The 124,292-nt window shown below is 41.3% G+C and overlaps 2 protein-coding genes across 5 annotated transcripts; one reads left to right on the top strand and one right to left on the bottom strand.

The window, feature by feature from the left end:
- Positions 1–39,080: 39,080 nt before the first annotated feature.
- LOC109890732 (dual specificity protein phosphatase 19-like) lies at positions 39,081–50,806 on the bottom strand. The gene is made up of 4 exons (XM_020482740.2): positions 50,435–50,806; positions 40,883–40,929; positions 40,643–40,795; positions 39,081–40,412 (listed from the first exon to the last, which is right to left on the bottom strand). Exons 1-4 carry the CDS (start codon positions 50,649–50,651, stop codon positions 40,230–40,232), a joined length of 600 nt encoding a protein of 199 aa, XP_020338329.1. The 5' UTR covers positions 50,652–50,806; the 3' UTR covers positions 39,081–40,229.
- Positions 50,807–50,824: 18 nt separating this feature from the next.
- LOC109890731 (nck-associated protein 1) lies at positions 50,825–107,034 on the top strand. Of its 4 annotated transcripts, none has more exons than XM_031824609.1 (32): positions 50,837–51,174; positions 55,008–55,025; positions 61,684–61,794; positions 66,719–66,811; positions 67,208–67,264; positions 67,394–67,536; positions 67,624–67,714; positions 67,929–68,066; positions 68,375–68,423; positions 71,224–71,380; positions 75,425–75,481; positions 75,588–75,684; positions 75,924–76,030; positions 80,136–80,268; positions 80,397–80,478; positions 80,610–80,668; positions 87,659–87,804; positions 92,343–92,475; positions 93,100–93,216; positions 93,544–93,683; positions 93,784–93,915; positions 95,689–95,907; positions 97,735–97,865; positions 98,210–98,307; positions 98,505–98,598; positions 98,846–98,928; positions 99,288–99,368; positions 99,702–99,795; positions 100,171–100,287; positions 102,515–102,624; positions 103,199–103,288; positions 103,716–107,034. In XM_031824609.1, exons 1-32 carry the CDS (start codon positions 51,067–51,069, stop codon positions 103,830–103,832), a joined length of 3,402 nt encoding a protein of 1,133 aa, XP_031680469.1. In that variant the 5' UTR covers positions 50,837–51,066; the 3' UTR covers positions 103,833–107,034. The 4 variants fall into 4 exon arrangements, with proteins under 4 accessions (XP_020338327.1, XP_031680469.1, XP_031680468.1 ...); XM_031824608.1 differs by having other exon boundaries at positions 50,853–51,174; positions 93,097–93,216; XM_020482738.2 differs by lacking the exon at positions 55,008–55,025 and having other exon boundaries at positions 50,825–51,174; positions 93,097–93,216.
- The last annotated feature ends 17,258 nt before the right edge of the window (positions 107,035–124,292 follow it).

A 124,292-nucleotide genomic window follows, 5' to 3' on the forward strand; every position in this document is an offset into this window, starting at 1 on the left:
GAACTCTGTGAAGCATTTATTTTGGCTGCAATTTCGGAGGCTGGAAACTCTAATGAACTTACCTCTGCAGCAGAGGTAACTCTGGGTCTTTCATTGCTGTGGTGGTCCTCATGAGAGCAAGTCCTTAAAATGTTCCGTATTGACTGACCTTCATGTCTTAAGGTAATGATGGACTGTCATTTCTCTTTGCATATATGAGCTGTTCTTGCCATAATATGGACTTGGTCTTTTACCAAGTAGGGCTATCTTCTGTATACCACCCATACCTTGTCACAACACAACTAATTGGTTCAAATGGATTAAGATGGAAAGAAATTCCACAAATTAACTTTTAACAAGGCACATCTGTTAATTTAAATGCAATTCCAGGGGACTCACTCATTAAGCTGGTTTTTTGGTTACTACATGATGCTATATGTGTTTTTCCATAGTTTTGTCTTCACTATTATTCTACAATGTAGAAAATAGTCAAAAGAAGAAAAACCGTTGAATGAGTAGGCGTGTCCAGTCTTTTGATTGGTACTGTATGTTGGTTTATAAACAGTGTATGCACGTTAAAGGGGAAGTTCAGGATTTTACAACTTGGCCCACTGACTACCCTGAAAGCGTAAGAAAAACTGTGATCTGTGGTTTTGTTTTCTTTACAACCATTACATACATCAGCTAACTTTAACGTCCGCTAGCTGACAATCAATGACAGTGATAAAGGGATATTGTGAGAAAGAAAAAAATGAAAAAACCTTTCACTAACATCAAAACAAATAAGTTGATTTGGCCATGAGATTTTGTCAATTGGACAAGTGACCGTATCACTCCCAGGGTGTTTCTCACACATCAGTATGAGTCTAAATCAATGTATGCAAAACGGAGCATGGAGGGCACTTCTCTGATTTGTACTCGGCTTGTACACATTTCGAAGAATGCATCGATGCAAGCCTCAATGAAAAGTATGGACAGAAATACGATGCATGAATATGCATGAAATGTGAAATATGATATAAAACTCAAACAAAAAATATAGTGAAATCCATGGTGCCCATTATTTGGGCTGAAATGAAAGAAAATAAATTCAGGCTTTGGAATAAAATGTTATATATATAAAATATATCTCACATGTTGCCTGACTACAATATTTTTTCTTGATACATTAATAAATATATTGTTTTCATTTTGGCATGTTAACCTTCCTACAATACTCACGGTAATGTGAGTATATCGCAATCCCATAGTCCTGTAAGTCAATAGGGCTAACTTGCTACAGTTGAAGTGGGAAGTTTACATGCACTTAGGTCGGAGTCATTAAAACTTGTTTTTCAACCACTCCACAAATTTCTTGTTAACAAACTATAGTTTTGGCAAGTCGGTTACGACATGTACTTTGTGCCTGACACAAGTAATTTTTCCAACAATTGCTTACAGACAGATTATTTCACTTATCTTATCACTGTATCACAATTCCAGTGGGTCAGAAGTTTACATACACTAAGTTGACTGTGCCTTTAAACAGCTTGAAAAATTCCAGAAAATGATGTCATGGCTTTATAAGCAGCTAATTGACATAATTTGAGTCAATTGGAGGTGTACCTGTGAATGTATTTCAAGGCCTAACTTCAAACTCAGTGCCTCTTTACTTGACATCAGCCAAGACCTCAGGAAAGAATTGTACACTTCCACAAGTCTGGTTCATCCTTGGGAGCAATTTCCAAATGCCTGAAGGTACCACTTTCATCTGTACAAACAATAGTACAGAAGTATAAACACCATGGGACCTCGCAACCGTCATACCGCTCAGGAAGGAGACGCATTCTGTCTCCTGGAGATGAACGTACTTTGGTGCGAAAAGTGCAAATCAATCCCAGAACAACAGCAAAGGACCTTGTGAAGATGCTAGGGGAAATAGGTACAAAAGTATATATATCCACAGAAAAATTTGTCCTATATCGACATAACTTGAAAGGCTGCTCAGCAAGGAAGATGCCACTGCTTCAAAACCGTCATAAAAAAAAAAAAATACTTCAGTTTGCAACTGCACATGGGGACAAAGATCGTACTTTTTGGAGACATGTCCTCTGGTCTGATGAAACAAAAATAGAACTGTTTGGCCATAATGACCATCGTTATGTTTGGAGGAAAAAGTGAACCACGGGAGTGGCAGCATCATGTTGTGGGGGTGCTTTGCTGCAGGAGGGAGTGGTGCACTTCATAAAATAGATGGCATCATGAGGACGGAAAATTATACGGATATATTGAAGCAACATTTCAAGACATCAGTAAGGAAGTTAAAGCTTGCTCGCAAATGGGTCTTCCAAATGGACAATGACTGCAAACATACTTTCAAAGTTGTGGCAAAATGGCTTAAGGACAACAAAGTCAAGGTATTGGAGTGGCCATCACAAAGCCCTGACCTCAATCCTATAGAACATTTGTGGGCAGAACTGAAAAAGCGTGTGCGAGCAAGGAGCCCTACAAACTTGACTCAGTTACACCAGCTCTGTCAGGAGGAATGGGCCAAAATTCATCCAACTTATTGTGGGACGCTTGTGGAAGGCTACCCGAAACGTTTGACCAAAATTAAGCAGTTTAAAGGCAATGCTACCAAGTACTACTAGAGTGTATGTAAACTTCTAACCCACTGGGAATGTGAGGAAAGAAATAAAAGCTGAAATGAATCATTCTCTCTACTATTATTCTGACATTTCACATTCTTAAAATAAAGTGGTGATCCTAACTGACCTAAGACAGGGAATTTTTACGAGGATTAAATGTCAGGAATCGTGAAAAACTGAGTTTAAATGTATTTGGCTAAGGTGTATGTAAAATTCATACTTCAACTGTAGCTATCCACAAGAATTTGTAGCTAACGTTAGCTATCCATGAATAATTGACAGCTAGCTAGTCATCTACCTAGCATTCCATTAGTTTTGGTTTGCCAGTTAAACTAGCTGCCTAGCTCGATTGTTATGATTCACCTATAGTTAGCTGATAATTATGAACTTAAAACTTTTCTTTATGTAGTTATCTTGTTTCATCTGTATTACCATTAGCCTGGATGTCTGGCAGGCAGCAGATTAAGAGAATAGGCAGTAACATTACAGGCCATAGTTGTGCCCTGTAATGTTACAGGGCACTCACAGGCACTCACCCTTCTCATCTGCCGACTCTCACCCTCTCACTTAAAAAATAAAATCTGACGCAGAAGATGGCGACCAGTGATGACTGCCTGATGATATCAGCAAACCACAGCTCATCACCTGTAATCATTGGGAAGACCACAAGAGATACCTACACTCACAGACATCGCCACGACAGCTGCTCTCAGTGCTTTCTTCCACTGCCGCCCTCTAGCTGCCCTCCTCTGGATGGATATTCTCCTAGCTGTCGGGTCCGTATTGTCCAGATGTTTATTTGTAGTGTAGCTAGTACCAGGTTTAGTACCAGGTTTTTATATTGGCATGTTTTCCCAGGGTTGACAGAGTCCTTGCAGGCTGTGTAGTAGCCCATGTAGTCATGGATTATGATGAGTGATAGCTTAGCTAGCCAGCTAACTTGGGCTGTTTGCTAAAAAACCATGGATCATGATGAGGGGTAACATCTAGCTACTGCACTAGCAAGTTACCCTTTGTATTAGACAAGTAGGGTTGTTGCCTATGCTAATGTTCTATGTTAACGTTTTGTTAAATATGTTGCAAAATAATTTATATAATGTCTCTTGCAAGCTACTTTCTTTAACCACATTTCTATGTAGCTATATAACACAAAATAACAACAGATTAACCGTCTCAATTTCTTTACTAACAATAATGCAATATTAAACTAAATCTGATGTTCAGATCTACAAATGTTTGACAAACAGTGTTGGAGAAGCTAAACTGAAAAGATAGTTTACCAAGCTACCATTTACTTACACTGGAAGAGCTACAAAAGATAGTTTACCAAGCTACCATTTACTTACACTGGAAGAGCTACAGCCATGCTACCGTTAAGAAAAATATAGTTTACTTAACTAAAGCTACTTAACTAAAGTAGTTCAATACATCCAAACTACTTTGTGAAACAATTTCATATGTAAATCTGAAATGTCAGAATACAAATCGCAAGAACAGATCCCTCTGTATTAAACAAAAAAATATGTTTCAAGTGATAATTAGGCAAGTCTGACACCAAAAAATAAAGGATATTCTCGCCTTCACCTATACTTTCTTTTTACCAAAAAAGTAGTGTGTAGTTTCAGAAGTTAGGATGGCAAAAAGTAATTAACTACTGAATACACGACCAAGATTGTGATTTACTTCAACTACCACCAAGCTCGTGCAAAATGCAGCTGAATTACTGACTGCACTACATGTAGTTCACTACTCCCCAACACTGGATATAACATTAGTTACAGAGGGTGATCCAGGAAAGTCCAGCATAGATAAGCAGCCGACATGTTGCTGACGCATTTTACTCAATTTACTTACTAAAATATCAAAGGTAATGCAGTAGCAACGGAGCGTTCTCCACACTCTCATCCTAATAAGAACATACTCAAGAGAATGCTCTCCAGGAATGCATTCGGAGCATGCAAGTGTGGAGCACGGTAGTATGCATTTTCAGAAACACCCCTAGTCTCTCTAAACAGACCTTCCATAATGTACCAATTGTCCTGCTTACACGGCTGTTGAAGTTGGGACAGAGAGGGTGAGACAGAAATGGGACTCCCTAATCATGAGAACAATTCATGCCCTTATTTTTAACCATGCCTACCCAAACTTGTGATTTGTTGTGTGCATTTTAAAGAGGACCCTCCCAGTAAAATGTTTTTTTTTCCCTTTCGAAATGTCCAAGAGAATCCGACATCCTCGCCAGACAAGGTGCTCTTGCTCCTACGTCTGACACTGCGAGACTATATCATTCCCATTGATTCCGATTGGTGGCTAAAGTTAGCTGAACTTTATAGTAGCTGTTTAGAGAAAACGGCAGGTAGCCTAATGGTTGGAGCATTGGACTTTTGGACTGCAAGATTGAATCCCGAAGCTGACAAGGTAACAAACTGTCATTCTACCCCTGAACAAGGTTATTAACCCATTGTTCCTAGGCGTCATTGAAAATAAGAATTTGTTCTTAACTGAAATGCCTAGTTAAATAAAGGTACAAATAAAAAAAAACATGGATTATAGTTTCTCCTGGCTCATAGACTACTTTCAGGGTGAGGAACCATTTAACATCAAGTTGTAAAATCCTGAACTTCCCCTTTAACTGTTGTGAGTGCGTATGAATTTGTATGCATGATTTAATGTGGTTGAAGAGGGAGGGGTGCAATGTCAGCCTGGTTACCATGATAGTTCTTTACATGTTTGTGTTTTCACACTAGGGGAATACCCAAAACCCAGAAGACAGAGGCCTCTGCTCCCCATTCACAGCCCAGAGGGAGGGAGGGATGAGCACTGAAGGACAGAGCCTTGTTGGAGCCAAAAACTCAGCCTTCTCTTTTCGTACCTGAATAAGATATGATCTGTCATCATGTTCATGTCTTTCCTAAGTTTGCTTTCGTGCACATACATTATTTTCATTCCCTCAGACAGGCTACAGTGTAAAAGTCTTATTCAACTCAGCAGTGAGGGGGGCAATAATAGCTGACAATGTACAATTGTATTCAACCTGATAGAGGACAAACTTTAAACCATAAGCAATAATTGTATCGTAGATACAATGTAATTTACTTAATTTATTATTAGGTTTGACGTACTGCCAAATTCTCGAAAACAACGTTCTCTGGCACAAGCTCTGCAGTCAGCATGCCAGTTGCATGCTCCCTCAAAATTTGAGACATTTGTGGCATTGTGTTGTGTGTCAAAATTTACATTTTAGAGTGGCCTTTTATTTTCCCCGGCACAAGGTGCACCTGTGTAATGATAATTTTGTTTAACCCTCCAGCTGTATTCCGGTTGAATTGGACCAATTTACAAGTTTCGTCTCTGAAAAATTTGGTTAATTTAATCTGATTATCATAAGGTTCCATGACTTTGTCCACACAGGGCATCTGAATCAACAAAATACATTTTGATGATTTTCATAAAATATTGGGTGTTTTGTTAAACTTTTGTACACCTGTGGTGTTCCCGGTTATCAGGAATCAAGGTAAGACCCAAGAGCAGACTGTGTGGGGTAACAATGTTTATTGTAACCACAGAGGCAGGTAATTGACAGGTCAAGGTAGGCAGGGGTTGATAATCCAGAGCAGAGGCCAAGGTACAGGATGGCAGGCAGGCTCAGGGTCAGGTCAGGCAGAGGTCGGTAATCCAGAGATGGAGTAAAGGTACAGGACGACAGGCAGACTCAGGGTCAGAGACAGGCAGTGGTCAGGCAGGTGTGTACAGGGTCAGGACAGGCAAAGGTAAAATAAAAGAACAGGAGGAAGAGAAAAAGAGAGACAAGGGACAAACAGGAGCTGCGACAAAACGCTGGTAGGCTTGAACAAACAAGACAAACTACAGACAGAAACACAGGTATAAATACACAGGGGATAATGTGGAAGATCAGCGACACCTGGAGGGGGGTGGAGACAAGCACAAAGGACAGGTGAAACAGATCAGGGCATGACACCGGTCAAAAATGACCGGTCATTAGAAATGAATGAGTGAGACTACAATTAGTGTATAAAATTGAGTTCAGGCACATGCCCATTCATAAGATGGACACACTTCCTCTCCCAGACCCCCACATGCATGTGTGTTTGAGCACACACACACACACCTCACTCCCCTTCTTGGCTTCTATGTCAACCCCCACGGGAACCTTTCCCCAATAGAATCTTTCCCCCATGGGAACCACAACTATTAGCATTCTCACAAACAATCGCAACATTGTTTCAATAATATATAGATCTTTTCTTGTGGCTCTGGTATATAAAGCTTTTTTGAGGCCTTACTCACAATTAATTCTGTGGCAGCACAATGACCAAACGATATACTTTATGCGAGGCTCTTGATCATATCTTTGATCATGACACTGGTGAGGAGGAGAGAATCCTTGTTAAACTTTGACACAAAGTAGTCTGTGATAAATTATACATTTATGAAACCAACACAACAGGAAGGTTAATGAGCTTCTTGATATGCCACACCTTTTCTGGTGGATAGATTATCTTAAATTAACAAATTTGTGCACAACATTTGAGAGAAATAAGCATTTTTTGGGCATATGGAACGTTTCTGGGATCTTTTAGTTCAGCTCATGAAACATGGGACCAAAAATGAATATGTTGCCTTTATATTTTTGTTCAGTATATATGTTGGAATTGGTTTACTGCAAAGGCTATATCAAATAATGCATCTGTCCAAGCCATAACTACCCAAGCCAGAACTACCCATACCTTTAAGCGAATGCTTTTAGCATGGCCCCTAATGGCCATCAAAAGGAAATTGAATCAAACTGAGTGCTGTGCTCCTCTTCATTAGACAAGACTAGAGCGTTAGGTTTCAGCTGACACATCCATGATGGGTCCATATTTCCAGAGGGAAACCTGCCAATCCTCCATCTGTCTTTGACTCTTCTTGTCTATTATTTTGTAGCCAACATGTACTACAGGCCTAACATTATGTTCAAGGTACAAACATTTATGTTAACCATATGCTTTGGCACTATTTCTTGTTTGGATATTTTTGGAGAAAATAAACATATTTGTCCTTGTACATGTTTATCCTTGCATGTTACAGAGCACAGTGCTAGATGATTCATTATTAAATTCCATAATCCATTGTATGAGGGTGGGGGGGGGGGGGGTGGACACCTGATTTAGCATGATTTAATTATTTAAATAATTAATTTAACGATGTGTGATATAAGGGAGCACATACAGTATTTACTGTAAACAGAGTTTTGAAAAACTGAGAAATGCATAATGTTGCCTCCGTTTATTTTTTAAGAAAAGTTTCAAATCAAATCAGTACTTTTTGCACAGATCTGTTCTCTTTAGCGCCCCGAAAATGGTGCCAATACAGCATAAGAATGTAGCCTATGCAGAACTGATTGTTGAAAATAAAACATTGTGCTGCAGTAAGTACCCTACCTTTAATAAATAGCTGAAAATAATGCATTGACAAAAAATAATTGTACTGATACTGAACATGAGAGACACATTTGCAAACTTAGATCAAGGGCTCTGGGGCTCCTCTTCCTCTTCATTTATCACTGTACTCTCTCCTGTGAAGACATATCACACACCAGTCACAATAACGTCCTTTACACATGCCTGTCACCAAGGTAACATGCCATTTGTCTTAGGTGAAGAAGGATGTACAATATAATTTCAACATTTGTCTGCTTTAGAATACTATGGATGTAAAAATCCAGCTGAATCCAAATGAAGCAAAAGGTTGGAATCCTAACGCACTGTGATCTTCTTGTTAAAGATATATACACTCAACACACCTGTGCACACAGTGTGTGTGTGTGTGTGTGTGTGTGTGTGTGTGTGTGTGTGTGTGTGTGTGTGTGTGTGTGTGTGTGTGTGTGTGTGTGTGTGTGTGTGTGTGTGTGTGTGTGTGTGTGTGTGTGTGTGTGTGTGTGTGAGCGCGTTTGTGCGTGCGTGTGTGTGTGTGTTCGCAAGTGCACATGGCATTTGTCTGTCTGTGTGTCCTTGTGGTCAAACTCGAGATGGGTGTTTCTGGGGTGCGTCCACCCCTTTGTCTACAGAGGAGGGCCAGCAATCCTGTGGTAGGGCATTATGGGTATCATCCAGTTCATTTAGACCCTCTGTATCTTCTGTATGGTCTATATCATCACTCCTCTCCAAAGCCGTCTGTGTCAGTGAAACCTTTGACCCCTCTGTGACTGTGCTGGACTGGTCTCGTCCATGCTCCTTTCTTTGACACAACCTCTCTTTGCTGGCGAACTCTGGTTATCAACAAACAACAGAAGACCATGACACTAAGACAGCTCACTAGATATTATTGTGTTATTATTACACATAAATTAAAAGTGTAGTACACACTTTGTACACAATTCTGGATGAATAGACTTGAGTTGTGTGAAACACATGGTGAGACAGTTTTGTGCTGGCTTGGTGTAATGGTTCTCTTGTGGTGAAGGAGAGTCGGACCAAAATGCAGCGTGTAGATTGCGATCCATGTTTAATGAACAAACGTAAAACACGAATCAATTATAAACACTACAAAAACAAAGAACGTAACGAAAACCGAAACAGCCTATACTAGTGTAAACTAACACAGAGACAGGAACAAGGACACTAAGGACAATCACCCACGACACACTCAAAGAATATGGCTGCCTAAATATGGTTCCCAATCAGAGACAACGATAAACACCTGCCTCTGATTGAGAACCACTTCAGACAGTCATAGACCTAACTAGAACACCCCACTAAGCTACAATCCCAATACATACACACCACATACAAAAACCCATGCCACACCCTGGCCTGACCAAATAAATGAAGATAAACACAAAATACATCGACCAGGGCGTGACACTTGGCATAGACAGTGTTAGGGTTAGACATTTAGTCATGCGGTAATATACTGTGAGAGCTGGGAATATTATAGTGTACAATGTTCTTTATTTTTTCTATGTTTATAAACAGTTAGTCTGCATTCTGTTGACTTTTTGGATGTGCCTCCTAAGCTTCTACTCTAGAAGACGCTAAACAAGACTGGTCTGTTTGTTATGTTTGCTAAATCAATACAATACTGAGTTAGGTTGGGCTACCTTGCTCAGCTAGCTCGTTCCATCTTTCCTTGTTGTGCTGGATAGTGTCAGCTATCTTGCGGTGTACCCGTCTGAGGTCTATGCTGGGCAGGGAGTAGTCAAATGGAGCTCCACACCATATGTCTCTGAACCAACTCCATCACTGTCCCCGCGTCTGTGCCAGTCATGCTAAAAGAAAGACCGACACGTACAAACGCAAACACCAACACATGCACGTGCAGGCTCGCACACATGAAAGCAAACACCCTCACGTATAAGCACATACACGCATGCTTTGAATTTACTTATACCAGAACACACGGAAGTAAATGCCATTGTTTAATACATCTGCCCTAGTGTCAGATAAACATAATAAACGTAAATACGGAACACTATAATTATGTTACATTTTGTTTGGTATGGTTCCATAAAAGGAAAGGCGCAATGCTCACCATAAAAAATGTGTACAGTGGTTCCTCTTTTAACTTCTTGGTGACAGGGGGGCAGTATTGAGTAGCTTGGATGAATAAGGTGCCCAGAGTAAACTGCCTGCTACTCTGTCCCAGATGCTAATATATGCATATTAATAATAGTATAGGATAGAAAACACTGAAGTTTCTAAAACTGTTTGAATGATGTCTGTGAGTATAACAGAACTCACATGGCAGGCGAAAACCTGAGCAAAATCCAACCAGGAGGTCGGAAATCTGATGCTTGTAGTTTTTTAACTCAGCCCCTATTGTAGATGCAGTGGGATATTGGTTATGTTGCACTTCCTAAGGCTTCCACTAGATGTCAATAGTCTTTAGAAGGTTGTTTCAGGCTTCTACTGTGAAGTGGGACCGAATGAGAGAGGAATGAGTCAGGTGTCTGGCAGATTGCCAAAGGCTCTGAGTCGCGGTCATGAGAGAGTTAGCTCTCGTTCCATTGCTTTTCTACAGACATAGGAATTCTCCGGTTGGAACATTATTGAAGATTTATGATAAAAACATCCTAAAGATTGATTCTTTACTTAGTTTGAGAAGTTTCTACGGGCTGTAACAGAACTTTTTGAACTTTTCGTCCGACATTCGGCTGGACCTGAACGCGCTTTTAGATTTGTTTATTGTGGAACTACGATTCCTGGGAGTGCATTCTGAAGAAGATCATCAAAGGTAAGTGAATATTTATAATAGTATTTTTGACTAATGTTGACTGCACAACATGGCGGATATTTCTTTTGGCTGGTTTGGGCTCTGAGCGCTGTACTCAGATTATGCTTTTTCCGTAAAGTTTTTTTGAAATCTGACACAGCGGTTGCATTAAGGAGAACTGTATCTAAAGTTCAATGCATAACACTTGAATTTTCATCAACATTTATAATGAGTATTTCTCTGAATTCATGTGGCTCTCTGCACAATCACAGCATGTTTTAGAACTACTGAACGTAACGTTATCTCTATTTGTGCTTTTTCTGACTCCTCTCTTTGGCTGGAAAAATGGCTGTGTTTTTCTGTGAGTTGGAGGTGACCTAACATAATAGTTTGTGGTGCTTTCGCTGTGAAGCATTTTTTAAATCAGACACTGTGGCTGGATTAACGAGAATTTTATCTTTAAAATGGTGTAAAATACTTGTGTGCTTGAGGAATTTTAATTATGAGATTTTTGTTGTTTTGAGTTTGGCGTCCTGCACTTTCACTGGCTGTTGGCGAGGACGCTACCGTCACACATATCCCAGAGGTTAAAAGTTGCAAGCTTGCACCGCGGGATTTAGAGGTACCCAGCATCACGGCTTCATTGCTCCAGACCACCACAAGGGGGAGTTACAACACTCATTATGCATTTGGATCCCAAGATTTTATATTACCAATCATATTGAGTGGTTCCAAAGACGAATTTGACGCCCGTCCCTGGAATTTGACGCCCGTCCTTGTCACCCGTCCCTGGTGACTTTCTTCAGCAAAGATGTCTGACAAAACATTACAGGGGAAGCAATGATAAAGTCATAATGAGTCAAGCAAAACATTTACCATTGCGAAGAATATATTCGTTCGTGTAGAGACTAACAATTGTCCATATTCTTTTGTCATAAAGTTCATTTATGAAAATCTCGATTTAGCTGGTGTTATGACATGAGTACAGTATGACATTGTAATTTGTGTTGTTTAACGTTTTAGGGACTAATGAGAAAGTCAGCAAGCCAGGCTGTCATCTTGGGAACATTGTAGCCTGTACATTGAATATATTCACTGATCATGTACTCTTCGTTGACAAATAAAGGTGTGGTTCAGGTATGAATCTCTGTGAGACATTCTTTTTCAGTTATATCCAATACCAGGTGTATCAAACTCCATTATTTGAATGATGCTGTGTCTGGATGTATGTATTACAATTATACACTTAAACAGTGTTTACCACTCCTGTTCCTGGGACATCAATGATTACACATTGTAACTATGCTTATTTGTAATTCATGAATACAGGAAAAAAACTTTGCATATCTAACTCCCTTCATCTGCATTAATCTGAGGACACGGGATAGTATTTCAATGAGACACTTAATTTCAACAAGTGGAGAATGTGAAACATTTTATTGAAAGAAGTTCATTATCCAGGTGTCATGAATACATAATACATGCATTATAATTATGATAATTGAAATATTATATTATAAATACAAGTTCAATCTGTACTTCAATGCACATATGGAGTGCATTATAAAACGTGGAAGACATATGAGGTGGGGAGAGAGGTGTAGAAGACAGAAAGGGAAAGAGGTAACAGAAGCAGACAGCATATGATTAAATTAATTACAGTGCTACCCTAATATTCTCTCAGTTCATCACAATTACAGTGTCTCTAACAGTGTCTCCTAACCAGCCTTGGGCCCCCAGTTTGCCCAAAGCTTATCTTAAGAGCGGGTGAGGTGGCGGTGACGGGACTGGCTTCCTCTCTCACATAAAAACATACCTGGAGATGAGAGACAGATGGATAAAGAAAGAGCATGATTAAGCCTTGTTTTTTTTTATTCTAACACGGTCAGTCATCAGAATCATCAGGTGAAATGCAAATCTGACCTTGGATCATTAACTCTGGGACTACTACATCTCTGTCTGTATTTCAATGGAAAGCATCTCTTTAATAATACATCCTGTTGACCCGACCATGTCATCAGTGGGTGTAGCTGGTGCATAGAAGTCAAGCGCAGGAGAGCAGAGATGAGTGGACAAAGCACTTTGCTGAGGCAATCATTATAACAGAACGCAAACGCGTCACAAAAAGAAATGCCCAAAGAACAAGTGAGGCAGCACAAAGTACCACAACCACGTACAAAGTACCGTCTGCCACAAAGCACGGGTATAAAACAGAACCCGGCGCAAACCAGCCGGAAGTGTGCCAATCTGACAATAAACAATTACACACAGACATGGGAGGAACAGAGGGTTAAATACAGGACAAGTAATGAGGGAAATGTAAACAAGGTGTGTGGGAAAACAAGACAAAACAAATGGAAAATGAAAGGTGGATGGCTAGAAGATCGGTGACGTCAACCGTCGAACGCCGCCGGAACAAGGAGAGGAACCAACTTTGGCGGAATTCGTGACAGACCAAGTGACCTCTCAGCTATGATCATGCTGTGCTCTCTGTGTCAGCCAGTTCAGATGCGGGAGGGGTTCACCAACACTGCTGATATAACCTAGAGGATTTAGGGAGAAAGGGGAGAGGGATGAAGTTGTTAAGGAGAGAGTGTTGTTATGTTATTGTGTGTGTGTGGTCTCACCTGGTGTCCACAGTAAGTGCCTACAGAGTACTTTATGCTGAAAAACAGACACCTGAAGATAAACAATAGAAGATAATTCATTATTAGACATAAATACCACTTGAAGCTTGATGATAACTTGATCATTTCAATCAGCTGTGTAGTGCTAAGGCAAAAACCTTAGCACCTGGAGCATTCCGGTATTCCACAGCTGGTGAGGTGTCAGGTTTACCTCTATACTTAAAGGGTGATTATTCCAACTCTCTGTGAAATGCTGCAGATCTGCCCACAGACGAGGTAGGAACACATATCCCACACAGAAGAGGTGGATATTCTTCTTCCTCCAAACTGTGCATGTGAGACAGGTTCCATGTACAACAAGACAGGCAGAGAGGAAGAGAGAAAAATAACTCAGAACTACTACCTTAATTAATTACCTCTGGTTATGGACACTTTTGCCAGCAATAAAGCTCCACTGCCTGTTCCTCGGACAGTGAACATCTGACAATGTCTACATTTTCGACCCCTTGATCAACTCGCACTTTGAAAGTAAAGAAAATAGCTTATTTTTTGTATATATGAAAACAATAACTGAGATATGACCGCTCAATCTAAAGCAGCAGATGTCATTTTCAGGATGCGTCAATACAGCACAGAAAGCTTAACACCAGACTGGTATTGTGGTTGTTCATTAGGTGATGGGAAATATGCAATATGTATACAAAATAATATACTTACCTGTTGTATCTTGAAAAAAAGCATTGGAATTAAAAGTGAAATGTTTAACCTATTAACCTGCTTCCTTATTTATGTATTACCAGTTGATGAAGAACAACTCTAATTTCATACATCATTTAACATTTTTCTAGGAATAAGAAAGAATCAAATTTAAAAAATAACTTCTTAGATTTGATGGAGACATTATATATCTTAATACCTTATCAATTTATGATTTGTATCAATGTGGACGCAAGACAGGGGGTGCAGGAACAGAGTATTTTTGCCGAGCAATGCAAGAAAGCTTGATCATTCTGGCAATGATACCTCCACCATCTACATGCTAACTCTTCACCATTGTACACTATGGCTCATTGCTCTGAGACATCCTTTGACCATTCTAAAGCCAGCATGGGGAATCCTTGTCTTAATGGCGCTGACTTTCTGGTCTAACTCTTTATATGACATATCAGAATAGCATTCCCTGACAAAAATATTGTGCTCTTTCATCCTCTGTAAAACAAAAGGTAACCGTTACACTGTCATGAAATATGATTATAATGTAAACTCACCACATTCCGTACAAATGTGCGCAACCGCAACATTCAAACGAGGCTACAAAGAAAACTAACAGGACTGTAGCGACTGTGTTGACTTGAAAATCTGGGGTGTGAACTACGTTTCTATTCAAGCATTGATCGACATGGTAATAGCTCTATAGTGTTGAAGAAAAGTTGAAAAAAACGGACCCTCCGTTACATCATGACGTGTCATGCTGTAATGTACAGCACGCATAAAACAACTATTTCTGTCTTACAATCTCTCAACACCAGGTGTAGCACTTCTCTCATTGTTTAAAAACAAGAGATGGACAGTGACGGGGGTAAGGGGGATCCCTAGTCATTTTTTGCGTCATCATTGCATGCGATCATGACTCTCAAAGCCGCTGTTTACTTCTGAAGATCACTTTAGCACCGCCCTAAAAACCCGATTCAAATTTGACACAAACCTTCAAATAGGTATGTAATGACACATTATATAAACTCTTTATAGTGTTTTCTTTACATTTTAGAGGCGATAAGGTGATAAGTTGGACAGATCGAGTGAAAAAAAAGCCATTTTCCCACACAACACCTGTCCTTCTCACTACCACGCATTAGTTTCACTTCCCCACCCGCCATTTTTAAAAAGAGCTGACAGGGCTCATTGCCTTCTTGAATCATGCAGAAACGGGCAGTGTGGGGTCATGTAATTGACTCTGTTGGAAAGGGGAGAAATTGTGCTTTACTATAGTATTGACATTACAGTTGATCTGGAAGTATTACGTTTTTGCGGCGCTAAAATAAGGTCAATTGTACGGACCAAGGCGATGTACAAAAGTGAGTGAGTTTAAGTTATATTGACAATGAAATAAATAGGACATGGCCTGCTTATGAGTTGCTATGAAAGAAAGATTAATTCAAAAGATTCATTAGATTAATTAAACTGAAAATGGCGAGAACAGGCTAAATGATTTTGGTTAGCTTGAGAATAATAATTGCATGATTTATCATTCTACGGTATGTATGTATGTATGTATGTACAGTGCCTTGCGAAAGTATTCGGCCCCCTTGAACTTTGCGACCTTTTGCCACATTTCAGGCTTCAAACATAAAGATATAAAACTGTGAAGAATCAACAACAAGTGGGACACAATCATGAAGTGGAACGACATTTATTGGATATTTCAAACTTTTTTAACAAATCAAAAACTGAAAAATTGGGCGTGCAAAATTATTCAGCCCCTTTACTTTCAGTGCAGCAAACTCTCTCCAGAAGTTCAGTGAGGATCTCTGAATGATCCAATGTTGACCTAAATGACTAATAATGATAAATACAATCCACCTGTGTGTAATCAAGTCTCTGTATAAATGCACCTGCACTGTGATAGTCTCAGAGGTCCGTTAAAAGCGCAGAGAGCATCATGAAGAACAAGCAACACAACAGGCAAAAGATTTCCCAAGCTTTAAACATCCCAAGGTGCACTGTGCAAGCGATAATATTGAAATGGAAGGAGTATCAGACCACTGCAAATCTACCAAGACCTGGCCGTCCCTCTAAACTTTCAGCTCATACAAGGAGAAGACTGATCAGAGATGCAGCCAAGAGGCCCATGGTCACTCTGGATGAACTGCAGAGATCTACAGCTGAGGTGGGAGACTCTGTCCATAGGACAACAATCAGTCGTATATTGCACAAATCTGGCCTTTATGGAAGAGTGGCAAGAAGATAGCCATTTCTTAAAGATATCCATAAAAAGTGTCTTTTAAAGTTTGCCACAAGCCACCTGGGAGACACACCAAACATGTGGAAGAAGGTGCTCTGGTCAGATGAAACCAAAATTGAACTTTTTGGCAACAATGCAAAATGTTATGTTTGGCGTAAAAGCAACACAGCTCATCACCCTGAACCCACCATCCCCACTGTCAAACATGGTGGTGGCAGCATCATGGTTTGGGCCTGCTTTTCTTCAGCAGGGACAGGGAAGATGGTTAAAATTGATGGGAAGATGGATGGAGCCAAATACAGGACCATTCTGGAAGAAAACCTGATGGAGTCTGCAAAAGACCTGAGACTGGGACGGAGATTTGTCTTCCAACAAGACAATGATCCAAAACATAAAGCAAAATCTACAATGGAATGGTTCAAAAATAAACATATCCAGGTGTTAGAATGGCCAAGTCAAAGTCCAGACCTGAATCCAATCGAGAATCTGTGGAAAGAACTGAAAACTGCTGTTCACAAATGCTCTCCATCCAACCTCACTGAGCTCGAGCTGTTTTGCAAGGAGGAATGGGAAAAAATTTCAGTCTCTCGATGTGCAAAACTGATAGAGACATACCCCAAGCGACTTACAGCTGTAATCACAGCAAAAGGTGGCGCTACAAAGTATTAACTTAAGGGGGCTGAATAATTTTGCACGCCCAATTTTTCAGTTTTTGATTTGTTCAAAAAGTTTGAAATATCCAATGAATGTCATTCCACTTCATGATTGTGTCCCACTTGTTGTTGATTTTTCACAAAAAAATACAGTTTTATATCTTTATGTTTGAAGCCTGAAATGTGGCAAAAGGTCGCAAAGTTCAAGGGGGCCGAATACATTCGCAAGGCACTATAGGTATCTGATGAAGGGAGGATAGGACATTTACACCTCAAGCCTAAGTAAGTAATTTAACATACTTTATATGTGCCTGTTGGAGCTGTCCTGGTTAAATAAACCAATATAAAAGTGTCAAAACGGCAAACCTGCCCATCTGGCACTCTAGGCAGACTCGGGAAAACGCTCAAAGTATTTGAACGGCTTTTTCAAATATTTCAACCCATGTCTGATTGATGAGAATGTTTTTGAACATCTGACCCAAAGGGGGTTTGATCAGGTCATATCTGTTGAGGAGCTCATAGACCAAGAACTTGAGTGCATGTTCCCCGCTAGCTTCATGGAGCACAAAGACATCAAATGACCACTTGTCCACATCCTGCAGGCAACAAGAGAAAATACTACTTTAAAAGTTTACTGAGTTTGACAGTTATATAAGGAACATAAGTCATAGTCTTAAAGAGATTTTTCACCCAAATTACAAAATAACACATTGTTTTCCTGAAGGCTGGGACACACCAATAGCGTTTGCCTACTGAGATTACTTAGCCCCTCTGAACAGAGTGCCAGATGTATTTTGCAAACTGAGTCCAACCCGATTTTACATGTAGAATCATGTGAAAATGTAAGCAGTCAATGGACAATGTATGAGAGCAATCAATGCTTTGGTTTTATTTCCCTAGCACTGTTTCCAAATGCTAACATTTGAGACACAAATCCCATTCAAGTCATGGTACCGATAGCATTTTTCATGCATCATGTCCAAATCATCCGAAAGTATCTCAAATGTATTGTGAAGCTCAACAAAGTAACTTATAGAAGTTTTGAACATGTGATAAAAATGCTAATATTGGTATCATGACTTGACATGACTTAAAATTTTTGCATTGGGAAACCGTGACAGAATCAGACATTTTGTAATTTGGGTGTACTGTCCCATTAATAACTGATGTCAGTCTCAGAGAGTAATTGCTAGTCATTATTGGAACTTCACTGTTGCTTTGATTACAGCATCATACTAATCGGGTCCCAGAACGCAGTTTCTGTTGTTTGGCCAATTACCATAGGAGTTGGCAAGGTCTGGGACCAGGATATATCATTGTTCCTGTAACCAAGAAAGTAAAGGTATCTGAACTAAATGACTATCGCCCCATAGCACTCAATTCTGTCATCATTAAGTTATTTGAGTGACTAGTCAAGGATCATATCACCTCTACCTTAGCTATCACCCTAGGCCCACTTCAATTTGCTCACCGCCCCAATAGATCAACAGATGATGCAATCGCCATCACACTGCGCAAGAGGAATACATATGTAAGGATGCTGTTCATTGACTATAGTACCCTCCAAGCTCATCATTAAGCTCGGGGTTTGAACCCCGCCATGTGCAATTGGGTCCTGGACTTCCTGACGGCCACCTCCACTTCACTGATCCTCAATAGTGGGGACCACAAGAGTGTGTGCTCAGCCCCTCCAGTACTTCCTGTTCACACAGACTGCATGGCCAAGCATGGCCAAGCATGCCTCCAACTCAATCATCAAGTTCGCAGACGACACAACAGTAGTAGGCTTGTTTACTAACAATGACGAGACAGTCTACAGGGAGGGCTCTGGGAGTGTGGTGCCAGGGAAATAATCGTGGACTTCAGGAAACAGCAGAGGGAGCACCACATCGACAGGACCGCAGTGGAGAAGGTGGAAAGCTTCAAGTTCCTCGGCGTACACATCATAGACAAACTCAAATGGTCCACCCACACAGACAGTGTGGTGAAGAAGGGGCAACAGTGCCTCTTAAACCTAAGGAGGCTGAATAAATGTGGCTTGGCACCTAAAACCCTCACAACATTTTACAGATGCACAATTGAGAGCATCCTGTCAGGCTGTATCACCGCTTGGTACGGCAACTGCACCACCCACAACCGCAGGGCATCACCGCATCAGGGAAATAACCTCTCACCGGGGGCATACTACCTGCCTTCCAGGACACCTACAGCAACTGATGTCACAGGAAGGCCAAAAGATCATCAAGGGCAACAACCACCCGAGCCCCTGCCTGTTCACCCCATTATTATCCAGACAGTGAGGTCAGTACAGGTGCATCCAAGCTGGGACAGAGAGCCTGAAAAACAGCTTCTATCTCAAGGCCATCAGACTGTAAAATAGCCATCACTAGCACATAGAGGCTGCTGTCTATATGCATAGACTTGCCATCACTAGTCACTTTAATAATGTTTACATACGTTTCTGGCATTACTCATCTCATATGTATATACTGTATTCTATACTATTCTACAGTATCTTAGTCTATGCCGCTCTGACATTGCTCGTCCATATATTTACAGTTGAAGTCGGAAGTTTACATACACCTTAGTCAAATACATTTAAACTCAGTTTTTCACAATTCCTGACATTTAACCCTAGTAAAATGCCCTGTTTTAGTTCAGTTAGGGTCACCACTTTATTTTAAGAATGTGAAATGTCAGAATAGTGGAGAGAATGTTTCAGCTTTTATTTCTTTCATCACATTCCCAGTGGGTCAGAAGTTTACATACACTCAATTAGTATTTGGTGGCATTGCCTTTAAATTGTTTAACTTGGGTCAAATGTTTCAGGTAGCCTTCCGCAAGCTTCCCACAATAAGTTGGTTGAGTTTTGGCCCATTCCTCCTGACAGAGCTGGTGTAACTGAGTCAGGTTTGTAGACCTCCTTGATCACACACGCTTTTTCAGTTCTGCCCACACATTTTATATAGGATTGAGGTCGGGGCTTTGTGATGGCCACTCCAATACCTTGACTTTGTTGTCCTAAAGCCATTTTGACACAACTTTGGAAGTATGCTTGGGGTCATTGTACATTTGGAAGACCCATTTGCAACCACATAACTTCATGGTTGAGATGGTGTTCTTTGGCTTGCAAGCATCCCCCTTTTTCCTCCAAACATAACCGTGGTCATTATGGCCAAACAGTTCTCTTTTTGTTTCCTCAAACCAGAGGACATTTCTCCAAAAACTATGATCTTTGTCCCCATGTGCAGTTGCAAACCGTAGTCTGGCTTTTTTATGGCAGTTTTGGAGCAGAGGCGTCTTCCTTGCTGAGCAGCCTTTCAGGTTATGTCGATATAGGACTTGTTTTACTGTGGATATACTTCGTACCTGTTTCCTCCAGCATCTTCGCAAGGTCCTTTGCTGTTGTTCTGGGATAGATTTGCACTTTTTGCACCAAAGCATATTCATCTTGTACACTTCTGTACAATTGTTTGTACAGATGAACGTGGTACCGTCAAGGGGTTTGGAAATTGCACCCAAGGATGATCCAAATTTGTGGAGGTCTACATTTTCTTCTGAGGTCTTGGCTGATTTCTTTTGATTTTCCCATGATGTCAAGCAAAGAGGCACTGACTTTGAAGGTAGGCCTTGAAATACATCCACAGGTACACCTCCAATTGACTCAAATTATGTCAGTTAGCCGATTAAAAGCTTCTAAAGCCATGACATAATTTTCTGGAATTTTCCAAGCTGTTTAAAGGCACAGTCAACTTGTAAACCTCTGACCCACTGTAATTGTGATACAGTGAATGATAATTGAAATAATCTGTCTGTAAACAATTGTTGGAAAAATTACTTGTATCATGCAGAAAGTAGATATCCGAACCAACTTGCCAAAACTATAGTTTGTTAACAAGAAATTTGTGGAGTGGTTGAAAAGCGAGCTTTAATGACTCCAACTTAAGTGTATGTAAACTTCCAACTTCAATTCTATATATTCTTAATTCCATTCCTTTACTTAGATTTGTGTGTATTGGGTATATGTTGTGAAATTGTTATATATTACTGCACTGTCGTTGCTAGAAACACAAGCATTTTGGTACACTCACAATAACATCTGCTAAACCACTGTATGTGTCATGGACCCCCCCGAGCATTCATTACGCACACCTGTCCCCTATTCCCACTGATTAGTACTTCTATAAGTGTGCCCTTTGGTTTCTATTGGGGGGTTGATTATTGTGTGTGGTGAGTACCTGTACTGTGTGTTGTGGTCTTTCGTGCCCTTGTGGATTGCGCAGATGATTACTGGTCTTGTCCCGTGTGGTAATCATTGTGCAACGTGTGTCAAGGTACTCTTTTGTTTGGGTTTAAACCCTGTGTTTTTGTTACGTATTTGTCAGCACAGTTTTCCGCTGTGCTAGCATAATTGCAAAATGGTTATCTAATGATCAATTAGCCTTTTAAAATTATAAACTTGATTTTGGCTAACACAACGTGCCATTGGAATACAGGATTGATGGTTACTGATAATTGCCTCTGTACGCCTATTTAGATATTTTAGAAAAAATCAGCCGTTTCCAGCTACAATAGTCATTTACAACATTAACCATGTCTACACTGTTTCTGATCACTTTGATGTTATTTTAATGGACAAAATATGTGCTTTTCTTTCAAAAACAAGGACATTTCTAAGTGACCCCAAAATTTGAATGGTAGTGTACGTTTATATTCGTATATAAAAAAAAAAGTAAAAGATGCTCATGGTCTTGTAAAATAGCTGTGATTTATTCCTTATTTCTTTCACTTATTCTTGGTATGATTGATTAGCATATGGTGACATTTGACTGCTGTAAATCATGCTCTCATAAAGGCTTCTTAAGCACTACATAAATGTGTCACAAATAATCTATAACCGTATGTCATGTTTTATAAAGTGGTCATAAATGTGGTATAACTTCTTGATATACACACAGATGTTAAATGTGACAAACTTGTGTTTTTTAAAGGGTGATATAAGCACTGTTTAATAAGGGCTTTATAAATCATAATACATTTAGGCTTAACAAAGCATCTATCATCTTGTCATGTTATACTCTAAAACATTTCTAGGATGGCCCAACCTCTTTCCTTCTTGGGATCACTGCCAATATTGGACCTGACCCCAACCTTCCCCAAAATGCTGTGCTGCAGGATGACATGTGCTCTAAAGTGCAGTCATGGTAGTCACATTACACCAGGCAAAACTTACCTTGATGAAAGAGTCCAGCATACACTACCGGTCAAAAGTTTTATAACACCTACTCATTCAAGGGATTTTCGTTATTTTTACTATTTTCTACATTGTAGAATTATAGTGAAGACATCAAAACTATGAAATAACACTTATGGAATCATGCAGTAACCCAAAAAAATTTTAACAAATAAAAATAGCCACCCTTTGCCTTGATGACAGCTTTGTACACTCTTGGCATTCTCTCAACCAGCTTCATGAGGTAGTCACCTGGAATGCATTTCAATTAACAGGTGTGCCTTGTTAAAAGATAATTTGTGCAATTTATTTCCTTCTTAATGAGTTGGGGCCAATCAGTTGTTTTGTGACAAGGTAGGGGAGTGTACAGAAGACAGCCCTATTTGGTAAAAGACCAAGTCCATATTATGGCAATAAAAGCTCAAATAAGCAAAGAGCAACGACAGTCCATCATTACTTTAAGACATGAAGATCAGTCAATATGGAACATTTCAAGAACTTTTAAAATTCTTAAAGTGCAGTCGCAAAACCCATCAAGCGCTATGATGAAACTGGCTCTCATGAGGACTGCCACAGGAATGGAAGACCCAGAGTTAACACTGCTGCATTGGATAAGTTCATTAGAGTTACCAGTCTCAGAATTTGCAGCACCAAATAAATGCTTCATAGAGTTCAAGTAACAGACACAAATCAACATCAACTGTTCAGAGGAGACTGCGTTAATCAGGCATTCATGGTCGATTGCTGCATAGAAACCATTAATAAAGGACACCAATAAGAAGAAGAGACTTGCTTGTGCCAAAGAACACAAGCAATAGACATTAGAATGGTGGAAATGTGTCCTTTGGTCTGGAGTCCAAATTGGAGGTTTTTGGTTCCAACCGCCGTGTCTTTGTGAGACGCAGTGTGAGTGAACGGATGATCTCAGCATTTCCCACCGTAAAAAATGGAGGAGGAGGTGTCATGGTGTGGAGGTGCTTTGCTTGTGACAGTTCCTGTGATTTATTTGGAATTCAAGGCACACTTAAAACCTGTTAGTGTGCCAATCCCTTTAGCGGGATTGATTTGACAAGATCCAGTGAAATTGCAGAGCGCCAAATTCAAACTACAGAAATATCAATATCAAAAATAAGTGTAATACATCAAAATAAATCTTAACTGATTGTTAATCCAGCCGCAGTGTCAAATTTCAAAAAGGCTTTACAGTGAAAGCAGACCATGCTATTATCCGAGGACAGCGCCCCGCATACAAACACATGAAAATAATTTTCAACCAGGCAGGTGGCAACACAAAGTCAGAAATAACGATATAATAAATGCCTTACCTTTGAAGATCTTCTTTTTGCAATCCCAAATGTCTCAGTGACACAATGAATGGTCATTTTGTTCGATAAATTCCTTCTTTATGTCCCCAAAATGTCAATTTATTTGGCTCGTTTGATTCAGAAATACATTGGTTCCAACTCGCCCAACATGACTACAAAGTATCTAATAAGTTACCTGTAAACTTGGTCCAAAAATGTCAAACAACGTTCCTAATCCAACCTCGGGTATCCTAAAATGTAAATAAGTAGGAGAGTGATGGAGTGCTGCATCAGATGACCTGGCCTCCACAATCCCCCGACCTCAACCAAATTGAGATGGTTTGGGATGAGTCGGGCCACAGAGTGAAGGAAAAGCAGTCAACAAGTGCTCAGCATTTGTGGGATCTCCTTCAAGACTATTGGAAAAGCATGATCAGCCACAGAATGTTGGCACCATTGTAACATGTTGTAATCGAGCCCTGATCTCCAGAATTGGAACAGAAGAGGAATACCTGGTGGCTAGGTTGTCTCCTTTAGGACTACTCCAAATAATCTTGGCTCTGACACATACAGTACCATTCGAAAGTTTGGACACACCTACTCATTTCATGGTTTTTCTTTATTTTTACTATCATGTAGTAACCAAAATGTTGAACAAATCCAAATATATTTAACATTTGAGATTCTTCAAAGTAGCCACCCTGCCTTGATGACAGCTTTGCACACTCTTGGCAGTCTCTCAATGAGCATGATCTCTGTTATGTGTTATTTCATAGTTTTAATGTCTTATTCTACAATGTAGAAAATAGTAAAAATAAAGAAAAACCCTGGAATGAGTAGGTGTGTCAACTTTTGTCTGGTATTGTACACAAACACAAACGCAAGCTTTGCGGGGCCATCAACCCATCTGAATACCCCTCACACGGTACAGTATCCCCTGGATCATAAATTGCCGCAACTTTTATAACCTAATTATTAACACTTCATATGGGGTTCTGTAATATTTCATTTGAAGTGAGACAGTTTCAGTCATTCATAACATGTCCATTTAGACTCTATATCACAAGATGCTGTACTTACTTTAAAGTCCGAAACTTTCAGTCATTTATAATCTACATCCACACAAAACCCAACTACACTCTGCCACCCCCTTCTGTTGTTCACTGTCTTAGTGAAGTGAAAACTTGGATGAATAATCATGTTCATAGGCCCCAACTCCCTCAACAAGAAACTGGGTCAACATGACAATCAACGGTTGCACCATCCACTCCAACTACACAGTCAGGAACCATGGTGTCATTCGAATCCCACATCCAGAAAATCACTGTCAGCCTTCTTCCACACTCAAAAATATCTCATGACTCAGACCCTCTCTCACTGACCCCCTGCTGAAACCCTCATTCATACCTTTGTATTATCGCGCCTGGACTTCAACATATCCAAAATTCAGCTGCACAAGTCCTCACACACACCAGACCTTGGGACTACATCATCCCCACCCTCATCAAACTACACTGGCTCCCAGTTCAGTACAAGATCACATTAAAGTTGCTGATGCTCAGCTACAAAGCACTCAATGGACTGGTGGCAACATATTGAACTATACTGACCTCCTGCACCCCTACACTCGTACCTATTGACTGTGCTCCCCTGACACTGGCCTCCTCACAATCCCTTGCACCAGGCATTGGAGACCGGGCTTTTAGAAGTGCAGCTCCTCAACAGTGGAACTCCCTCTCTCTCCATGTCAGAACCTCACAATCAATACACACATTAATATTCTCTGTGTTAGCTTTTATCTTCTGTCTTGTTGACTTTCTTGTTTAGTCCGTTATCATTAAGTGTTCTCCATGGCAAGTCTGTCATTACGTTTAGTGTACTTTTATATACTCACTTATTTTAATGTGTGATTTTTTTCAATTTTTATCCTGGTGATTTTAATGTGAACCATATGTAAAGTGACGTTGGCTGTTGTGAAAAGCTCTTAAAATAAAATGTATTATTATTATAAAACATACATAAATGCCTTGTATCATATGACATTGGTGGTTATGTCACACAGTTCTGCCACATTTATGAACCCTTTATAGAGCATGACATATGGTTACAGATGATTCGTGACACATTTATGTGCTTATGAAGCCTTTATGAAGTTCTTACGAAGCCTTCATAAGATTCACTTTGTTTAAAGCATTACTGAAAATTTTATGTAAATGTGTGAGTAACTAGATTACTAACATTTCAAAATGTGTGAGTAATGATTGATAAATAGCGTGCAAAACTGTTTGAAATGCCTTATAAATAGTTTATTAAAGATCGTTAAAATAAATTGTTATCTGGAATTCCACACTCCTTTTTTGAATAAGAAAATCCTGTACCTCTCCATAAAGATGCCAGCCTGGACGGCGTGGACGATACTGCGAAACCGCGGCTTCTCCTCCGGCCGCCGCTGCCGTGACACGGCCATCTTCCTGGTGAAGGTGGAGGCCAGCCAATCATGGACCTCAGGAGGAACAGAGTCAGCCTGGATATCACTGAGCTCATCCTCAGTGTCGAGAAGCCATCTGTGACGAGACAGTTATTACAGTAACTCCCACAGCCAGTCATACGCATTCAAAAACTCAATGTGTCGCTAACTCAAATAGCGCAGCAAAATCAATACACTGTTTCATGTTACGAATTAATAATGCTATAACTGACGTCAAAGACAATCTAATTTAACCTAATTGGTAGCATTGCCTTTTATATTGTTTAATCCAGGCTGAAGCAATTTGATTTCTGGGGCAGAAAGGCATAATATAATGTATTTAATAAAAATCATGATGCTTGATAACACTTTACGTAACAGTGTAATTATTCTGATAGTACAGTTAAATGTATTGGAATTACTCATTGTTACACTACTAGGGCTGGGCGATATGGTCAAAATGTCACATCACAATATTTTATTTTATATTTGATGACATTTTCTGAATTTTCTGAGTAGTGCATGACCCTAAGATGGCAACATACCACATAATTCTAAGTGGTTTAATTGGGGATTTCTCCATTCTGATTGTTTTACACTGTTCAAACAAACTTCAACCAAAAAGAATAGAGTGACTAACAGTGAAGTAGTCCTATTTGTAGAACTTTTCATAGGAATCAAATCCTCCTTGCCTCTAACTCTGGTACTATACGCACAATAACGTGTTGAATTACAGCATTTACTTAGGACTTACAAACCTGACTCAGTTTCAACAGCTCTGTCAGGAGGAATGGGCCAACATTCACCCAACTTATCTTGGGAAGCTTGTGGAAGGCTACCCAAAATGTTTGACCCAAGTTAAACAATATAAAAGGCAATGCTACCAAATACTAATTGAGTGTATGTAAAATTCTGACCCACTGGGAATATGATGAAAGAAACAAATCATTCTCTACTATTCTGACCTTTCACATTCTTAAAATAAGTGGTGATCCTAACTGACCTAAAACTGACCTAAAAATGTCAGGAATTGTGAAAAACTGAGTTTAAATGTATTTGGCTAAGGTGCATGTAAACTTTTGAATTCAAGTGTGTGTTTGATAGTTACAGTTAAAGTCAGAAGTTTACATATACCATACCATAGATAATTGTGTACCTGTTTCCTCCAGCATCTTCACAAGGTCCTTTGCTGTTGTTCTAGGATTGATTTGCACTTTTCACACCAAAGTACAATCATCTCTAGGAGACAGAACGCGTCTCCTTCCTGAGCGGTATGACAGCTGCGTTGTTAACAAGAAATTTGTGGAGTGGTTGAAAAACGAGTTTTAATGACTCCAACCTAAGTAATGTAAACTTCCGACTTCAACTGTACATTAGTAATGGAAACACAGACTTAAGTATTAAAATGATCCTTTAGTAATACAATTGTAGGCAGAAGTTGGTACAGTATATGATAGCTCTACCCAGGTTCTGCAAAATGTCTCAAACATCCTGTAACTCATATAGCCTCTCCCATTCCTCCTTGTGTGATTTTCCCTGGCAACAACATTTTAATAAATCTAACCTCCAGCCATCTTGTCAGCAATTAAAAGCTCCAAAGTGGGTTTGACTGAAACTTGACCTTTCATCACAAGTATTGGGTCATAACAAGGTGAACGAGTCCAAGCATCTTCTGACAGGTGGCTGTTTTCATTAGGCCTGTGGCAGCCTTGTGTTCTCAGAAAACCAGTCGTATTCTCAGAACCTCAGATAGCCAGGTGGGGCCCAGACAGGAGGAGTATGTATGAACGTAGGCGAATTCCTTCTTCTGATACTGTCTGAAGGGCAAAACACTCAAAACAGGTGTTAATACACACATTTTATCATAACACAACTTATTAACCCTTTAAAAGGGATGAGGCCTTGGTTTAACCCCTTCAGTATCAAGAATGGTCCACCACCCAAAGGACATCAACCCAACTTGACACAACTGTGGGAAGCATTGGAGTCAAAAATGTGCCAGCATCCCTGTGGAATGCTTCCGGCACCTTGTAGAATCTATGTCCCAATGAATTGAGGCTGTTCTGAGTGCAAAGGAGGGGTATGTTCTTAATGATTTGTACACTCCATGTATGTACATTTTGAGTGAGTAATTTAGTCTAATTTACTGCAATATAAATACTAAAAAAAATTGTGTTGTGTTAATCAGTCTTTAAAACTAAATTAACTTGTAATTTCCATTTGTTATTTGTTTTTGCGCTACACTACCAGTCAAAAGTTTTAGAACATGTAAGGACCGACGCCGGAGATGAAAAGCAGGTACGGGGAGCCAACATTTAATCAGGAAATGAACAAAGACCAAGACAAGAACAGCGTCAGCACATGCGTACAAACCGACAATTACTGCTGCAGCAGGGAATAGAATGAGTAGGTGTTCTTTCACGCCTGCTCCCGCTCTCCCTGGCGTGTGGAAGGCGCCAGGCTTCAGGCTCCCTATCATTACGCACTCCTGCCACCATCAGTAAGCACACCTGCCTTTCTCCGTCATGAGCATCAGCGATTATTGGACTCACCTGGACTCAAGTCACCTCTGTCATTACCTCCCCTATATCTCTGTGTTTGAGCCAATCAGTTGTGTTGTGACAAGGTAGGGGGATATACAGAAGATAGCCCTATTTGGTAAAAGACCAAGTCCATATTATGGCAAGAACAGCTCAAATAAGCAAAGAGAAATTAAAGTCCATCATTGCTTTAAGACATGAAGGTCAGTCAACTGCATGTTGCTCAGGCCCTGAAGCCAGGATATGCATATAATTGGTACCATTGGAAAAAAACACTCTGAAGTTATAGGGGACTATAACACAATAGATATGGTAGGAGAAAATCAAAAGAAAAATCAACCAGAATAAAAAAAAATTGAGAGCATATGCTTTTCCATTAGAACCTATAGGGGAAAAAATGTAATCCAGCTCCCAGTATGCAATTCCTATGGCTTCCACTGGATGTCAGTAGTCTTTGATCAACATTTCAGGCTTCCCAAACGAGGAAGATTAATGAGTTTTAGTACTGGGACTCGGAGTTGGAAATCAGTCTATGTGCGCGCGATGAAGAGGACGCTTACCTGCTAATATTGTTTTCCTATTGAACATACTTCTTTCCGTATGAAATATTATAGTTTAATTAAATTTTAGGGTATCTGAGGATTAAATAGAAATATATTTTGACTTGTTTTAACACATTTAGCGGTATCTTTTTGGATTCCTTTCTCTGCATGTTGAACGAGTGGATTACTCAAAATGATGGCGCCAACTATACTGACTTTTTGGGATATAAAGAACGATTTTACCTAACAAAAAGACACTACATGCTGTAGCTGGGACCCTTTGGATGACAAATCAGAGGAAGATTTTCAAAAAGTGAAAATGCAATCGCTATTTGTGAATTTATGAAACCTGTGCTGGTGGAAAACTATTTTGATGTGGGGCGCCGTATTCACACAATCGCATGGCATGCTTTCACTGTAAAGCCTATAGTAAATCAGACAGGGCAGGGTTACCGATACAGAGTCAATGTGGGGCACCGATTAGTTGAGGTAGTATGTACATGTAAGTAGAGTCATTAAAGTGACTATATATAGATGACAAGAGAGAGTAGCAGTGGTGTAAAGACGGGGAGGGGCAATGCAAATAGTCTGGGTAGCCATTTGACTAGATGTTCAGGAGTCTTATGACTTGGGGGTAGAAGCTGTTTAGAAGCCTCTTGGACCTAGACTTGGCACTTTGGTACCGCTTACCGTGCGGTAGCAGAGAGAACTGTCCATGACTAGGGTTGCAAGAGTCCTTGACAATTTTTATGGCCTTCCTCTGACACCGCCTGGTATCGTGGTCCTGGATGGTAGGAAGCTTGGCCCCAGTGATGTACTGGGCCATTCACATTACCCTCTGTAGTGCCTTGCGGTCGGAGACCAAGCAGTTGCCATACCAGGCAGTGATGCAACCAGTCTGGATGCTCTCGATGAGGCAGCTGTAGAACCTTTTGAGGATCTAAGGACCCATGCCAAATCTTTTTGGTCTCTTGAGGGGGAACAGGTTTTGTCATGCCCTCTTCACAGCTGTCTTGGTGTGCTTGGACCATGCTAGTTTGTTGATGTGGACACCAAGGAACTTGAAGCTCTCAACCTGCTCCACTGCAGCCCGTTGATGAGAACGGGGGCGTGCTCAGTCCTTCTTTTCCTGACCCTCCCATAGGCTGTCTCGTTGTTGTCAATGATCAGGCCTACCACTGTTGCGTCATCGGAAAACTTAACGATGGTGTTGGAGTCGTGCCTGGCCGTGCAGTCATGAGTGAACAGGGAGTGCAGGAGGGGACTGAGCACACAACCCTGAGAGGCCCCTGTGATGAGGATCAGTGTTGTGGATGTGTTGTTACCTACCGTTACCACCTGGGCGGTGGCCTGTCAGGAAGTCCAGGATCCAGTTGCAGAGGGAGGTGTTTAGTCCCAGGGTCCTTAGCTTAGTGATGAGCTGTGTGGGCACTATGGTGTTGAACGCTGAGCTGTAGTCAAAGTGCAATAAGGAATTCATCATCTGTGGATCTGTTGGGGTGGTAAATTTGTGTGGGTCTAGGTTTTCTGGGATGATGGTGTTGTGACCATGTTGTGACCATGACCAGCCTTTCAAAGCACTTCATGGCTACAGATGTGACTGCTTCGGGTCATTAGTAATTTAGGTAGGTTACCTTAATGTTCTTGGGCACAAGCACTATGGTGATCTGCTTAAAACATGCTGGCATTACAGACTGTGACAGGGAGAGGTTGAAAATGTCAGTGAAGACACGTCCTGGTAATCAGTCTGGCCCTGCGGCCTTATGAATGTTGACCTGTTTAAAGGGCTTACTCACATTGGCTGCGGTGAGCGTGATCACACAGTCTTCTGGAACAGCTGGTGCTCTCATGCATGTTTCAGTATTATTTGCCCCGAAGCGAGCATAGAAGTAGTTTAGCTTGTCTGGTAGGCTCGTGTCACTGGGCAGCTCTCGGCTGGGCTTCCCTTTGTTGTCTGTAATGGTTTGCAAGCCCTGCTACATGCAACGAGCTTCAAAGCTGGTGTAGGTCGATCCGATCTTAGTACTGTATTGACGCTTTCCCTGTTTGATGTTTCGTCTGACGGCATAGCGGAATTTCTTATACGCTTCCGGGTTAGAGTCCCGCTCCTTGAAAGCGGCAGCTCTAGCCTTTAGCTCAGTGTGGATGCTGCTTGTAAATCCATGGCTTCTGGTTGGATATGTACGTACAGTTACAGTGGGGACAACGTCATCGATGCACTTATTGATGAAGCCAATGACTGATGTGGTGTACTCCTCAATGCCATCGGCGGAATCACTGAACATTTTCCAGTCTGTGCTAGCAAAGCAGTCCTGTAGCTTAGCATCTGCTTCATCTGACCAGTTTTTTGTTGATCGAGTCACTGGTGCTTCCTGATTAAATTTTTGCTCGTAAGCAGGAATCAGGAGGATAGAATTATGGTCAGATTTGATAAATGGAGGGAGAGGGAGAGCTTTGTATGTGTCTCTGTGTGTGACGTATTGGTGGTCCAGAGTTATTTTTCTTCTGGTTGCACATTTAACATGCAGATAGAAATTTGGTAAAACAGATTTAAGTTTCCCTGCATTAAAGTCCCCGGCTACTTGGAGCGCCGCCTCTGGGTGAGCGATTCTTGTTTGCTTATGACAGAGTACAGATCATTCAATGCTGTCTTAGTGCTTCTGACAGTGGTGGTATGTAAACAACTACGAAAAATACAGATGAAAACTCTTTCGGTAGGTAGTGTGGTCTACAGCTTATCATGAGATGCTCTACCTCAGGCGAGCAATAGCTCGAGACTTCCTTAGATATCGTGCACCAACTGTTATTTACAAAAATACATAGTCCGCTGCCCCTTGTCTTACCAGACACCACTGTTCTATCCTGCCGTTACATCGTATAACTAGCCAGCTGTATATTGATATTGTCGTCATTCAGCTACAACTCTGTGAAGCACAAGATGTTACAGTTTTTAATGTCCCTTTGGAAGTTTAATCTTCTGCATAACTCATCGATTTTATTCTCCAAGGTTTGCACGTTTACTAGCAGAATGGAGGAAAGTGGGGTTTTATTCGATAGCCTATGAGTTCTCAGAATGCAGCCTGCTCTTCGGCCCTTCGGCTCTTTCTCTGTCTCCTCTTCACACAGATCACGGGTATCAAGTCCTGTTCCCGAGGAAGCAGTATATCCTTCGCGTCGGGCTCGTCAGAGTCATGAAAGGAAAGAAGTATTCTGCTAGTCCGCGGTGAGTAACCGCAGTCCTAATGTCTAGAAGTTATTAGCGGCAACATTATGTACAAAATAAGTTTAAAAAATAAGTTACAAACAATGCAAATAAACAAACAAAAAAACACAATCGGCTGGGGGCATGTAAAATGTCAGCTTTCTACTCCGGCGCCATAAAGGTAAAATTGCAGTTGTGTTTCCTCCCTCAAAGGGTACAGTTACTTTTCCTTCTTGTTTGCCATACAGTGCATGCTAGATTATTTCACGTGTACATAGGAAGCAATAACTGCCAATATCAACTAGGGAGAGCAGCAGCAATTGTCAGCCAGTGCATATTAGTCATACAATATTATAGCCTACCATTCAGATACATCGGCAAGACAGTAATTTCCTTTTCCTCTGTGAGGAAAACCATTCAAGTTCCCATGCAGTGGCCTGAGATATAGAAGGTATAAGAAAGGAGAAGGATCATTGGTCTGCATCCCAATTGGCACAATCAGGAGTGTGCATGTCTGTGTCCTAATTGGCATCCGTAAGGCTCTGGTCAAAAGTAGTGAACTATAGGGAATAGGGTGCCAATTGGGATGCAGACATGACTATGCATGTACATGAGTGAGCATGGATGAGTGCACCTTATACATTGAACAGGGCAGAATAACAATCCTATCAGTTTATTTGACAATCCAAACTAACCTTGATCCATTCACCTCCAAATCTGTATCTATTTTAACAGGGCCATCATGGTACATTATAACATCAAGATGTTTTTGAATCTGTGATTTTTTGTATATAAAAAAAATATTAAAAGTAAGCTTAGGTTTCAAAAGAAATGTTGAATACAGAGTTTGAATAGTTATTGTGTATGCATGGATACTGTATTTGTGTGGCGGGAGTCTGTGCATATGTGTGCTCTCTGTCATTGTCTATTTATAGACACTTTAGATTGCAGATCAATCTGTATCGTGAATGCATGCAAGATCACAGGGTTTCTCTTCTTGTTATGGAGAGATGAGGCATAGGCCCAAGCTAGATGAAATTCTCTCATGGATAGACCACAACATGAATCCTCCCAACTAACCTCTCACAAGAGTCCAGGGTTGTAAACATTAAGCACCAAGAAAACGTACTGGAACATGGAGGGACTACCCATTTTTGTTTTCCGTTGCAAAGTATTTTAAAACATTTTCTGCTATGTGCTCTAATAAACACAACGTAGGATATAGCATCCAATAACTTAAATATGTATAAATAATGGTTGTTTGACACAAGTTAACTTGTGACAGGCTACAGTGTACCACCATTATCTGCAATCCAGTTAGGAAGTTTACATAAGGTTAAAATGTCACGGTGGCCCGCACACAAAATAATTGGAATGGTGACATTTGCGCGATCGGTTTTCTATCGCTCATTTGCATGTCACGTCAATGATATCATGTCATCGTGTGAGACTATGGGTCAATTAACCGTGTCGGTGTAGGCGCCCTGATTCTAGTTTGTGTGCTAGGCAGGCTACTGCCTGGGAAGGTCCCCCACTCAGAAGTATGAGGCGGGGGTAGGTTGACCTCAGGTCTCCCAACTGGAAGCCCGAGGTAGGGGGAGCGGAGGAATCTATCAAATAGCGCACCTCTAATTTTGTACAGTACTAATGCAATTAGTAAAATCAGTCACTCTATGAAATGCTACCAAATAAACCACAATTCATTCATAATACTGTGAATATTCACTGCTCAAAAAAATAAAGGGAACACTTAAACAACACAATGTAACTCCAAGTCAATCACACTTCTGTGAAATCAAACTGTCCACTTAGGAAGCAACACTGATTGACAATAAATTTCACATGCTGTTTTGCAAATGGAATAGACAACAGGTGGAAATTATAGGCAAATAGCAAGACACCCCCAATAAAGGAGTGGTTCTGCAGGTGATAACCACAGACCACTTCTCAGTTCCTATGCTTCCTGGCTGATGTTTTGGTCACTTTTGAATGCTGGCGGTGCTTTCACTCTAGTGGTAGCATGAGACGGAGTCTACAACCCACACAAGTGGCTCAGGTAGTGCAGCTCATCCAGGATGGCACATCAATGCGAGCTGTGGCAAGAAGGTTTGCTGTGTCTGTCAGCGTAGTGTCCAGAGCATGGAGGCGCTACCAGGAGACAGGCCAGTACATCAGGAGACGTGGAGGAGGCCATAGGAGGGCAACAACCCAGCAGCAGGACCGCTACCTCCGCCTTTGTGCAAGGAGGAGCAGCAGGAGCACTGCCAGAGCCCTGCAAAATGACCTCCGGCAGGCCACAAATGTGCATGTGTCTGCTCAAACGGTCAGAAACAGACTCCATGAGGGTGGTATGAGGGCCCGACGTCCACAGGTGGGGGTTGTGCTTACAGCCCAACACCGTGCAGGTCGTTTGGCATTTGCCAGAGAACACCAAGATTGGCAAATTCGCCACTGGCGACCTGTGCTCTACACAAATGAAAGCAGGTTCACACTGAGCACATGTGACAGACGTGACAGTCTGGAGACGCCGTGGAGAACGTTCTGCTGCCTGCAACATCCTCCAGCATGACCGGTTTGGCGGTGGGTCAGTCATGGTGTGGGGTGGCATTTCTTTGGGGGGCCGCACAGTCCTCCATGTGCTCGCCAGAGGTAGTCTAAATGCCATTAGGTACTGAGATGAGATCCTCAGACCCCTTGTGAGACCATATGCTGGTGCGGTTGGCCCTGGGTTCCTCCTAATGCAAGACAATGCTAGACCTCATGTGGCTGGAGTGTGTCAGCAGTTCCTGCAAGAGGAAGGCATTGATGCTATGGACTGGCCCGCCCATTCCCCAGACCTGAATCCAATTGAGCACATCCGGGACATCATGTCTCGCTCCATCCACCAACGTTGCAGGTCTGGGAGAAGATCCCTCAGGAGACCATCCGCCACCTCATCAGGAGCATGCCCAGGCGTTGTAGGGAGGTCATACAGGCACGTGGAGGCCACACACACTACTGAGCCTCATTTTGACTTGTTTTAAGGACATTACATCAAAGTTTGATCAGCCTGTAGTGTGGTTTTCCACTTTAATTTTTGAGTGTGACTCCAAATCCAGACCTCCATGGGTTGATAAATTTGATTTCCATTGATAATTTTTGTGTGGTTTTGTTGTCAGCACATTCAACTATGTAAAGAAAAAAATATTTAATAAGAATATTTCATTCATTCAGATCTAGGATGTGTTACCCTTTATTTTTTTGAGCAGTGTATTTAGTTTCACAGACATATTGTTGCATTTTCTTCTGGTTTGTGCAAAATATAATATAAAATAAAACCAGTCTGCACACCACCAATGTCACGCCCTGGCCTTAGTTATCTTTATTATTTTGGTTAGGTCAGGGGGGATTTATGTGTTTTGTCTGGTCTAGGGGTTTTGTATGTTTATGGGGTGTTTTCTAGTCTAGGCGTTTTTGTAAGTCTATGGTTGCCTAGATTGGTTCTCAATTAGAGGCAGGTGTTTATCGTTATCGTATTTAGGCAGCCATGTTCTTTGGGTATTTTGGTGGGTGATTGATTGTGTCTTCTGTCTTTGTGTCTATGCACCAGATAGGACTGTTTTGGTTTTTTCCACATTTGTTGTTTTGTATTTTATAGTGTTCATGTTTATTGTCCTTATTAAACATGTTGAACACTAACCATGCTGTATTTTGGTCCTCCTCTACTTCAATGGAAGAAAACCGTTACAACCAAGGTGAATTGGTTTAGTCTTGACTCTTGATTGACAGTGTTGGGGGATAGGTAATGTATTGATGCTTGAGTGCCAAATCAACATTTGTCTTTTACTTCTTTTTGATATTTGAGTCTTATTTTTGTATTTATATAGTTGTAAATATTATTATTTGTGTTCCAAATGTCTGACTAAAAATTACAGTTAGTGCAGAATGGAGCTTTTTATGGGAGGGGGGTTCGCCCACGGAGCCATACAACCTAGAACCGCCACTACCTACAGCACCCAATGTCACAGGAAGGCCAAAAAGATCATCAAGGACATCAACCACCCGAGCCACTGCCTGTTCACCCCGCTATCATCCAGAAGGCGAGGTCAGTACAGGTGCATCAAAGCTGGGACCGAGAGAACTGAAAAACAGCTTCAATCTCAAGGCCATCAGACTGTTAAACAGTCATCACTAGTATATTAGAGGCTGCTGCCTATAGGCATAGACAAAAAATCATTGGCCACTTTAAGGAATGGAACACTAGTCACTTTAATAATGTTTACATATCTGGCATTTCTCATCTCATATGTATATGCTATATTCTATGTTCTTAGTCACTTAATGTTTACATATCTTGCATTACTCATCTCACGTGTATTTACTGTTTTCTACACTATTCTACTGTATCTTAGTCTCTTCTGGATATGGACATCGCTCGTCCATATGTATATAACCTTAATTCCTTCCTACTTAGATTTGTGTGTATTGGGTATATGGTGTGTCATTTGTTAGATATCACTGCACTGTCGGAGCTAGAAGCACAAGCATTTCGCTAAAAATGTGACCAATCAAATTTGATTCGATTTGAGGTCAGGAACCCATTTAAAAAATTTTTAAAAAAAAGTGGATTGTACAACATAAAGGGATTTTTTAAATTTATGTAAAGACCAGATGTAATTTAATGTAATTTGATTAGAGTCAGGTGTTTTAGACATTTTGTAAATAATAAGAATATTATGTTCCATTGTATTTGACGTGGAACATTGTCTGAAACCATGAGACTGTACCTCCTTAAGGTGCAATATGCAGAAATCGCTTCGCCATTTCCTGGTTGCTGAAAATCTAATATAGTGTGCCTAATGTCAGTTTGTGACAAAACAAGCAATGTGTAATGTAGAGAATCATTGTACCGTCTAAAATGCCGTGAAATATGTTTTCTATCACCAAAAATATTGTATTTTCAGCTGGTGTACAAAACCGAAAGTTAAAGAAGCAAAAACAAAACTTAAGAACGGGGAGCATAGAAATAGCACACAGAACAGATCTACCACTTCTTAGACTTTCTTTCAAAGAGTGACAGATCTAACACACATTTCTACGTGAATTTGGTTGCCCATAGTTACAGATTGCATCTTTTAAAGAAAATGCCTAGTCCCATTTCAGGAAAGAAAAACATCCTAGACTATTATTTAAATACTAAATCAAAGGTAGCATAATTTCATGAATTAAATATCACAGGCACCATGTAATCATTTCTCATCCCCCCCCCCAACTCCCACGCTAAGCGATATCTAGATTTCGTGTCTTTTGTTTGACCAAAACATGACCGCGAGGGTCCAACGCAGTGGATAGAGATCAATGAGCTTCCCTGTATTTGGATGGGAAAAAGCTGTGAAGCGAGCTGTAACGTATTGCATGTTTCTGTTTATGAGTCTGTTACGTGAAAATGTGTCTACACTGAGTGTACAAAACATCCAGAACAACTTCCTAATATTGAGTAGGCTGTTTGAGAGGTTTGAATCCTAATCATCCCATCCAATGTAAGTACATCTGTTGAAGTACAGTAGCTCAATGAAGCCACAGTACTCTAGCAGTAGTCAAGCTGCTTATGATGAAAGCATTGTTAGTGCATAGGTGAAATTTGCATTTAAATTTCCTGTCTTTTTCAGCTTCAGACAAAAGCTAATATTTCACTTACAACATATTCTTCTTTTCACAGAAGGTGAGTTCTTTTCACAGAAGGTCTGATAATAGCACAAGTCCTGCCAAGAAACAATACAGTGCATTATAACTATTTGAAATGATGTAAAACATGGGTGTCAATGGCAGCCTAAAGTGGTTGGTTTTCAAAATGGTACAGCTCTTTAACAGCTACAGACACAAGACCAACTGTAAGATCTTACAACTACATAACTATTTTATGAACTTCACTGAACACAAACGCAACATGTAAAGTGTTGGTGCCATGTTTCATGAGCTGAAAAAAAAGATAAGCACACATTTTGTGCATCAATGTGTTTACATCCCTGTTAGAGAGTATTTCTCCCCTGCCAACATAATCCATCCACCTGACAGGTGTGGCATATCAAGTGGCTGATTAAACAGCACGATCGTTACACGTGCACCATGTGCTGGAGACAATAAAAGGCCACTCTAAAATGTTCAGTTTTGTCCCACAACGCAATGCCACAGATGCTTTGGAGGGAGTGTGCAATTGGCATGCTGACTGCAGGAATGTCCACCAGAGCTGTTGCCGGAGAATTTAATGTTAATTTCACTATCATAAGCTGCCTCCAATGTCATTTTAGAGAATTTGGCAGTACTGTACATCTAACCGACCTCACAACCGCAGACCATGTGTATGGCGTCATGTGGGAGAGGGGTTTGCTGATGTCAGCATGGTGAACAGAGTGCCCATGGTGGGGGTATGGTCAGGCATAAACTATGGACAACGAACACAATTGCATTTTATCGATAGCAATTTGAATGCACAAAAATACAGTGACAAGATCCTGAGGCCCATTTTTCTTTAAGGTATCTTTGACCAACAGATGCATCTCTGTATTCCCAGTCATTAGAAATACATAGATTAGGGCCTAATGAATTTCAATTGAGTGATTTTCTCATTAACGGTTACGCAGTGACATTTTTTAAATTGTTGCGTATTATACAGGGCATGTTTGAAAAAGTGACCTAGGTCTCAATATGTCTTGTTAAAATAAAGGTTAATACATTTAAAAAAAACAAGAACTCAGGGAAAACGTAGGCTGTAGCTGTATTGACAATTTCGATGCAAGGCAGCACTCAGATACAGTTAACGATGAAAGGTTGCTTTCTTCATAGGGGGACTCCCGCCCTATGGGACTCCCATCTCAGTATCACAAAGGGCCGTGATTGGGAGTCCCATAGGTCGGTGCACAATTTGCCCAGCGTCGTCCTGGTTTGGCCGGGGTAGGTCGTCATTGTAAATAAGAATTTGTTCTTAACTGACTTGCCTAGTTAAGTAAAGAAATACAATATAATTCATGGCCTCGTTGAACAACAAAAAAAATACTCCTGTATACTGACAGTTGACAGCATATAGAATGCAACCAATATTCTATATTAGGAGAGAATACATTTTTCAACATTTGTGTTTGAATCAGGCCAGTAAACATAAATTGTCATCAATGCCAGAACTTCCCATTAATTTTGATGTCAGACATAGCGGACAGTCAGTCTGACAATGTGTCTATTGTCCCTGTATAAAATCTTATGCTAGTGATGAATCCAATTTCCCCTCCGGAGATCAATAAAGTTTAGTAGAAGAAAAGATTAGCCTTAGTGGTTCGAAATTAATTAAAGTTATGTTTAGGAATGAGAGAGGTTAAGGTAAGGGTTAGGAAAAGGCATTAAAGTTCACATTGGTTTAGCGTACCTCCGCCATTAATTTTCTGCTGGTTGAATATAATTCAAAATATCAGGGCAAAAACTAAAACCACAGGAAGTTTTACACTATATCGAAGGAGAATGCTTATCAATACACTGAATAAATGTTTCAATGTTGTCCATCAGCGGGGTATACTACAAAGCAGGATCAATGAGTTAGCGAGCTTTCTTTGATTAACAATGCTAAACTTACATTTTTTGGAGTTGTTGAGTCAACTAGATCATTCCTATTTCAAGCTTATCTTTCTAAAAAATGTAAAGTTATGAATGAATATTTAGGTAAGTTAGCTGGCTAACTTGCTCCTGCTTTGTAGTATACCCCTCTGTTCCATTGGCTTCATAACAAACATATTTGCCTTTGGTTTGTAATGATTTGGATTTTATTATTAGTGTCTTGCATGTTCAGGATGTTCGGCCTACATAAGACAGTGCATTGATATTTCTTGTTTTGCATTTACATTGTGTTAGTTGTCTATGGCTTGTAATTCTTCAGTTGTTCATGAAATCCTGGATTGGGACGGATAGAGGGTCTTGCTTCCTTCACAACGGCAAATGCTTCATCAAACCCCAAACCTTCTCTGTACATGAGGTACCCAATTAATACTGAGGCAGCACGGGAGACTCCAGCATTGCAATGAACCAGGACAACCCCACTCTGGAGAAAATGGGGGAAGAAATCTAAATTAACGACTTGAGAAATGTGGCAATAAAGTGTTATACAAAATGTAATACAGTGCATAGGTTACTATTCATAGCAAATACCCTACCCACTCCTTATTTCCTTGTTTTTATTGTTACGACAAATCTCAATTATTGTCTTACACGGTCAGTTAACACAAAGATTCATTAATTTATACATGCACATAATAACCATTCTTATATTACCTCAGTTTTGGCTTGATCTATGAACTGTGAACATTCTTGGAGATATGAGGTGATGTCTGTTTCCGGAATATCCAGAATGGTCACTGTTTTATAACTGAATAGATCTGGGAAGTTATTTTTAACACCATAGGCAACATTCAATATATGTGAAACCTGGAAGGAAGAAGTGTTGCGTTAGGGAAATGTATATATTTTTTTATTGTTTAATTGAAATGTACACCACAATAGGCACGTTTTTACCTTAAATTTCATCAAAGTTTCTATATCTTGGGCTGCGTCTTGGGATGCTGCAAAAAATATATATGAATGCCTACACAATGTTGTAACAAGGCAGGCTACTATGTGTCAACTAGACAGTACATAAAATAACAATTTAGACTGAAGTTAATGGTTCAGTGAATCACGCTTGTGTGATGAGTAACCTTGACTGAGACTTGAAGATTTGTGTATCATCGACCTGAGCTTATGCCTAAGCTTTAGCTCAGTGGGCAAATACAACCTGTATTGACTGTATTGTTAGTTCCCTTAAGGATAAGCACCTTTAGTAAATCTGCTTTCTCTGTGAGAGTTTCCCATGTCTGGAATACACTGCCATCAGACACACAACTGCACCAACTATCACACTTTCACAAAATGTATGAATACATGGCTAAAGGTCAATCAGATTTGTGATCATAATTCCTAGCTGTGTATTGCCGCTTTCCATGTCTGTTGTCTGTAGCTTGTGAAGTGTGGAAACACTGTTGCTTTTATGATTTTTGTCTATGTTGCTCTGTCTGTATGCTACGTCTTGCTTGTCCTATGTTGCTCTGTCTGTATGCTATGTCTTGCTTGTCCTATTTTGCTACTGCTCAATGATTGTCTATATTGTAATTATTTTTAATAACCTGCCCAGGGACTGCGGATGAAAATTACCCAGCTGGCTAAAACCGACACTTTTACTGAAACGTTGATTAATGTGCACTGTCCCTGTAAAAATAAAATAAACTCAAACTCAAACCTACAGTCTTGAGGCACACAGGAGACCTGGGTTTGAACCCAGTCACATTCACAGCAGTTCTAAAAGTTGTTCCAAGTCCCCCTTAAAACACTTCCGGATATTCTGAGGACCCCCTACATCGGAGATCCCATTTTTAAGAGTAAACAGTCTGCTCAATATTAATTTGTCGACACTCAAAATCTGAAATTGAAAACATTGTAATATTTGAAAGTATTTAAAAACACTTATCTTCCATAATGTGAAATATTTTGGACTTAAATGCAGTTATTTTCTATTTGCTAGGTCTCTTTGCTTTTCCTAGGACCCCTGGTTGAGAACCACTAATATACACAAGGGTGTAGAATAAACACAAACACTAGGCAGTTTTCCATTGACCCAGGTTTTTGTGCATATTTTCTAAAGGGCTCTCTTGATCAAAATGTATGCTCCCATCGCTGTGAATGTCTAGAGCTCTGACTTGGCTTCCGGAACTTTTTATTTCCTCTCATATTAATCTTGTCCATCTAAGACAAACAAAGTGTTTAAAATATATTATTTTATATTAATGGATATAAATCAATCTCTGAAAGTGCTACTGCAGTGGTTCCCAAACTTTTTATAGTCCTGTACCCCTTCAAACATTCAACCTCCAGCTGCATACCCCCTCTAGCACCAGGGTGAGTGCACTCTCAAATGTTGTTTTTTGCCATCATTGTAAGCTTATCACCCGACAACACACACACACTATACGGTAAATGTATTAAACATAAGAAAGAGTGAGAGTTTGTCACAACCCGGCTCGTGGGAAGTGACAGAGGTCTTATAGGACCAGGGCACAAATAATAATAATACTAATCAATAATTTTGCTCTTTATTTAGCCATCTTACAGATAAAACCTTATTTGTTCGTCAAATTGTGAATAACTCATCACAGGTTAATGAGAAGTATGTGCTTGAAAGGATGCACATAACTCTACAATGTTTGGTTGTATTGGAGAGAGTCTGTCTTAAATAATTTTCCACACACAGTCTGTGCCTGTATTTAATTTTCATGCTAGTGAGGGCCGAGAATCCACTCTCACATACGTGGGTTGCAAAAGGCATCATTGTCTGAACAGCGCGATTTGCCACGGCAAGAAACTGAGCGCAGCCCTATCCAGAAATCTGGCAGTGGCTTCTGAATAAATTCAATTTTCACAGAACCGCTTGCTGCAATTTCGATGAGGCTCTCCTGTTCAGATATCGGTAAGTGGACTGGAGGCAGGGCATGAAAGGGATCCAGTTGTTTGTGTCGTGTGTTTTGGGAAAGTACCTGCGTAATTGCACACCCTGCTCACTCAGGTGCTTCACATTTAACACTGTCCGTAAGCTTGAGTTCATTTGCACACCAAAAAATCAACAATGATGGAAAGACCTGTGTGTTGTCCTTGTTAATGCAGACAGAAAAGAGCTCCAACTTCTTAATCATAGCCTCAGTTTTGTCCCACATATTGAATATACAGTGGGGCAAAAAAGTATTTAGTCAGCCACCAATTGTGCAAGTTCTCCCACTTAAAAAGATGAGAGGCCTGTAATTTTCATCATAGGTACACTTCAACTATGACAGAAAAAATGAGAAACAAAATCCAGAAAATCACATTGTAGGATTTTTTATGAATTTATTTGCAAATTATGGTGGAAAATAAGTATTTGGTCACCTACAAACAAGCAAGATTTCTGGCTCTCACAGACCTGTAACTTCTTCTTTAAGAGGCACCTCTGTCCTCCACTCATTACCTGTATTAATGGCACCTGTTTGAACTTGTTATCAGTATAAAAGACACCTGTCCACAACCTCAAACAGTCACACTCCAAACTCCACTATGGCCAAGACCAAAGACCAAATTGTAGACTTGCACCAGGCTGGGAAGACTGAATCTGGAATAGGTAAGCAGCTTGGTTTGAAGAAATCAACTGTGGGAGCAATTATTAGGAAATGGAAGACATACAAGACCACTGATAATCTCCCTCGATCTGGGGCTCCACGCAAGATTTCACCCCGTGGGGTCAAAATGATCACAAGAACGGTGAGCAAAAATCCCTGAACCACAAGGGGGGACCTAATGAATGACCTGCAGAGAGCTGGGACCAAAGTAACAAAGCCTACCATCAGTAACACACTACGCCGCCAGGGACTCAAATCCTGCAGTGCCAGACGTGTCCCCCCGCTTAAGCCAGTTTATGTCCAGGCCCTTCTGAAGTTTGCTAGAGAGCACTTGGATGATCCAGAAGAAGATTGGGAGAATGTCATATAGGTTCAGATGAAACCAAAATAACTTTTTGGCAAAAACTCAACTCGTCGTGTTTGGAGGACAAAAATGCAGAGTTGCATCCAAAGAACACCATACCTACTGTGAAGCATGGGGGTGGAAACATCATGCATTGGGGCTGTTTTTCTGCTAAGGGACCAGGACGACTGATCAGTGTAAAGGAAAGAATGAATGGGGCCATGTATCGTGAGATTTTGAGTGAAAACCTCCTTTCAACAGCAAGGGCATTGAAGATGAAACGTGGCTGGGTCTTTCAGCATGACAATGATCCCAAACACACTGCCTGGGCAATGAAGGAGTTGCTTCGTAAGAAGCATTTCAAGGTCCTGGAGTGGCCTAGCCAGTCTCCAGATCTCAACCCCATAGAAAATCTTTGGAGGGAGTTGAAAGTCCGTGTTGCCCAGCAACAGCCCCAAAACATCACTGCTCTAGAGGAGATCTGCATGGAGTAATGGGCCAAAATACCAGCAACAGTGTGTGAAAACCTTGTGAAGACTTACAGAAAACGTTTGACCTCTGTCATTGCCAACAAAGGGTATATAACAAAGTATTGAGAAACTTTTGTTATTGACCAAATACTTATTTTCCACCATAATTTGCAAATAAATTCATTAAAAATCCTACAATGTGATTTTCTGGATTTTTTTCCCCTCATTTTGTCTGTCATAGTTGAAGTGTACCTATGATGAAAATTACAAGCCTCTCTCATCTTTTTAAGTGGGAGAACTTGCACAATTGGTGGCTGACAAAATACTTTTTTGCCCCACTGTAGTTGCGGAGAGTCCCTGTAATCCTGGATTCAGATCATTCAGACTAGAAAAAAACATTACCCAGATAGGCCAGTCGTGTGAGAAACTCGTCATTATGCAAGCAGTCAGACAAGTGAAAATTATGGTCAGTAAATAACTTTAAGCTCGTCTCTCAATTTAAAACAAAATGTCAATACCTTGCCCCATGTTAACCAGCTTCTGTATACCAGCTTCTGTACCACTTCTGTATGTTGTAAAAGCATTACATGGTCGCTGCCCATATAATTTCATAATGCAGAAAATATGAGAGTTCAGGGGCCTTGCTTTAAAAGTTAACCATTTTCACTGTAGTATCTAAAACATCTTTCAAGCATTCCCTTGGCAGCAAGAGCCTCTCGGTGGATTCTGCAGTGTACCCAAGTGGCGTCAGGAGCAACTGCTTGCACGCGTGTTACCACTCCTATGTCTCCCTGTCATGGCTTTTGCACCATTAGTACAAATACCAACACATCTTGACCACCAAAGTCCATTTGATGTCACAAAGCTGTCCAGTACTTTACAAATATCCTCTGCTGTTGTCATGGTTTCCAGAAGAGGATGTCTTGCTTAATTGACACCCCCATAAACATAACAGACATATACCAGGAGCAGTGGAGGAGCAGTCTGCCACGTCTGTTGACTCATCCAGCTGTAACAAATGTAATTCACTGGCTTGTATGCGAAACAGTAATTGTTTCAAAACATCTCCTGCCATGTCACTGATGCATCTTGAAACAATGTTGTTTGATGAATAGTTTTTAAAAACTTTTTCCCCCAGCATTGTCCCAGCCATATCCACGTCAGTTGGAAGAATTAAGTCCTCCACAATAGTATGGGTCTTGCCTGTCCTCGCCACTCGGTAGCTGACCATATCAGACGCTTCTAGCTCCATCTTATTAATGGTATCTGTCTGTTTTATACATGTCTCACTACTAGAAAGGCGTCTATATTCTCGCTCAAAACTCGTGACTTATTTTTCAAATTGTCATGTTTCGCTTCTAAATGTCTGCGCAAGAGTGAAGGTTTCCCGCAAGACATTAACGGTTAATGTGATTGGATGTTAGTTATTTGACTAGGCTACCTGTATTTGACATCGTGTTGTTATTTCGCTGAACACTAGATGGTTTCATTTTATTTTTGGCAGTGAAACAAGGCTACTAAGGCAAGAAAAAAAAACTCATCCAAATGTATATCCCCGTTGGAAAATATAAAATGTACTGTTTGAAAATGTGAAGAAAAATAAAATGTAAAAAAAAGGGAATCACATTTTATTTGGTGTTCCCCCTACTGCATTGCGTACCCCAGTTTGGGAATACTGGTGCTACTGGGATGACACCACTCTCTCCTGCTGCACTACGATTACAGGCATGTGCTTTGTCCGTGTGTTTGACATAGGGTTCAGAGGGTCAGTAGGAAAAGATGGCGGAAGTGGATGCTGAGTTCGAGGCAAGCAGTGCGTCAAGATAGTTGGTGAAAATGAATGTTCTGAATGAACAACAGTCGTATTGAAAACTGGAACAAAAAGGAAATAGTCTAAAATCGGAGTGGAGGATGTGCATGAATGATATTGAATCGCTTCTTGTTGGGATGCGTTTGTTGAGTAAGGATGCATATGTGGAAAACCCATTTGAGATGTTAAGTGGTGACGTATGCGCTGGGAAAAGTGGAGTCTGTCAGAGTGACCATGAGCCTCAAAAGAATCCGGACAATGGAAGTTTTGTGTTTTGAACTTTGGAGTAGAGCACCCATCAAAGGAGTCATCTCAGGGATGACGACATGTACAGTTTCTTAGATTTCTTTTGAGACTTGTGCCGTACAGTTTATAACTTTGGCAATGGACTCCACAAAATCCACGTTAAACACACAATGTATCTTTTGACTGGCAGCAAACATTTACTGCAGCCTGTGGTGCGTCCACTACCATATGTTCACTGGCATCAATTGATTTCTCAATTATTTTAAAATCGCCTCCGCATAGGGAATTCGATTGACCGCTCAAACCTTTTCCACCTCAATCTCCTTTACCCTTACAGGGCACTTCAGGAAATCGGGATCATGATCCCCACCACAAGTGCAACAACATCGTCCTTCTACACACCGTTCTTCAATATACTCTGTCCGTCTGCACACCCTTGCAACATGGCCAAATCTTTTACAAATCCTTCCAATTGCAATGGTTTGAGGACGAAAGCTCTTACAGTATATTTTACATAACCAAGCTTCATATGCGTGGGTTTTTGCTCTTTATCAAAAAACAGGACCGACAGATTTAATTTTTCCCCATTCCCCCAGCGTGTCAGACGCCGGGCATCAACCACACCAGGAATTGTCTTCATTAAAATAACATCAAATTGATCAGAAATACAGAGTAGACATTCTTAATGTTGTAAAGGACTATTGAAGCTGGAAACGGCAGATTTTTTATGTAATATCTACATAGGTGTGCAGAGTCCCCTTATCAGCAACCATGTGTTCCAATGGCACGTTGTGTTAGCTAATCCAAGTTTATAATTTTAAAAGAAAACCCTTTTGCAATTATGTTAACACAGCTTAAAACGGTTTCTGACCGCAATCTTTTGAACGGTAGTTTGTATATTTGTATATATACAGTTGAAGTCGGAAGTTTACATAGATTTGGGTTGGAGTCATTAAAACTCGTTTTTCAACCACTCCACAAATTTCTTGCTAACAAACTACAGTTTTGGAAAGTCGGTTAGGACATCTACTTTGTGCATGACACAAGACATTTTTCCAACAATTGTTTACAGACAGATTATTTCACTGTATCACAATTCTAGTGGGTCAGAAGTTTACATACACTAAGTTGATTGTGAATTTAAACAGCTTGGAAAAATCCAGAAAAGGATGTCATGGCTTTAGAAGCTTCTGATAATTTGAGTCAATAGGAGGTGTACCTGTGGATGTATTTCAAGGGCTACCTTCAAAGTCAGTGCCTCTTTGCTTGACATCATGGGAAAACCAAAAGAAATCAGCCAAGACCTCAGAATAAACATCATAGACCTCCAAAAGTCTGGTTCATCCTTGGGAGAAATTTCCAAATGCCTGAAGGTACCACGTTCATCTGTACAAACAATAGTACGCAAGTATAAACACCATGGGACCACGCAGCCATCATACCGCCCAGGAACGAGACGCGTTCTTTCTCCAAGAGATGAGGGGAAGGCTTGCAAGCCAAAGAACACCATCCCAACCATGAAGCACCGGTGTGGCAGCATCATGTTGTGGGGGTGTTTTGCTGCAGGAGGGACTGGTGCACGTCACAAAATAGATGGCATCATGAGGAGGGTAAATTATGCGGTTATATCGAAGCAACATCTCAAGACATCAGTCAGGAAGTTAAAGATTGGTCGCAAATGGGTCTTCCAAATGGACAATGACCCCAAGCATAATTCCAAAGTTGTGGCAACATGGCTTAAAGTCAACAAAGTCAAGGTAGTGGCCATCACAAAGCCCTGACCTCAATCCTATACAAATTTGTGGGCAGAACTGAAAAAGCATATGCGAGCAAGGAGGCCTACAAACCTGACTCAGTTACACCAGCTATGTCAGGAGGAATGGGCCAAAAATCACCCAACTTATTGTGGGAAGCTTGTGGAAGAGTACCCTAAACATTTGACCCAAGTTAAACAATTCAAAGGCAATACTACCAAATACTAATTGAGTGTATGTAAACTTCTGACCCACTGGGAATGTGATGACAGAAACAAAAGCTTTAGTAAATCATTCTCTCTACTATTATTCTGACATTTCACATTCTTAAAATAAAGTGGTGATCCTAACTGACCTAAGACAGGGCATTTTCACTAGGATTAAATGTCAGGAATTGTGAAAAACTGAGCTTAAATCTATTTGGCTAAGGTATGTAAACTTCCGACTTCAACTGTAGTATCCTAGCAAAACTGGTGCATGATTGTGCGAATAAGACAGTTTGCCTGACTCAGTAAATTGGATTATTGCCTACACTTCGCAGACAGGAGAGTGAATAGAATATAAGCATCACATGACAGACACTGGGCTCCGATACAGCCCTGTCGCTATGGTTCAGAAAGACAAAGACTGTCTGGGCCAACAGCTCACTTTGCCTCATTCACACTATAGCAGCCCTACAGCCAAACCAAGCCAAGCTGAACTGTAGGCCTGTATTGGGCTTGCCTGGTTACACATCCACCATAGTTGCTAGAACTGTGATAGAAACGACAATATGAAAAGAAAATAGAGCCAACATAGTACAGTTCGCGTAGGGATGGACACATCCATTTGGATATCTGGATAAACGTTAGTATTCGATTACCTGTGTGACTGCCAAATTACTATTTGATATGTTACTTTGGTTTTGATTTTACAGATACAATCCATAGCATTTCCTGCCATTCAATAGAGAGCAATAGTAATGGCATATTTTTGTAGGCACTACTCCGCCATGGCTCTTTGGCCAAAGCTTATGGGGAAATTAATGTTTTTTTAATGGGGAAATGCCGAAAATAAGGTCTGTAGTTTATAACAGGTTTAGGAGATCTTATACGTTTTGTGCTATGAGATACAGTATGTAACCACTCTCAAATTCATAGACATAGCTTTGACAATTCATGATATCAAAATGATAGTTTTAACCATGTTGAGGCTATAGGCCTACAGTGTTTCTTTACAATTACATGGTTTACAAATAGTGGAGTAAAAAACAAGCTCATATTTTGGGTTCTGATAGGGTTTAAATGTATTTGAGTATGTAAACTTCAGAGTTCAACTGTGTGTGTGTGTGTGTATATATATATATATATATATATTTTTTAAAAATATTTTTTTTCTACAGAAGTGGTTTGATTTAGTTACATTTAAAAAAAAAGTAAAAAAAATTGTTTGCAGGATGCATAAACAAATGTGCGAACGCCAATATATCAAAGACGAATACATGTAGGCTCAGCCAGGATTTGATTGACAGTCGGAAGAGCAAATGAAATGGTAGGAGGGCCATCACAACTTCAACCGCTTTCCAATTTCACGTCCTACATCACACAGGCTCAGAAAATATACTCTTGTCTGTGGGAATTTGCTCAATGCAAGCCATTTCGATCTATTGTGTACACAGATCAATTTATAAGCGGAAATGTCGGTTGGAAGCCGGTACCAGTACCGCGCAGGTCCCCTAAACAGAGGACTTTACATTTAATAGGATTATTCTAAATGACTACTGCTTTTAAAAGCACATTTTTCAACTATAAAATTGTTTCTTTACACCCACAAGATACTTTCAAGACTTGCTTTTCTAGTTGGCTGGCAAGTTTCACCATCCAATTATTTAAGATCTAAAGTAGTGCAAATTTACATTGGCACATGATGATTATTTGAATATGGCACTGTTATTCAACACTTGGGGTGGGTTGCACCAACGTGGATTAACTCTTAAACTGGGTTAAAAATCAGCAATTAATCTTGTTGCACCAAATTGTAAACCTAGAATAATTTAAATTCTTCCTCTAAACTAAATGTAGTTTCCCTTTAAACATGGTCTAAATTAATCTGTTGGTGCGACCCCCTTTTGTGGATGACCACATTACGTTGTCTGCACGAGACAGTTAAAATGAAACGCTCGATAGAATAATTGTCGCATCCATTTTATATGCAAACTTTCTAAATGTCGACAACAACAAAATGTCACTGGACAATTTAATGGAAACAACTAATGATGATGCCTTACAGAGCAGTAGAAATGGCTTGATAATGCCAACATGAAGATCCAAACTGGTATCTTGAACAAATCCACAGCCTGACATCCCTGGATCCTCATTTTCGTGCACATTGGAGTCGTCCATTGTTTCTATGTGCCGTCGCCCGAGCACAGTTGTCACAACAGTGCTTTGCTTTTTCAGTTTTGTTTTCGAAAATCCTTGAATTTCCTGTGCAAGTGAATGCATTGCATCTGTCAAATGGGTATTTGCAAGCACAAATACTGAGAGCCGCTAATCTAGCTAGCAGCACAAAAAACGTTTTCGTAACAGTGTATGGAATCCAATGAAGTGCTCGCGTTTTATTGCAAACGAACGTATTTCCGAACGCTAGCTATCGGGCTACCCCCTGTCACAATGTCACGTGAACAGAGTCGTGTTGCAGGGAGCAGCCTCGTTCTGAGCGGGGGCAACACCTAGGTAGCGAGAAAGGAAAAACAGGGAGACCGTGGGGTGGGTTTGTTAGCCTTGATGTTTTCCTTAAATGGACGAATTGTAACACTATAACACGATTTTTATTATAGCAAGTATTTATTCTATACCAACACTGTACTGCGAAGATACAGGACACATTTTGGTTTGAGAAACACCTTGAACAAGTAAAATGTCACGGGGGGCATTGCAGCCGAGCCAGCAAAAGCTGGCAGAGAAATTTACCATCCTTAACGACAGGGGAATCGGGATGCTCACCCGGATCTATAACATCAAAAAGGTAACTAAGATATGGCTGTTAAATTCTTCTTAAGTTCATAAATGTGTATATATATATGCATCCATTCTTAGGTAGTTAAATAGAAACCTGTGTTTGGTTCTAATAATATAACGTTACATGACTGGTGCAAAGCATCGGGAATGGTCAGGAATCATTTTGTGAAGGCCTTAATGCTAGCTAGCCTGCTTGTAATGGTAGACAGACTGCTACCTAATCGCCATCCTCTTTTAGTAGTTAGCTAGTTAGGCAGAAAGCTCGGGTGGGTGCATAGCCAGAAACGGCATAATGTACGGTCTACTATCTAGCTATCATTATAGATAATAGGTCTGATTTCAAGAATCCACACAACATTAGCTAGCTAACTATGGTCAGCCCCCAAACCCTTCAATTGATAGTTTGTTGTTCAGTGTGATAAGTGAATGTGTTGATGACAGCAATTTAGGGAGCATGCTAGTAGTGATGGGGGGGGGGGGGCGGGGGGGGGGGGGGGGGGCGGGGGGGGGGGGGGGCGGGGGGGGGGGGGGAATAGAAATAGAGCACTTATTTCTATGATTGATCAAAACGAGGTTTCTCATGGCTCGCTCTCGTCCATCTGCAGCAGAGACATGGTGAGCAATATGTTTAGAACGTCGAATCACATGGAAATCACAGTATCAAATCACAATACTGGGTGTGCAGCAAAGTAAAATACTGCAATGATAGACTACGGTATAAAACCGTCTATTTGGAGCGCTACTGGGTGTGCATGATTTTGATCTAATCTTTATCAAGGTCTTGTTGAGCAGCTGACTTTTTGTGTGTGTTGTGTTAGCGCAGGGCTTGAGCAAAAGCCTGTACACCCAGTAGCTCTCCTGGATTGTTGGCCAGCATGCAACATTACAATTACAACCAAATACTCTTTATTAATTAATTCCCTCATTCAATGATTCAGGTACCAAATGGCTAAGGTGGGCAACCTCTAAGCAAAGTAGCTAACGATTTGTTGTGTGCATTTTAAAGAGGACCCTCCCAGTAAAATGTTGTTTTTTTTATAACCGAAAGGTTGCAAGATCGAATCCCCAAGCTGCCAAGGTACAAATCTGTCGTTCTGCCCCTGAACAGGCAGTTAACCCACTGTTCCTAGGCTGTCATTGAAAATAAGAATTTGTTCTTAACTGACTTGCCTAGTTAAATAAAGGTAAAATAAAACATGAGGGATGGTGTTGTGCTGAAAATCTCCCCCTGACAGAATTCTCCTCCCAAATCTTAGTAGCAGAAAGCATATTTGTCTGCACTGTTTGGTTTGGCTATTTGTTTCAATATGGCGCCCTGGGCGAACCCATCACAGTTCTAGCAACTATGGTGGATGTGTAACCAGGCAAGCCCAATACAGGCCTACTGTTCACCTTGGCTTGGTTTGGCTGTAGGGCTATAGTGTGAATGAGGCAAAGTGAGCTGTTGGCCCAGCCAGTCTCTGTCTTTCTGAACCATAACGACAGGGCTGTATCGGAGCCCAGTGTCTGTCATGTGATGCTTATATTCTATTCACTTTCCTGTCTGCAAGTGTAGGCCATAATCCAATTTACTGAGTCAGGCAAACTGTCTTCACACAATCATGCACTAGTTTTGCTAGGATACTACAGTTGAAGTCGGAAGTTTACATACCTTAGCCAAATAGATTTAAACTCAGTTTTTCACAATTCCTGACATTTAATCCTAGTGAAAATGCCTGTCTTAGGTCAGTTAGGATCACCACTTTATTTTAAGAATGTGAAATGTCAGAATAACAGTAGAGAATTCTATATTTCAGCATTTATTTCATCACATTCCTACTGGGTCAGAAGTTTACATGCACTCAATTAGAATTTGGTAGCATTGCTTAACTCAGGTCAAACGTTTCAGGTAGCCTTCCACAAGCTTCCCACGATAATTTGGGTGAATTTTGTAACTGAGTCAGGTTTGTAGGCCTCCTTGAACACACACTTTTTCAGTTCTGCCCACAAACTTTCTATAGGATTGAGGTCAGGGCTTTGTGATGGCCACTCCAATACCTTGACTTTGTTGTCCTTAAGCCATTTCGCCACAATTTTGGAAGTATGCTTGGGGTCATTGTCCATTTGGAAGACTCATTTGCGACCAAGTTTTAACTTCCTGATTGATGTCTTGAGATGTTGCTGCAATATATCCACATAATTTTCCTGCGTCATGAAGCCATCTATTTTGTGAAATGCACCAGTCCATCCTGCAGCAAAGCACCCCCACAACATGACGTTGCCACCCCCTGTGCTTCACGGTTGGGATGGTGCTCTTCGGCTTGCAAGCCTCCCCCTTTTTCCTCCAAACATAACGATGGTCATTGTGGCCAAACAGTTCTATATTTGTTTCATCAGACCAGAGGACATTTCTCCAAAAAGTACGATCTTTGTCCCCATGTGCAGTTGCAAACCTGTAGTCAGTTTTTTTATGGTGGTTTTGGAGCATTGGCTTCTTCCTTGCTGTCGATATATGACTCGATTTACTGTGGATATAGATACTTTTGTACCGGTTTCCTCCAACATCTTCACAAGGTCCTTTGTTGTTGTTCTGGGATTGATTTTTACTTTTCGCATCAAAGTACGTTCATCTCTAGGAGACAACGCATCTCCTTCCTGAGCGGTAGGACAGCTGCGTGGTCCCATGGTGTTTATACTTGCATACTATTGTTTGTATAGATGAACGTGTTACCTTCAGGAGTTTTTCTGTGGTCTTGGCGGATTTCTTTTGATTTTCCCATGATTTTAAGCAAAGAGGCACTGAATTTGAAGGTAGGCCTTGAAATACATACAGGTACACATCCAATTGACTCAAATGATGTCAATTAGCCTATCAGAGGCTTGTAATGCCATGACATAATTTTTCTGGAATTATCCAAGCTGTTTATGTAAAGTTCTGACCCACTGACATTGTGGTACATTGAATTATATGTGAAATAATCTCTGTCAACAACTGTTGGAAAAATTGCTTGTGTCATGCACAAAGTAGATGTCCTAACCAACTTGCCAAAACTATAGTTTGTTATTAACAAGAAATCTGTGGAGTGGTTGAAACACTTAGGTTGGAGTCATTTAAACTAGTTTATGTAAACTTCCGACTTCAACTGTAGATGTGTGTGTGTGTGTGTGTGGTCACAATCATTTTATTATAAAGGCTGTCATGGCTAACTGCAATATTAGTGCATTGTTTTTCTCTCAAGACTTGAGTGTCATTTGCAGTAAAGTCTAAGCAACAAATAACATTGGATTGCTTTCTTTACATTTTTCAGCTGAGAGTTAGGTTCACATTAACCACTTTTTATTTTACACACAGAGATTGATCATGTAGATCATATTCTTTGTTGTTTAATTACTTAACCTGAATTTCCCCCTAGCAGGGAAAGTGTTGCCTCTTTTGTCCCTCATGAGTTTGCATCCCTGATTTATGCTTCTCTTTCATGCTGTTCTTTCTGCTTATTCACCCTACAACCCTCTAATCTTCCGTGTCCTCAGGAAGCCTATAGGCTAGACGGAGAGAAGCTTACAGAGCACCCCACTCCTGGAGGTCAAGGTTCTCATAATAGGGACAACGTAGACTACACCATAATTAATACCATCAGTATTGAATGAATGACAGTTTGGGACACTCACATAGGCCTAGATAAGAAGGTCCCCCTATGTGGCATAACATAGGCCTAAGTCCTTGGCCTGTATAACTAACATATCAGAATGTAGAATTATCTCCAAAACCAGTTGTTTGCAATTAGATATGCATGCTAGTTACTGAAGAGCCTGTGTTGATGTATACCTTTCTCTCTTTCTGTTACAATGCTCCTCCTCCAGCAAGGACAAGTTTGGAAGGTTTGCACAGCTTTTCGCCTTTCCCTAAATCTCAGCCTTCCTTTCCTATCGCCTTCTACCTAGTCTCATGTTTCATGGCCCCTCTCTATGTTAACCACAGTGCCTTAGCGCATAGTGTTGGTACAGCTGCTATAAGAGGTCTGTGTTGCCAAATCGGAGCGCTTTTGTTTCCCGTCTCACTGAGCAATTGCCAGAAAAATGGTCTTTAAAAGCAGAATTATAATAGACTCGCTTTTGATTGACAGCTACTGTGTTGCTGTGTCCTTTGAGAAACATGGTGTTTCGTGTTGTACTTTTCTCTCCCATTCTTAAATCCTTGCCCTTCAGTAGTTTTGTGTTGCAAACCACCAAGCCTATATGTGTAGTATAGTCTAGGTACTTGCATGCCATTCCTGCTGTAGCTTTTTAACCTATTTGTTGAAAAAAAAACACGTAATGTCACTCTTTTAGACTTACAGGCTCTGTTTCGTCTCAGATCTTCGTATCGCCCCTCTTTCTCAAATGAAGACTGCCGTTATGTAGCTAGCAACATCATCCATACTAACTGCTACTGTAGGCTAGGGTCGTCACAATACCAGTGTCACGATGCTGCTATGCAAAATGTTCTATTGGAAACTCAAAGCAGATTAAATTCTTTGATCCTTTAAGCGCTTGCTGTGCTATATCTTTGAAAATAAACAAATGCGACACTGGCTGACTACATAAGGCTGTTTGTTTCCAACATTAGGACTGTTTTCCTCAATAACGTGAGGCATGAAATGCACAGAGAAGTCCCTATCGGCAGTTAGATTATCACAGTTGGTGGCCCCCTCCCTTCTCTTGCTAGAACAAAAGCAGTTCCTGTTGCCTGCCGACCCGGTAGCGACGAACCTAGAATCGCAATACTTGTCAGTGGCCAACAACTTGACTTTGAGCCATTTTGAGAGCATTAACCCCCACGTGGGGGAGTCAACAACAAAAAACGACAAGTAAGGGCATTTTCTTCGTACGTCCACGGATGAGCCAGTCACACTTCAAATTAAATGTAGGCTATGGGATGGTAGCTAGCTAAGTGTAGAGTTGCAATGCACACAACACTACATACTTCCAAGCTAGCTAACCACTGTAGGTAGTATTGACACTATAATGAATCACAATGGTTGTTAGCTGCCAAGTTAGTGCAGTGTCCTTGGCTGGCTGGCTAGCTAGCTATGTTGTGCTAGCTAGTGAATATGTTATCGTTAGCCAAATGTTTAGCTAGCTAGCTATGGTCTGACACTGGCTGTATGGGATTATGGAGAGTGAATTAAATTGTTTCTTTGCCATCTTGCTAGGTAATCATCTAGCTGTGGCCATCTGGTTAGTATCAACAAGGGCTTTCTACGAAATAGCAACATTGGCGCAGATCACTTGGAATCTAGACTATAAGCAATACGAACAGATATGCATTGCCAAACAACGCTACTGCCACCTTCTGGCTTGGAGTATTATAACAAAGCTGAGTTCCAAAGTCTGAGGTGTGAACACAATAGAGATTGACTGCCGACACTTCAGAGGTGCTAAGTGCTGTTGGCAGGCAAGCATTTGACAATCTTACCAGTGTGTTTGCGCTGGGTCTGCATCATGTTTTGTTTCTTTGCAATAATACTTCTGAATATCGCGAAACTGGTTTTGTGACACCCCCACTGTAGGCAACACCAGGACAGCATTAGAATGCTTGACACCCCACAGAGCCTCGTTAACCAGTTCAACCAATTTATCCAATCACTGTTTTAAGTGCAGAAAAAGAGCTGAATTGTCTAAATGAAAGCTTTTTAATACTTTTTATAGTTGTGTTATTGGCAGTTAATTGTTGACCAACGGTGACTGGCTTTATAGTGGATGAAGATACACAATAGCCTCTGTAGGTGACGTATCATTCGGTGTATTTTCATTTTGACGTGGCAAATTGTTTGCCACACCATGCAAAAAAGTGTTGTTTCATGCTGTACTGTTAAGTTATTCGGGCTTGATAAGGCAAGACTTGGTGGAATTCTGACATTAATACAGTAAGGTTGTGTAAGTTACAATTAGGGTCACGTTCTTTAGGCATCAAACGGAAGAAACCCGACAAAAACAAGGAGGGACTTCCTGGATGCAAATTTTCGCTTTCCGTGGGCAAAACACTTAATATTTTACGTTTTCTCTTGCGTGCCCTAATGAGCTTGACCCTGATGTTTTGACTGCCCACCGTTTTCATATACAAGCCTACTTCCTCCAACGATTTGTGGTATAGTATTACAGTTAGTGTCCACACACACACGCACACCATAAGGTTTAGTAACTATGTGATGACAACACATGCATGCACAGCATCTTGTTCACCTTATGACACGTGTACCCAAAATGCATGCCGCTTTACCACCATGTTAAAGGGGAAGTTGACCTAAAATCCAAAATGTCCCAAGTGATTCCATACATTGAAACTAGTTAGGTGGAGTTTTCCTTCTCCCCCTCTCTCTCCCTACAGTCTAGAACTGGAAAGTTGCTAAAACAGGTCACGTGATGTCTTTGTGCACTGCTAGCTCTGCTGTCAGTCACACATTTTTTTGTTTTATTGAAAGCATATGGCTGAATTAGCAAAAAAAAATATATATATATATATAAGTACTCTCAAAAACTAACAATGTTACAGCCTGAATTTAAAATGGATTAAATTGCACACTTTAAAAAAAATTGGCCTACACACAATGTTACAGTAGAATTATGTTTTTCAAAACGTTTACAGATAATTTAAAAATGAAATGCTGAAATGTCTTAGACTAAATAAGTTCAGGAGTAAAAATTTGCATAACAAGTTTCATGGACTCATGGCAATAATAGTGTTTAACTAACCTTATCTATATACCCCACATGCAATTATCTGTAAGGTCCCTCGGCCGAGCAGTGAATTTCAAACACAGATTCAACTACAAAGACCAAGGAGGTTTTCTGATACTGCACAAAAAAGGGCACCTATTGGTAGATGGGTAAAATAAAAAGCAAACATTGAATATCCCATTGAGCATGGTAAAGTTATGAATTACACTCTGAATGGTGTAGCAATACACCCAGTCACTATGAAGATACAGGCGTCCTTCCTTACTCAGTTGCCGCATAGGAAGGAATTCACTTTTTGTCCTGAATATAAAGTGTTATGTTTGGGGCAAATCCAATACAACACATTACTGAGTACCACTCCCCATATTTTCAAGCATAGTGGTGGCTGTGTCATGTTATGGGTATGCTTGTAATCTTTAAGGACTGGGGAGTTTTTCAGGATAATAAATGAACTGAATGGAGCCAAACACAGGCGGAATCGTAGAGGAAAACCTGGTTCACCTTTCAGCAGACAATAACCCTACGACACAAGGTCAAATCTACACTGGCGTTCCTTACCAAGAAGACTGTAACAGTGGCAGAGTTATAGTTTTGATGTACACCTACTTGAAGATCTATGGAAAGACCTGAAAATGGTTATCTAGCAGTGATAAACAACCAATTTGACAGAGCTTGAAGAATTTTGAAAAGATAATGGGCAAATGTTACACAATGCATGTGTGGAATGCTCTTTGAGACTTACACAGAAAGACTTACAGCTGTAATCGCTGTCAAAGGTACTTCTACAAAGTATTGACTTGGGTGTAAATGAGATATTTCATGTGAGTTCTCAACAGTCAAATGCCCATCCCTAGTCTCATTCATCATAGCTTTGAAGTGGGTCCTCTGTGGTGAGTCACTGGGTCCAGGAGTCCGGATTCCTCTCCCATCCTGCGTGTTAAATACCGTCCGAGCCAAATATCCACTGCCTTAGGGGGTCTACCCTGGTTTTCAGGAAGTGAAAGACTCCCATGTATGTGCTGCTCCAAACTGTGATTTGTTTGTCAGGTTAGGTACTGTGACTGCAAAAATAAAGAATATCCATGCAAATGGACCACAAAAACTGAAATACAAAACATTAAAACATTGTTTAGTTACTTATATATATTATACAAATATTTAAACTAGTATACTACATAATGTTAGCAACCTATTGTATGTGTATCATGAAAGTCTTTGTGTCTACTTCATTCTGGAGCGATATCTTCTAACCAGGTCCTTTCTCAGGTCTCTCCTCTAGTAATGTTGGCTGGAAGATTAAAGTAGGCTTGGGCAGGTGGGATTAAGGATTCTTGTAAATCACCATTGGATTTTGTTACCACTCCAGCACCTGGTCAACCAGTTTCTCCCTGAACTGCAAAAGTTTTTTTTTGTTAATTTATTTAAAAAAAATGTTTGGCCACCCACTGCTTGCACTTTGTTTTAGGATCAAGTGTTTCTCACCTACACAATTCATGCAGAGGGCAGTTAGACATGCTTACATGGTACACACACAGACTTATTCTTAATGATAATTTTTGTTTCACAAAATACCGGTAGCTTAGGTTGTAACAAGAAATATGGTACTTCATATTACTTCATATTATGCTGTGTGATGTACATGCGTGATCTATTTTATAATAAAAATGCTTATATAAAGGAAATTAGGTCTATCAAGTTATTCAAGTTGCTTGTTCCCTGTCCACATTTTCATTATTATATTCCAAATTAGTATTATGTGTATTGAGAAAGGAGTAACTTCCGCCCAAACATAAGTCAAGTGATGCCATGTTTACTAACCTATAAAGCCTTTTTGTTATGGCCATTGTGCTACATGTAAATTATATTGTTAACTCAAGGATGATCAATGGAAACAGGATGCACCTGAGCTCAATTTCAAGTCTCATAGCAAACTTAACATGTGTAAATATTTATATGAACATAAGATTCAACAACTGAGACTAACTGAACAAGTTCCACAGACATGTGACTAACAGAAATGGAATAATGTGTCCCTGAACAAAGGGGGGGGGGTCAAAATCAAAAGTAACAGTCAGTATCTGGTGTGGCCACCAGCTGCATCTCCTCCTTATGGACTGCACCAGATTTGCCAGTTCTTGCTGTGAGATGTTACCCCACTCTTCCACCAAGGCACCTGCAAGTTCCCGGACATTTCTCGGGGGATGGCCCTAGCCCTCACCCTCCGATCCAACAGGTCCCAGACGTGCTCAATGGGATTGATATCCGGGCGCTTCGCTGGCCATGGCAGAACACTGACATTCCTGTCCTGCAGGAAATCACACACAGAATGAGCAGTATGGCTGGTGGCATTGTCATGCTGGAGGGTCATGTCAGGATGAGCCTGCAGGAAGAGTACCACATGCGGGAGGAGGATGTCTTCTCTGTAACGACCAGCGTTGAGATTGCCTGCAATGACAACAAGCTCAGTCTGATGATGCTGTGACACACCGCCCCAGACCATGACAGACCCTCCACCTCCAAATCGATCCCGCTCCATAGTACAGGCCTCTGTATAACGCTCATTCCTTCGATGATAAACGCGAATCCGAACATCACCCCTGCGGCGTTCTTGCCGGTGATGTCTGGTGAGGACCTGCCTTACAACATGCCTACAAGCCCTCAGTCCAGCCTCTCTGTCCACAATAGGCTGAGTTTGAGCACTGATGGAGGGATTTTGCGTTCCTGATGGAACTTGGGCAGTTGTTGCATCCTGTACATGTCCCGCAGGTGTGATGTTTGGATGTACCGATCCTGTGCAGGTGTTGTTAAACATGGTCTGCCACTGCGAGGACGATCAGCTGTCCATCCTGTCTCCCTGTAGCGCTTTCTTAGGTGTCTCACAGTACGGACATAGCAATTTATTGCCCTGGCCACATCTGCAGTCCTCATGCCTCCTTGCAGCATGCCTAAGGCACGTTCACGCAGATGAGCAGGGCATCTTTCTTATGGTGTTTTTCAGAGTCAGTAGAAAGGCCTCCTTAGTGTCCTAAGTTTTCATAACTGTGACCTTAATTGCCTACTGTCTGTAAGCTGTTAGTGTCTTAACGACCGTTCCACAGGTGCATATTCATTATTTTTTTTAATTGAACAAGCATGTGAAACCATGTTTAAACCCTTTACAATGAAGATCTGTGAAGTTATTTGGATTTTTACAAATTATTTTTGTAAGACCGGGTCCTGAAAAAGGGCTGTTTCTTTTTATGAATGTGATAACCTATTTAGCTGTATGCCTTCAATTTAACAAAGAATTTGTCTACAATAGGTCTTTGAATGACAACGGAGCAGAGCTAGTAGTTTCCAAAGAAACGTGAGGAATCACATGACCTGTTTTTGCAGCTTTCCTGTTCTAGACTGCAGGGAGAAAGGGGGTGAAGTCTTAACTCCACCTAACTAGTTTCAATGTATGGAATTACTTGGGAAATGTTTTATTTTAGGTGTACTTCCCCTTTAAGAACAATCTCTTTTGTAGAGAACTGCCCAATGAAAAACTGATCATAATTTAGAACAAAAAACTGCATTTAACCTATTGGTTCTAGATGGCATTTTAAAGTTATGAGACCTAAACAGGAGACCTTGTCTAGAATGTTTTGTTCTCCTTTCTCTCTCTGCTCACTCCATTTTTCAGCTAAAATGAAACCATTTTCACTCTGCCTGTTCATCCTGTCAATCATGAACTTAATTAACAACCTTATTTGACTAACAATGCTGCTCAATGAGAATCAGCCAGTATTCAAAGATGACTGCTGTAGCATCTTTCTATTCTCTTCCCTTTCCACTTTAGGCATGCGGCGACCCCAAAGCAAAGCCGTCATACCTGGTGGACAAAAACTTGGAGTCGGTGGTTAAGTTTATCGTACGAAAATTCCCTGCAATAGAGACGCGAAACAATAATGTAAGTTCTGTTTTAAGTTTATTCAAATGACCTTATGCAGTATGCTATTGCATTAATGTTATTGATTTTGTCTGTGAGCGTTCGAGAGGCAGTAACTGCCATGTAGTCAGTTGGTAGAGCTTGGCACTTGTAACGCCAGTGTAGTGGGTTCAATTCCCACAGATGAACAGTATGAAAATGTATCCCCTCACTACTGTAAGTCGCTCTGGATACGATAGTCTGCTTAATGACTAAATTGTAAATTAAATATGCTGAGTGTACAAAACATTAAGAACAACTTCTTGATACACTCAGGAAACTGTTGATTGTGAAACCCAGTAGCGTTGCAGTTCTTGAGACAAACTGGTCTGCGTGGCACCTATTACCATACCCCATTCACCCTCTGAATGGCACACATTACACAATCCATGTCTCAATTGTCGCGCGGCTTAAAAATATATATTTTTTACCTGTCTCCTCACCTGGGCTCCCAAGTGGCGCAGCAGTCTAAGGCACTGCATCTCAGTGCTTGAGGCATCACTACATCTCGGTGCTTGAGGTGTCAGTACAGACACCCTGGTTTGATTCCAGGGTGTATCACACACGGCTGTGATTGGGAGTCCCATAGGGCGGCGCACAATTGGCTCAGTGTAGGCCGTCATTGCAATTAAGAATTTGTTCTTAACTGACTTGCCTAGATAAATAAATTTCAAAAATACCTCTACACTGATTTGAAGTGGGTTTAAGTGACATCAATAAGGGATCATATCTTTCACCTGGATTCCCCTGGTCAGTCTGTCATGGAAAGAGCATGTGTTCATAATGTTTTGTATGCTCAGTGTATATTCAATTATTTTAGACATGGCGTCGCCGGACATTTTCTTTCATCATTTAAAAATGGTAACTTCTAAATGTATGATCACATAGTCATACCGTATGTACATTATGTGTACTGTACATTTGTGTTGTCATATATGCTACTTTCTTACTATTTGCTTTTGCTGTGTTTGTATGAAATGTGTAGCTAACTGCTTATTGGAATGAATTTGCGCTTAATTATATTTAACTGTGTCATTATGTCCCTTATGTTTTTTTTCTTTGTTTGTTTTTGTTCAATGTTTTGCATGCTTAACCTGTTATGGCGGCAATCCCCGTAAAACTTCGTAAAAATACAACTTCGTAACATTAAACATTCTTGAAAATGCAATTGTCTTACACCCTTCAAAAGATTAGAATCTTGGTAATCAAACTACGTTTTCCAATTTAAAATAGCTATTACAGAGAACAAATCCCATGCTTTTGTTTGAGAAGAGCAATCAACAACAGAAAATTTTTCCACCATGACAGTTTTTACACATTCACATCTGAAGGTAAAATTATGACTTACATTTTGATATCTTGCTCTTATTTCTCTTCCTGAGGGTCCCAGTGATCAAATGAAGTGCCGTTTTCTTTGATAAAATAAATTTTTATAGCCTAAATTGAAACATTTTGTAAACCGTTTGTGCCGTGAATTCCATCTCTATCAATTTTTTTATGCAGGATTTGACGTGATTACCCCCCCCCCGTAAACAATCGTTTATCTAGTCATGGTTGGTTTCAGTGCATTCCTCTGGATGTTTGCAACACAGCCAAATGTCATTGTTTTTTTTTGCGGGGAGTATTGACCAAAGTGAGCTGATTTGAAGACAAGGATCAATGACTACCTTACGCACCAATAATTTTTGCGAAGCTTCATTCATTGACTATATTTCTGCCCAATGACCACTGATCTTCTTGAAATCCAGCTGGGTAGATAGCCAATGAGCTGAGGTAAACGCCAGTATGTAATGGTTTTGGGTTGGACCACAATTCCTTGTTTGTAATCGCACGCGCAGGGAACTCCATTCTCGCCTTGACGATCAGAGGAGTTGCTGTAAGGCTTTTTACGCGCAGCTGTATTTCGGAAAGTTGTAGTTTCAATGATTTCATTAAAGATATCATGGCGAATAAATCAGTTAAAGCGAAGTCAAAAGTGAAAGTGAGACAGATTTTTTGTTTGAGGAGTCTTGGAGTGTCATGATTCAAACGAACTGAGGAGCTGTTTCTGCAAGGACAGGATGTACTTCTGGATGGGTAAGTGCTAATGCCGTTTTATGAAATAAAAAAAAATAAAAAAATGCAAGAAATGTGTGTTTGGGTGTGTGTATGTATGTATGTATGTATATATATATATATACATACATACATACATACACACACACACACACATACATACACACACACACACATACATACACACACACACACACATACACACACATACACACATACACACATACACACATACACACATACATACATACATACATACATACAACAATGGCCGGAGTTGAATGGAACAGTACTTCACCTTAGTGACTGTTCCCTCTGCTCTATACAACACATCTGTTTATTTTATGTGATGATAAAAGGCTCATACAATACAAATATTTTTTTTGTTTTCTTTCACAGTAATAGCGACTCCGACTGGGAGCCCCCGGTGCCAAGCTGCCCGCTCTACCTGTGCCCCCAGTGGTGTTCATATGCCACAGTTCATTACTGCAGGCATGACTGTGCCTCAGGGCCAAAAGGGCACAGCATGGAGGCGTCGTTGTGTTCTGTGTCGCAAGAAATGCACCACTTGTTCAGTTTGCCTCTGCTTTACATCAGAAAGAGACTGCTATGGGACATGGCACAGGCAGCAAAATATTGTGATGAGGACTTCCAAGGGGTGTACTGTTTAAAATAAAAAAATATATATATATTTATTTTCTATTATTTTTGTAAAAAAAAATGTTGTGTGTGTTAGAATAGCTTTTTGATGTGTTGTATATAGTTATTTGCACTGCTGTATATAGATATAGGTCATTTCACCAATTTGGCCACTTGGGTACATTTGGGCAACTTGTGTGGGACACCTGGGTGACTTCATGCTAAATGTCATGTAGCTCACCCATTCCTGTTAACAGTCTGAAATGTTGCACACCTACAGTTGCTCTCTTGTGTTATCCATCAAAATTATCTTCAGCATCCTATCTGACTGTGTGGCTATTCTAGTACATGTGAAAGATGATACTACAACAATAAAAAACAGAAAACGTATTCTCTTTCTCTTTTCTTCCACCAGATCTACTGTCTTATATTCTCCTACATTCAATTAACATTTCCACAATGCAGCCATAACCGGTTAATGTGGCTTTTTTCTGGATAGTCCTTTTTGGTAATTTTGTACTATTTGTAGTGCCATTTTGCTTAGCTTTGCTTAGTCTGCCTTTTGTAGTGGAAGAGTTTTTTAGTTTTCATCTTAGCCTATTGCTTCTTATCCTGATAGACTATGCAAAGGAATCTAAGTTTCATTTTACCCACCCCATCTAGGTTAAGGGGGAAATCGGTTTAATTCTGCTTCAGGTCTTGGATTACTTCGTATAGCCTAGTAATGCATCTTGACAACTAGGTTATCTGGTCATTAAACCATTCTATTTGAATACTTTGTCATTATTCTTACCAATTAGACTATACATTTATCGTACAAGCTAGGCATATATGGCTGGGTTTACACAGCCCAGTTCTAATATTTTTGGCAAAGGATCTGATTGGTCAAAAGTGGAAGAAAAAAAATATTAGTTGAGCTGCCTGTGTAAACACTGCGTATCAGTGGGGAAAGTAGCACATGCAAACACAACTTGTTCTTGCTAATTTGTCTTGAAAAGATGTAAAAGCCTTTACCCTCATGCTATTCCATTCTGAGGCAATGTTATGTCAGAACTGGTTGGCCCAGCTAAAAAAAAATCAAATATTGAATTGTATGGTTGAGATTTTGATTGGAGCATTATTCACGTGAAAATGTAACTAACATTTTCGCAGGAGAGAAACATTTTTTGAGTTAATAATAGACAATATTTGTATTGTATTGGTCTTCCATGAATTGTAATATAGGGCATGGGTAATCTGGTTAACCTAACCACCTGAAATGACTTAAAAAAACAATAATTGTATATAGCTAATGCTAGAGCTGATTTAGGTAAACATAGCTAGACCAATATTTAGTCTCAATTTGGCAAAAGAGCATAGCTCATGGTAATTGTCATACATACCACAACTACAAACCATACTGGATAACGGCCTCCTGAGTGGCGCAGTGGTCGAAGGCAGTGCCGCTAGAGATTCTGGGTTCGATTCCAGGCTCTGTTGCAGCTGGCCGTGACGGGGAGACCCATGGGGCGGCGCACAATGGGCCCAGCGTCGTCTGGGTTAGGGGAGGGTTTGGCCGGCAGGGATGTCCTTGTCCCATCGCGCTCTAGCGACTCCTGTGGTGGGCCGGGCGCAGTGGGCGCTGACACGGTCGCCAGGTGTACGGTGTTTCCTCCGACACATCGGTGCGGCTGGCTTCCAGGTTAAGTGGGCATTGTGTCAAGAAGCAGTGTGGCTTGGTTGGGTTGTTTTGGAGGACGCACGGCTCTCAACCTTCGCCTCTCCCGAGTCCATACGGGAGTTGCAGCGATGAGACAAGACTGTAATTACCAATTGGATACCACGAAATTGGCTAATAATTAAAAAAGGATAATGATAATTAAAAAAAAAAAATACTGGATCGTCACTCAGTACCTAAGGGTTCCCTACAATGCATTTTTGTCATAAAGTCATTAGCTAATAACATCTGGAGACTGGTGTAGTGAAACAATCTAAACTTTAACACTGACAAATGGTTTACTCAAGAAGTTATAGGTTATTGGCCAAATTCAAAAGTTAGATATGCAATGAAATATAGAAAATAATAGTGCCGTAAAACGTCAACCATCAAACCAGGAGAATGACATGGTGTGTGACTGCTGGTGAAAGAAGTGAAACTTACAGATAAGTTTGACATGACTACTTTGACATGCTCCTTGAGAGACCTAACAAATTGTTTATTCTACATTTACAGCAACAGCTTACACAGCTTCAAAAAGAAAAGTCTGAAATACTAAAGAATCTATCTTTATATTACTTCACATTTGTGGATGTCATGGAATTCAAGGTAAGTTTTTTTATTTTTTACTCCATGTTAAACTACTTTAATAGGTATATTCATTTAATAATAAGCATAATGTAATATGCTTTTTATATATATTTTTCTTTTATTTGACCTTTTCTTAACTAGGCAAGTCAGTTAAGAACAAGTTCTTATTTTCAATGACGGCCTAGGAACAGTACCTTGTCAGCTCGGGGATTCGATCTTGCAACCTTTCGGTTACAAATCCAATGCTCATATATGTGTATATAGCTGTGTTAATTAGGATAGATCAATGTCTGAGTAGCCATTTCTTCATTACTCTGAATAGTGGTAGGAAAATAATGCACCTGTACAATCATATACGATTTAGCTATGTTGTACCTATACAATCCAGACATGAGTGTTTTGTATTTCTTCTAGGACAATGTTTCTGAATTGCTGAACACTATTGACGCTTGCCAGGTTTTCTTTGATGTTGTAAGTATTCATCTTTCCACAATTCCCTTTACTTGGTATACAAATAAATGTTTTTCAAATCTCCTCAGATTATACCTTTTCTATAATCCTAATCAAAGCTAACTGGAGTTTTTCTTTCTGTCTTTATAGACGGTTAACTTTGATCTCACCAAGAACTACCTTGACTTGGTTGTCACCTACACTACACTAATGATGCTACTGTCCCGTATTGAAGAGCGGAAAGCAATCATTGGACTCTACAACTACGCCCATGAAATGACACACGGGGCCAGGTACAGCTAGAGCTATGAGCAGGACTATCCTCTGAAATGTATTATGTGAGGTCTTTTGACTGTTTTCCCCCTCTCCTCTGCAACCAGTGACAGGGAATACCCAAGGCTGGGCCAAATGATCGTGGACTATGAGAATCCTCTGAAAAAGATGATGGAAGAGTTTGTCCCTCATGGGAAGGTGAGACACTAGACATCTGTGAATATATTCCTCAGTAACACTAATATACAAATGAAAAATAGATAGCACTGTTTTACATACACGGCACAGATAGCACCATGTAAGAAATGTCCACAATTTTCTATTAACTACCAAGTAAATACCTATAGAAATGATTATGCACCCAGAAATACCTCCAATTTATCTTCTTCTCTTTCTGTTCTGATGGCGATAGTCTTTGTCAGACGCACTCATCTCGCTGCAGATGGTCTACCCCAGGAGGAACCTGTCCGCTGACCAGTGGAGGAACGCCCAGCTTCTGAGCCTGATTAGCGCCCCCAGTACCATGCTCAACCCGGCCCAGTCAGACACAGTCAGTGCCTACTGCCCAGTCACTTTCCTAAGCCCCTACTACTACTTAACTGCTACTAAACCCACCTTCACACCAATCAGTTAACACCTCTCACCCATCCAACACCTTATCTTGTTGACATGCCATGTGTTCTCCCATTTATTCTACTCATTTTGTAAATGTAGTAGCCAGCTCTGCCATTTGGAAAATTGTGTTAGATGTTACAAGCTGTTTTTAAAGTCCACATTATTAGCAGGCCAATATTATATTTTCAGTTACTTAACTTAATCTGTGAATGCATCATGACAAATTTCTGTTCTCTGTTCTAGATGCCCTGTGAATACCTCTCCTTAGACTGTATGGAGAAATGGATTGTGTGTAAGTTTACTGCTGAAGTTATTGTGTTAAGGTTTTTTTTCTCCAATTTGGTCAGGGAGGATTCCTTTTGGCCTTATGCTTAGTGTCTGCCCTGAGATTGGATGGTTGGGGGTTCGATCCCTGGTCAAGTCATACCGAAACATGGGACTTCATGCCCCTGCTTGACACTTCTCAATAAGGAGATTGATTGGGGGTAAGGCCCTGCGACAGATTAGTGTACTATCCAGGGGGTTTACTTGTACATCGATCTGCCTCGCGCTACATTAACAGGAGTTAGGCTCTTGCCCCTAAGGATTTACTTTTCCAAGGATTGCTTACTTAAAACTAGATCCTGGCTCCAAAATCTTGTTTTATAACAGTCACAAGAAATATAAAAATGCTTCAGGTGGGTCTCAGTGAAAAAAAAAAAGTTAATTTGTCACGTGCACCGAATACAACAGGTCATAGACCTTACATTGAAATGCTTACTTACAGGCTCTAACCAATAGTGAAAAAAAAAAGTGTGTGTGTGTGCGCGTGTGTGTGCGCGTGTGTGTGTGTGTGTGAGCACGTGTGTGTGTGTGCGTGGGTGGGTGGGTGTAAGTAAAGAAATAAAACAACAGTAAAAAGACATTTGAAAATAAGAGTTGCAAGGTTATATACAGACACCGGTTAGTCAGGCTTATTGAGGTAGTATGTACATGTAGGTATGGTTAAAGTGACTATGCATATATATGCACTATTGGTTAGAGCCTGTAAGTAAGCATTTCACTGTAAGGTCTATCTATACCTGTTGTATACGTGACAAATAAACATTTTGGTCCGGCCAATTGAGATAGTATGTACATGAATGTATAGTTAAAGTGACTATGCATATAAGAGAGTAGCAGCAGCGTAAAAGAGGGGTTTTGGGGAGGGGGCACAAGGGTGCAAATAGTCCGGGTAACCATTTGGTTACCTGTTTAGGAGTCTTATGGATTGGGGGTAAAAACTGTTGAGAAGCCTTTTTGTCCTAGACTTGGCACTCCGGTACCGCTTGCCATGCGGTAGTAGAGAGAACAGTCTATGACTGGGATGGCTGTGGTCTTTGACAATTTTTAGGGCCTTCCTCTGGCACCGCCTGGTGTAGAGGTCCTGGATGGCAGGCAGCTTTGCCCCAGTGATGTACTGGGCCATGTGCACTACACTCTGAAGTGCCTTGCGGTCAGAGGCCGAGCAATTGCCGTACCAGGCAGTGATGCAACCGGTCAGGATTCTCTCGATGTTGAAGCTGTAGAACCTTTTGAGGATTTCAGGACCCATGCCAAATCTTTTTAGTTTCCTGAGGGGGAATAGGCTTTGTCGTGCCCTCTTCACGACTGTCTTGGTGTGTTTCGACCATTCTAGTTTGTTGTTGATGTGGACACCAAGGAACATGAATCTCTCAACCTGCTCCACTACAGCCCCGTCGTTGAGAATGGTGGGCGTGCTCGGTGCTCCTTTTCCTGTAGTCCACAATCATCTCCTTAGTTTTGGTTACGTTGAGGGATATGCTGTTATTCTGGCACCACCCGGCCAGGTCTCTGACCTCCTCCCTATAGGCTGTCTCGTCGTTGTCGGTGATCAGGCCTACCACTTTGGCATACCACTGTTGTGTCGTCTGCAATGCAGTCGTGGGTAAACAGGGAGTACAGGAGGGGACTGCGCACGCACCCCTGGGGAGCTCCAGTGTTGAGGATCAGTGTGGCAGATGTGTTGCTGCCTACCTTCACCACCTGGGGGTGGCCGTCAGGAAGTCCAGGATCCAGTTGCAGAGGGAGGAGTTTGGTCCCAGGATCCTTAGCTTAGTGATGAGCTTTGAGGGTATTATGATTTTGAACGCTGAGCTGTAGTCGATGAATAACATTCTTACATAGGTGTTAATTTTGTCCAGGTGGGAATGGGCAGTGTGGAGTGCAATAGAGATTGCATCATCTGTGGATCTGTTTGGGTGGTATGCAAATTGGAGTGGGTCTAGGGTTTCTGGGATTATGGTGTTGATGTGAGCCATTACCAGCATTTCAAAGCACTTCATGGCTACGTACGTGAGTGCTATGGGTCTGTAGTCATTTAGGCAGGTTGCCTTTGTGTTTTGGGGCACAGGGACTATGGTGGTTTGCTTGAAACATGTTGGTATTACAGACTCAGTCAGTGACATGTTGAAAATGTCAGTAAAGACACCTGCCAGTTGGTCAGCACATGCCCGGAGCACACGTCCTGATAATCCGTCTGGCCCCGCAGCCTTGTGTATGTTGACCTGTTTAAAGGTCTTACTCACGTCGGCTACGGAGAGCGTTATCAAACAGTCATCCGGAACAGTTGATGCTCTCATGCATGCCTCAGTGTTGCTTGCCTCGATGCGAGCATAGAAGTGATTTAGCTTGTCTGGTAGGCACTGGGCAGCTCGCGGCTGTGCCTCCCTTTGTAGTCTGTAATAGTTTGCAAGCCCTGCCACATAAGACGAGCGTCGGAGCCGGTGTAGTATGATTCAATCTTAGCCCTGTATTGACGCTTTGCCTGTGATGGTTCGTCGCAGGGCATAGTGGGATTTCTTAGAAGTTTCTGGGTTAGAGTCCCACACCTTGAAAGCGGCAGCTCTACCCTTTAGCTCAGTGCGAATGTAATCTGTAATCCATGGTGTCTGGTTGGGGTTGTGTACGTACAGTCACTGTGGGGACAAGGTCCTCAATGCACTTATTGATAAAGCCAGTGACTGAACAAAAAGGGGAATCAATGTTACTATATTTGCAATTGTAGAGCAGCATTCAGCAGTTTTACCAGTACTAACCCGTCCCTCCACTAGTCGGGTTCGTCCTGTGCCACGCGGTGCTGAATACTGACCCAGCAGCGCTGAGCCTGTGGAAGCTGGCCCTCCAGAGCAGCACCTGCCTCTGTCTCTTCAGGGATGAGGTCTTTCACATCCACAAGGCCTGTGAGGACCTGTTCGTCAACATCCGTGGGTAAGCCGCTCGCCAACACACCACCCTCAATCCACTCAGAATACACCACTCTCGGTGCCTTTCTTATGAGGAGCTGCAGGAGGATTCACAAAGTACAGTCGTGGCCAAAAGTTTTGAGAATGACACAAATATTAATTTCCACAAAGTTTGCTGCTTCAGTGTCTTTAGATATTTTTGTCAGATGTTACTATGGAATACTGAAGTATAATTACAAGCATTTCATAAGTATCAAAGGCTTTTATTGACAATTACATGAAGTTGATGCAAAGAGTCAGTATTTGCAGTGTTGACCCTTCTTTTTCAAGACTTCTGCAATCTGCCCTGGCATGCTGTCAATTAACTTCTGGGTCACATCCTGAATGATAGCAGCCCATTCTTGCATAATCAATGCTTGGAGTTTGTCAGAAGTTGTGGGTTTTTGTTTGTCCACCCCACCTGCCTCTTGAGGATTAACCACAAATTCTCAATGGGATTAAGGTCTGGGGAGATTCCTGGCCATGGACCCAAAATATCTATGTTTTGTTCCCCGAGCCACTTTTGCCTTATGGCAAGGTGCTCCATCATGCTGGAAAAGGCGTTGTTCGTCACCAAACTGTTCCTGGATGGTTGGGAGAAGTTGCTACCATTCTTTATTTATGGCTGTGTTCTTAGGCAAATTTGTGAGCGAGCCCACTCCCTTGGCTGAGAAGCAACCCCACACATGAATGGTCTCAGGATGCTTTACTGTTGTCATGACACAGGACTGATGGTTGTGCTCACTTTGTCTTCTCCGGACAAGCTTTTTTCCGGATGCCCCAAACAATCGGAAAGGTGCTTCATCAGAGAAAATGACTTTACCCCAGTCCTCAGCAGTCCAATCCCTGTACCTTTTGCAGAATATCAGTCTGTCCCTGATGTTTTTCCTGGAGAGAAGTGGCTTCTTTGCTGCCCTTCTTGACATGAGGCCATCCTCTAAAAGTATTCGCCTCACTGTGCGTGCAGATGTACTCACACCTGCCTGCTGCCATTCCTGAGCAAGCTCTGTACTGGTGGTGCCCCGATCCCGCAGCTGAATCAACTTTAGGAGACGGTCCTGGCGCTTGCTGGACTTTTTTGGGCGCCCTGATGCCGCCTTCACAACAATTGAACCGCTCTCCTTGCTGTTCTTGATGATCCGATAAATGGTTGATTTAGGTGCAATCTTACTGGCAGCAATATCCTTGCCTGTGAAGCCATTTTTTGCAATGCAATGATGACGGCACGTGCTTCCTTGCAGGTAACTATGACTGGCTTAGGAAGAACAATGATTCCAAGCACCACCGTCCCTTTGAAGCTTCCTGTCTGTTATTCAAACTCAATCAGCATGACAGAGTGATCTCCAGCCTTGTCCTCGTCAACACTCACACCTGAGAATCACTGACATGATGTCAGCTGTCCTTTTGTGGCAGGGCTGAAATGCAGTGCAAATGTTTTTGGGGGATTCCGTTCATTTGCATAGCAAAGAGGGACTTTGCAATTAATTGCAATTCATCTGATCACTCTTCATAACATTCTGGAGTATATGCAAATTGCCATCATACAAACTGAGGCAACAGACTTTGTGAAAATGTATATTTGTCATTCACAACTTTTGGCCACGAATGTATATCTTGTAATTGTTTTGTTTTATAGGACTGATACAAGTAGTAAATACATTTGAAACGCTTAAATTATTTTAAGTTTTTTGTTCATGCTGAATTTGAAGTATCATTCCAAAGTCATCTGTACCACGTTATTATACTATTTTCACTTTTCATTTAAGTTAAGTTTAATTTTAGTTTTCAGTCCTGTTTGTTAGTTTTGATTTATTTTGTTATGCTTTTTTGTAGTTTTAGGCTAAGTTTTAGTTAAATGATGTTCCGCTCATAAAGGCTTCATAAAGCATTCATAATGCCTTCATAAGCACGACATGTGTTTCAAAATATCTATAATCACATTTCATTCTTTATAAAGGGTTCATAAATGTGGCATAACTGACATTCACCATTGACAAATATGACACATGTAAAATATGATAAACATTTGCTTTATGAAGGGTGACAGGTTGGGTCAGTAAGTATACGCTCTAAAGTCAAATCAAATTCAAATCAAATTTTATTGGTCACATACAAATATTTAGCAGATGTTATTGTGGGTGTAACGAAATGCTTGTGAAGTCATGTTAGTCACATTACACATAATCTGGTTCCCAGACATTTCCTCTAAAATCAAACTTGGCCTTCATTAGTTTATAATTTGCAATTTTAAGAAGATAAATTGTGGAAATGGGTGGGGTTTAACCATAATTATTACTTTTTTATGGTGTTACTAGTGACGATGACAAATACTTTTCTCAGTAAGGTCACTCCTATAGAATTCTATGGTCACTTCCACAAAGACCAGCTTTGAATGGTTGATATCTCAGGCTTACAGTGGGGCAAAACAGTATTTAGTCAGCCACCAATTGTGCAAGTTCTCCCACTTAAAAAGATGAGAGAGGCTTGTAATTTTCATCATAGGTACACTTCAACTATGACAGACAAAATGAGAAAATAAATCCAGAAAATCACATTGTAGGATTTTTAATGAATTTATTTGCAATAAATTGATCACAGACACACACACACACACACACACACACACACACACACACACACACACACACACACACACACACACAGAGTATGGTGTCATTTCATGGGGCTCTGAATAATACGGAGTCTTGCTGGACTTTTACTCCACCCATTCCATTTGAGGCCACAATACCAATCACTATAAGAAATGCATAATCAACACGTGCTGAAAACCTTCTAACCTAACCACACTGAAGGGCATGCACACTGAATTTAAGGGAAACTACACTCAAATAAAAATGTCTAAGATTTTTCACAGACCTCATAAGCATTTTTGTGAATACATAAAATGAAATGTGTTTATATTTTAAAAAGTGTTGCCAAAACCTGGAAAAACCCAACTGAGAAAATGTACTTTGGGGGAAAAAACGCAAGTAAACAGACTTTCAAAGGCCTCACCAAGTCTTTTGCTGTGTATGTGCTGTCATCCTGCAGCACAGCTTTTTGGGGAAAGTTGAGGTCAGCCCCAATATTGATTATGCACTCAAGAGGGAAAGAAGCTGGGCCATCCAAGAAATGTTTAAGAGTAATAAAAAAAGATATAACATTTAGCAGGCGCTTTTTTCCAAAGCCACTTAGCCATGGGTGAATACATTTTTGTAACTTGTGGCTGGTCCCGGGAATCGAACACACTGTCCTGGCATTGTAATGCTCTACCAAGATACATGAGATGCTTATAAATGCTTTGTGAAGCCTCAATTTAATATGATTCATAAGGCCTTTATTAAGCTGTACTTTTGCCACCCTTTATAAAGCACAGGTTTATGTCATATTTGACACTGGGTAACGTCACACTGTTATGCCACATTTATGAACCCTTTATAAAACATGATACAGTTATAGATGATTTGTAACACATTTATGTAGTGTTTATGAATCCGTTATCAGCTGCATTTAAAGTGGAACCAGAATGGTCATCTAAAACATAACATTAAATTGTGACAAAAGATGACGTTGATAGAACATTGATTCAACATGTTTTTTCCTGGTGGGTTGATCCTTGATTTTGAAATATGCTCAACCAGTACTGGCAATGAATCTGCCAGATATGTCATCAAACTAGCACAAATGACAGGACTGTTGAATTCTAAGTCAAGTGTCAAATCACTGCTGTGTAAATCTCTCTTTTGAAAGCTCAGTGTGGAAAGACTGCTAGCTGCAACTTTGAACTCCGGCATTAGTTTCAAGGGCAGAGTGTATTTTTGATCATAGCTGAGTAACTAGTCCATGTAAGAACCAAGTACCTTTGCAAAGAGAGAGATGTAATAAATTAATTCAGACACATTTTGTTGTTGTACTGTAAATGGAGCCTTGAGAATATTGTGACATTTTTACAAAATGAAAGTACCTGAGTAAATGTGTACAGAAGTCTCCCTTCACCTTCCATGTTAAAATGATGTCCGTTGTTTTCCAGCTACAATAAACGTCTAAATGACATCAAAGAATGCAAAGAACAAGCACTATCGCAAGCGTAAGTATATCGTCTTCATTGTCCCCAGTAGTTTTTTTTATACTGCCTTGCAATAGAATGTTCATCATGCTAAATCAATAAAGCATTAATTTTGCATTCATTGCAGTGGGACCATGCATAGAGAAAGGCGCAAGTTTCTTAGGTCTGCCCTGAAAGAGTTGGCCACAGTTCTGTCTGACCAGCCTGGACTGCTGGGCCCAAAGGTAAAAAATATTATTAACACACGTTATCTATGTGTGATAGTCTGAAGAGGATGGGCTCGAACCCAGAATCGACGAAGGCTTATTTTGATCAACTTCCACTGTCCTCCAAGAGTTGCTGAATTTCCTCTTCACTTCAGTTTGCGCCTCAATTCATGTGTTTTGCATCTGTGTTCCCTTCCCTTTTTGTGTGATAGTGTAATAGGATGTCTGAGTCTAAAGGCCAGGTTGTTTTTCTACAGGCTCTGTTTGTGTTCATGGCTCTCTCTTTCGCCCGGGATGAGATCATCTGGCTCCTCCGCCATGCAGACAACATACAGAAAAAAAGCACAGATGACTTCATTGACAAGTAAGCTGTATTCTTAACGGTACAAACCATCTGTGGGGGATAATGCAGATTTTTAGCTTCAAATGAATAGTGGTTTGCTTATATGAAATCCTCACCTGGGATGTATTCACTAGGAACCTAACGAAAGCAAACAGCCAAAATGGGGTTAGACTAAGGTAGCGGTGGGCGATTAAATCTGGCTTTGGCAATTCATTTGCAAATGTTTTTGAGTAAAATAGGAAATGCCTCTATCACGGGTAGCACACTTTTGAGCGTTTTTGTTATAACATCAGCATTTGCGGCATCTCACACATATGGATTGAGTCTGTCAGCTCATAATCAACCAAAGCACACCTCAACTGCGTTACAGCACATGCACCATGTTTCAAAAAGTTATCTACCATTCACAAACAATCCTGACCTGCCTTACCTACATGTTGTAACCACACCCATCGAATGAAGCATCAACAGCAGCAGTGCTGAGGTTGGTTCCATCATCACAGACAGCAGAAAAGTTGACAAAATTGCCTTGATATACTTCTCTACTCAAACTATGGAACATCCCTTGGTACTTTTGTTGGAATCTGCTAAACTTTGAACATAGAGATATTACATAAATGTTAGAGAAGAAGCCTTGAATAGGCAGTCTGTAGAAAGCCAAGAGGCTTTGGAATGTGTTTGGAGTAGAGCGATGTGTTGATATAGGGAAGACAGATGGATATCTGTGGATTAGGTGGAGGGGTTGAGGTCAGGAGGTGAGGGTTGAGGTCAGTTCCCCTAAATGCAACCGCTGTGTCAGATTTCAAAAAAACGTTTTACGGTAAAAGCACACCATGCAATTATGTTAGGTCAGCGCCTAGCCACAGAAAACCTTACAGCCATTTTCCAACCATGGAGAGGTGTCACAAAACTCAGAAATAGCGTTGTAATTATTCACTTACCTTTGATCTTCATCGGAATGCACTCCCAGGAATCCCAGTTCCACAATAAATGTTTGTTTTGTTCGATAAAGTCCATTTATGTCCAAATACTTCCTTTTTGTTTGAGCGTTTAGTTCACAAATGCAAATTCACAAGGCTCGGCACTTAGTTCAGACAAAGTCAATACAGTTCGTAGAAACATGTCAACCGATGTATATAATTAATATTTTGGATGTTTTTTTTAATCATAAATCTTCAATAATATTCCTCCCGGACAATTCCTTTGTCTTTAGAATCGAAAACGGACCGGAAAGGAGCTTGCGTGCGTGACTAAACTAATGTCTTTCTGCCAGACCCCTGATTCAAACAGCTCTTAATCGCTTCCCCTTCCTAGTAGAAGCCTGAAACAAGGTTCTAAAGACTGTTGACATCTAGTGGAAGCCTTAAGAAGTGCAATATGACCCCATAGACACTGTATATTGGACAGGCAATCCCTTGAAAAACTACAAACCTCAGACTTCCCACTTCCTGGTTGGATTTTTTCTCTGGTTTTTGCCTGCCATAAGAGTTCTGTTATACTCACAGACATCATTCAAACATTATATGCATATAATTATATGCATATTCTAGCTTTTGGGCCTGAGTAGCATGTCGTTTACTCTGGGCACCTTATTCTTCCAAGCTACTCAATACTGCCCCCCAGTCCCAAAGAAGTTAACAAAGATTTGCAGTCTCTTTTGGAATGGGCGGCCAGTGATAAACTGGTCCTAAACATTTCTAAAACTAAGAGGATTGTATTTGATACAAATCATTCCCTAAGTTCTAGACTTCAGCTGAATCTGGTAATGAATGGTGTGACTGTTGAACAAGTTGAGGAGACTAAATTAGTTGTTACCTTAGATTGTAAACTGTCATGGTCTTAACATATAGATTTAGTGGTTGTAAAGATGGGGAGAGGTCTGTTCTTAGTAAAGAGATGCTCTACTTTTTTGACACCACACTGCACAAAGCAAGTCTTGCAGGCTCTAGTTTGATCTGATCTCCATTATTGGGATCCCGAGTGGCACAGGGGTCTAAGGCGTCACTACAGACCCGGTTCAATCCCAGGCTGTATCACAACCGGCTGTGATCGGGAGTCCCATAGGGCAACACACTTGGCCCAGGCCATCATTGTAAATAAGAAATTGTTCTTAACTGACTTGACTATTTAAATAAAAAATAAAAACACATTTGGTCAAGTGCTGCATAGAAAGACATAGTTAACCTGACTGGGAACGGTGTTCCGCTAGGGGCCAATGAAATTGCAGGGCTGCAAATACAAATCAACAAAAATCTCATAAATCAAATTTCTCAAACATACAAGTATTAGGCACCATTTTAAAGATAAAATTATCTTTATGTTCAGACTGTGGGAAGACATATTACTCATCACAGTCACTTACAAAACATATGAGAATCCACACAGGAGAGAATAATTACTTATCCTCGTGTGTAAACTTGTAATTCACATCACATACACTTAAAATTACCTAGTCACAGTAAAACACAGCCATTTTTCCAGCCAAAGAGAAGTGTCACAAAAGTCAGAAATAGCATTAAAATTAATCACTTACCTTTGATGATCTTCATCTGGTGGCACTCCCAGGTCTCCATGTTACACAATGTTTTGTTCGATAATGTGCCTCTTAATGAGCAAAAACCTCCTTTTTGTTTGCGCGTTTTGTCCAGTAATCCGAATGCAGAAGGCGCGTGCACTAATTCCAGACGAAAAGTTTTAAATTAAAAAAATACAATAAAAGTTAGTAGAAACATGCCAAACTATGTTTAAAATCAATCCTCCGGTTGTTTTTGACATAAATAATCAATAATATTTCAACCGGATAAAAGCTTTGTCAATAGGAAAGGAGAAACAAGAATGGCGCGTTCTCGATCAGGGCGCATGACTGATGAATGGAAAATGTAATTGGTCACTGATTGAAAGTGCTGTGTCTCCCTCATTTTTCAGAGTAAAAGCCTGAAACAATGCCTAAAGATTGGTCACATGTTGAGGAAGCCACGGAGCTCGTGAACTTGCTCCTAAGTCTTTGTATCGTGGATAGGCTTTCAATGGGAAAAACGGCCTTTCAATATAATAGGACTTCCTGGTTGGATTTTCCTCGGTTTTTCGTCTGCCATATCAGTTCTGTTATACTCACACATTATTTTAACAGTTTTGGAAACTAAAACAAATTTCTATCCAAATCTACTAATTATATGCATATCCTATCTTCTGGGACTGAGTGGCAGGCAGTTTAATTTGGTCAGGCTTTTCATCCAAAATGTTGAATGCTGTGAAGTTAAGCTGCAGCTGGCCCAGAACAGAGCGACACGTCTTGGGACTGACTCATTGTAATCAGAGGGCTAATATTCATACTATGCATGACAGTCTCTCTTGGCTAAGAGTTGAGGAAAGACTGACTGCGTCACTTCTTGTTTTTATAATAAACAATGTGTTGGAACATCCAAATTGTTTGCATAGTCAACTTGCACACAGCACTGACACATACACTTATCCCACCAGATATACCACCAGGGGTATTTTTACAGTCCCCAGGTCCAGAACAAATTCAAGGACATGTACAGTATTATACAGAGCCATAAGAGCATGGAACTCCCTTATATAGTGCAAGTGAACAGCAAACCTGGTTTCTAAAAACAAATAAATCAACACTTCACGGCACAACGCCTCTCCCACATGTGACCTACTTGTTGTGTGTATATACTGACATGTATGTGTGACTGATCGACGCAGACACACACATTTAAAAACATTAACATGTAAATTGACATTATTTTGTCTAATGTATTTTTCGGTATATGTCGGATCCCAGTAAGACTAGCTGTCACCATTAGTGTCGGCTAATGGGGATCCTAATAAATCAAAAAAAGAAATGGGGGGCCCCCTTGTGGTCGAGTCCCCTGGGCACGTAATCTGGTCATAATAACTACAAGATTTAGATGGCTGGTTTACCTTACTAACATGGGCTAGTAGTTGATCAACTGAACATTTCTGACCGATTTATAAATATCTCTCCAAGGTCTGTCTGTGAGTATGGCTTGGCTGCCTTAGATTAACCTGAACTTGTTCCATAAGAAACACTTGTTTTGCTACAGTGTTCACCAATCAATACACCCCTGACTTCTCCTTTTCTCTTGTTACCTCTCAGGCATGTTGCAGAGCTCATCTTCTACATGGAGGAGCTCCGGGCACACATCAGGAAGTACGGTCCCGTAATGCAACGGTACTATGTGCAGTACTTGTCCGGCTTTGACGCTGTGATTCTCAATGAGCTTGTGCAGGTGAGACCCCCTCCCCCACCCCCCATACACACATTAACACGTGCACGCTGCCACACGAATACTAGTTTTTTTGCATTCAACAACATTTTGCAACAGCAAGACCGTTACATGTATATCTCCCCTTCTAGAACCTCTCCGTCTGCCCTGAGGATGAGTCCATCATCATGTCCTCCTTTGTGAACACCATGACCTCCCTCAGCGTGAAGCAAGGTATTCAGCCTGCCACTTACGATACTCGCCTGCCTGCCACTACCTCCTTCCCAAGTGTTGCTTTTTGTATAGACACTGTGGTGGGTGCGGATGTTGACATCAGGATATGAGTGTTTGTGCTTGTGTTGCAGTGGAGGACGGAGACATGTTTGATTTCCGGGGCATGAGGCTTGACTGGTTCCGTCTGCAGGTAAGCCACTGCCAGACCAGGGCTGGTTATGGTAGCCATATCAAAAACAGTCCTCGTATTACAAAGCTCAATAACTCTATGCTACTGTAGTTATACCCTTATGGGACAGTTTTTTGGACCCAGATTATAATCTCCTTTGGAAGTGCTTTTTAGACTAGTATTAGGTTTAATTTGTGTCTGGGAAGCTGTCCCTATGAATATTATGTCTATTTGTAAACAATCTGCTCCATGTCGTATTCGATAGGGGGGTACAGCTAGTGATTTGGCGAGTGAAATGTTTCAAGAGCAATATAAATTTAACAAAACAGTTGCGTTTAGGCATTGTATCCTGGTTTACTATATGCTAGTTTGTAGCATTTATAGCACATAAACGGTGGTGTTTACCCCCTTCATTCTTTTCAATATAAGACTTTGGGGTAGGGGGGATTGCTGAACTGACATGGAATTGTTTTAAACTGGTCATACTATGGATCATTTAGCTATTTGGTTTAGAACTTTAGGACCCCTTTAAGTATAAAAACTATACTGTACCAGTCACAAGTTTGGACACACCTCATTCAAGGGTTTTTCATTATTTGTACTACTTTCTACGCTGTAGAATAATAGTGAAGACATCAAAACTATGAAATAACACACATGGAATCATGTAGTAACCTGATTCTTCAAAGTAGCCACCATTTGCCATAATGACAGCTTTGCACACTCTTGGCATTCTCTCAACCAGCTTCATGAGGTAGTCACCTGGAATGCATTTCAATTAACAGGTGTGTCTTGTTCAAATTTGTGGAATGTATTTCCTTAATGCGTTTGAGCCAATCAGTTGTGTTTTGACAAGGTAGGGGCGGTATACAGAAGATGGCCCTAAAAGACTAAATCAAATAAGCAAAGAGAAATGGCAGTCCATCATTACTTTAAAACCTAGACATTTCTTATATTGGCAGAAAGGTTACATTCTTGTTAATTTAACTGCACTGTCCAATTTACAGTTGCATGGTATTTTTTCACTGTAATAGCTATTGTTTGAGGATCATGCACAACAAAACCTGTATCACAGCAACTGGTTTGGTACATTCACCTCTGAAGGTAAATAATGTACTTAAATTCAGTAATCTTGCTGTTTTGTCATCCTGAGCGTCCCAGAGATAAAATGTAGCATCCGTTTTATTTGATAAAATCAATTTTTATATTCAAATGTAGGAACTGGGTTCTACAGTTTGAACCCCTGCTCTGTCTGCCCCTAGATGTGAAGGTTTGTGTCTTCTCTGTAGGGATGCTAATTATCCATTTATGACATTCCTGGGAGTGTGTAAACTTACATTTTTGGATGTTCTCTATATTTATGTACTTGTAAATGTATCAATTGACCAATTCTGCACATTTGGGCAGTCTTGATACAACATTTTGAACAGTAATGCAATGGTTCATTAGATCATTAGAAAACTTTCAACATACACTTCTGCCATCTAGTGGTCAGAATCTAAATTCTTTCTCTTGCATTTCAAAGGACGGAACAAAACAAAAAAAATGAAATCGCATGTTTTTTTCTTTGTATTAGATCTAGTGTGTTATATTCTCCTACATTAATTTCACATCACATCTGCAGACTTCAAAGTGTTGCCTTTCAAACGGTATCAAGAATATGCATATCCTTGCTTCAGGTTCAAACCATAATTCGCTATGATGTAACTGGCTCTTATGAGGAACGCGACAGGAAAGAAAGACCCAGAGTTACCTCTGCTGCAGAGGATAAGTTCATTAGAGTTACCAGCCTCAGAAATTGCAGCCCAAATAAATTGTGCTGTTAAGTGGTTTTTTTTTTGCATTATTTGTCTTATCTTACGGCAAAAAATTGCTTCTGGATATCAGTACAGCGATCACTCACCTCAGATTAGACAAAGATTTTTTCTCCAACAAGCAAGGCGCACAGGTCATTCTCCAAACACCCGACAGGGCCAACATCCCCGGTATTTGCAAGAGGAAGAAACGCAAGCACAGAGGACACAGAGCGGGATGCCTCGTGAGTACCCGTCAGAAAGGCGAGTTGGAAAGCTGCCGTTAACGTCAATATTACTCGCCAACATGCAATCATTGGACAATAAATTAGACGAGGTACGATCACGAATATCCTACCAACAGGACATCAAAAACGGTAATATCCTATGTTTCACAGAATTATGGCTGAATGACGACATGGATATTCAGCTAGCGGGATATATACGCTGCACCGGCAAGATAGAAGAGCACACTCCGGTAAGACGAGGGGTGGCGGTCTGTGCGTATCTGTAAACAACAGCTGGTGCACGACATCTATGGAAGTCTCTAGATTTTGCCCGCCTGAAGTAGAGTATATTGTGATAAATTGCAGGCCACACTACTTGCCTAGGGAGTTTTCAGCTATACTTTTCGTGGCTGGCACTAAGACCACACTCAGTCAGCTGTATAAGGAAATCAACAAACGGGAAACCACTCACCCAGAGGCGGCACTCCTAGTGGCCAGAGACTTTAATGCAGGTAAACTCAAATCAGTTCTACCAAATTTCTATCAACATGTTAAATGTGCAACCAGAGGGATTTTTTTAGATCACCTGTACTCCACACAGAAATGCGTACAACACTCCCCCTCGCCCTCCATTTGGTAAATCTGACCACAACTCTATCCTCCTGCTCCTTCCTGCTTACAAGCAAAAATTAAAGCAGGAAGCACCAGTGACTCAGTCTATAAAAAAGTTGTCAGGTGAAGCAGATGCTAAACTACAGGAATGTTTTGCTATCACAGACTGGAACATGTTTCGGGATTCTTCCGATGGCATTGAGGAGTACACCACATCAGTCACTGGTTTTATCAATAAGTGCATCGAGGACGTCGTCCCCATAGTGACTGTACGTACATACCCCAACCAGAAGCCATGGATTACAGGCAACATTCGCACCGAGCTAAAGGGTAGAGCTGCCTCTTTCAAGGTGTGGGACTGTAACCCGGAAGCTTACAAGAAATCCCGCTATGCCTTACGACGAACCATCAAACAGATAAAGCGTCAATACAGGGCTAAGGTTGAATCATACTACACTGGCTCTGACGCTCGTCTTATGTGGCAGGGCTTGCAAACTATTACAGACTACAAAGGGACGCACAGCCGCATGCTGCATAGTGACACGAGCCTACCAGACGAGCTAAATCACTTCTATGCTCGCTTTGAGGCAAGCAACACTGAGGCAAGCAACACTGAGGCATGCATGAGAGCATCAGCTCTTCCGGACGACTGTGTGATCACACTCTCCGTAGCCGACGTGAGTAAGACCTTTAAATAGGTCAACATACACAAGGCTGCGTGGCTGGACGGATTATCAGCATGTGTGCTCCGGGCATGTGCTGACCAACTGGCACTTCACTGACATTTTCAACATGTTTCAAGCAGACCTCCATAGTCCCTGTTCCCAAGAACACAAAGGCAACCTGCCTAAATGACTATAGACCTGTAGCACTCACGTCCGTAGCCATGAAGTGCTTTGAAAGGCTGGTATCTACGCCATTATCCCAGAAACCCTAGACCGACTCCAATTTGTACACCGCCCAAGCAGATCCACAGATGATGCAATCTCTATTGCACTCCACACTGCCCTTTCCCACCTGGACAAAATAAACACTTGTGTGAGAATTCTATTCATTGACTACAGCTCAGCATTCAACACCATAGTACCTTCGAAGCTCATCACTAAGCTAAGGATCCTGGGACTAAACACCTCCTTCTGCAACTAGATCCTGGACTTCCTGATGGGCCACTCCCAGGTGGTGAGGGTAGGTAGCAACACATCTGCCACGCTGATCCTCAACACTGGAACCCCCCAGGGGTGCGTGCTCAGTCCCCTCCTGTACTCCCTGTTCACCCACAACTGTATGGCCAGGCACGACAACAACATCATTAAGTTTGCAGACGACACAACAGTGGTAGGCGTGATCACTGACAATGACGAGCCAGCCTATAGGGAGGAGGTCAGAGACCTGGCAGGGTGGTGCCAGAATAACAACCTATCCCTCAACATAAGACTGAGATGATTGTGGACTACAGGAAAAGGAGGACCGAGCACTTCCCCATTCTCATCGACGGGGCTGTAGTGGAGCAGGTTGAGAGCTTCAAGATCCTTGGTGTCCACATCACCAACAAACTAGAATGGTCCAAACACACCAAGACAGTTGTGAAGAGGGCACGTCAAAGTCTATTGCCCCTCAGGAAACTAAAAAGGCATGGGTCCTGAGATCCTCTGCACACATCAACCACAGTCACTCACGAAGCATCGTTGCCCATCGCGCCACAAAAGCTGCGGCCCACTGCAAGAGGAACCACTATTTCAAGGTCTCAGAGAGCGTAACGTCACTGATCGAAATGCTATTAGCGCGCACCACCGCTAACTAGCTAGCCATTTCACATCGGTCACACACAGTCACTTTAACCATATCAACATGTACATACTACCTCAATCAGCCTGACTAACCGGTATCTGTATGTAGCCATGCTACTTTTATAGCCTCACTAATGTATATAGCCTTGTTCTGTCTTTCTACTGTTGTTATTTTTTTACTTACCTATTGTTCACCTAATACCATTTTTGCACTATTGGTTAGAGCCTGTAAGTAAGCATTTCACTGTTAGGTCTACACCTGTTGTATTCTGCGCATGTGACAAACTTTGATTTGATTTGAAATAAATACTACTCAGCATATATAGGAACTCCTTCAAGACTGTTGGAAAAGCATTCCTCATGAAGCTGGTTGAGAGAATGACAGTGTGCAAAGCTGTAATCAATGCAAAGGGTGGCCACTTTGAAAAATCTCATATTAAATATTAAATATATTTTTAATTTGTTTAACACTTTTTTTTGTTACTACATGATTCCATATGTGTTATTTCATAGTTTTGATGTCTTCACAATTATTATACAATTTAGAAAATAGTAAAAATGATATAAAACCCTAGAATGAGTAGGTGTTTCCAAACTTTTGACTGGTACTGTATATAAAGAAAATGATTTGATAATGTTAATTTTGGACATTTCTACCAAATCCCAAAGAACCGCATTGAATAACACATCCATAAATGGCAGAAAGGGCAGTTAAAAAAAAAACACACACCGTTTTGAAGTGTCTGTTCTAAATTTAGGAGGATTTCAGGAAGTTTACTGTTAATTTGGAAAGTATTCCGTCCCCTTAACATTTTCCACATGTGTTACTTTAGAGCCTTATTCTAACATATATTACATTAACTGTCTCTAATCTACAGACAATACCCCATAATGACAAAGTGAAAACGAGACTCGAAATTGAGCCGAGGTGCATGCTATTTCCATTGATCATCCTTCAGATGTTTCTACAACTTCATTGGAGTACACCTTTGGTGAATTCAGTCTATTGGACGTGATTTGGAAAGGCACACACCTGTGTATTTAAGGTCCCACAGTTGACAGTGCATGTCAGAGCAGAAACCAAGCCATGAGGTCAAAAGAATTGTCCGTAGAGTGCCGAGACAGGATTGTGTTGAGGCACAGCTGGCGAAGGGTACTGACTAATTTCAGCAGCATTGAAGGTCCCCAAGAGCACAGTGGCCTCCATTCTTAAATGGAAGAAATGTCTAACCACCAGGACAGCCCAACCTGAGCTAAGCTATTGGTGGAGAAGGACCTTGGTCAGGGAGGTGAACATGAACCTGATGGTCACTCTGACAGAGCTCCAGAGTTCCTCTGTGGAGATGGTTGTCCTTCTGGAAGGTTCTCCCATCTCTGCAGCACTCCACCAATCAGACCTTTTATGGTAGTGTGGCCAGATGGAAGCCACTCCTCAGTAAAAGGCATATGAAAGTCTACATGGAGTTTGCCAAAAGGCCCCTAAAGGACTCTGACCATGAGAAACAAGATTCTCTGATCTGATGAAACCAAGATTGAACTCTTTGGCCTGAATGCAAAGCGTCACGTGGTGTATTGTGTGTAGTAGATTGATGAGGGGGAAAAAACTATTTAATCCGTTTTATAATAAGGCTGTAACATAACAAAATATGGAAAAGGTGTAGGGGTCTGAATACTTTCTGAATGCACCGTATTTGCAGTATCTATCTATCTAATCTCAACAAAAAAAACATGCCAGCCCTGAGTCCTGGGCTGGCATGGTTACACGTGCTCTGTGGTTGTGAGACCGGTTTGACGTACTGCTAAATTCTCTAAAACAATGTTTATGGCAGCTTATGAATATTAAATTGTCAGGCAACGGCTCTACTGGACATTCCTGCAGTCAGCATGCCAATTGCACGCTCCCTCAGAACTTGAGACATCTGTGGCATTGTGTGACAAAACTGCACATTTAAACTGGGCTTTTATTGTTCCCAGCTCAAGGTGCACCTGGGTAATGAGCATGCTGTTTAATCAGCTTCATCATATGCTACACCTGTCAGGTAGATAGATTATCTTGTCTAAGGAGAAATGCTTACTATCATGGATGTGAACAAATTTTTGCACAACATTTGGGAGAAATAGGCTCTGTTGTGCGAATGGAACATTTCTGGGATTTTTTTATTTCAGCTCATTAAACATGGGAACAAGAAGCAGAAGTGTGACACTGGCGGATGCAGTGAATTGAGACTCATCAATGCAAGAAAAAAAACTGATATCCCTCTTTTTTTCGTTATTATTATATATATATTTTTTTAACCTTTATTTAACTAGGCAAGTCAGTTAAGAACAAATTCTTATTTACAATGACGGCCTACCCCAGCCATCCCAGACGAAGCTGGGCCAATTGTGCGCCGTACTATGGGACTCCCAATCACGGCCAGATGTGATATGTAACTTAGATTGACGTGTCAATCGACTCTAGGGGGTTAAACACCAGTTGTAAGAGAGACTGTAATATGATGCTAGCTGAAAGGGAGAATGGTTTTGATTTGAAATTCAATGTATTTTGATTGATGTGATGAAACTGTTGTCTGTCTCTCTCGCTCTCTCCAGGCCTACACTAGTGTGTCAAAAGCCTCTCTGGGCATCGCTGACCACCGTGAACTGGGCAAGATGATGAACACCATCATATTCCACACCAAGATGGTGGACTCACTGGTGGAGATGTTAGTGGAAACCTCAGACATCTCCATCTTCTGGTAATACATAACCCAACAGACAGAAAATATATACATACATTTAATTTTGTTCATACAGAGTAGGTCAGCATTGAGACCAGGGTCTCATATACAAGGGAGCTGCAAAAGCATGTACATACACAATAAAATGTAATACAATGACTATCTGTACAACAATATTAATTAAAAAAGAACACAAGTCTCACATATCACCGTCCTTAAACTTCTAATCTGTCCACTGCAGACCAGCAATGGCCTCAAGGCTATTCCATGAGCTGGGGGTATAAAAACTAAAAGTATTTTTTCCCCCTATCAGTGGACACCCGTGGGACCTCCAGAACCAGCTAGTCCAAAGAGCGGGTCTGAAAATTAGCTGTATCTCCAAATATTGCGTGAGGTGGGGGAGTCTCTGAAAAAAAACGCTTCATATTAAAAAGCATCCAATGCTGGACCCTTCTGGTAGTCAGAGACTCCCAGCCAACAAAACTATACAAAATGCAGTGATGTGTAACGAAATTGCCCCCAGTAATAAAACGCAGTGCTGATTTTAAAACAGAGACTGCCGCGTGAATGTAGACTATATCACCATAATCAAGACCTGGGAGAAGAGATGCTTGAACAACCTTCCTCCTACTTTTAAAATTGAGGCAGGATGTATTTCTATAAAAGAAACCAATCTTAATGATCTGCTTTTCAATGTGTGTTTTAAAAAATAGCTCATCGTCAGTCCAAGTACTTATAATGGGGAACTTGCTCAATTTGGGTTCCCTTCAATGTGCAGATACTCAGGTCCTCAGGGTCAATATTACGAGACCCAGACAACAACATAAACCTGGTTTTATTAGGATTAAGCACTAGTTTAAGATCAGTAAGCAATTTTTTTGTTGAAAGTCATGAATGGCCTGCTGTACTGAGGGGGCAAAGGAGTAAATAACTATCTGCTTATAGAGATGAATGTTACAGGTTTTAAGATGGACAAATATTATTTATATAAATAGTGAAAAGAACGGAGCCCAAAATTGACCCCTGCGGCACTTCTTTCTTAATATTGAGGAAACTACATTTGATAAGCACACATTTTGTCCTGTTATAGAATTAAGATAGTATAAAAAGACCATTTGGGTATATGCCTCAAGAGAGGACATGGAATAAAATAAGTGTTAGTGAGGGTTCTTGCTCGAGTAAGCCTAACAGCTCTTAGTACTGAGAAAATGTTTGTGATAGCAGTCTGGATCCTATTTCATTAGGATGAAATAGATCTACAGTGAGGGAAAAAAGTATTTGATCCCCTGCTGATTTTGTACGTTTGCCCACTGACAAAGAAATGATCAGTCTATAATTTTAATGGTAGGTTTATTTGAACAGTGAGAGACAGAATAGCAACAAAAAATCCAGAAAAACGCATGTTATAAATTGATTTGCAGTTTAATGAGGGAAATAAGTATTTGACCCCTCTGCAAAACATGACTTAGTACTTGGTGGAAAAACCCTTGTTGGCAATCAGAGGTCATACGTTTCTTGTAGTTGGCCACCAGGTTTGCACACATCTCAGGAGGGATTTTGTCCCACTCCTCTTTGCAGATCTTCTGCAAGTCATTAAGCTTTTGAGGCTGATTTTTGGTAACTCGAACCTTCAGCTCCCTCCACAGATTGTCTATGGGAATAAGGTCTGGAGACTGGCTAGGCCACTCCAGGACCTTAATGTGCTTCTTCTTGAGCTACTCCTTTGTTGCCTTGGCTGTGTGTTTTGGGTCATTGTCATGCTGGAATACCCATCCACGAGGCATTTTCAATGCCCTGGCTGAGGGAAGTAGGTTCTCACCCAAGATTTGACGATACATGGCCCCGTCCATTGTCCCTTTGATGCGGGGAAGTTGTCTTGTCCCCTTAGCAGAAAAAAACACCCCCAAAGCATAATGTTTCCACCTCCATGTTTGACGGTGGGGATGGTGTTCTTGGGGTCATGGGCATCATTCCTCCTCCTCCAAACACGGCGAGTTGAGTTGATGCCAAAGAGCTCCATTTTGGTCTCATCTGACCAAAACACTTTCACCCAGTTGTCCTCTGAATCATTCAGATGTTCATTTCGGGCATGTACTTCAGACGGGCATGTACATGTGCTTTCTTGAGCAGGGGGACCTTGCGGGCGCTGCAGGATTTCAGTCCTTCACGGCGTAGTGTGTTACCAATTGTTTTCTTGGTGACTATGGTCCCAGCTGCCTTGATCATTGACAAGATCTTCCCGTGTAGTTCTGGGCTGATTCCTCACCGTTCTCACGATCATTGCAACTCCACGAGCTGAGATCTTGCATGGGGCCCCAGACCGAGGGAGATTGACAGTTCTTTTGTGTTTCTTCCAACTGTTGTCACCTTCTCATCAAGCTGCTTGGTGATGGTCTTGTAGCCCATTCCAGCCTTGTGTAGGTCTACAATCTTGTCCCTGACATCCTTGGAGAGCTTTTTGGTCTTGGCCATGGTGGAGAGTTTGGAATCTGATTGATTGATTGCTTCTGTGGACAGCTGTCTTTTACAGCTCTTTAAGAGTGTGCTCCTAATCTCAGCTCGTTACCTGTATAAAAGACACCTGGGAGCCAGAAATCTTTCTGATTGAGAGGGGGTCAAATACTTATTTCCCTCATTAAAATGCAAATCAATTTATAACATGTTTGACATGCGTTTTTCTGGATTTCTTTTGTTGTTATTCTGTCTCTCACTGTTCAAATGAAACCTACCATTGAAATTATAGACTGATCATTTCTTTGTCAGTGGGCAAACGTACAAAATCAGCAGGGGATCAAATACTTTTTTCCCTCACTGTACAATGGTTTCTCAGCCAAACATGTAGAGACCACTTACGGCTGAATTTCTCGCAGTTCCAACGCGCAGAAGGAATAGGACCAGAGTTCATGGGTTGTTTGCCTGAATCCTGTATGGTCACGATAAGCTGTTTTTACAATGGATTTGAGCTTTTCTGCTTTCACTCACTTGACATGAATTTTGATGGTTGGGAACAGTTCTTGTAAATCCATCATGTGCACCCCCAGGTAATAAAAGAGTATTTGCATCTGGGATGACAAACCTTGGAGGTTTCAGCAATGATGCTAGATCAGGGGTCTCCAACCCTGTTCCTGGAGAGCTTACTTTCCTGTAGGTTTTTGCTCCAACCCCAGAGTGAAAACCTATATGATGGTAGCTCTCCAATGAATAGGTTTGCAGAGCCCCGTGCTTCTTGATTCCTTCCAGCTGGAGCAGATGAATCTCCCCCTGCTGCTCCCCCATTTCAAAAATTGCTGACGTTTGGGGCCGAGGGTGGGGGGCCTTTGACTCACATTGGGTGTTCTCAAAGCCCTCAGCAGACTGGGAGACGTGGACCGCTCATTACTTACACCGGGGTCTCTGGACTACCTTTTTGCAAATCCTACTGTGGGAGTGGAATTTCCAGGCTGAAATTGATTGGCCAGGAAGAGCCCAGATCACGCTTGTGGTCAGTGGCTTGTTCTTCTAACTTTCCTTCAGCTTTTACCTTTACCGGTGAATGTCACGGAGTGCTGGGACTGGCTAGATGGGAATTGGGCTAGAGTGGGTCGGAACGCCGTTGTGTAGCCGTATGTTTGGGAAGTCGACCTCCATAGTTTCTGTCCCGGTCTGTCTCAATGGCAGATCCGCCCCAAGGGAGAGTATATTCGTTGCCGCATTCACTCTAGAAGCCTCTTGGTGATAATTCAGTCTACTCTTCAGTCTCCTCTTGATGCGTGATCATCCGATCCTTCAGCTCATTATTTTGATTGCACTTTAAACAAATGTAGACCTAGGTAAATTCTTCCTCCTTCACACCAGAACTGCCAGGCCTTTCAGTCTATAAGTATCCACTAGAGAATGTTGTCAGGGGCACCATTAGCATACACATAGCATCCATCCAATGACGGGTCAGCATTCTAACAGTCTCATAAATAAATCAAAACGTTTTACCTGCATGTGACTGCAGTTAAAGGAGGATTTGATAAAGTGGTGCTCCTTTCCCTGCCTCGTTCAATTAATTCCATGCTCCGCCCATCTCGTCATGTACAATTTTACAACTGATAATATTATCAGTCATCAGATTATTGTCAATTTAATCTTGTCTTTAGGCTAATTTATGTGTGAAATTAGTTTCGGTGTAGTTCGCTTCCTCTCACTCGTCACCTCGGATATGTTTTGCATTATTCTAAAGTCCTCCTGCAACACGTAGCACGTTTTAATTTACCTTGCAATAAATGCAATTAGTAATAGAGTTATAGTAAATAATACAGTCCAGTAAGGGCTTATTTTTTTACAAAAAAAAAAAATGAATGCCATCAAGGCGCACGGTCAAATGATTTGCCATAAACATGAGAGCTAACGATAATAAATCGGCATATAACACAAATGTAAAGAATAATTGCATAAATAAATATTTGAAAATATATGTTAATGACAAGATATGAAAACCAGATTAATTCATTTATTGCTTTGGATATGATTGCTCTAGATTGATTTTGAGTTTGACTTTCTTGGTGTCCTCGTCTCGTTGGTGGTGATAGCTTCTACAGCCGAGCATTTGAGAAGATGTTTCAGCAGTGTTTGGAACTGCCCTCACAGTCGCGCCACTCCATCTCATTCCCCCTGCTGTGCACACACTTCATGAGCTGTACCCATGAGCTCTGTCCCGAAGAGGTAAGGCCCCGCAACCAATGGTTGAAAGAAACCCTTATGAAGCATAACATCACATCCATATCTACAATTCGTTTTGTAAGGCTATGTCTGCAAAATTCAGGAAACATTCTTAAAGTTCCTGGGTTATTCAGAAATCCCGGTTGCAGGATTCCCAGTTGGAGTGTTTCCCTCCCTGCATTTTTCCTTCTGACTCTGGGAATCCTCCAACTGGGATTTTTTTTTTTTACCTGGGAACTTTGGGAAAGTTTCTGGAATTGTGCAACTTGAGATTCTTATAAAACACTAAGGGCAGCATTTTTCATTTCAAGTACAAAACTTACTATAAATGTCACTATAATCATCTCAGTGTGATATAATTTGACACTTTTCTTCAACAATGTGCATAACAAAGTGATTGTATTGATCAGTTTACTAAACTGAAGTAAAAATAAAAAAAGGAGCCTGCTTATAAAGCACATTGGTCAAGAAACATTTCAAATTAAATCACCACGAGATTGAGGTTTATTGTCAGTTTTGCATTTTGAATAATTATTTTGCACTACGGAAGTGTTGCCCCAATGATTCCCATCTCACACTGTTCCTGAGTGGTTAACTACCTGTCCCTTCCCTGCGTTCTCCCAGCGGCATCACATTGGCGATCGCAGTCTGTCGCTCTGCAACATGTTCCTGGACGAGATGGCCAAGCAGGCGCGCAACCTCATCACCGACATCTGCACAGAGCAGTGCACGCTCAGTGACCAGGTGAGGGGTCATCGGCATGGAGACCCATGTCCTTGTGGAATAGGGTATATAATGATGCGTTTGTCACTTTAGCGGTCTCTTTTTTTACATAGTGACTTCAGTACAGTGAATGCATATATTTTTAGTATGTGTATGTGATCCAGAGTAGGAGTGCTGATTCTAGGATCAGTTTTGCCTTTTATAATGAATGGACAGGGGCCATATTGATGTAAGCCTTATTGACAATATATGACAGTTTCATGGAATCCTATGTTACCTTCTTATCAAAGTGTAGATAAAATTATTGCACATGGATTTTCATTCAGATTAGATTTTATCTCTTTGCAGCTGCTTCCTAAACACTGTGCGAAAACCATCAGTCAGGCAGTGAACAAGAAGTCCAAAAAGCTGACTGGGAAGAAAGGCGAGCCGGAGCGAGAGAAGCCGGGTGTTGAGAGCATGAGGAAGAACAGGCTCCTGGTCACCAAGTGAGTTGTCCGTGTTTGTGACTGTCTGTGCGTGCCTGCGTGTGTCATGGTGTATGTTAGTAGTTGCTGATGTTCATTTCTATCTTGTTGTGTCTTCCAGCCTGGACAAGCTGCACACGGCGCTGTCAGAGCTGTGCTTCTCCATTAACTACGTGCCCAACATGGTGGTGTGGGAACACACCTTTACCCCCCGCGAATACCTCACCTCCCACCTGGAGATCCGCTTCACCAAGTGAGTCCACCCACCTACACATAGAATGCCTCCCAAATGGTGCGCTTTTCCCTATTTAGTGCTCTACTTTTGACAAGGGCCCTAAGTGCCCGGTATAGGGTATAGGCTTCCATTTGGGACACAACCATATTTCAGCAGCAGTGTTTCCTATCCCTCTGGTCCTCAAGTATTTATGCTGTGTTAGGATATCATACGATACAATAAATACTATGGATATGATACGATATATACAGTTGAAGTCGGAAGTTTACATACACCTAGGTTGGAGTCATTAAAACTCGTTTTTCAACCACTCCACAAATTTATTGTTAACAAACTATAGTTTTGGCAAGTCGGTTAGGACAGTCATTTTTCCAACAATTGTTTACAGATTATTTCACTTATAATTCACTGTATCACAATTCCAGTGGGTCAAAAGTTTACATACACTAAGTTGACTGTGCCTTTAAAATGCTTGGAACATTCCAGAAAAGTATGTCATGGCTTTAGAAGCTTCTGATAGGCTAATTGACATCATTTGAGTCAATTGGAGGTGTACCTGTGGATGTATTTCAAGGCCTACCTTCAAACTCAGTGCCTGTTTGCTTGACATCATGGAAATATCAAAAGAAATCAAGGCCTCAGAAAAAAATGGTAGACCTCCACAAGTCTGGTTCATCCTTGGGAGAAATGTCCAAATGCCTGAAGGTACCACATTCATCTGTACAAAGAATAGTATGCAGGTATAAACACCATGGGGCCTCCCAGGTGGCGCAGTGGTCTAAAGCACTGCATCGCAGCTGTGCCACCAGAGCCTCTGCTGTGACAGAGCCCAGGCTCTGTCGCAGCCGGCCGCGACCGGGAGGTCCATGGGGCGACTCACAATTATCCCAGTGTCGTCCGGGTTAGGGAGGGTTTGGCCGGCAGGGAGATCCTTTTCTCATCGCGCACTAGCGACTCCTGTGGCGGGCCGGGCGCAGTGCACGCTGACCAGGTCGCCGGGTATACGGTGTTTCCTCCGACACATTAGTGTGGCTATCTTCCGGGTTGAATGTGCGTTGTGTCAATCAGTGCGGCTAGGTTGGGTTGTGTTTTGGGGGACGCATGGCTCTCGACCTTCGCCTCTCCCGAGTCCGTACGGGAGTTGCAGCGATGAGACAAACTAACTACTACCAATTGGATACCACGAAATTGGGGAGAAAAAAATAATACATAAATAAATTACATTTTTTGGGGAAACTTAAAATATAAACACCATGGGACCACGCAGCCGTCATACCGCTCAGGAAGTTCTGTCTCCTAGAGATGAACGTACTTTGGTGCGAAAAGTGCAAATCATTTACAGAACAACAGCAGACGACCTTGTGACGATGCTGGAGGAAACAGGTACAAAATAATCTATATCCACAGTAAAACGAGTCCTTTATCAACATAACCTGAAAGGACTCTCAGCACTGAAGAAGCCACTGCTCCAAAACCACCATAAAAAAACAGACTATGGTTTGCAACTGCACATGGGGACAAGATCGTACTTTTTGGAGAAATGTCTCTGGTCTGATGAATCAAAAATAGAACTGTTTGGCCATAATGAACATTGTTATGTTTGGAGTAAAAAGAGGGAGGCTTGCTAGCCGAACCGTGAAGCACAGGGGTGGCAGCATCATGTATTTGGCTGAGGTGTATGTAAACCTCTGACTTCAACTGTATGATACATTACCATGGATTGAAACAATGTGATCGATAGATACAATCTATAGATCAATCCAAGACTCATGATGCTCCCTCTTCTTTCAGGTCCATCGTGGGGATGACCATGTACAACCAGGCCACGCAAGAGATCGCCAAGCCCTCCGAGCTGCTCACCAGCGTGCGTTCCTACATGACGGTGCTGCAGTCCATCGAGAACTATGTGCAGATTGACATCACGCGGGTGTTCAACAACGTGCTGCTGCAGCAGACCCAGCACCTGGACAGCCATGGGGAGCCCACCATCACCAGCCTCTACACCAACTGGTGAGTCCCACCCAACCAACACACCAGTCCTCAGTTTACATATGTCGGTTTGGTATTCACACCCTTGGCATTTTTCCTATTTTGTTGCATTACAACCTGGAATTAAAGTTTTTTTTTTGGGGGGGGGGGGGGGGGGTGTATCATTTGATTTACACAACATGCCTACCACTTTGAAGATGCTATTTTTTTTATTTATTGTGAAACAAACAAGAAAATGAAAAACTTGAGCGTGCGTAACTATTCACCCCCCCCCCCCCCCCCCAAAGTCAATACTTTGTAGAGCCACCGTTTGCAGCAATTACAGCTGCAAGTCTCTTGGGGTATGTCTCTATAAGCTTGGCACATCTAGCCACTGTGATTTTTGCCAATTCTTCAAGGTAAAACTGCTCCATCTCCTTCAAGTTGGATGGGTTCGGCTGGTGTACAGCAAAGATTTTCGATTGGATTGAGGTCTGGGATTTGACTAGGCCATTCCAAAACATGTAAATGTTTTCCGTTAAACCACTCGAGTGTTGCTTTAGCAGTATGCTTAGGGTCATTATCCTGCTGGAAGCTGAACCTCTATCCCAGTCTCAAATCTCTGGAAGACTGAAACAGGTTTCCCTCAAGAATTTCCCTGTATTTAACACCATTTAGCACCATTCAATTCTGACCAGTTTCCTAGTCCCTGCTGATGAAAAACATGCTGACACCATCCTTCTTCACTGTGGAGATAGGGTTCTCGGGGTGATGAGAGGTGTTAGGTTTGCGTTAGACCTAGCGTTTTCCTTGATGGCCAAAAAGTTAAATTCTAGCCTCATCTGACCAGAGTACCTTCTTCCATGTGTTTGGGGAGTCTCCCACATGCCTTTTGGCGAACACTAAATGTGTTTGCTTATTATTTTTTTTAACCAAAAAGCCCAGCTTTGTGGAGTGTACGGCTTAAAGTGGTCCTATGGACAGATACTCCAATCTCCGCTGTGGATCTTTGCAGCTCCTTAAAGGTTATCTTTGGGGTCTTTGTTGCCTCTCTGATGAATGCCCTCCTTGCCTGGTCTGTGAGTGTTTGTGGGTGGCACTCTTTTGGCAGGTTTGCTGTGGTGCCATTCTTTCCAGTTTGTATTAATGGATTTAATGGTGCTCCGTGGGATGTTCAGATTTTTTTTTTAACCCAGCCCTGATCTGTACTTCTCCACAACTTTGTCCCTGACCTATTTGGAGAGCTCCTTGGCCTTCATGATGCCGCTTGCTTGGTGGTGCCTCTTGCTCAGAGGTGTTGCAGATTCTGGGGCCTTTCAAAACAGATGTATATGTACTGAGATCATGTGACCAATCATGCGACACTTAGATTGCACACAGGTGGACTTTATTTAACTAATTCTGTGACTTCTGAAGTTAATTGTTTGCACCAGATATTATTTAAGGGCTTCATAGCAAAGGGGTGAATAGATATGCACGCACCACTTTTGTTTTGAATTTTTTTGAAAAAAGTACTTTTTTTCGCTTCACCAATTTTTGTCCATTACATGAAATCCAAATAAAATCTATTTAAATTGCAGGTTGTAATGCAACAAAATAGGAAAAACATCAAGAGGGATTAATCATTTCGCAAGGCACTGTATTATGTCACCTAGGTGATTCCTCACAAAACCAGGACAAAAAAAGGTCCAATGAGTAGATTGAGTTTTGGGCCATATGTATTAAGCATCTCAGAGTAGCAGTGCTTATTTAGGATCACAATGAATAAGATAACATGGACTGGGGGACCTGATCCTAGATCAGCACTCTTGATAAATATCCATTCGATCGTGTCACCCAGTGAGATTGAGTCTGCTTGTGTGTCCATAGGTATCTGGAGACCTTGCTCCGGCAGGTAAGTAACGGCCACATTGCCTACTTCCCTGCCATGAAGGCCTTTGTCAACCTGCCTACGGAGAACGAGCTCACCTTTAATGCTGAGGAGTACTCCGATATATCCGGTGAGACCATCAGAATAATTTATTAGACATAATGGAGGCTTGCAATACTTTGAGCAGGAATTTGTAGCCTGTCCTGAATAGGATAATGTGACGTGATGGGTACAGTGTATGCTGAGGCTACTCTATAGTGAATATAGTTTTGTGAATATTCCGCCACTCTAGGACAAGTCCTTTTTGGGGGAAAGCCTTGCAGCCTTTATCAGGTTAAATATGTGTACATTTTAATCATGGCCACCTACGTACTTAAATCCCAAAAGCATTGGGGATAAACGAGAGGAGGATGAATTGTGACGCGTTGACACAAAGCATTTCTGACATCCCCCCGCTCGCTGTCTTTCCCACAGAGATGAGGTCACTCTCAGAGCTGCTGGGACCCTATGGCATGAAGTTCCTCAGCGAGAGCCTCATGTGGCACATATCCTCCCAGGTGGCAGAACTCAAGGTGTGGTCACTGACTGAATCAGAGGCGTTTGTTTTTGTTTTCCTTCAGAGCTTTTTGTACTGATGCTGATGCCCCTGGGCTCTTTTTCTCTGAATCTCATGAATAGTATCTCTCTCTTTCCTTTATTTTGTTCTTTCTGTTTTTTCTGTGTCTGGCTCTGTCTTTCTCGCTCTCCCCCTTCCTTCTCACTTCCATAGAAACTGGTGGTGGACAACGTGGAAGTTCTGAACCAGATGAGGACCAGCTTTGATAAGCCAGAGCAGATGGCTGCCCTCTTTAAAAAGCTCTCATGTACGTCTGTCTCTCTCTTGCCTTGCCCATGTCTTACTCTTGTAGCCCCAAAACAGAAGACGCAGTGTGACTTGTTGCCATATTAAGCACATCCTGTATGTGGTAATGACTCAAGATGTGCTCCCTAAATGGTTTTCCCTCAGATCAGCACTGAGCATTGAAGTCTCTTTAGTTAGTTTTTTTTTCATTTTGAAACTCTTTTACGGGAGGTTAAAGCCTTGTTTGTGTCCTTGTCTGTGTTCTGTAGCTGTTGACAGCGTCCTGAAAAGGATGACCATTATTGGAGTCATCTTGTCATTCCGATCACTGGCCCAGGAAGCACTCCGCGACGTAAGTCCAGTCACAACACTTATCCTGGCCAATACTGTATCACTGTCACTAACTAGGCCTCTGTATCATCACTGAAGTCATCTGCTGTATATCTGGGTACAAATAAGATCATGTCAAAATTGCCATTAATGTAGCTTGGGTGCTATAACAGTTAGTGCCACCGCCTACAGCACTTCTATACCAGTGTCGACATGGGTTTGAAAACGCACTCTCGTCCTATTATTCCCCACTTTCTCTGTCCAATAAAATGTATAAAAATATGAAAGATGTGAAAGAAAGATGCCAGTAACTAGATTTAACATGACAACATACCGGCACTCAAATGTGACCCATTTTTCTGTCCCATCACCTGTCGTCAGGTGCTGTCCTTCCACATTCCTTTCCTGGTGAGCTCCGTCGAGGATTTCAAGGACCACATTCCCAGAGAGACTGACATGAAGGTAGGAGGCAACGTGTGTGTGTGTATATAGGACCTTTCTCGGTGGGTTACAATAGAGACAACAGTCTAGATCAGTCTTTCCCAAACCTCTCTTGAGTACCCCCGATACAGTTTGACTTTTTTGATGTATTCCAGTATGAGCACACCTGATTCAATTGGTTAACCAATCACCAAGTCCTGCATTAGTTGAATCAGGTGTGCTAGTTCTGGAATACATAAAATAGGTGGAACTGGTGTCCCCTGTACTGGAGGATAGATTTTGGAAACACTTTTGCAGATGATGATCTGATGTTTTTATCTAGTCTATGAGTCTATGATTTCCTCTTCCTGTCAGGTGGCCATGAATGTGTATGAGCTGTCGTCTGCAGCAGGCCTGCCCTGTGAGATAGACCCAGCCTTAGTGGTGGCCCTTTCTTCACAGAAATCAGGTGAGAGACAAAACTAGGCTTCTGCAAAGGGCTGACAGTGTTTGCCAATGGAAATAAACACGTTTGAGGAAGATGTTCAATTTATGTGTATGTTCAAAATTCTAAAGGCACTCGCACATCTGAGCTATCTTTTTTGCAGGTGCATGGTAACAGGCGAATAAGATGAGAAAAAAAGAAGAAACCCGCACTGTGTGCAGGTTTCTCATGTGTATCTTCAATTCATTACAAAAGGAAAGCCTGGCCGCACTGAATACTGCTACCTGGAAAAACATAAACATGATTGCGGTGTAGTTGGCAGTGTTTGACATTGTTTTCTAAGAGCAACTGTTTGATTGTCATCCAGTTATTAACTGTACATAATACCACTGTTTCCAGAAAACATAAGCCCAGAGGAGGAGTATAAGATCGCCTGTCTGCTCATGGTCTTCGTTGCCGTTTCCATGCCAACTCTGGCCAGCAACGTCATGTCTCAATATAGCCCTGCAATCGAAGGTATTTCTATAATTTCTATATGTCAATGGCCGTTTGGGTAATAGTGGCCATATCTGATTAACCATATAGCCCACCAGGCGCAGACATAGTTATGTCTGAGTACTTTTTAGAACACAAGTATGGGTATTCGGACAGGCCCTATATCCTTAATAGTATGTAGGGATGCACGATATATCGGGGCGGCAGCGTAGCCTAGTGGTTAGAGCGTTGGACTAGTAACTAGAAGGTTGCGAGTTCAAACCCCCGAGCTGACAAGGTACAAAAAAATCTGTCGTTCTGCCCCTGAACAGGCAGTTAACCCACTGTTCCCAGGCCGTCATTGAAAATAAGAATGTGTTCTTAACTGACTTGCCTGGTTAAATAAAGGTAAAATTAAAAATAAAATTAAATATCGGTGAACATATCAGAACTAGCCGATATTAGCTAAAAATGCGAACATCGGTATCGGCCCGATGTCTAGTTTAACGCCGATGTTAAAAACTGATGTCAAAACTGCCGTGCATACCACCTATATGACGTAATGACGCCACGTAAAATGTTGCTCTACACATGCAACACAGCATTCCTAACCTAGGCCAGAATGTCTGCTGTGTGGATAGAGCAGTCATTTGAAAGAGTAAGAACATTTCAGTGAGACAACTCAAAGGCAAAATCCATTAAAGCCAAGATAATGGAATTCATTCCCCTTGACAATCAACCGTTCTCTGTCGTGGGTGTTGTTGGCTTTCGCCAACTGGTCGAGCAACGGTACACACTACCACGGGTGCTATTTTTCAGATGTTACCCTACCGGAGTTAGACAGCGTCACTGCTGTTAGTTTCAAGACATACATACTATTGAATGCCGTTTGGGTCTTTGTGTGTCAAAAAAGATACCGTAGCACTGTCAAAGCTGTACAGAAGTCTACAAACACCAGCCACAAACTATGTGTTTACAATACTGTGTTGTAATAAAGCATCATTTGTTCGACCGCAGCTTCTGGGGTACCTAGCTAGCACCAATACAACCAGCCTGAAAACAATGACCAGTAGAAACTGCAGTCATTTTCATTATTCTTAGCAATGATTTAGGAATCATTGTGAGTAAGTATTAGCTAGGTTGCCACTTGTTGTTCGCTAATTGAAATTGAACTTCAGTTCATGAAAATAAATAGCTAGCCATCTACTTAACCCTGTTGCCCAAAGCTAACGTTATAAGCAGCCAGCTAGCTTCATCTTGCTAGTGAGGCTCGACCGGACCCGGTTATGTGTTGTGAAGCTAGCCACAATAAGGATTAGGCACAATAGTGGAATTTGCGGTTTGCCTTCAAAATAAAAGTATTTCATTGACAGTGATGCAAATTAATACAAATAGTAGAATTATAAAAAGCACAATAATGGCCCAGATGACGCTGGGCCAATTGTGCGCTGCCCTATGGGACTCCCAATCACAGCCGGATGTGATACAGCATGGATTCGAACCAGGGATGTAGTGACGCCTCTTGCACTGAGATGCAGTGCCTTAGACTGCTGCGTCCTTGTGTGTGTGAACTATTTAACTGTACTAGAATGGTTAAAGGGTCACTAAAAACGTAAATATCGGTATCAGGTTTTTTGGCAAAGAAAATATTGGATATCGGTATCGGCCAAAAATGTCATAACGGTGCATCACTAGTAGTATGGTTAGTACACAGTAGCCATGTCCGAATACCCTTTCTAAATAGTAAGTACTCTAATCAGGTATGCGAAAATATAATCTTTTTTAGTAGGTCTATGTGAAATATGGAACATTTGGTATGCTTTATATGCCAGTATGGTATGCTCATTTCAGCTTTTCATCTAGTACGAATGCTATTGAACAAGAGAAACGTCTTTTCAGACCCACGTGTGTTCGAAAACAGCTGATCATCAGATAAAGAGACGTGCGCTTCCAAAATAAATGAATGGCGGGGAACAGGCGCGATTGCACGTTATGTGATGCCTTCTCAGTATGAATGAGCCTAGTATATTGATATGTGTTGCTAACTGCATATTTTTTATTAGAACAGTATGTTCCATAGTTGTACGTATTATGATTAGTACACTGTATGTCGTTTTAGTAAGTAGTAACCAATAACTATTTGGCTACTACTTTCTGTTGATTTTGTATATAACTATAGAGAGATTTGAGGTATCAAAGGTAAACAGTCAAGCAATTGTTGTTGGACTGTGATAACTGAGAAGTAAATGTTTTCTTCAATCTTTCTAAGGACACTGCAACAATATTCACTGTCTGGCGAAAGCTGTCAACCAGATAGCTGCTGCCTTGTTCACCATTCACAAGGGAAGCATTGAAGATCGTCTCAAAGAATTTCTGGCTGTAAGTGCAACATGTCGCTCTTGTCAACATTGATCTATTATATGCATATTTTCCTTTCCCTCCCTGCGATTTATCACATTGGATTGGTGCATCCATTTTTGTACTTTTACATGAATTATATTTTAGCCATTGATTCTTGGATATAACTTAGAAGTTTAGTTAAGCTTTCTTACCCCATCTAAACTCAAAATGTGAGCTTGTTTTACTTCATTGTTTGTAAACAAAGTAATTGTAAACAAACACTGTATAGCTAATGTTGACCTCATGGAGGGCCAGTCCATGTATTATGGCTCTGTCTATGAATTTGAGAGTGACTACATTTCTTCTCCAGCCCCATCCCTCAGCTGTTGGTCAAAAAAAGTGGCAAGGTGACCGTTTTGTTGTTTGAATCCCAGGTTCACTTTAACATTACAAAAATGGATTTGTCACAACTTTTTTTTCCCCCACTACTGAGCAGTTTCTGAAATGCATGATCTTTGAAAACTTCAAAACTTATTTTTGAAATTGATGAGCAACTTAAAATAAATCAGTTTTGCTGCAGATCTTTAATCCTCTGCTGTTTTGGTATTTACAGCTGGCATCTTCCAGCTTGCTGAAGATTGGCCAGGAGACAGACAAAATGACGACACGAAACAGGGAGTCTGTGTACCTGCTGCTGGACATGGTGAGTATTTGTGCTGATTCAATATATTTGGGATGGCACAATACGGTATGGCACATTACCCAAGGAGATTTTCTGAATACTGCAACTAGTAATTTATTTAGCTACTTTTATTATGTGATGATCGTGGGAAGTAGACAATTATTTAAAACAGCAAATTGCCTAAATAATGTCCCATCCCATCTATGAATGTCACCCATTATCATTATGCATATGTATGATAAATAAAAGTTCACACCCACACATTTTCTCTGAGAATCTTTTCTTTTCTTTTTTATTGAGAAAGTCATAAATGAGTGGGGAAGACAGAGAAATACACAAGGTGCAGGTGGGCTTTAAACCCATGCTGCACGGGGCAATGTTTAGTCTGGAGTCGGAAGCGTTACAAATAGGTTTCGTCACAAAATCCATGTATTTGGTTTGGTTTCAGATTGTACAAGAGTCTCCATTCCTCACCATGGACCTCCTGGAGTCATGCTTCCCCTACGTGCTACTGAGAAACGCTTACCACGCCGTCTACAAGCAGAGCATCAGCTCATCTGCATAAGTCTCCTCTTCAGAACATAAGTCCCTCACATGGGACATCAAGTGGACCACAGGAGCCTTGCTAACATAAACTGCCGTGTGCTCATTTCACTTAGTCTTAAAACTACACTATGAAATTGTGGGATACATTTTTTTCTCCTCGTGAAATTGCATTAATGACCTGTCGTTTCCTAAAAGAGTCATATAGTAGTAACCTATGAGTTTTGCTTGATAAAAAAAAGAAAAAAGATTTACACTACTAAATTCAATTTTTTTATGAAAAGCATCAGTTTTTCAATATGAGAAAAATGTGTAATGGAAAAATAACAATCTCTGATGTTTGGGGGCTGAATTTTAAATATCTTTATTATTAATAATGCAAACATGTTGCCTGTTTATTGACCGGAGCTTTAATGATTTTATTTAGGTGATTGTTCTAGATTTTTATGGGTTATTCTGTGTGTTTTTTTACAGTTTGGTTTTTATATTTGCCAAATTATTGACACAAATGCGTCTGATTTGGTTTGATACTCAACATTGTTGCCAGTAGCTATATAATAAGATGAACAGATGGTGTTTGTACAAAGCATAGTATAATTTTTTTACTAACTCATGATGCCTCAGTGTCATTAACTCACCATTGTACCTGCCCATATGGTATAAAATTTCTTGCATATTTATGGAATGTTTATAAATTGTTCTACCTTAACCACTTTTATGTTTTACATTTTTGAAAATTACACTAACTTCCATAACATAAACAAACAATAGGTTATATCAAACTGCTCTGTTAGCCCAAATATAGCATCATTCAGTTTTTTTTTTTTTTTACCTTTATTTAACCAGGTAGGCTAGTTGAGAACAAGTTCTCATTTGCAACTGCAACCTGGCCAAGATAAAGCATAGCAGTGTGAACAGACAACAGAGTTACACATGGAGTAAACAATTAACAAGTCAATAACACAGTAGAGAAAAAAAAGGGGAGTCTATATACATTGTGTGCAAAAGGCATGAGGTAGGCGAATAATTACAATTTTGCAGATTAACACTGGAGTGATAAATGATCAGATGGTCATGTACAGGTAGAGATATTGGTGTGCAAAAGAGCAGAAAAGTAAATAAATAAAAACAGTATGGGGATGAGGTAGGTAAAAATGGGTGGGCTATTTACCGATAGACTATGTACAGATGCAGCGATCGGTTAGCTGCTCAGATAGCAGATGTTTGACGGACCATTGTAACAGTGAGTTCCATCCCAACTGTGACACAAAGTCTCAACCTTTTGTGCACATCGCTCACCACTCAACTTCAACTGTGCAAACTGACTCCATGAGCAACAGTTGTCTTTCATTTAGTTTGACTAACTTCAAGTTGTCAGGGAGGGGGCTCATCGATGGCCACTCAGATGCTTATCTACCCAGCTAGTTTCACGTCTGACAGACCAGAGGGATATACTACAAAGCAGGATCAAGCCAGCTAAAATTGATAAACAACCTGAAATAACTATTGATTTTCTGGTTCATAAGTGTTTCTGGTCGATGAGTCAGTTAGACCATGCCCATGTTATGCTTATCTTCTTAAAATAATACATAGCTATTTCAGAATATTCTTGTAAGTTAGCTGGCTAAGTCATTGATCTTGCTTTGTAGGATACCCCTCAGACATGTACTAAGAAAGGGAATATTTGTATGTCTTTTTGGATCCCCATTAGCTGATGCCACTCTTCCTGGGGTCCAGCAAAATGAAGGCCGTTATACATTTAAAAAAACATTACAATACATTTTACAACAGATTTCACAACATCCTAAGTGTGTGCTCTCATGCCGCTACTCTGTGTACGTGTGTGTATAAATGCGCATGTTATCGTGTGTATGCATGTGTCTGTGCCTATGTTTGTGTTGCTTCACAGTCCCCGCTCTCTTGTAAGGTGTATTTGTTTTTTAAGTCTAATTTTACTACTTGCATCAGTTACTTGATGTGGAATAGCATTCCATGTAGTCATGGCTCTATGTACGCCTCCCATAGTCTGTTCTGGTCTCAGGGACTGTCAAGAGACCTATTGTGGCATGTCTTGTGGGGTAAGCATGGGTGTCCGAGCTGTCTGCCAGTAGTTCAGACAGCTCGGTGCATTCAACATGTCAATACTTCTCACAAATACAAGTAGTGATGAAGTCAATCTCCTCCACTTTGAGCCAAGAGAGATTGACATGCATATTATTAATGTTAGCTATCTCTGTACTTGAGGGCCAGCCGTGCTGCCTTGTTCTGAGATAATTGCAATTTTCCTTTGTGGCACTTGACCACAGGACTGAACACTAGTCCAGGTGCGACAAAACTAGGGCCTGTAGGACCTGTCTTGTTTATAGTGCTGTTAAGAATGCGAAGCAGCACTTTATTATGGACAGACTTCTACCCATCTTAGCTACTGTTGTATGAATATGTTATGACCATGACAGTTTACAGTCCAGGGTTATTCCAAGCAGTTCAGTCTCCTCAACTTGCTCAGTTACGACATTATTCATTACAAAATTTAGTTGAGGTTTAGTGAATTATTTGTCCCAAATACAATGCATATAGTTTTTTTTTAAACTCTTAATCCTTGCGACCCATTCTGAAACTAACTGCAGCTCTTTAAGTGTTGCAGTCATTTCAGTCGCTGTAGTAGCTGACGTGTATAGTGTTGAGTCACCCGCATACATAGATACACTGACTTTACTCGGTCACTGGCATGACGTTAGTAAAAAATAAATAAAAGCAAGGGACGTTAGTAATGATTGAAAGAAGTAAGGGGCTTAGACAGCTGCCCTGGGGAATTCCTGGATTTTATTGGAGGGAACACCCACATTATAGCAGGGGGTGTAGAGCCATAACACAAGTTTTTCTATGAACTATGGTCGATAATGTCAACCACACTGAATAACAACACAGCCCCCCCAACATTTTTAATTATCAATTTCTCTGTCATTTGTGTAAGTTTGTTGAATGCCCTTCCCTATGAAAGTCTGTTGTGAATTTGTTTACTTTAAAATAGCATTGTGTCTGGTCAAATGTTTTTCTAAAAGTTTGTAACAGGCTGATTGGTTGGCTATTTGAGACAGTAAAGGGGGCTTTACTATCCTTAGGTAGGGGAATAACTATTGCCTCCCTCCAGGCCTGAGGGCACACACTTTCTAGTATGCTTAAATTAAAGATATGGCAAATAAACTCAGAAAAAAAGAAACATCCTCTCACTGTCAACTCTGTTTATTTTTAGCAAACTTAACATGTGTAAATATTTGTATGACTTAAGATTCAACAACTGAGACACAAACTGAACAAGTTCCACAGACGTGACGAACAGAAATTGAAATTGAATAATGTGTCCCTCAACAGAGGGGGTCAAAATCAAAAGTAACAGTCGGTATCTGGTGTGGCCACCAGCTGCATCTCCTCCTTATGGACTGCACCAGATTTGCCAGTTCTTGCTGTGAGATGTTACCCCACTCTTCCCCCAAGGCACCTGTAAGTTCTCTGACATTTCTCGGTGGGATGACCCTAGCCCTCACCCTCTGATCCAATAGGTCCCAGGCGTGCTCAATGGGATTGAGGTTCAGGCTCTTCGCTGGCCATGGCAGAACATTGAAACCTGAAATCACGCACAGAACGAGCAGTATGGCTGGTGGCATTGTCATGCTGGAGGGTCATGTCAGGATGAGCCTGCAGGAAGGGTACCACATGAGGGAGGAGGAAGTCTTCCCTGTAATGCACAGCATTGAGATTGCCTGCAATGGCAACAAGCACAGTCCGATGATGCTGTGCACACCGCCCCAGACCATGACGGACCCTCCAAATCGATCCCGCTCCAGTGTACAGGCCTCAGTGTAACGCTCATTCCTTCGACCATAAACGCGAATCCGACCATCACCCCTGGTGAAACAAAACCGCGACTCGTCAGTGAAGAGCATAGGTGATCACCATAGGTTATGTCTGGTGATGACCTGCCTTGCAACAGGCCGACAAGCCCTCTGCCCAGCCTCTCTCAGCCTATTGTGGACAGTCGGCACTGATGGAGCGATTGTGCGTTCCTGGGGTAACTCGGGCAGTTGTTGCCATCCTGTACCTGTCCCGCAGGTGTTATGTTTGGATGTACCGATCCTGTGCAGTTGTTGTTATACGTGGTCTGCCACTGCGAGGACGATCAGCTGTCAGTCCTGCCTCCCTGTAACGCTGTCTTCGGCGTCTCACAGCACGGACATTGCCATTTATTGTCCTGGCCACATCTGCAGTCCTCATGCTTCCTTGCAGCATGCTTAAGGCACGTTCGCACAGATGAGCAGGGACCCTGGGTATCTTTCTTTTGGTGTTTTTCAGAGTCAGTGGAAAGGCCTCCTTAGTGTCCTAAGTGTTCATAACTGTGACCTTAATTGCCTACCCTCTGTAAGCTGTCTGTGTCTTATTGACCATTCCACAGGTGCATGTTCATTAATTGTTTATGGTTCATTGAAAAAGCATGGGAAACAGTGTTTAAACCCTTTACAATGAAGTTCTGTGAAGTTATTGGGATTTTTACATATCTTTGAAAGACAGGGTCCTGAAAAAGGGACATTTATTTTTTTACTGAGTTTAGGAGTGGCAATATCATCTGCTATTATCCCCAGTAATATTCCATCTTGCTTATCTTAAAGTAGTTAGCAATATCAGTGGGTTTGGTGATGAATTAGTGATCTGATTCAATGAATGATGGAGCAGAGTCGGTCTTTTTGCCCAAAATGTAATTTACGGTGCTCCATAGCTTTTTACTATGCTTCTTTATTTCATAGTGTAGTTTCTTATTTAGTTTAGTCACATGATTTCTCAATTTGCAGTACGTTTGCCAATCTGTTGTGCAGCCAGACCTATTTACCATTTATTTAGCCTCACCCCTCTCAACCATACATTTTTTAAATTCCTCATCAAGCCACTGGGATTTAACAGTTTGTACAGTCATTTTCTTAATGGGTGCATAAATGTGTCAGTGCAGTGCCTGGTTGCTTCTCATTACACACCACGGACCAACAAATATTCTTCACATCAACAACATAGGAAACACTACAAAACCTATTGTATGACCTCTTATACACTATATTAGGCACAACCTTTGGAACTTTGGTTTTATGGCTACTATATTGTGATCACTACATCTGATGGATTTGGATACTGCTTTCAAACAAATTTCTGCAGCATTAGTAAAGAAGTGATCAATACATGTTGATGATTTCTACGAGCCAGAATTGACTTATTTGGGGATTGACCTATTGTTTTTCATTTCTTGGCCACAAGATGGCCCCCTCATCATTCCTTTGTACGGTCAAGTGCACACTGGTAACAATTACCACCACATACACTACATCACCAAAATTATGTGGACACCTGCTGGTCGAACATCTAATTTCAAAATCATGGACACTAGTATGGAGTTGCTAGTGAGGTCGGGCTCGCAGTCGACATCCCAATTAATCTCAAAGGTGTTCAATGGGGTTGAGATCAGGGCTCTGTGAAGGCCAGTCGAGTTCTTCCACACTGATCTTGACAAATGGGGGTGAAACAGGAAAGGGCCTTCCCCAAACTGTTGCCACAAAGTTGGAAGCACCGAATAGTCTAGAATGTCATTGTATGCTGTGATGTTAAGATTTCACTGGAACTAAGGGTAAAGCCCAAACCATTATTTCTCCTCCACCAAAATGTACAGTTGACACTATGCATTCGGGCAGATAGCTTTCTCCTGGCATCTGCAAAACACAGATTTGTCTGTTGGACTGCCCGATGTCAGCACAAGAACAGAGAACGCGTTTCCACTGCTCCAGAGTCCAATGGCAGCGAACTTTACACCACTCCAGCCGACACTTGGCATTGTGCATGGTGATCTTAGGCTTGTGTGCAGCTGCTCGGCCATGGCAAATTTTATGAAGCTCCCGACGAACAGTTATTGTGCTGACTGCTTCCTGAGGCAGTTTGTAACTTGGTAGTGAGTGTTGCAACTGAGAACAGATTATTTGTATGTGCTCTGTCGTTCTCTACATACTTTAGTCTGAGCCCACAACTTACTTCAATGATGGCAAAGGGGCACGGAGGGTGTTGTACAAAACAAAGTAATCAGTGATAGGATTGTCTTTAACCAATAAGAGTATCATCTTTGAATCGCTGTTTTGCCCACGTGTGTTCTGGCTCTTCTCCAAAACATCAGTTTCTGGACCAATCAGGTGGTCCCGGATGTGTTCGCATTCGGTGAAAGGTCGGGGAGGTACCAGGGATACCTTTGAGGAGATGGGAAACCATTGTAATTGTATTAACGCATATTATGTACGTTGCCCATTTCGTCAATTGGGCTCGCTGTGCATTCTGGACGATTCTGGGACAAGGAAAGCTCTCCTTCAAGTAGTGAATGGGAGTCAATTGGGTGGAGAAGAAACTATGTTTGTGGACGTGGTGTAGCGTTTGACCGGAGCAAGGAGTCTGTGTAGCTAGGCAACCTAAATTGGGCATGCCTACGAGGCCATTGAAGGAATCTAGGGCTTACTGTATGTAATTGAACACAACTTTGATTGTGTTCAATGAAAAGTATAGACATTTCAAATGTTGTATACAGCGTTGAATGCAACATTATCGGCAAGTGACTTGATGCCTACTGTGCCAAAGTGATTTAAAGTTTGAGGCAAAGTGACCATGTCAGGATGATTTTATTAAATGTTTTACCATTGTCACATTCACTTTGGTTGTCTGAAGCGTGCTATAGAGTTCACAGCTGGCGATGCCTCATCACGATTGGATATGCCCAATGATGTATATAAACCATTGATTGCTGATGCTTTGTTTTGGCCATTGAGAGGCTTTGAAGTCACCGGTCGGCCATATTGGCACTCCCCAGAAGAAGCAGTCCTCCATAGGAATGAAAGGAATTCTACAGTATTTCAATTAAATGTTTCAAAGACAAAGTTACATGTATTTATAGTAACATTTGAACTTTCCCAATTATTCCCCCCAAAAATGATTTTTACATATTTAGCTCACATAAATGCATACTTTAAAATTATATTAAGGTTGACTTTTGTCAAAAAACGCAAAAATAAATTATTTTAACTGTGTAACTGATCAATACACCATCATAATATCAGTCTCTATGGGGGTGCCACAGGGTTCAATTTTTGGACCAACTCTCTTCTCTGTATACATTAATGATGTCGCTCTTGCTGCTGGTGAGTCTCTGATCCACCTCTACGCAGACAATACCATTCTGTATACTTCTGGCCCTTCTTTGGACACTGTGTTAACAACCCTCCAGACGAGCTTCAATGCCATACAACTCTCCTTCCGTGGCCCTCCAATTGCTCTTAAATAAAAGTAAAACTAAATGCATGCTCTTCAACTGATCTCTGCCTGCACCTGCCCGCCCGTCCAACATCACTACTCTGGACGGTTCTGACTTAGAAAATGTGGACAACTACAAATACCTAGGTTAGACTGTAAACTCTCCTTTCAGACTCACATCAAACATCTCCAATCCAAAGTTAAATCTAGAATTGGCTTCCTATTTCGCAAGAAAGCATCCTTCACTCATGCTGCCAAACATACCCTTGTAAAACTGACCATCCTTCCGATCCTCCACTTCGGCGATGTCATTTACAAAATTGCCTCCAATACCCTACTCAATAAATTGGATGCAGTCTATCACAATGCCATCCGTTTTGTCACCAAAGCCAAAGTAAGAATTGGTTTTGGGGGTGACCAGAGAGATATACCTGCTGGAGCACGTGCTACAGGTGGGTGCTGCTATGGTGACTTTACCTAGCAGGGTCTTGTAGATGACCTGGAGCCAGTGGGTTTGGCGACGAGTATGAAGCGAGGGCCAGCCAACGAGAGCATACAGGTCGCAGGGGCTGGCCCTCGCTTCATACACTAGCTTTAAGCAATTTATTTTGCTCCTTTGCACCCAATTATTTCTATATCTACTTTGCACTTTTTTTCCACTGCAAATCTACCATTCCAGTGTTTTACTTGCTATATTGTATTTACTTCGCCACCATGGCCTTTTTTTTGCCTTTACCTCCCTTGTCTCACCTCATTTGCTCACATTGTATATAGACTTATTTTTCTACTGTATTATTGACTGTATGTTTGTTTTACTCCATGTGTAATTCTGTGTTGTATGGGTCGAACTGCTTTGCTTTATCTTGGCCAGGTCGCAATTGTAAATGAGAACTTGTTCTCAACTTGCCGACCTGGTTAAATAAAGGTGAAATAAATAAAATAAAAATAAAATACCATGTCATTTAATGCTTAAAAACAACTGCAAACATTTATGGATAAGATATTTGGCTACAGAAATGCCACTTACCGATCTCTACAGCTTCCGTCCTAAATTAAATCCTCTGAAATAGCGTGAACAAATATTGGAGGAGTCGGCACGGCAGACTCTGAAAAGGGGGAGATGCAAATCTATCTTTCACTTCTCCCTCTCTGCCCAGATACTATAGTGGAATCAGCTACGTTACAGTAAGCTCATCTTCATAGTACTAGCTACTAGTGCTATGTTATCTTACGTAAGCTAACTAGCTACAGTGGATAGCTACGATAGAAACCCTACACTGTCAACTAATACAGTTACTTCCACTCGTCAGAAAAAGTAACTTATTGTCATCATTGATCAACCACCGAAGGCACACCCCAATTTCTATTTTAAAATAAAGAGGTGGAGTTTGACTGTTTTTCATACCCAAAGTTGACATTTAATAGAGTAAATAAAGTGAGAGAAAAAATAACATGTAGACATTAATAAATGTACACTGCTCAAAAAAATAAAGGGAACACTTAAACAACACAATGTAACTCCAAGTCAATCACACTTCTGTGAAATCAAACTGTCCACTTAGGAAGCAACACTGATTAACACTGATCCTTCCTGTTTGGCCCTGTCCGGGGGTGTCCTCGGATGGGGCCACAGTGTCTCCTGACCCCTCCTGTCTCAGCCTCCAGTATTTATGCTGCAGTAGTTTATGTGTCGGGGGGCTAGGGTCAGTTTGTTATATCTGGAGTACTTCTCCTGTCCTATTCGGTGTCCTGTGTGAATTTAAGTGTGCTCTCTCTAATTCTCTCTTTCTCTCTTTCTTTCTCTCTCTAGGAGGACCTGAGCCCTAGGACCATGCCTCAGGACTACCTGACATGATGACTCCTTGCTGTCCCCAGTCCACCTGGCCGTGCTGCTGCTCCAGTTTCAACTGTTCTGCCTTATTATTATTGGACCATGCTGGTCATTTATGAACATTTGAACATGTTGGCCATGTTCTGTTATAATCTCCACCCGGCACAGCCAGAAGAGGACTAGCTACCCCACATAGCCTGGTTCCTCTCTAGGTTTCTTCCTAGGTTTTGGCCTTTCTAGGGAGTTTTTCGTAGCCACCGTGATTCTACACCTGCATTGCTTGCTGTTTGGGGTTTTAGGCTGGGTTTCTGTACAACACTTTGAGATATCAGCTGATGTACGAAGGGCTATATGAATAAATTTGATTTGATTTGATTAACAATACATTTCACATGCTGTTGTGCAAATGGAATAGACAACAGGTGGAAATTATAGGCAATTAGCAAGACACCCCCAATAAAGGAGTGGTTCTGCAGGTGGTGACCACAGACCACTTCTCAGTTCCTATGCTTCCTGGCTGATGTTTTGTTCACTTTTGAATGCTGGCGGTGCTTTCACTCTGGTAGTGGTAGCATGCAGCGGAGTCTACAACCCACACAAGTGGCTCAGGTAGTGCAGCTCATCCAGGATGGCACATCAATGTGAGCGGTGGCAAGAAGGTTTGCTGTGTCTGTCAGCGTAGTGTCCAGAGCATGGAGGTGCTACCAGGAGACAGGCCAGTACATCAGGAGACATGGAGGAGGCCGTAGGAGGGCAACAACCCAGCAGCAGGACCGCTACCTCTGCCTTTGTGCAACGAGGAGCAGGAGGAGCACTGCCAGAGCCCTGCAAAATGACCTCCAGCAGGCCACAAATGTGCATGTGTCTGCTCAAACGGTCAGAAACAGACTCCATGAGGGTGTTATGAGGGCCCGACGTCCACAGGTGGGGTTTGTGCTTACAGCTCAACACCGTGCAGGACGTTTGGCATTTGCCAGAGAACACCAAGATTGGCAAATTCGCCACTGGCGCCCTGTGCTCTTCACAGATGAAAGCAGCTTCACACTGAGCACATGTGACAGAGTCTGGAGACTCCGAGGAGAACGTTCTGTTGCCTGCAACATCCTCCAGCATGACCGGTTTGGAGGTGGGTCAGTCATGGTGTGGGGTGGGGTGGCATTTCTTTGGGGGGCCGCACAGCCCTCCATGTGCTCGCCAGAGGTAGCCTGACTGCCATTAGGTACCGAGATGAGATCCTCAGACCCCTAATGCAAGACAATGCTAGACAATGCTAGACCTCATGTGGCTGGAGTGTGTCAGCAGTTCCTGCAAGAGGAAGGCAAGATGGACTGGCCCGCCCGTTCCCCAGACCTGAATCCAATTGAGCACATCTGGGACATCATGTCTCGCTCCATCCACCAACGCCACGTTGCACCACAGACTGTCCAGGAGTTGGCGGATGCTTTAGTCCAGGTCTGGGAGGAGATCCCTCAGGAGACCATCCGCCACCTCATCAGGAGCATGCCCAGGCGGTGTAGGGAGGTCATACAGGCACGTGGAGGCCACTCACACTACTGAGCCTCATTTTGACTTGTTTTAAGGACATTACATCAAAGTTGGATCAGCCTGTAGTGTGGTTTTCCACTTTAATTTTGAGTGTGACTCCAAATCCAGACCTCCATGGGTTGATAAATTTGATTTCCATTGATCATTTTTGTGTGATTTTGTTGTCAGCACATTCAACTATGTAAAGAAAAAAGTATTTAATAAGAATATTTCAGTCATTCAGATCTAGGATGTGTTATGTTAGTGTTCCCTTTATTTTTTTGAGCAGTGTATTTCTAAAGCTTACAAAATATATTTTTCAAAGGTGGGGGAGTGCCAAGATGGAGGCGAGGTGGCTTCAAGCAGTGCCCGCTGGTAGTTGTCTCATGTACATATAAATAATAGGTTATTCCCGATCATTTGCAACAATGTAAATGAGTGTCATCGCTATCTTTCCTTTGCGGTATACCAAACTGTCCGCTGGTAGTTGTCTCATGTACATATAAATAATTGGTTATTCCCGATCATTTGCAACAATGTAAATGAGTGTCATCGCTATCTTTCCTTTGCGGTATACCAAACTGTCATGATTAACGGCTGAGATAAAACTTTAAGTTAAATTTGCTCCTGGTTTAGAGTCTGGGCAGTGTCTTAACATCATCCTAAAACCTACTCTGACCTGAGTTGGCAGCCTCTCTATGTTAGTGAAGCTGTTTTTCAGTCTCTCGGTCCCAGCTTTGATGCACCTGTACTGACTTCACCTTCTGGATGATTGCGGGGTGAACAGGCAGTGGCTCGAGTGAGTGTTCTCCTTCATTATCTTTTTGGCCTTCGGGTGCTGTAGGTGTCATGGAGGGCAGGTAGTTTGTCCCCCGTGATGCATTGTGCAGACCACACTACCCTCTGGAGAGCCTTGCGGTTGAGGGCGGTGCAATTGCCGTACCAGGCCGTGATACAGCCCGACATGATGCTCTCGATTGTGCATCTGTAAAGGTTTGATTGTGTTTTAGGTGACAGACCAAATTTCTTCAGCCTCCTGAGGTTAGAGGTGCTGTTGCGCCTTCTTCACCACGCTGTCTGTGTGGGTGGACCATTTCAGTTTGTCTGTGATGTGTAAGCCGAGAAACTTAAAACTTTCCACCTTCTCCACTACTGTCCCATCGATGTGAATGGGGGGGGGGTGCTCGCTCTGCTGTTTCCTGAAGTCCACGATCATCTCCTTTGATTAGTTGACGTTGAGTGACAGGTCATTTTCATGACACTAGACTCCGAGGGCCCTCACCTCCTCCCTGTAGGCCGTCTCATCGTTTTTGGTAATCAAGCCTACCACTGTAGTGTCATCTGCGAACTTGATGATTGAGTTGGAAGCGTGCATGGCCACGCAGTCATGGGTGAACAGGGTGTACAGGAGAGGGCTGAGAACACACCCTTGTGAAGTCCCAGGCGTTGAGGGTCAGCGGGGTGGATACGTTGTTTCCTATCTTCACCATCTGGGGGCGGCCCGTCAAAGTGCAGGACCCAGTTGCATAGGGCAGGGTCGAGACATATGGTATCGAACTTAAAGGTGAATTTGGAGGGTACTGCAGAGTGATTCTTCCTTTAAAATTTGCGAGCTTGCGCCGCAGGACTTAGAGGTACCCAGCGTCACGGTTTCATTGCTCCAGACCACAACAAGGGGGAGTTAGAGCACTCGTTATGCATTTGGGTCCCAAGGTTTTTATATGACCAATCATATCAAGTGGTTCCAATGACGAATTTTGACGCAATACACCCGTCCCTGGGTGAAGATGGCTGACAAAACATTATGGTGGAACCAAATGTATGGTGGAACCAAATGTAAGTTGTTGCAAAAAATGTACAATTGAAGGGAATATATTAGTTAATATAGAGACAAACGTTTGTGCATATTGTTTTGTCATTAAGTTAGCTTGCTATATAGCGATTTTCATAAATTAACCGACTAGCTAGTGTTAGGAGAATGAATTTGTAAGTTGTGTTGTTTTACGGACTCCTTAGAAATCCAGCAAACCAGGCTGTCATCTTGTGAAACAGTGGATTTAAAGAATCTAGCTAGCTAAAGCATTTACTGCAAATTGAATGTCCAATTGTGTAAGCTTGCCTTGCAATGCAGCTGAAGTAACATAGCCAACTATTTACTTGTTTATTGTGTAGTGGAGGATAAAAATAACAAATAACTGTATGCCTATGGATGTGTAGCAAGCTACAGTATGTAGCCGATCTGTGTATGGACCCTAAAACGTTAGGTTCTGAACTAATATTCATACCAATCTATGAACCTCAGCTATCATAGTTGTTGTATCAACTTCAAGTCTGAATGGCATCAATGAAGCCTATGGATTGAGTAAAATATAATATCTTTATTGTGCCTAGGATGCAAGTCCTATATACACATGTAGTTATTACCACGTATGAGATTCCCACATTGTGGCCTGCACATTGAACATATTCACAATATATTCATATATACAAAAGATATACTTAAATCCAAACTGGTTCTCTAGTAAATAGCATGAGACATCCCTACCAATGTTCAAGAATGGCCTTTTTCCCCTTTAGTCAGATTACACCTGTTCACTTTCGGTGGTTTGAAAAATAAATCTCCAAAATCTCGTTATTTAAAAAAAAACGCCTTAGAAAGTTGGTTGCAATTTCAGTTAAATCCGCCTGAAAAGACCGAACAAATAATTCACCAAATATTGTGGTTAAACTCAAATATACTAATTGATAAAAAAAGAATATTTTTTTAAGAAACGTTTTAAAAAGGTACAATTTTTGTGAATGATATCATAAATAGGACTGGTGGAGTTATGTCACACATGCAGCTAACACAGACATATGGAAATGTCTGCTCTACCCAAAATTACAACCAACTAATTGCAGCATTACCACAAAATTGAAAGGGGAAAAAGTAAGGAACTTGTATGTCGGCCCTGCATTAAAGAACAGAAATGGTTGAAGAAAAGTGTGATATATAAAAACGTACACCAATTTCATTTAAGGACCAAAAACTGACAGCTGTGCAATATAAATTGCAAAATAGTTAATTATTATTATTTTAGGAAAAATGTTTATTTTTAATTTACAATCTGTGGAAGCTATGAGAATAGAAAGGTTCAGTACTTTTGTGAAACATCACAGCACAGTTGAAAGATATATGGCAAATAGAAATCCAAAATGGATGGTGTTAAGAGATAGATGGGAGGGGTTGAATGGAGCTGAAGGGTGGGACTAATAACAAGATAACCAATGTAAAACATACGTAGTCTGTAAAATGTATATAGGTTCAGAAATGTTGTGAAATAGCACAGTTACAAATAGAATGGATGGACATCAGAAATAGAGGAAGGACTAAAAACAAAAAATATATAACTATTGTAAAATATATTGTGTCTCTAAAATGTGTATAAGGTGTATAAATTGAAGGTAGAAGCCTACGTGTGATTCTTTATTAGTTTACTCCAATTGGGGGAGGGGTGATAGGGTTTGCAGGGAATAATAAAGGTATATTCTAAAAAAAGGATATATATCTATATAGGTATGTGTATGTACATGTATGTACATACACGGAAGCAACAATCTTTCCGCAATATTAAGCTGATCCACTCCTAAAAAAAAAAGTTTACCACTCCTGCTCCTGGGAGATCAATGATTACACACTGTAACTATGCAATAGACTAAAAACATAAAAACATGCATATCTAACTCCCTTCATCTGCATTAATCTGAGGACACAGGATAGTATTTCAATGAGATACTTAATTTCAACCAGTGGAGAATGTGAAATGCTTTATTGAAAGAGGTTCATTATCCAGGTGTTATAAATACATACATTTGAAGTCAGAGGTTTACATACACTGAGGTTGGAGTCATTCAAACTCATTTTTCAACCACTCCCCACAATGCTTTTTAACAAGCTATAGTTTTGGCAAGTCAGTTAGGACATCTACTTTGTGCATGACACAAGTCATTTTTCCAACAATTGTTTACAGACAGATTAACTCACTGTATCACAATTCCAGTTGGTCAGAAGTTTACATACACTTAAGTTGACTGTGCCTTTAAACAGCTTGGAAAATTCCAGAAAATGATGTCATGGCATCAGAAGCTTCTGATAAGCTAATTGGCATCATTTGAGTCAATTGGAGGTGTACCTGTGGATGTATTTCAAGGCCTACCTTCAAACTCAGTGCCTCTTTGCTTAACATCATGGGAAAATCAAAAGACATCAGCCAAGACCTCAGAAAAAAAAAGTAGACCATCACAAGTCTGGTTCATCCTTGGGAGCAATTTCCAAACGCCTGAAGGAACCACGTTCATCTGTATAAACAATAGTACGCAAGTATAAACACCATGGGACCACTCAGCCGTCAAACCGCTCAGGAAGGAGACGCGTTCTGTCTGCTACAGAAGAACGTACTTTGGTGCAAAAAGTGCAAATCAATCCCAGAACAACAGCAGAGGACCTTGTGAAGAGGTGTAGAAGACAGAAAGGAAAAGAGGTAAGAACAGCGGCAGACACAATATGATTAATGAATTACAGTGCTACCCTAATATTCTCTCATTTCATCACAATTGCGGTGATCAGATGCAGGAGGGGTTCACCTAAACAGCTGATATAACCTAGAGGAGTTAGGGAGAAGGGGGACAGGGATAAAGTGAAGTGAAGAAGAGAGACTGTTATTGTGTGTGTGGGGGGGGGGGGGTCTCACCTGGTGGCTACAGAGTACTTTATTCTGAAAAACAGACACATGAGGACAAACAATAGAAGATAATGTCAGTAGAAGATCCTGTATGTGATGTAGACACCTATCAGAGTGTACCTGAAACATTTAAAAATAGAGGGCTTTGTGTCTAACCATTTGGATATTGCAAGGCTAACCCCCAGGAAAATCATGACTTGGCAGCAACAGATAGTCCAGTGAAAATGGCTGTGTTTATGTGGTGTAAATCTGAAAATTAGCATCTGACATCTTAAGGTTTTTTAAATTAATGCATGCGAGACAGGTTCCATGTACAACAAGACAGGCAGAGATGGAGGAAAAAAAAGACAGAACAATTTCATTACTTCTGGTTATGGACACTATTGTCTCAGCCTCCATTATTTATGCTGCAGTAGTTTATGTGTCGGGGGGCTGGGGTCAGTTTGTTATATCTGGAGTACTTCTCCTGTCCTATTCGGTGTCCTGTGTGAATCTAAGTGTGCGTTCTCTAATTCTCTCCTTCTCTCTTTCTTTCTCTCTCTCGGATGACCTGAGCCCTAGGACCATGCCCCAGGACTACCTGACATGATGACTCCTTGCTGTCCCCAGTCCACCTGGCCATGCTGCTGTTCCAGTTTCAACTGACCTGAGCCCTAGGACCATGCCCCAGGACTACCTGACATGATGACTCCTTGCTGTCCCCAGTCCACCTGGCCATGCTGCTGCTCCAGTTTCAACTTCCACCTGACTGTGCTGCTGCTCCAGTTTCAACTGTTCTGCCTTATTATTATTCGACCATGCTGGTCATTTATGAACATTTGAACATCTTGGCCATGTTCTGTTATAATCTCCACCCGGCACAGCCAGAAGAGGACTGGCCACCCCACATAGCCTTGTTCCTCTCTAGGTTTCTTCCTAGGTATTGGCCTTTCTAGGGAGTTTTTCCTAGCCACCGTGCTTCTACACCTGCATTGCTTGCTGTTTGGGGTTTTAGGCTGGGTTTCTGTACAGCACTTTGAGATATCAGCTGACGTACGAAGGGCTATATAAATAAATTTGATTTGATTTGATTTGATATTGCCAGCAATAAAGCTTCCACGGCCTGTTCCTCAGACAGTGAACATCTGGCAAAATCTACAGATCAAGTTCTCATTTACAACTGCGACCTGGCCAAGATAAAGCAAAGCATTGCGACAAAAACAACACGAGTTACACATGGAATTAACAAAGGTACAGTCAATAACACAATAAAAGCATCTATATACAGTGTGTTCAAATGTGTAAGATTAGGAAGGTAAAGCAATAAATAGGCCATAGCGGCAAAATAATTACAATTTAGCGTTAACACTGGAGTGATAGATGTGCAGATGATGTGCAAGTAGAGATACTGGGGTGCAGTAACTTTGACTTACAAATGGATTCAAACATGGTTTTAAACGTTGTTTATGGAAAACTGTTTATTTCACAGTTGCAAAAAGCTGAAAATTGTCTCAGTGTTCATCTCAACTACCAGTACTGCACAAATTTGAACATACAAATTGCATTAAACATGTTTTAGACCTTGTTTATTTAAAACTGTTTATAATTATATTTCAAAGTTGCCAACTGTTGAAAATGGTCTCGTATTGTTCCTATCATCTCTACTACTAGTACTGCACCTGTACTAGTAGTAAACATGTTTTAGACCTTGTTTATTTAAAACTGTTTATAACTATATTTCAGAGATGCCAACTGCTGAAAATTGTCTCAGTGTTCCTATCATCTCGACCACCAGTACTGCACACATTTTTACTTACAAATTGCATTAAACATGTTTTTAGACCCTGTTTATTTAAAACTGTTTAACTATATTTCAAAGTTGCCAACTGATAAATTGTCTCATAGTGTTCCTATCATCTCTACTTCCAGTTCTGCACCAGTTGTTACTTACAAATCGCGTCAAACATGATTTTAGACCTTGTTTCTGGAAAACTGTTTATAACTATATTTCACAGTTGCAACATGCTGAAAATTGTCTCATAGTGTTCCTATCATCTCGACCACCAGTACTGCACAAATCTTAGCTTACAAATTGCATTAAACATGTTTTAGACCTTGTTTATAACTATATTTCAAATTTGCCAGCTGCTGAAAATTGTCTCATAGGAACACTATCATCTAGACCACCAGGACTGCTGTCAGGTGGATTGATTATCTTGGTATATGAGAAATGCACACTAACAGGGACGTAAACAAATTTGTGCACAAAATTTGAGAGAAATCATATTTTTGTGCTTTTGGAACATTTCTATGATCTTTTATTTCAGTTCATGAAACATGGGACCAACACTTTACATGTTGCGCTTATATTTTTGTTCTGTAAAGAAACCAGTAAATGACCGAGTGAATTCAATATTGGCCTCTTGACCCGATTTCCAGTAGATAACACACAGCCACAAAGTCAAACCAGCTTTCCCATTTTGACATCAGATGCCGCTCCAGTGGGGGAAATCAATAGGTGAATATCAGAGCCAATCACAACACCGGCGGGTAAGTAATACTATGAAACACTATCATACCACTATTACTGCAGATATACCGTATTATGGAACTTTTCTGAAATGACAAAGTAATGACAAATAATTTTGCTGTCACAGAACACTGACTCACCCCGACAACAGGTCGGGAACAGGAGTCAGCCACAGACCAGCGCCCCTGGAGCAGGTTATGGGTTAGGTGCCTTGCTCAAGGGCACCTGAGATATTGATGCCAGTAACTGTCGGTTGCCGGCTCCCTCCAGCTGGATTCTGAATGCTATTCATTGACTACAGCTCAGCATTCAACACTATAGTATCCTCAAAGCTCATCCCTAAGCTAAGGATCCTGGGACTAAACTCCTCCCTCTGCAATTGGATCCTGGACTTCCTGAAGGGCCACCCCCCAGGTGGTGAGGGTAGGTAGCAACACTGGAGCTCCCCAGGGGTGCGTGCTCAGTCCCCTCCTGTACTCCCTGTTCACCCACGACTGCATGGCCAGGCACGACTCCAACACCATCATTACGTTTCCAGACGACACAACAGTGGTAGGCCTGATCAACGACGAGACAGCCTATAGGGAGGAAGTCAGAGACCTGGCCGGGCGGTGCCAGAATAACAACCTATCCCTCAACGTAACCAAGACTAAGGAGATTATTATGGATTACAGGAAAAGGAGGACCTAGCACGCCCACCATTCTCATCGATGGGGCTGTAGTGGAGTAGGTTGAGAGCTTCAAGTTCCTTGGTGTCCAAATCACCAACAACCTAGAATGGTCCAAACACACCAAGACAGTCGTGAAGAGGGCACGACAAAGCCTAAGGAAACTAAAAAGATTTGGCATGGGTCATGAGAGCCTCAAATGGTTCTACAGCTGCAACTGGTTGCTTCACTGCCTGGTACAGCAATTGCTCTGCCTCTGACTACAAGGCACTACATTGTAAATGAGAACTTGTTCTCAACTTGCCTACCTGGTTAAATAAAGGTAAAATAAATCAAATAAAATAAACTACAAAGGGTAGTGCATACGGCCCAGTACAACACTGGGGCTAAGCTGCCCGCCATCCAGGACCTCTACACCAGGCGGTGTCAGAGGAAGGCCCTAAAAATTGTCAAAGACCCCAGCCACCCCAATCATAGACTGTTCTCTCTACTACAGCAGTGCCAAGTCTAGGACAAAAAGGCTTCTCAACAGTTTTAACCCCCAAGCCTCCTGAACAGGTAATCAAATGGCTACCCGGACTATTTGCATTGTGTGCCCCCCCAACCCCTCGTTTTAAGCTGCTGCTACTCTCTGTTTATCATATATGCATAGTCACTTTAACTATACATTCATGTACATACTACCTCAATTGGGCAGTGCTCCCGCACTGTTAACTGGACAATCTGCATTGTGTCCCACCCATCACCCGCCAACCCCTCTTTTACGGTAGTGCTACTCTCTGTTCATCATATATGCATAGTCACTTTAACCATATCTACATGTACAGTGTACATACTACCTCAATCAGCCTGACTAACCGGTGTCTTTGTAGCTTCGCTACTTTTATAGCGTTGCTACTGTATATATTCTGTCTTTTTATTGTTGTTTTATTTCTTTACCTACCTATTGTTCACCTAATACATTTTTTGCACTATTGGTTAGAGCCTTAAGTAAGCATTTCACCTGTTGTATTCGGCGCACGTGACAAATACTTTGATTTGAACTAGCAACCCTCCTAACAGGATATTGATGCCTACCTCACATGCCCCGTAAACACTCAAGTTGTACAACAATTTGATAACGTATTTCATACAACAGAAAGTTTGTCTGCACAGAAATGTTTAAACAGCCATTGTGCAATTACTTTTGTTCAGAAAAAATCTCCATTGTATCACAACTGTTGTGTTCATAGTCAGCCATTACATTTCACAGCAAGCAAAAGAGCTGTGTGCTTTAATACTCTGTGACATTCCCAATAAACCAAATGCATAAATACAACATCCATTTCACTGGAACAAGGGTGGGGCATGGCGCCTTGATGATCTGATCGATAAACAGATGGAATCTTTATTTTTAAAGCCCATTATCTTGGTCCATCAGGACACATTTCAGGGGTCAGAAAACCTCACACAACCAATAGCAGATCTATTCCTCCCTGGCACGCTTGCCACCCTCTGCACACAGCTACTCCAAAACAGAGAGCCAGGCAGTATACAAGTCACAACAGAGACTTGTAGATAATTCTCAACCCACAGGTGCACCTCAAAAGTGTTCAGTAAAGCTGAATGTATTTATCCTGAGGTGCAATAAAGGTGAAATGTGTTGTTTTGTCCCCTGTAGGTGACATGGACTCTGGATTTGTCTACATTTACAGTAGTTGTGTGGTTTGATGCAAGAGTGTATGCCCCTGCGATTTTCATGAGGTTTAAATAATTTTCACATTCCAGTGTCCACACTTGAACTGGGTTAAGAGAATGGTGACATTTGTCTGACATACCATGCTATTCCCCAATACCCCGCCGCCCCTTCTCCTGGAGGACATAGAGTAGACACATGCCCGCACATGCGTGCACACACACACTTAGA

Source organism: Oncorhynchus kisutch, linkage group LG5 (assembly GCF_002021735.2).
Source record: "Oncorhynchus kisutch isolate 150728-3 linkage group LG5, Okis_V2, whole genome shotgun sequence".
Classification (NCBI taxonomy): Eukaryota; Metazoa; Chordata; class Actinopteri; order Salmoniformes; family Salmonidae; genus Oncorhynchus; species Oncorhynchus kisutch.

What these genes read in the sequence shown, in the direction of transcription:
- LOC109890732 (XM_020482740.2), bottom strand. Translation starts at nt 50,651, where the DNA reads ATGCATTCACTTGCACAGGAAATTCAAGGATTTTCGAAAACAAAACTG. An exon ending in CAAGCCATTTCTACTGCTCT is followed by an intron (nt 40,930 to 50,434) that starts GTAAGGCATCAT and finishes TATTTTTTGCAG; the next exon opens with CATCCCAAGACGCAGCCCAA. An exon ending in TAGATCAAGCCAAAACTGAG is followed by an intron (nt 40,413 to 40,642) that starts GTAATATAAGAA and finishes CATTTTCTCCAG; the next exon opens with AGTGGGGTTGTCCTGGTTCA.
- LOC109890731 (XM_031824608.1), top strand. Translation starts at nt 51,067, where the DNA reads ATGTCACGGGGGGCATTGCAGCCGAGCCAGCAAAAGCTGGCAGAGAAA. An exon ending in TCAGACATCTCCATCTTCTG is followed by an intron (nt 87,805 to 92,342) that starts GTAATACATAAC and finishes TGGTGGTGATAG; the next exon opens with CTTCTACAGCCGAGCATTTG. An exon ending in CCAGAGAGACTGACATGAAG is followed by an intron (nt 99,369 to 99,701) that starts GTAGGAGGCAAC and finishes TCTTCCTGTCAG; the next exon opens with GTGGCCATGAATGTGTATGA.